Source organism: Squalius cephalus (genome assembly GCF_949319135.1).
Source record: "Squalius cephalus genome assembly, chromosome: 22".
NCBI classification, from domain to species: domain Eukaryota; kingdom Metazoa; phylum Chordata; class Actinopteri; order Cypriniformes; family Leuciscidae; genus Squalius; species Squalius cephalus.
Genome location: NC_137143.1, coordinates 19,755,917 through 19,900,095, shown reverse-complemented (window position 1 = coordinate 19,900,095; position 144,179 = coordinate 19,755,917). Strand labels below are relative to the sequence as shown.

General features: G+C 37.5%; 8 protein-coding genes across 10 annotated transcripts in view; 3 read left to right on the top strand and 5 right to left on the bottom strand.

Annotated features, from left to right (window-relative positions):
• Positions 1–7,750: 7,750 nt before the first annotated feature.
• Positions 7,751–9,787, bottom strand: il10 (interleukin 10). Its single transcript, XM_079857076.1, has 5 exons — positions 9,553–9,787; positions 9,366–9,422; positions 8,978–9,133; positions 8,445–8,507; positions 7,751–8,316 (listed from the first exon to the last, which is right to left on the bottom strand). The coding sequence occupies exons 1-5, from the start codon at positions 9,718–9,720 to the stop codon at positions 8,218–8,220; spliced, it is 543 nt and encodes a 180-aa protein (XP_079713202.1). The 5' UTR covers positions 9,721–9,787; the 3' UTR covers positions 7,751–8,217.
• A 23,679-nt stretch (positions 9,788–33,466) lies between these two features.
• Positions 33,467–36,328, bottom strand: il19l (interleukin 19 like). The gene is made up of 6 exons (XM_079857603.1): positions 35,813–36,328; positions 35,513–35,691; positions 34,910–34,972; positions 34,634–34,786; positions 34,084–34,158; positions 33,467–33,881 (listed from the first exon to the last, which is right to left on the bottom strand). The coding sequence occupies exons 2-6, from the start codon at positions 35,669–35,671 to the stop codon at positions 33,801–33,803; spliced, it is 531 nt and encodes a 176-aa protein (XP_079713729.1). The 5' UTR covers positions 35,672–35,691; positions 35,813–36,328; the 3' UTR covers positions 33,467–33,800.
• On the top strand, positions 35,160–70,478 carry fmoda (fibromodulin a). Of its 2 annotated transcripts, none has more exons than XM_079857602.1 (3): positions 35,160–35,179; positions 67,316–68,224; positions 69,583–70,478. In XM_079857602.1, exons 2-3 carry the CDS (start codon positions 67,342–67,344, stop codon positions 69,732–69,734), a joined length of 1,035 nt encoding a protein of 344 aa, XP_079713728.1. In that variant the 5' UTR covers positions 35,160–35,179; positions 67,316–67,341; the 3' UTR covers positions 69,735–70,478. The 2 variants fall into 2 exon arrangements, with proteins under 2 accessions (XP_079713728.1, XP_079713727.1); XM_079857601.1 differs by lacking the exon at positions 35,160–35,179 and adding an exon at positions 66,072–66,151.
• On the bottom strand, positions 39,488–44,755 carry prelp (proline/arginine-rich end leucine-rich repeat protein). The gene is made up of 3 exons (XM_079857022.1): positions 44,451–44,755; positions 40,320–41,302; positions 39,488–40,242 (listed from the first exon to the last, which is right to left on the bottom strand). The coding sequence occupies exons 2-3, from the start codon at positions 41,296–41,298 to the stop codon at positions 40,079–40,081; spliced, it is 1,143 nt and encodes a 380-aa protein (XP_079713148.1). The 5' UTR covers positions 41,299–41,302; positions 44,451–44,755; the 3' UTR covers positions 39,488–40,078.
• LOC307150637 (lumican) lies at positions 52,889–60,021 on the bottom strand. Its single transcript, XM_079858020.1, has 4 exons — positions 59,839–60,021; positions 58,839–59,472; positions 57,134–57,451; positions 52,889–53,942 (listed from the first exon to the last, which is right to left on the bottom strand). Exons 2-4 carry the CDS (start codon positions 59,458–59,460, stop codon positions 53,791–53,793), a joined length of 1,092 nt encoding a protein of 363 aa, XP_079714146.1. The 5' UTR covers positions 59,461–59,472; positions 59,839–60,021; the 3' UTR covers positions 52,889–53,790.
• Positions 70,479–72,990: 2,512 nt separating the features above from the next.
• On the top strand, positions 72,991–84,514 carry slc6a14 (solute carrier family 6 member 14). Its single transcript, XM_079857946.1, has 14 exons — positions 72,991–73,153; positions 73,306–73,474; positions 73,764–73,895; positions 79,347–79,484; positions 79,833–79,911; positions 80,929–81,061; positions 81,166–81,306; positions 81,396–81,624; positions 82,144–82,269; positions 82,358–82,476; positions 82,588–82,687; positions 82,768–82,877; positions 82,998–83,165; positions 83,292–84,514. Exons 1-14 carry the CDS (start codon positions 73,088–73,090, stop codon positions 83,427–83,429), a joined length of 1,848 nt encoding a protein of 615 aa, XP_079714072.1. The 5' UTR covers positions 72,991–73,087; the 3' UTR covers positions 83,430–84,514.
• A 4,676-nt stretch (positions 84,515–89,190) lies between these two features.
• On the top strand, positions 89,191–109,012 carry taf4a (TAF4A RNA polymerase II, TATA box binding protein (TBP)-associated factor). Of its 2 annotated transcripts, none has more exons than XM_079857584.1 (15): positions 89,191–90,920; positions 92,716–92,855; positions 98,018–98,131; positions 98,278–98,370; positions 98,708–98,830; positions 100,194–100,283; positions 100,735–100,914; positions 104,418–104,562; positions 104,642–104,750; positions 105,704–105,873; positions 105,964–106,094; positions 106,358–106,483; positions 107,225–107,281; positions 107,380–107,499; positions 108,403–109,012. In XM_079857584.1, exons 1-15 carry the CDS (start codon positions 90,245–90,247, stop codon positions 108,568–108,570), a joined length of 2,442 nt encoding a protein of 813 aa, XP_079713710.1. In that variant the 5' UTR covers positions 89,191–90,244; the 3' UTR covers positions 108,571–109,012. The 2 variants fall into 2 exon arrangements, with proteins under 2 accessions (XP_079713710.1, XP_079713709.1); XM_079857583.1 differs by having other exon boundaries at positions 98,275–98,370.
• A 19,868-nt stretch (positions 109,013–128,880) lies between these two features.
• The window catches only part of cdh4 (cadherin 4, type 1, R-cadherin (retinal)), a 259,250-nt gene continuing 243,951 nt past the window's right edge, over positions 128,881–144,179 (bottom strand). Inside the window, exons 10-17 of the mRNA XM_079857578.1 lie at positions 144,012–144,179; positions 141,492–141,745; positions 137,321–137,463; positions 133,780–134,016; positions 133,296–133,529; positions 132,309–132,448; positions 132,018–132,182; positions 128,881–129,884 (exon numbers count right to left, since the gene is read on the bottom strand). The exon at positions 144,012–144,179 is cut by the window's right edge and continues 18 nt beyond it. Of these exons, the coding sequence (XP_079713704.1) occupies positions 129,678–129,884; positions 132,018–132,182; positions 132,309–132,448; positions 133,296–133,529; positions 133,780–134,016; positions 137,321–137,463; positions 141,492–141,745; positions 144,012–144,179 (1,548 nt within the window). The 3' untranslated portion in view covers positions 128,881–129,677. The remainder of the gene's footprint in view (positions 129,885–132,017; positions 132,183–132,308; positions 132,449–133,295; positions 133,530–133,779; positions 134,017–137,320; positions 137,464–141,491; positions 141,746–144,011) is intronic.

Genomic DNA, 144,179 nt, shown 5'->3' with positions numbered 1-144,179 from the left:
GTAATCGAATATTTCTTTCTGGTAATAATCAACAAAATAATCCCTCTGAGACGCACATTACCTACACACATGCAAATAATTAAAGTGCATGTATATTAAACCCACAGGGTATATATTTATTTAATTGAATCGCAGCCTTGGTGAATTCACAATAGCACCATGCTATTGTATGCTTTATAAATGGCTTTATTTCGTGGTACTCCAATAGCATTTTTCAGAGCTGATTTGATACAAAAAATTCGGAGTATCGACCTGTACCGATCCAATACCAGTGCAGTTTTTTTTTTTTAATCAATGTAATTTCTATACCTCTGTGTGTTGAACTGATAATCACTCTTTTGTGTGTTAAACACAATCTACAACCCCAAATCAGAAAAAGTTGTGACACTGTACAAATTGTGAGTAAAAAAGGAATGGAATAATTTACAAATCTCATAAACTTATATTTTATTCACAATTGATACTTTGCACTTGACGTCAGTTGTACTGGCTGGCGGGCAAGAACGTCATTCTCTAGCAACGAAAACCAGTAAACTAATCAAGGATCTTGCCAGGACGTTGCCAGTTTTAATATACAAAAGTTGTTTTTTTGAGGTGTACACGACATGCCAGATAGTTGTTGTGCGATTGGATGCACTAAACGCATTTGTTGCCCGCCAGATATCACGTGATTGCAAAGTATCAATAGAATATAGATAACATATCAAATGTTGAAAGTGAGACATTTTGAAATGTCATGCCAAATATTGGCTCATTTTGGATTTCATGAGAGCTACACATTCCAAAAAAGTTGGGACAGGTAGCAATAAGAGGCCGGAAAAGTTAAATGTACATATAAGGAACAGCTGGAGGACCAATTTGCAACTTATTAGGTCAATTGGCAACATGATTGGGTATAAAAAGAGCCTCTCAGAGTGGCAGTGTCTCTCAGAAGTCAAGATGGGCAGAGGATCACCAATTCCCCCAATGCTGCGGTGAAAAATAGTGGAGCAATATCAGAAAGGAGTTTCTCAGAGAAAAATTGCAAAGAGTTTGAAGTTATCATCATCTACAGTGCATAATATCATCCAAAGATTCAGAGAATCTGGAACAATCTCTGTGCGTAAGGGTCAAGGCCAGAAAACCATACTGGATGCCTGTGATCTTCGGGCCCTTAGACGGCACTGCATCACATACAGGAATGCTACTGTAATGGAAATCACAACATGGGCTCAGGAATACTTCCAGAAAACATTGTCAGTGAACACAATCCACCATGCCATTCGCTGTTGCCAGCTAAAACTCTATAGGTCAAAAAAGAAGCCATATCTAAACAGGATCTAGAAGCGCAGGCGTTTTCTCTGGGCCAAGGCTCATTAAAAATGGACTGTGGCAAAGTGGAAAACTGTTCTGTGGTCAGACGAATCAAAATTTGAAGTTCTTTTTGGAAAACTGGGACGCCATGTCATCCAGACTAAAGAGGACAAGGACAACCCAAGTTGTTATCAGCGCTCAGTTCAGACAACCCAAGTTGTTATCAGCGCTCAGTTCAGACAACCCAAGTTGTCATCAGCGCTCAGTTCAGAAGCCTGCATCTCTGATGGTATGGGGTTGCATGAGTGCGTGTGGCATGGGCAGCTTACACATCTGGAAAGGCACCATCAATGCTGAAAGGTATATCCAAGTTCTAGAACAACATATGCTCCCATCCAGATGTCGTCTCTTTCAGGGAAGACCTTGCATTTTCCAACATGACAATGCCAGACCATATACTGCATCAATTACAATATCATGGGTGCGTAGAAGAAGGATCCGGGTACTGAAATGGCCAGCCTGCAGTCCAGATCTTTCACCCATAGAAAACATTTGGTGCATCATAAAGAGGAAGATGCAACAAAGAAGACCTAAGACAGTTGAGCAATACACTGAGCCTGTATTAGACAAGAATGGGACAACATTCCTATTCCTAAACTTGAGCAACTTGTCTCCTCAGTCCCCAGACGTTTGCAGACTGTTATAAAAAGAAGAGGGGATGCCACACAGTGGTAAACATGGCCTTGTCCCAACTTTTTTTAGATGTGTTGATGCCATGAAATTTAAAATCAACTTATTTTTCCCTTAAAATGATAGATTTTCTCAGTTTAAACATTTGATGTCATCTGTTGTATTTTGAATAAAATAATGAAATTTGAAACTTCCACATCATTGCATTCTGTTTTTATTCACAATTTGTACAGTGTCCCAACTTTTTCTGATTTGGGGTTGTACTAAATACAGAAAACGTCATTATAAAGAAAAACAATAAATGAAAAATATTTAATCATAATCTATGACAAAAATACTATTATAAACTAGGTTAGTGCATAATTCAGCAGCCAAAGTTACTCTAGAAAACTCATGAGTGCACAATCATTTTATAAAATCTAAACATTTAGTAAAAAGTGTAGCACTAAATCTGGTAAAATGTTACACATTGCTTTGTGTATTTTTTAAAAATACATTCAGAAAAAACAAGTAAATTTATATATAAATATATACTATAAAATTAAAAGACATTTCTTTTAAATGTATAGCACCGCTTTTCAATGAGGCAGCAACAAATGATAGATAGGACAGAACAAAAAAGGCTATGGCTATTAATAATCTTTCATTGCACAAAAGTATTATACAGTATATGAAAGGCTCCAATACAGAGCAGCACAAAGTGCTTATGCGCAGGCGCTTGAAACAACATGGAGTCACAGCGCACAGTGCCCCGCTCTGAAAAGTTCAAAGCAAAAGGGAAGAGATATTGATGCGTTGTGTATTGTATCTATGCTTTTAACAATTTTAAATTTCAGTTACTGTGCTCATGAAGAACAATTCATAGTACTCTCTACCCCAGTGTTGTGATCTACCAGACACCGGTAGAAAGTAACATAGAAACAGCAATAAACTCCAGCAAGATAAAGTCCTTAAATGCAAAACCCATAGACCTTTATCTACAGATCAAGTATAACAATAGGAACATTGAATCATCTTAGAGAGAGTTCTATCGTGTTGACTGATGTAACTGAAAGCGACACACAGTTTGAATTCTGAATGGAGAATGACTGACAGTCACATCAGAGGGAAGCATTTACATTAACTTGAATTTAACAACTCAAATATTCATCTGTACCTCACATTAAACTCTGGAATGGCTTCAGAGCGCTTGGAATATAGTGCATCAAAGCTTTATGGTGCTTTATAATGTTTTAGTGCTTTTTGTGGGGCTTAACAGTAACACAGAATAGTATCGGATTTGGATCGGTCTCGTCTGACCGATACAGTATGGCAGTATCGGAGCCGATACCGAGGATCGGATCGTCGCATCCCTAGTTTTAATACATGGTATACCTTAGAAAGCGGTCTAAAATGCGGTTCATGGATTCTCATTCGTGGAATGAACCCTAGTTTATAGTAGTTAATGTTAAATCTGTGGTAAAATCTTAATTTGCACATTTGGCAGATGCTTTTCTCCAAATGAACGTGCAGTACATTCAGGGTATTTACATATTGCCAGTATGTTCATTCTTTGGGAATTGAACTGAAGAATGACAAATTTTAAGAATCTATTTCAAATATGCTTCCATACATAACATCACGGTAAAGAATATTGTATTTAGCTTTTAAGGTTAAGATAATGATTCTGCTCAGCAAAGTTGCAATTCCTGTTTTCTCCTTATTGTCTTAAAGGGGACATATCATGCTAAATCCACTTTTTAGCGCAATTTTCCTACGGACAAAATTGCGATTGTTAACTCATGATTTCTGTTCTGTCTGTGCGCACCAATCTTGCACTTCTATCTCCTCCTCAACCAGACCACCTAGAGACTTCGGGTTTTCGGCATTATGTTAAGGAAGGTCTAATCTCGGGAACGCACACAAAAAAAAAAAAAAAACATAAAAAGATTTACTATCTCTTAGTGTTGTGATCCCATGACGTCAGAAAATTGCGCTAAAACACTCACTGAGTTTTTATTACTTGTTTAGCCCTTAAATGCATTTTGTTGTATATTTGGAGTGTTTAGAAGTACAGAAAAGTTGAAATTATTCTCTTTAGGTGCTTCGTTGATATCTTTATATTCTGTTTTGGCCTTATTTTTCAACCTGTTCCGATTTTTCTGTTATCTATGACGTTTTGTGAACTATTACGTCACAGTATTAGCAGCGGAACTGCCAAATAAGGACATTGACTTCCAGCCCAACACTTCGAGCAATCCGCCATTTTTATTTCTCGCTGCAATTTTGTAGTCCAAGCTAAAAGATGCAGAAGTTACGAGAGGGTAAGTTAAAATGTTCGGTTGTTGGATGTAGTAACCCAAACGCTTCATTATATAATGTAGATGAACTGCCGCGCTTGTGACAGGACAGGACATGTTTAACTGAAAGAACGAGCAGAGAGAGAGAGACCCGGTCGCGCGCACGCACTCTCTCTCTCTTCGGAGCCAGGCGAAAGTGTAAACAAGACACCGTCTCCAAACTAGACGCTGTCTTGCTCTCTCTCCCTCGCACATATTAATCAAAATAAATCGACACGGTGGTAAAAGGTCGGAAGACCAAAGTTTCATGTGTAAATACAGTAACACACCATTGCGATACATCCATATGAAGACTTTGTATTGCAGGTTCGTCGTCTTCATTTTCATCTCGCTCCGGCTCCGACTCTGGCTCGAACATGTAAGGCTGGCTGGACAAGTCTTCCGTTGTTGACATTTTGTTAATAACGTATGAATAAAAAGTTTCTGTGCCGCTAGATAATCGTATCTCTGCTATCAAACTACAAAAATGGCCGAACGGGGTGGAGTTGAACCGAGTGTCACCTCTGCAAACTGGAGAGGGGGCGGGGTATGAAGTGTCTCAATTGTATTTAAAGAGACCGCACCAAAACGAGTTGCTCTCAGACGCACACCAGAAAAGGGGTAGAAAAGGGGCCTGTGGAGCTATAATAATGAGGAATTCAGACCCAAGCATTGCAGTTCCGCTTTATATAGACTACAAATGTATGATTTATATGTAAAAAGGAACGATTTAAAAGCATGATATGTCTCCTTTAAATGGCTCTTGGAGTCCCAGTTTCACTCAGACTGATGGGATTAGCACACGAATGATTCGTCTATGCAATTTGAATGATAGTGTTATGGCGGCGCTCATTAACGGAAGCTTGAATTTTAGCGGAGATTCACTTTCAGAAGGCTCGTCCTTTCCTGACAGTGAAATGGACATATTTGTTTGACTTTCTAACATTTACAGATGGAGAATATTCCTGTGAAATGTAAGTTAAGCACTGAGAAAAGCACCACATCTCAAACGCATTAAACAGCGCAAGTATTTATCTGTCGGTCAGCAACAGTATCTGTCAGAGCATCTGACAGGTCAAGCTGCTTTAAACTTGTTAACTATATCTTACCATTTATTTAAGCCCTTAATATAAGCTTGTGTCATGTTTAGGACAAATTGTACTATGTATTTTCACTGCAGCAGCTCACACTGCGTCGTCCGCTATTTTTCAGATGTGCTCGTATCAAACTACTGTATCGATATAAATGGTATCGCCTCATTCCATATTGTTTAAAAAAATATATCAATATATTGTACAAACTCGATATACCCCTTGATGATGAAGATGCTTTTCAGAGTATCTTACTTCCCAATACAGAGAGTGCACCTGCTTTCAGTAGAACGGTTTAAGATGTGGGTGATAGTGTCGATCGTTATCAGCCTGGGCAAACTGCATTTGAAACCATTGTGTCTTAAATGTAGTTTCATTGTTGGTAAACTAACTCAAAATGTTTTTTTCATGTGCGTCAAACATTCTTACAGAGAGCAGGCATATGGCCATTTGAGAGGAAATGACTGCCAGCCTACCAAACAGAAACTTGAACAAGATCAAGCTGTTCTTTCAGAATATTATTCAAGTCTCACACGTTTGTGATTTCCATCATGATTTCTCTGTTCGGTACTTGCACTAAATTGTCCAGATCAATATAGTTGCACATTTTCTTAGACTTTTTACTTTCTTCTGTTTAGTGTAAAGCATTCAATTTCTCTGAATATACAGTGTGGACAATGATTTGACACTCTAAGCACTCTATCCTCAAGTAGCATTTCTAAGAATTTAAAATGTGTAATGCTGCTTCAAGACTGTTTCCAAATGTTTTAACTGTCAAACAGAAAAATTGTGTGTACTGCACAAAAGGGACCAGGAGTTACTCTCCTTTATGAATCAATGGTAACATGACCATCCCTATCCTCAACAACTTGGTAAGATCACACTGTGGTTTGGTGGCTGATTGTTGCGGAAACACCAGTTTTGGTTCTCCCATGTTACGGATAGAAACAATGTGGTGCAGAATGAAAAGCAAAATCTCTCAGTACAGCATTCGCCCATTTCATCATGAGTTTCTGGTAAAATTTCAGAGGCATCAGTTTGAAGATAGCAAGACTTAACTTAGTCACAGATTTTTTTGGTTGCGCTTCCTGCTGCCTGCGTTTCCGAGACAATGATAGTATAGTGTAAGATGTTGCAAGAACTGACCCGTTAAGATTATTCCTTTGGTTGTTAATATCCTGTTTCCATTTGCATCCTAATTTGAGTATGCAAGTTTTACTGTGCATATATTGGCTGTCTAATGTCAGTGGAGACTTTTTGCCATATCGGCTTTTTCTTGGGCTGAAAATGACTTCAGTAGTTAAAATTCAATAGAACATTGGTCAACTAGCATTAATTGTGTTTTTTTAATGTAGGCAATCAATACAGTGTTGTATTTGTCTAAATGCCTGTTTTATTTTCTGCACAGTGGCTCCTGGACAAACTGCATTTAATCACCTAACATGTAGCAATGTTGTGCATGTTATTGGGAGAGCATGACTGCATCTAAACCTGAAAAATGCTTGACTTTGCAGGCAGTATACAGAAGTAAAAAGGGATCAAGGCATGTCGAAGTAAGCTAAATGCCTATGACATCCCACAATCCTGTGTGTGCACTGTGCATTTAAAAAACAAGACTTATTCAGTTTGCAATTCCAGAATTGAGAAATAAGCATTGCATTTGCAGTCACTACATATTTGCTTTGTTATCACTAAATCTCACTGAATAGATTCGAAGGCCTGATGTTTTGGGGTTTTGGAAGATTTTGCAACCAGTTTCCTTAGGAGGTACCTTCATACAAAAACCCTGCAAGGTTTCATACACAGATTATGATAGTTTGTTGTTGGTAAATGCACGAGTGTATCAATGTACTCTATTGTTTCAATTTCAAATGCAACACCACCCAGCCTAACCACCCCAAGCGTTGCTTAGCGCTCTGTCACAACCGAAACTCTCGTCTTGTTCCCATACTGTTTTGCTTACTCAGTAGCTCACAGCACGACTAGTTTAAAGCTTCATGTTAGCTGTTACAAAGTTAATCTCATTAGGGTGAGACATGCATCACTGCAATTACAGTAAAGGGCTGATGCTGTGCTGCTGGTAACTGCTCTATTTAGGTCAGTTCTGAGGTTAGCACAGTCATGTTTTAAGCCTTACTCGCTCATTTTGACACACCCTGTAAATGATAGTGTTAAATTGTAAGTCACAAGGAGCACTATTTTAATGCTTTGTCATTTTAGAACGTAGATACTGCTTGTTCCCCCCCCCAAAAAATTACATATAGTCTTGGAAGTAAACAGATCAGTATGAACTCATTTCACATTTGTGAGGAAGACAACTAAACCACATTAACCAGAAAAGGAAATGTTTGCATTATTCAGTTCCAATAATTTATTGAGAACACATTTTTTAACAAATTAAATATAAGCATTAGAAATATGAACAATACACTTTATATTATATAAATTATAAAAAAATAAATACATTTCACAAAAAGATAAATATCAGTATATATACACAATACTTTCAAGATACTTCAGCAAGTTGGCAAAATTCAACTTTTAAATTCAAATGTAATTTTAATTACATTCAAAATAATGATCAATTATTGGTCAATGTGACTTAAACATCAGAACTTAAGAACTTCAGAAACTGAAGGTAAAGAGGCTGGTATTGCAGTGCATCAGAAAGTAGTGTGATGGAATGGTGATGTGCAAGTGATAAGTTAAAGTCCATTTGTGCCATATCCTACAGTATGTGGTTGATCTGTCCATTGTCCTTTCTTTGTTTTCAGAGAAGACTTGACTCAGTTCATCATGGCCACCATCCGATCCACAGCGACATCCTATGAGTGCTTGCCTTTCTTTGATGCCAGATACTGTTCTATGTACTTAAAGAGAATATCAAGCTCTCCCATTGCTTTATAAACGCCTTTTCCCTTCATCTAAAGTGAAAAAGATGTTGTCATTTAAAAACATAATTTGATTATTTCGAGCAATTTTAGAGTAGAAGTTAGTTTTGATAATTTAACATGTTACTCTTATTAGCATTAAATTGCAGTATAAGACTTACCTTTTCATATGAGTTCTTTATGCTGGCAAACTCAAAGGGATTTTGGCAAGATAAGTAGTTCCTCTGTAAAAGAGACATGTGTGTCTTTTGATGTAGTTTGCAATGTTAAAGACACCTCGTTTGCCTCACCATAACATTTCGCAACAAGCTTTAAAAACGCCAATAAAAATCCACATATGCTTTCTTCATATGTGCACTATGACGACATCCTAAATATGCCTAAACTGCGTTGTTCAAAAAACAATGGTCACCATCCTAATATTCACCTCAGCTCACATCCTAACTTTAGCAACATCATTTTAATGAGGTATTGACCATCATTAGCAGAGTTCCATGCTTAAAAACAACTTCAAATCAGCCTAATATGATTTGCTTTTCAACCAGAAGGTTTTAGGGGTTGTGGTTGGTTTTAGCTGTGTTAGTCACCAGGATGGACAGATTTACTCTGAATGTACAAGTAATTACATCAATAAGATCAAATCTATCATCCTTTAAACTAATTTAATATGTTAATGACCAAAAGACGGACTTACACATTTCACCATATCCCGCTGGAGATTTTGAAATATACTTCCAATGGAGTCTATGGGCGTTTTGGAGTGCAAGTGGTTCTTCTGGACAGCTGTTGGCAGAATGGTGTCCAAGTAGAAGCGCAGGATCTCGTTCATGACGTGACATCCATAAGGACTCTATGAACAAAATATATGAGGTTTATCCTTTATGAGCTGTTTCAGACACCCACAGTTATCACTCTTTGGTACTGCCGTAGCAAAGTGCAGATGCAAGATTTTACATTGGTTTGCACACATCTTGCACATAACCTTCAGTTTCAGTATGATTCTGCTGTTGCTAATTCTAAGTTTGAATAATTGCTAGTATGGTGCTGTGGGAGTAAATGTATGGAGATTGGTTGGCACTTACATTGATGTTCTGTTGCACGTTCTCGGTAAATAATGGTTCTAAGTCGTCATTGGACTCCTAAGCAGAACAAATGTAAACAAATGAATTAGAGAGAACCTCAAATCTCAGTATAGCACAAATCAGAAATGCCTTGCAGATTGGTATTTGTAAAGCTCAGACTTAATGCAATGAGTCTAAATATACTTACATAAAACCTCTGTATTTCTCTGTATGCAGAACGGAGCTCCTTTAGCCTCACAGGAAAGCCCTCCACGAATGAGCAACACTCAGACTTGCAGTCGACTCTTCTGCACTGAGCACTTTCAGAAAGCAGAAGCATGACCAGAGTAGAAAAGATGACTCCAGAGAAAATCATTCTTCAGTTCTCTTTCTTTGTTTTTGGCACTTTCTTGATATTCAGCCAACAAAAGAGGAGATGTACAGATGTGCTTTGGGGTGCCGTTATTTTATACCAGAAAATTCCTACCTAGCTTCCTGTGGTGGTGGGGGGGGGGTGGGGGGGGGGGGTGGGGGGGGGTGGAGTTGACTTACTGGCAATCATATTTCTCTTTGTCATCACCTTGTAGACACAAGCTTTTTCTGTTTTTGGATTGCAGAAGTTATATAGGAAATTGAACTTTGATGGAAGTCATAAAATGTTTGTTTTCTAGAAACTTGTTTTCTCATTATCATGAGTTTTCTATCCACAATTTAGATTTATCTATCTATCTATCTATCTATCTATCTATCTATCTATCTATCTATCTATCTATCTATCTATCTATCTATCTATCTATCTATCTATCTATCTTTCTATCGTTCTTTCGTTCTATCTATATCTATCTATCGTTATATCTATCTATCGTTCTATTGTTCTATCATTCTATCTGTCTATTGTTCTATCGTTCTGTCTATTGATCTATCATTCTCTCTATCGTTCTATCATTCTATCTACCTAAATATATAAAACAATGGATACAAATCATTGAGTTTTCTAACCACAATTTAGATCTATCTATCTATCGTTCATTTGTTCTGTCTTATCGTTCAATCTGTCTATTGTTTGATCTATCATTCTATCTACCTAAATATATAAAACATTGGATACATTTCTAGTTAATCTGTGTAAATGAATTCTGAAAAAAAAAATTTTTTTTAAAAAGTAATTCGATTTTTAATTGGCCTTATATGTTTTAACCTTATCCTTTTTTCCCCCAGCAGTTGCGGGAATCTTCTGTAAGCTTCTCAGATAAAAGCAGTGAACTGAATAGACGTCTCATCTCTGACATTTCTTTTTACGCAGATGGTGGAATCGCTATATGTGCATTGAGCCAACTCTCACAGGTGAGCGTAAACTCACACATACAGAGATGACTGTAAGGGGTCCTGTGTGGTTTTTAGGTGCAATTAACTACTTTATGTTCTAAACCACAGACATCTTTCACATTTACCAATGGCTCCATTAATTCTAAAATAATGCATGCAAGCCTTTCTCCTGAAATATTTATATAGCGCTTTTCAGGGTCCTCAAAAGCGCTTCACATATGGAAGGGGGGAATCTCCTCAACCACCACCAATGTGCAGCATCCACCTGGATGATGCGACGGCAGCCATATTGCGCCAGAACGCCCAGCACACACCAGCTTACTGGTGGAGAGGAGACAGTGATGAAGTCAATCAGTATATATGGGGATGATTAGGAGGCCATGACTGACAGGGGCCAATGGGCAAATTTGGTTTATCGTCTCATCTGAAGGACGGTGCTCTTTGACAGTATAGTGTCCCTGTCACTACACTGGGGCGTTAGGACCCACACAGACCACAGGGTGAGCACCCCCTACTGGCCTCATTAACACCTCTTCCAGCAGCAACCTGTTTTTTTTCTCAGGAGGTCTCCCATCCAGGTACTAACCAGGTTCAGCCCTGCTTAGCTTCAGTGGGAAACCAGTCTTGGGCTACAGGATGATATGGCTGCTGGCTACTCAACTCAAGTTGTTTGCCTCTTACAACTAACTTACTATGAAAACAGACACCTATTTTGGGTACAGGATTGGTCCTGTTACATAGCCACTTAACCCTCTACCACACGCATTATGATAGACCTATAGAAAAAAATATTTGAAGTCCTGTAAAAAAAAATAAAAAAATTGGACACAATATTATTTTAAGGTACTTTATGATATGTTGCCATCCGGCAACAGCGTAAAATAGTGGACTTTTTTTTTTTTTTAAATTGGCATTTAAATTAGATTTTATTGCATAATACAAATGCCTTGGCAGTCCTTAACATATGACTAATAAACATTATATCACTAGCATTAATGTTGTTATTGTTACAGCCTAACAGATTGCAGCTGACCTTTCTAGCTAGCTGAAGTATTGTAATAATGTCATTCCAAAATTGCACAGACATTTGATTGATTTACCAAAAACTAATTTCATAAAAACTTTTTTGAGTGGTGAATATGTCATCTTAACTTACCTGAGGTAATGTTTCTGATTTTTTTGTGTATGTGATATGGGCTGGTCCTTGTTTGTTACTGATGTTTTAGTTTGCTTTCATCTGTCAGAAATCATGTCATGGGACTTAACCAAAGCACATCATTGGCTAAACTAAGGTCTTCTCATTCCAACAAAAAACATGAGAATGTTTTCTTCAGAGACAGTGGCAAGGAAATGAACACAAAGAGTATGTTGCCATATGGCCACACCATGCGGTAGAGGGTTACATTTGAATAATAAATATGAACTATTGTTGCAATTATTATCTTACCTGCATATTATCTTAAACTTTCACTAAGAAATCGGCCTATCAACAAGACAAACACTGCAGCAGTGTAAAAAGTCCTTTCAGAATGCGATTTTAACCGAAGGGGACCCCCCAAAACATAGGATGTAGCCATGTAACACATTCCAGCACTCTTTAAATATGATGATATGATGTGCACAATTTGTACAAAGTCAATATTTGCGAAAGTGTGAAAGTCAATATTTGCTGCAATATTATATATTTACAATCAAAATCAAGCTGACTAAGCAAGTGCTTGACCATTAAACTGGGCACACATTTTCTATATGCTATATTTTTGGCGTATAAATGCTATATTAGGTCAAGCTGCTTCCTCCCTGAAATAGATCTCGTGAAATTAAGTGCCACTTAAAAGTTATTTCACCAAAATCCTTTTTTTCTGCTTCTGCCTCTTTCACGGCTGACCACAGGCTGGCCACATTAAGATGAAAATGTTGCAAACACCCACAATCAGTGAAACTACATTTTGAGCTTGTTGTTTCATAGACATTGCACAATCAATTATTTCCATTGAGATATACAATATGAGGTAAAAAATGCCTGCTTCTTATTTTGCTAATGCAATACAACAGTAATTGTAATGATGAAAAATGCTTCTTTACATTGACTTCCTTTGTTGAATTTTACCTCAGTGCTGGTTATTACAAGAAACAAGTGAGCACTATGGAATTTCATTAGTTAGGTCATTAACTGAGTAATGTAAGCATGATTAAGCTAACCTGTTCCATGACTTTTCTATTATACCGTCTGTGCAAGCATTTCTGGATGTACCTCACACATCATGCTTTAGAGTGAAGACTAGTGGGGTAAACCAAACCCGTGATGCAAAACTGGTGGTTTTTTTCTCTCTGCGTGTAACAGATAGGCACAGATTACTGAACGTTAGTGAACGTAATGGAGGGCCTTTGCCTAAAAATACAAAGGAACTTCTAATGTGCTGCTTGTACACATTTGAGCAGTGAAGCTTGTGGAAATCTTGTGGAAAGCCTGAAACCCTGAGATATTTGACCATCATGACCTCAGATCACCTATCCTTATAGATTTTGTGTGTGTTTGTGTACTGGTTTTGACCTACATTATGAGGAACCAAGAACTGACTTTTTAATTAGGCTAAATTCAGCTATATTGCATGAAGAAAAAAAGAAAACATTATTAAAGGGATAGTTCAATGAAAATGTTGTCATTTACTTTCTTTTTACTTTTTTCTGTGGGAAAATTTTTTTTCAATGTTTTTTGTCAATGGTCACCAAAAATGTTAGGTTACCAACATTCTTCTTTTGTGTTCACATGTTCTTCAAAATATAATCTTTTGTGTTCTGCAGAAAAGAAAAATAATTACAGTTATGGAATTTTTAGGTGAACTATCCCTTCAAGAATTAACAGCTGAATGAATCCTGTTTTAGTAGACTGATAACAATCACAGCTTATTATGTTTGATATGGATGTTTCAAGGTAGATATTTTTCAAATATTTCCCAATTTTTTTTATATTTATTGATGGGCTTTTTTAAAAACATTTTTACAGGAAAGTCAAGAGAAACATGGAGTTGAAGATCTGGCTGCAGTCATTATTACTTTCCCATGAGCACGACTGCGCTTACGTGTTGTGAGTACACATACCCATCGCCCCAGAACTATTACAGTTCTACACATTTGAATTGGTGATGAATTGGGGGCTGAGGTTATAAGCTAAAAAAGCTAAAAAGGGACTTGTGAGGTAAACATCCCAAAATGCCCCTCATTGAGAACATATATTATTCATACATAATGTTATTTCTTCTTTTCCTTTTTCACAGTTGAAAATATTTGCATATGGAAAGATTACATTTTATTTATTTATTTATTTTTTAAAAATCTGAAGGTTATTAAGACATGCATCGCCTAACATATTATTGAACCTTTTCTTTCAGTTCCGTATATATTTTACATTAGTTACATAAGTTTTAGGTAAATGTAGCATTTCCTTTTGATTTCATTTTGAAGTCCCAAATTGCAAAGAGAGTTTCTGTCAGTTTCTGTTAAGCAATTGGCAGTTTCGGTGGTCATCGCTGTCTGAGCCCAATTCAGCAAAAATCACGCACCACATATCGACTCATTGACCATTTCATGGACTTGTAATATTGGGAAGTTATGAAGACTGTTCATTTAAGGGATGTAATTTATATTTATTCACATGATTTTATTGATCATACGATTGTGTTGATGTACTGATGCCATACTTCCGTATTAATCAGCCATCTTGCATCATGAAAACATGAATAATTTCTGTTTCTGGCCATTTTGTTACTACAAATATCTGTTTTAGACCAAGTTTTAATCTGTTTTTGAACAGATCAGAATGGTTGCAAATAAAACTTGTGTGAAGTAGTCTAGTTCTTTGTTCGCAGGGGGTCACTGCCAAACCCTTGCCCCACTAAGACCGAACGCAGCGTCTTGTCTTTAGAGGAAATCCTTTTCTCAAACAGTAAGGGCTCACCACATAATCCTGCAGCGGTTTCAGTTTCACAATTTTTTCTTTAGCTTAACTGTTTAAGTTAAGGTGTCAAAGCCGCTGTTCTCATGGGCGTTCTGAAGTGACGCATATGAGAGAGCGGCGACAGCGTGCTGGATGGAGATGTTATGGCTCGTGCCTTGCGGGCTCTGGTACCCACATGACAGGCTTGGTTTCAAAACAAAACGGTATGCATCTGCTGAAGCGTACCTATGGATGTTTTGCTGCATAAAAGCTCCTCCCTTCCTGTCGCTGGAACACTGCGAGCAAAAGGTTGTTTTCAAGGGCCAACATCTATTATCTAGTATGAAATCTTAGTTTGCTTGGTCGCATGTTTGTTCTGATTGATTAAAATGGAAAAGGGTGTTAAATGCAAATAACCACATACATCACCGTTTAAGTTTGGTTTTGGTAAGATCTTTTCAAATGTTTTTGAAAGAAGTCTTATGATCAATACGGCTTTATTGGATCAAAAAATACATAAAAAAACAAATGTTGAGAAATAAGTATTAATTTCTTTCCAAAGAAAGAAAAAGCGTACTGACCCCAAACTTTTCAACAGTAGTGTAATTTAGTTATGTGGTGGCTTCACATAACTTTGTTATCGAAGTCAAATACTGTGTAGTCAAACTGATATTTTGGCCCAAATTCATCTGTTGGGATAAAAAGGCAATTGTGATGTGTAGGAAAAAAATTATAACCCAGAATACATTAAATACACTCCCAATGAGGATAAATATTTGTGGATGGGTTTGTCCATTCACTAAGAGCTTTGTGAGGCCAATTGTTGGCCGAGGAACACAGGAAACCATTAAAATAGAGGCCTTTAGAAACTAAACTCTCAATAATATTACACATTGTGGGGTTCATCATTAGCCTGGTAATACCAGAGCCCGTCTACGGAGAGCCTTGGCACTCCCTATTAAGTCCTATTGTACCGAATGTTGGTTGTAGTTCCACCAGAGTTCCACTGGGGGCGCTCGCAGACGAGTGCAAAATGAATTGGAGTCTATGGGGCTAGAAGGCTAAATTTGTCTCTTTCACTCGATTGCCGTTGAGAAATCTCAGATTTGATTGTAGGTTTTGCAAGTTCAACATGGGTTATAGGACGAAAGTTGAATGAACGAGTACTTATACGAGCGCTTGTCTGAAGTTTAAAATCATTGGTTACCCTTAAGCCAATCACATAACATTTGGTTATGACGTGTGTTATGCGCAGGCTCAGCCGCATCTAACTTCCACTGTAAACACATGTATGATGCGAAAACAAAACCATTGAGCGAAATACCGGAGTGAACATGGCTGTGAACGACTTTTGCAGATTATGCGAAGTAAATCTACGCATCCACGGTACAATCAGCGTCTACATCACGGCTCTCAGCTCGCCTTCTGTTCGTTGATTGGCCGGCTGTTTTGAGGCCGGAGGAAAACTGGGAGATAGGTCGCTATCTCAGACTGAGTTCAGAAGCGAACTGAAATTGAGCGGAAGTACGAAGTCTGACGTAGTCAGGCTAGTTCATCATAGGTGCTTGACATTTGAGCTAGGGGGGGCATATAACTAATATAACAGTAACAGAGGCATCATTTTTTTTAAAGAAATATAAAGTATGTAACATGTGGGAATACATAATTTCTCCAAACCTCACAAATAAACAACAAATATGTGCGTGTCATTACTTAATTATAAATATGAATAACCCATTTTATTAATTTGTGGGTGGGATGGCACTTTTTGAAAGCCACTGAAAATTAGCTTGTGCTATGCTAATAATGCAAAGAAAAGCATGCAGCACCAACACACTCTGGACCTCTTATACTGTGTGATCGAAGAGATGAAGAAAACGGATAAAAACACAGCATCAAGTGTATATGTATGCATAAATATGTATGCATCACATAGTAAATATACATATACAAATATACAGTAACAAAACAGCAGAACACTAAACAGAGTAGGGTTATAAATGCTGTAAGAAAAGATAGGTTTTTAGTTGAGATTTGTGTCACAAAGAGTTAAAGGAAGAGAATTCCAGAGTTTCGGAGCCACGGCACTGAATGAATTACTCAAATACAGTAACAAGACTGTCAACCACTGCTGTGTGAACGTGGCCTGTTTGCAATCTGTTCAGAATGCTTTGCAGTCAGTTGAGTTTTTTAAAATACTGAATATCCATTTTGACGAGTCATGTAGCATAGGCTACAGTAAATTCCAATTGCTATGTATACGGAAAAAAGTTTGATTGGATTTATTCATTCATTTATTTACAAAGTAATGTTTTAAAATATACAATAACCTGAATTAATATATTTAGCTGAGAATATGATTTATAAAAAAAAAAAAAAAAGTTTAGTAACATTTTTTAGGCAAAAAGGAAGGGGCTGGGGCAAGATCCGCCAATGGGGTTGATGGTATTGTTTAATTTTATATGTTTTATTTCAAGGATATTTTTGTTCAATAAACAATTTTGGTGCTGTTGGGTTGCAGTTTGAAGTCTTATGTAAAATATGGGTCCTGAAGAACCGCTGCTATAACAGACCATGTAGGTTTATTAAAATAATCACACAGTTGTGCACCCAGTGCATTTCATTATGTAAATATGAACAGTGAATGGCTCAACAGCTGCTCTGCTAGTTTCATGAGCTTGATTTTAAGGAAGTGGTATAATCAAGCATCAGAGACGTGTACCATATAATGTGTACAGTTGCTGGTATAATAGAATGACACAAGTCTCATTGACAAATAGTATAGCAGAGAGTGTGTACTATTCTGGGTTTGAAAGGTCATTCGATTTAGTGCTGCAGTGCAATCGTGAGCTACCACAAGTGCTTAGCATACAACTTTGCTCATAGTCCTGGGAAGTTTTAGAGGAAGTGTACTGTGTATGTTCTTTCCCATTTGGTTAAGACCCACTGTATTGAACATTTAGTTTTGACCATGCAAATCAGATATTTTGAAACTGTAGAAATTTTAAACCATGTTGAGTATTTTTACATTTTGTTTTGGATGACCCTGGCTGTGTTTTTAATCCTGTAAATGACATGCTGGTCATACTGTCTGCAGTGCTTTGCCTAGCGTGCTTTGCATGCCTTCTTTCTTTTTTTTTTTTTTTTGTATAATTTTAAGTGTTAATTGATCAGCAAGAACTAAAATGCAAGAAATTTCCTGTTATGCTGAGCTGGTTTCAGTAAATTCACTAATTCATTTTTTTTTTTTAGCTGTTATGAAAGTGAATCATGAAATTCAAGCCAAGTCAGCTATGTATCGCACGTTTCTAGTACCGTCATCAGAATGGAATCATTTATCTGTTTCACTGTCACTGGAAGACTTTGAAATATTTTAATGTTGTGCATGTATTAATGTTTCTCCATGACGTTAAGATGCCTCCTCTACTACAAAGCACATCTCTTAATTTGGCAAGACTTTGTATCATTTACTCTAACATTGTATCATTTACTTACCTTAGCATAAGAGATTACAGTATCAACATTAACAGGTCATGAATGAGGTATTTATTTTTTAATGTTGCTCTATGAATAGTAAATCGACCAAATCATAGTACAGTGCAAAGTTGTAGTACAGTACAGTGCAAAGCAACTAAACTACTTTTGGTTTGTTGTTTGGTTTTAGTGTTTGTTACACAGATATACTATTCTAACAATTACATTTCATATCTGAAGGTCACAAAGAAGTCTATAGACCTTATTGGCACTTCCTGTTAGATTAATCTAACATTTATTCAGTATTGTTGTATTTAAGTTGTAACTTGAATTTTGACTTGTGATTGATCACTTCACATTTTGGTGGAATATTGTATTATTATCATTAGTACGCAATTTGTACAAGTAAATATAGAAGTGCTATATTAAATTGGCTTTTCTCCATCCTCATCCTCTCATGTAAAGATATTCATTAATCTAATATCTCATATCCTATACCAGCAAAACTCCTGCTCCAGTTTTTGGAAACTTTAACACCATCATTGGCCAATAGAGGTCACTAATGAGGCTTGTTGAAAGTATTTAAAATGCTTGACTGAATAAGGAATAACATAGTAAGGGGTCTGCAGCAGAGTAAATATCTGTAACAATCTCAAAATTATTCATATCTGTATTTGAATTCGGATAAAAATGGAAGTGTGCCCTGGAAGTTTAATACAATTAATTGGAAGTTCATAAAATTACATGAGATTTTTTTCCCTTTCATAGTTTAACATGCCTTGTATAACTCAAAATAATTCTTTATTATAATTGTAACATTTCTTTAAATATTTTATTTATTTTAATTTTATTCATTTAATCAGGGACAATACACATTAATAATACATAATATGTCAAATGCGCCAGATTTAGCCAACACTGTCTAATTTTCATCTGTAGTCACTTACCTTCTAATTGTCTGAGCCGATAGCCTCCTGTGCAGTGCTCCAACATAGCGTGCTTTGAGGATGTTAAAGTTTGTAATGTGTGCCCTCATGCTGCTCATGTCACGTGTATGTGACCTGCTATCCATAAATGGAGATATGCTAATAAGAGGTTCCGGTCCAGTGATGTCTGTGTTTTTCCTCCGTATAGTTTAATAAAATAACCAGTTATAATTCACGAAAATGGCTGTGCCAACAGAGGACCTTTCCCGATCCTGATCAATAAATATTTAAACTTCTAATTAATACAATAATATAAAATGTTAATAAAAAGGGGGGAATGTTTAGCCTGGCAAGCCAGACCTACATCAAGATGTTAGGTCTGGCAACTCACCATTGGCACGTCTCAATCTGAGGGGCGGGATAAACAGTTGTCTCTTAAAATCCCTCTGCACACAATAGGATAGTGCTACAACCAATCAGAGCAACGCAGAAGGCTAGTTGGTATATTAAACTTTTGCCATATCAAGTCAGCAGAACACATCTTCCTTTTTAAGTGCCGTTCTTTGCTCTTTTCTCAAAGAAAAGCTTAAAGGGTTAGTTCACCCAAAAATGAAAATTCTGTCAGTAATTACTCACCCTCATGTTGTTCCAACCCCGTAAGACCTTCGTTCATCTTCGGAACACAAATTAAGATATTTTTGATTAAATCTGAGAGCTGGATCCTCCATAGGCTTCTAAGGCATTATAACTTGCTGGCCCAGAAAAGTTATTAAAGACATTGTTAATATAGTCCAAGTGACTACAGTGGCTCAATCTTAAGTTTATAAAGCGACGAGAATACTTTTTGTGCGCAAAAAAACACAAAAATAACGACTTTATTCCACTATTCATTTCCTTCTCTCTGGGCCTCGAGTTTTTTCACGTAGTAAAACAGCGCAACGCATCTGTGTTGTACGTCCTATGGAGAAGTGATCCAGCTCTCGCAACATGACATCATGACTTTGCGTAAACATACACGCCACTTTCAAGTCAAGTGGCGTGTTATTTATACGCATTTTGAGCTTTCCGCGTGTATGTCCACGCCGTTAAACATCCGAGTGATTCCGCGTGTATGTGTACGCCGTTAAATGTCCGAGCGAAACGGAGGAAAATGTATATCTACATCTGGGGAGCAATATTTTTTTTCCTAGGATGGTAGGGGAACACTCATAAATGGTATTAACCCGAGTGATGGGTAGGTTTAGGGACGCGGTTGGGGTAGGTCATATATATTTATATACAGTAATGTAACGTAAATCAATGGCGTTGATAACACGCCAAAAATGGAAATACGAATTGGCGTGTCATACATACGCCATTTCATGAGATCAGTCTGCAGATTTAATCAAAAATATCTTAATTTGTGTTCCGAAGATGAACGAAGGTCTTAAGGGGTTGGAACAACATGAAGGTGAGTAATTACTGACAGAATTTCATTTTTGGGTGAACTAACCTTTTAACTCCAAGTCCTCCAGAGTCGCGGCCAAAGCCGATTCAAAAGACCGCTGTTCGCCAGCAGCAGCAGCCATTCTTTGTTTTCAAGTAGCAGGGAACCGTCGCAACTCTGTCGTCATTATGCGCTGCCTACTCTATACACGATGTGATTGGCCTGACCTGAGTTTGTTTTTTCCAGCTCGAAAGTCAACGGAGAGTTGCTAGACCACACTGGCTGCAAAATAAATTTTGCTGCCGCTAGGGTGCTTCTAGATTTCTAGGCTAGGGAATGTTTTCTTAGAGAAACAGTTATGCCTGGACAATCATCCACAACCTCAAATAAGAGGGGACAGAGAAACACATAGGCCTATCGCGTAGCCTATCACATCGTACAAGTTTTAAAACATTTAAATTTAAATATCAGGTAGTATTTTAAAGCACTTTGATTTTAGCACTCAGGAAATTTCTGGGATTCGGTAATATTTCAGTCCCCTAGACTTTCTGAAGTGGTGGTTCACTAAAATGAAATGTTAAAAGCTATGTGTCACAGGGAGGAACTCCGTGATCCCCTCCTCGGGCGGCCAGAGGGCACCTTCGCCTGAGTATTGACTCTCTCCCCTGTATTCACTACAAATCCCAGCAGTCCCGTAATTGATGCTAATCATCAGTTCCAGCTGTAACTCATCAATAAGGCTTTTTAAGCACAGCTCTCGCTGTGTTCAGTGCGAAGTATTGCTTTCCCTGTGAACAATTCTGAGCGTTTGTTTCCTGTGTTTGCTTACCTGTTACGACCTTATCTGGACCTTATTCTCGTTGTCTGCCGCCTGCCTGTTATACCTGCTGCCTGGACCCTGTTTTCTGATTGTATCGCTGCCTGCCTCGACCCACTGCCTGTCCCTGGACTCCGATTGTGTTTATCCTGCTCTGCTGTGTTTCGCTGGTATTTGACTTCTGCCTGTCTGACCCTGTTTATAAATAAAGCCTGCATATGGATCCCACATCGAGTGACTCGTCATTACAGAATACTTCGCCATCCACCGATCCAGCGGCTGTTTCGGGTCTGACCGCGGCTTACGCCGCTCAAGCAGAACAATTTGCGGCACATCACCATCAGTTGAATCGCCTCACGTCACTCACGGAAGAACTGGTGAGAGCTGTTCGTGATATGCAAACATCCTCATCACAGAGAGAGAGAGAGCCAGTCTCCACCACCACCCCATCCTCTCCAGAAACTTTATCTCACGTGAGTCCCCGTCTCGCGCTCCCTGAGAAATTCAATGGTGATCCCGAGACATGCAGGGGTTTCATCCTTCAGTGTTCTCTGTATTTAACCCAACAACCCGCGCAGTGCACCACTGAGGAGGGTAAGATCGCTTTTGTCTGCTCGCTGCTCACCGGGAGGGCGCTGGAATGGATTACGGCGGTATGGAGAGAGGAAGGTTCAGGTTTTTCATCTTTTGAAGAGTTTCTCCAACAGTTTAAAGCAGTCTTTGAGCATTCTAAGGAGGGGAAGAGCGCAGGCGATCGTCTTCTTGAGCTCTCACAAGGCAGGATGACCGCGGCTGAGTATGCTCTGGCTTTTCGAACCCTCGCAGCTCAAACATCGTGGATGGATGACACACTCTTGGTAATATTCAGAAGAGGTTTGAATCACGAATTACAATCTGAATTGGCATGTCGGGATGAGGGCAGAGATTTCAATCAATTTGTTAATTTGACCATCCAAATCGATAATCTCATCCGATCCCGACGAGCAAGCACCCGCACTGTCCGTGGTCCCCGAGCCTTCGTTCCAGCTGTCGCCACCGAGCCTGAACCCATGCAGGTCAACTCTTATCACCTGTCCACGGATGAAAGAGAGCGCCGCGTCGCTCACCATCTTTGTCTGTACTGCGGTCAAGCTGGGCATCTACGTTTGTCCTGTCCTTCACGACCCCGCCCTGAGAATCCGAGACCGGTGAGTCTGAACATTGATGCACTAAATCCTAATTTGTGTGTCACAGTACCTATTACTCTCACTGTCAATAGCCAACAAATTGCCACTGTAGCCCTATTAGATTCGGGAGCAGCTGGAAATTTTATGTCTAAAGTGTTTGCCCAACAGAACCAAGTAGCCCTGATCACCTGCTCTTCTCCTTTGACAGTGGAAGCCATAGATGGGCGCCCGTTGGGCTCCGGACAGATAACTCATCTCACACAAGAGCTATGCATGCGTACAGGAATTCTACACACCGAAAGGATTCAATTTTATGTTCTTCACACTCTTCATCCGCCTATCATCCTTGGTTTACCCTGGCTCCGCAGACACGATCCTCACATTTCCTGGAAGGGGAACCAAATCATTCAGTGGAGCGAGTCCTGTCAGTCAAAATGCCTCGTACACGTCACGCCTCTGCCTATTCGGACCACCACCATCCTGGGTGGGACGACTCCCCTGAACAACCTTCCTTCCGACTATCACGATTTGAGGGAGGCCTTCAGTAAAGCAAAAGCCTCCAAACTTCCTCCTCATCGTTCCAGTGATTGCGCCATTGACTTTCTTCCCGGTACTACACCACCTAAGGGCCGCATATTCCCCCTCTCTCAACCTGAGTCTGAAGCCATGCAGCAGTATATTGAGGAGGAGCTGGCCAAGGGCTTCATCCGACCCTCTACGTCCCCTGCGTCCGCAGGTTTCTTCTTCGTCCAGAAAAAAGATGGGGGTTTACGGCCATGTATTGACTACCGTGCCCTTAATGACATTACAGTAAAGTTTCGTTATCCGCTCCCTCTGGTACCCGCAGCTTTGGAATTGCTCCGCAGCGCTAAATACTACACCAAGCTGGATTTACGTTGTGCCTACAACCTTATCCGTATCAGAGAGGGAGATGAGTGGAAGACAGCCTTTTCCACCACTACTGGACACTACGAGTATCTGGTCATGCCCTTCGGCCTGGCGAACAGTCCATCGATCTTCCAGTCCTTCATCAATGATGTGTTCAGGGATATGCTGCACAAGACCGTCATAGTTTACATAGATGACATCTTGATTTATTCTAACACCCTTCCAGACCACATTCGCCATGTTCGAGCTGTTCTCGAAAGACTCATTCACCACCAACTGTATGCCAAAATGGAGAAATGCGAGTTCCACCGAACTTCTACAACATTCCTGGGCTACATCATCAGTCCGGAGGGAGTCACTATGGATGAGAACAAGGTCAAGGCAGTTCTTGAATGGCCCCAGCCCTCTACTCTGAAGGAACTGCAGCGCTTTCTGGGGTTTGCCAACTTCTATCGCCGCTTCATCAGGAATTTCAGCTCAGTGGCCAACCCCCTCACATCTTTGGTAAAGAAAGGTACCCACCGTCTCCAGTGGTCAGAGTCTGCAGACCAAGCCTTCAAACAACTTAAGCAACGTTTCACCTCAGCGCCCATTCTCCATCATCCCAATCCTGAATTACCATTCGTCGTTGAAGTCGACGCGTCAAGCACTGGTCTGGGGGCCATCCTATCTCAACGACACGGCACGCCCCTCAAGTTACATCCCTGTGCCTTCTTTTCCAGGAAGTTGAATTCTGCAGAGAGGAACTATGATGTCGGCGACAGGGAGCTCCTAGCCATGAAAGCAGCGTTTGAAGAGTGGCGACATTGGTTGGAGGGGGCAACACACCAGTTCACAGTACTGACCGATCACAAGAATCTAGAGTACTTACGAACAGCCAAGAGACTCAATCCCCGGCAAGCACGCTGGTCCCTTTTCTTTACACGCTTTAACTTCGTGGTCACCTATCGCCCTGGATCTAAGAATACCAAGGCCGACGCCCTGTCAAGACAAAGTGACCCCGATCTTACTCCCCAACTTCCTGAGACCATTTTAGCTCCTGGCCTTGTAGTTGCTCCTATTCAATGGGACATAATGACGGAGCTTGAACAAGCCAATTCCCAGTCAGAAGTACCCTCGGTCTGTCCGCCCAACAAGGTCTATGTCCCTGAAGCCTTCCGAAATCGTGTTCTAGAATTAGTCCACTCCTTGCCCAGTTCCGGCCATCCCGGCATTACCGCCACCATCCGGCTTTTGCAGAACCGATTTTGGTGGTCCTCCTTGTCTCGAGATACCACCACCTTCGTCCACCAATGTACTACCTGTAACACCCAGAAATCATCCCGCCAACTTCCAGCCGGCCTACTTCAACCTCTTCCTGTTCCTCAACGGCCTTGGTCACACATAGCAGTAGACTTTATTACCGATCTACCCAATTCTAATGGCTTCACCACCATCCTCACCGTCATCGATAGATTCTCCAAGGCCTGCCGCCTTATTCCCCTACCCAAACTCCCTACCGCCTTCCAGACCGCAGAACAATTATGCAACCTGGTCTTCCGATTCTACGGGCTGCCGGAGGACATTGTCTCCGATCGAGGACCCCAATTCACCTCACGAGTTTGGTCAGCCTTCTTCAAGACACTCAACGTAAATGTCAGCCTCACATCGGGGTATCATCCCCAGTCCAATGGGCAAGTCGAGAGGTTGAACCAGGAGATCATACGGTTCCTGCGGTCATATTGTCTGCAGCACCAGAACGAGTGGAGTCGCTACCTGATGTGGGCCGAATATGCTCAGAATTCCATTCAGAAACGCTCTACGGGAATGACTCCTTTCCAGTGCATCCTGGGATTCCAACCGCCTCTCTTCCCTTGGTCCGGAGAACCCACGGACGTACCCGCCGTAAACGACTGGCTACATCGCAGCGAAGAGACCTGGAATCAAGCCCACACGCATCTCCAACATGCCATTCGTCGACAAAGAGAGCAGGCAGATCGACGTCGTCGTCCAGGCCCTGAATACCACCCCGGCCAGTGGGTATGGCTATCCACTAGAGATTTACGCCTTCAGCTTCCCTGCAAGAAACTCAACCCCAGGTACGTGGGACCATTTCAAATTACCAGACAGATTACACCAGTTTCATTCCGCCTTGCCCTACCTAACCGGTTTCGCATTGCCCCTACCTTTCATGTGTCCCTGCTTAAGCCCGCGAATGGACCGAACGAGGAGGAGGAGGAGGAGACCAGTGATCAGAGCCCCCTGCCCACCATGGTGGAGGGCGAGGAGGCGTACCAGGTTCGGGAACTACTGGACTCCAGGCGTCGGGGAAGGACTCTCCAGTATCTGGTCGACTGGGAGGGTTTCGGCCCAGAGGAACGTTCCTGGGTCAATGCAGAGGACATTCTGGACCCCAACCTCATCGCCGAGTTTCATCAAACCCATCCGAACAGACCCGCTCCCCGATCACGGGGGAGACCCCGACGCCGTCAGCCTCCTCGCGCCAGGAGTCGCTCGCAGGGGGGGGGCTCTGTCACAGGGAGGAACTCCGTGATCCCCTCCTCGGGCGGCCAGAGGGCACCTTCGCCTGAGTATTGACTCTCTCCCCTGTATTCACTACAAATCCCAGCAGTCCCGTAATTGATGCTAATCATCAGTTCCAGCTGTAACTCATCAATAAGGCTTTTTAAGCACAGCTCTTGCTGTGTTCAGTGCGAAGTATTGCTTTCCCTGTGAACAATTCTGAGCGTTTGTTTCCTGTGTTTGCTTACCTGTTACGACCTTATCTGGACCTTATTCTCGTTGTCTGCCGCCTGCCTGTTATACCTGCTGCCTGGACCCTGTTTTCTGATTGTATCGCTGCCTGCCTCGACCCACTGCCTGTCCCTGGACTCCGATTGTGTTTATCCTGCTCTGCTGTGTTTCGCTGGTATTTGACTTCTGCCTATCTGACCCTGTTTATAAATAAAGCCTGCATATGGATCCCACATCGAGTGACTCGTCATTACACTATGCTTTGGTATGTGTCAGGAAACAGAGACTGGAGAGATCAGTAAGTGTAAACAATCCTCCATCCTCTTTACCTGGCTGCAGGTGGGGTTCGTCACCATCACCAGGCTCTGTGAAAGAAAGTGACACAGGTGAGTGATAGGGCCTGAGCTGATACTCATGGAAAACCGAATGAATGCGATAGTGCTATGGTTGAAAGGAAACAGGAATAATCTCCTTGATGATCTCAAAGGGGCCAATGTACCTGTGACTTTTTGCATGGTAAGATGACCTGATGTCCTGAAAGCCATACCTTTTGTACTGGTTGGTAAGTGGGGACCGCAGATCGGCGGACATCTGCTTGGCTCTTTTGCCTCCGGATGACTCCTTGCAGATGGTGATGAGCTGAGTCTCAGACCCTCTCACTCTCCTGGAACCAGTGATCAACTGATAGAAAATCCAAGAGTACTCCAGACCAGGGAAACAACAGTGGTTGATAGCAGAGTACGCACTGGAAAGGGGTAAGGCCGGTGCTTCTTTGGCGCAAAGAGTTATGCGTGTACAGTCGAGATACTGGCTCCAAGAGTTCTGGTGGTTATGGCAGAAGGTTCGGAGGAAGCGTCCAAATTCCTGAATCTTCCGTTCCAACTGCCCGTTGGATTGAGAATGGTACCCCGAAGACAGACTTATGGTCACATTCATAAAGGCCTTCCTGACTCTGAAGATGTATTGGGGAACTCTGTCTGACACAATGTCCTCAGGAATACCAAAGTAGCAAAACACTTTGTTGAAAAGAAGCTCCACAGTCTCCATGGACGTTGGTAGTCCCTTGAGAGGAAGCAGTCGGCAGGACTTGTAACTGGTCAACAATTACAAGGATAAAGGTATTTCCTTGTAAAGGAGGTAGATCCGTAATAAAATCCACCCCTAGATGTGACCAGGGGTGATTGGAAACGGGCAAAGGAAGGAGCTTGCCTGATGGAGATTTGGAAATGGTGCAGTCAGTACATCCACTCACAAACCTTCTTACATCTCTTACCATGCTGGGCCACCAGTTACAATTAAGTGGATTAAGAAGGTTTGATTGGCCCCTGGGTGACCAGTACCCACAGAGAAGTGAATGGTATGGATGAGTTTATTACTGTCGATCTGAAGGGCAACCCGGCTGAGGATTTTCAGGAGCATTGGCTTGGTTCTCCATAGGGGTCCACTGAATGGGGTTGACAAAGTTCTTGGAATCAACAATGGTTTCAGGTTGCTCTGGAGAGTCATTTAGAGCTTTGAATGGTGGATAAGGCATCAGACTTGCCATTCTTGGAACCGGGGCAATAAGCAATCTTGTAGTCGAATCGGGTAAAGAATAATGCCCAGCGTGCTTTACGGTATTGAAAGTTTTTGTGATTTGGTTTTTGTGGAGTACCTCCACTCTTCCAATGCCAGTTTGATGGCTAGGAATTCCCAGTTACCAATGTCATAATTTCTCTTTGACGTGTTGAACTTACAAGAGAAGAAAGCACATGGAGTCTGGGAGGCATCCCCTGCTGCTGGGAAAACACCGCTCCGACACCGGTGGTGAAGGCATCTACTTTTACAATAAAGGGCTTGTTCGGGTCAGGACAGATTAGGATCAATGACTTAGTCCCATGGCTGAAAACAACAGGCAGCAATAGCGGTGAATGATGACGAGGGATATGCAGGTGAGGAACCACACACACACACACACACACACACACACACACACACACACTCTTTAACAGTCACTGATAAGCAAAGTTAACTTTTCTTTTGTTTTTGCAGGTTTGCAAACTTGGGAACGAGGATACGTGATTAGGGAACAGGAGCAAGGAGCAGGACACGAAGGAGAGTACACTTCAGGCAAGTAGTAATCCAACAGATAGCAGTCTTAGCCATAGACGAGACCAGACATTGTGTGTGTGTGTGTGTGGAGTGTCCTTTTATCTGGTGCTGGGGAGATGAGGTGATTGGAGACAGCTGGTGATGATTAGTATTATGGAGATGGTGATTGGTGTGACTGAGTGAGTGTGGAGGCTGGGGTGGCACTTCACTTCACTTGTACTTTATATTTAACAAAATGTGCACATTGTCTATAATTTTCTGGCAATATTGTAAGAATTTATTTGTACTACTTTCTTGTGAAAAATATCTTTTTTAAAAAAAAAGCAAGATATTTAAAAAAACAGACTATGATGTAACACCCTGAGCTCGACCCATTCTCCGCCTAATAATTTAGGCTCCCCCCATATGTGACATCATTTACTAGAAATTACATCATTCAGGTCTCTTTAACAGTGATGCAGAAGATGGTAAGTAGTATCCTACTTTTCATTCATATTTTCAAGGTAATTATTAACAACTCATAAAATTAAGATGGAAAATTATTATTTTTCAAATTTTTCTTTTAATCCAAAAGTATTTACAGTTTACTTAGTTCAGTGCTGCCATATGGTCTACTCTCTACACAAGGAGCAGTGGCCATTTTTAGCAAAAAACCTCAACCCCATCACACTCAACTCTGTCACATATCTGTATATTTCTCATTGTTTCGGGGTTGTAAACATGTGACAGGTTGAATTTTTCACTTAATTTATGAATAATTTTATTTAAAAAATTTAAGATAGTAATGATTTCAGTAAAGATGTACTTACTTAAATCAAGACAACTCATAATTTTGTTATAAATAGAATATTTGATGTAATGTGTCCACTTAAACATTGACAAGCATCCTTTGTTAGAAATGCCAGCCACGTCAGCAGCAGAAAGACAGTGTTTTGCAAGCAGATATGTTGACCCAGAAAGAAGGGCACAATATGAGAAAGAGACCAAGTTGAAAATAAAACATTGAAGGCAATGTCTCTCTTCAAACCTGTTACAGTCTTCAACCACGTGACACTATTCTCAACTATTCTTTTGGAAAAAATAGAGAAGACGATAAAAAATGAAGGCATTTCTTGCTGATTACCACCTGACATGTTAAGAACTAACACAATAAAATTGGGGTTTTAGTTAAACATCTAAATTGAACTATTTTTTTTACAAAAAGAGACCACAGACACACAATTTGTCTTTTTAACTTCAGTCCCATAAAAATGTGACAATGATCAGAAATGTTACATTTTAATGTAATTATTAAATTCTTATGAGGGGCACATGAGCAGCAACATGAGATGTTGGTTTTATAACAAGTTTTGTGTAAAATCCTTTGTAAACCAATTCCATTTTGTCCTTTAACGGTTAGAGAATAAAAGGTGTTTCACTCTGAAAATAATAAAAGGTCTTTAATGCCTGAAGTGGGAAAATATAATTTGTTGGAGGTTTTATATGTGCCCAATGATGTGGGGTATTCAGAAAATGTATTATATGTAGTTTAAAAAAAGTTGAAATATTACCGAATCTCAGGATTGACCCACTCTTGACGAAGCTCTGCTTACTGAGAGATGCACAGTGACGGCAATGTGGCAAAATGCGATCACTCTGCGCTTTAATTCATAAAGTTTACACTCATTTGTGTATCATATCGTAGAATTTTTAAAACATTTAAATAGATGTATCTATTTGTAAACAATGTGTATGTTGTTGATATTACTCTTGGCAAGATCTGATTTCAGAGAGACGTGCAGAGACGGCACGCTATTTGCGATTGCACTGCTCTCATTTTATTCATAGTTTACACTCATTTATGGCTGTCACTAGTTAACAATCATTTTGGTAATCAAGTAATCGCTTGATTATTTTGATGTTTAATCGAGTAATCTGACATTTTTGGGGGGTGATAAAAATAAACCTAAGCAAAGACCTAAGCCTTAAAAATGACTTAAAATACATATAGCCTATAATAACAATGAGGCAATAATATTTGGTTCAAATCAAAAGCAAATAATATGGTTTTATAGAACAACACTATTAAAATACATAATATGCATAATATCAACAATTATCATATGTATATTATGTACTATAAATGCCTGCAAAGGGTGCCAATGGCCTGGTCTTGTTACACTTTAAAGCAGATCAAATCCTTGTTTAACCCTCTGATGGTTTATGGGGTCTTTTGGGACCCCAAATGACTTTTGCTCAAATTAAAAAAAATGTTCCCTTTGTCCAAATGGTATGAAACCTTCTACGGCTCTCAACACTTTCTAGATCTACAAAAAAAAAAAAAAATTGGAATGATATCTGTTTTTATGTTAGCGTGACAAAAATTGTGACACTCGTGGTCTTCGGGGTCTCTGGAGACCCCGCAATCAAAATAGACTAAATTCATTATCAAAATCAGAAACAACGCAGAACACATCGACAGAAATGGCACAAATAAAGTGGCACACTTCCACCAATGCAAAAAACATCCACAATGCTAAATTATATTGCTCACAACACGTGTGTATACACACACACACACACACATATAGAGGAATACATTTTTGAGACTATAAAAACTGTTCTCTTATCATTTGTAAAATAAAATCATCCAAAATGCAATACCACCACAAAAATAAATTGGTGACACTGACACATTGAAAATGTACACACGCGCACACACACACACACACACACACACACACACACACACACACACACACACACACACACACATTTGTAAGGCTATAATTTGTCAAATAAAATCATCCAAAATGCAGAACCAACACAAATATAAAGTGGTCACACTGACATCGACAATGTGTACTCACACACACACACACACACACACACACACACACACACACACACACACACACACACACACACACACACACACACACATTTGTAAGGCTATAATTTGTCAAATAAAATCATCCAAAATGCAGAACCAACACAAATATAAAGTGGTGACACTGACACCGACAATGTGTACTCACACACACACACACACACACACACACACACACACACACGCACGCACACACGCACACGCACACGCACACACACACACACACATTTGTTAAGGCTATAATTTGTCAAATAAAATCATCCTAAATGCAGAACCAACACAAATATAAAATGGTGACACTGACACCGACAATGTGTACTCGCACACTCTCTCTCTCACACACACACACACACACACACGCACGCACACACACACACACACGCAGGAACATTTGTAAGGCTATAATTTGTCAAATAAAATCATCCAAAATGCAGTACCACCACAAAAATAAATTGGTGACACTGACACATTGAAAATGTAAACACACACACACACACACACATTCACACACACACACACACACACACACACACACATACACACACAGGAACATTTGTAAGGCTATAATTTGTCAAATAAAATCATCCAAAATGCTAAACCACTTCAAATATAAAGTGGTGTGGTGACACTGGCACATCGACAATGTGTACTCACACACTCTCTCTCTCTTTATCTCTCAGACACACACACACACACACACACACACACACACACGCAATTGTGTGTGTCTAGAATCTAGAATTAGATTAATAATAAATGATTAAAATAAATGATAAAATCTTAAGACTCCAACATTTCTCTTTGTAACATTTTGTTCAGGTTTGATTCTAATCATAATGTAACATTATTGAAAAACTGGGGGGTTTTTTGGTACAAAAAAATGCTAAACTTTGACAAAAATATTTTATTTTTGTTATAATTGTGATTTTATAATATTTAGATATGAATCCAACTGAATCCAACTTGTGAAAAGATATCTTTCAGGTAGTCTAATAGCAAATAGCATATACTGGAGCTCTATAGCCATCTAGTGGTTAAAATTATTATTTTTTATTTTAAAACTGCATTTTCCAAAAAATGGGCAAAAATGTTACATTAAACCATTTAAAATCATCCATGTTATCCCCATGAATGAAAGTTAGAAATCTGGGTCTTTTATAAAGTGAATTTTACATCAAATGCTGTTTTTTTGTAAAAAGGCTATTTAAATATTAATTTATTAATTTATTTATAGAAATTTAAAAAATATCATAAATTCTCCAAAAACTGCACAAATGTTGAGTAAAAACATTAACAAACAGAATAAAATTACATTTGTAAAAAAAAAAAACTATTATCTTGTTACAAAATTAAATGTTATTTTCTGGGGTCTCTAGAGACCCCAAAACCCAGAGTGTAGACATAAATAAAGACCATCAGAGGGTTAATATTGGCCAAATTACATTTAATTCTAATGTTTACTTAATCTTTTATATTTGGCCAATTCTTTGCGACAGAAATAATATAGCCACTGTAATTTCTTAAACAATAATATGTGGACATCAAAACATGTAACCACAGAGCTAGGGTTTAAACTTTTATTTTGAAATCGCGATGAATAGTTTGCATATTTAGAAACATGTTGATGTATTCTGTGTTGGTGTAGCACTATGTCATAGTATATTTTTAAATGGTTTTAATACATTGTTCAGCCTTATAAAATTGTCTAATAAAGCGATTCATGGATTTAATTTCGTCCATGGAATGTCCCACTTCCGGTATTTTGCCGGTAATTTGAGACGGGTCAAGTGCAAAGAATCATGACAGCCCTAGACTCATTCCCTTCACACACTCATTATAGCGTTATTGATTTTAGAGGTTTATGTAGGTTATAATATTGTTCTATGCTATCCCCTGGCTCACCTGTTAGCCAGCAAACATGAGGAGTGACTGTGTCTGCCGAATATTTTTCCTATTATTTGTTAGAATTCGTTATTTGTTTATTCACACTTTTTTATTATTCAGCCATATCCCTAATAGTAAGCACATAGCATAATAGCCGTACCCTACTATTTTCTTCTGCTATTCTGAATTCAGCCATACGGCGACATTTAACAGAAGTGTTGTGTGATTCACTTTTTCCCCCTTTCTTGCACTGTTTGTGCTGTGAACACTCTCTATTAAGAATTAAGTCAGAATTTGACGTGTTATGACCTTAATATCTTCTTGTCTGATATGAGTAGTTGTGAACCTGGTAGTTAAATTGAAAGTCAGTGATAAATGCTGTTTGTGTTTTGTAGACACCTGCTGAAGAGGTCTGTCTGAAAACACTGAGTGATGACGTGCTAAAACTTTAGACTGCAGCGTTTTAGCATAAACATGACAAGATTATGGTTACTTATGTTTACTCTGACGTGGGGAAACTCCACATATGAAACAAGTTTAGGAGCGATTTCTTATAATGCGTCTCAATAAATCTGAATAGATTTTGTGGTATAACAAGAGTTTAAATATATCTTTATTTTATACATTATTTTTATAAGACATAAATACAATAAAAACAAATATATTCAAAATGCAGATCACAAACTGACCTTAAAGGTCTACTTTGCAGCATGACATTTATACATCATGCAAATATGCTTAGAAATATGGCCCATAAACAAATACTGAAAAGGCATATATTTTCCAGAATGGAATTCCATGTTTTTAAAATCAAGTACAGTAGTAAAGATTCTTTATTCTTGAATCTATGCAGCTGTTTATGCTTTAGAAATATAATAAATATTGAGCTTCACTTAAGTTTGGTCTTGGTCTATCATCATTAGTGTTGGAAACTTTCTAGCCATTCAAGTAGCGAATCCAGCTCTCCGATAGCCTTCATGGCTCCTGCTGCCTGATCAAGCTGAGAGACAAAAAGAAAGTTTCATTTTCTGTGCTGATTGTGGGGGAAAAGTTAGTAGAATTATTGTCAGATTAAAAAAAAAATAGATTTTATAATCATTATTAAAGAGTGTTAAAAGTCTGAAGAAATCTGTGAAGCTTTTTATTGTCTGTGTTTGCAGGCCTAGTTATTATGTCTCCTGTTGGTGAATAGTGTCTCTTACCTTGTCATACGTGGTTTGAATGCCTGTGAATTTTAGTCTGGCATCTACACTGCACTCACAGTGTGCATTAGAATGCTTTTGGATAGACAGAAAAACATGGTTAAGTTAATCTGCTAAAAGCTTTCTAAGAACATCTCTATCTGTATTCTTGTGCTTACAGTTGCCCCACCAATATTCTACAGTACACTTGTATTCATTTAAAATTGCTTATTTATTTATTTATTTGTAACCAACCCCTGCACTTTCGATTTTCGCAGACAGGTATGTAGGTCACAGTCGGTACAAGGGAAAAATAGGAAAAGTCTCACAAAATATTGTAGTTTACAAGTTTTTAATACAAAACAATGTTTTAGTCAAAGACCTTATTTTGGGATTTCCGATGCCATTCAAATGGCCAAAGAAGATCTTTGGCCTTGACCTTTGTAAAAATATTTGCGAGTTACGACAGTATGCGGGACTTTTCCCATTTTTTCCAGTCTTACAATTTGCTTCAGTTTGAAAAACATCTTTTAACTTTAAGTAGTGTCTCTGTCTAGTATCTTGTACTTACACACACTCGCAGGTCCTTGGTGATACTGAGGAAGGAGTTGGCCAGGACGCTGGTGGTTCTGCGATGTAGGGAATGACTGCTAGTGTAGCTGATAAAGACCTTATCCATGTAAAAGTCTAAGAGCTGCCTGAGGAAACAGCAGCTTTCTGTAGCCTTATAACGGGGAAGACACATGAATTACAGATTTTTTGACAGTCTTAGTAATATATGGCACGTTTTAATTGATCAGTTGATTCTACAAAGGTTCTGATGCAAAAAAACTTTTCAAAATGTTACCTGTACACTGTTCATTACGTCTTTTCTAAGTAATCTGATTCCCTTGTGATCATCTCCAGAAATCTGTCAAAACAAAAGATGTTATCAGATGTGATTACCATTGTAATCACTACATAACCTCTAACCACAGACGCAATAAAAATGAGGCCACTTTAAAAACAGCTTTGTTTGATGTTGCTTGCATGTACATTTTTTTGCTCTGTTTTTGCTAGGGATATGATTCGTCACCCTGACAAAGTGCTGAACACATTGCCAGGAGTTTCCACTGAGGTATTCCTTTTGTTAATTTTTCCTTTATCATTGGCATGTTCAACTCAGAACCGAAACAGAAAAGCATGTCTTGCCACATGCTGTTCTTTTGATGTAGACATGCAGAGTCATTAAGAATGAAATAGCAAAAATAAATCAATAACCTGTTGGTTGACATGCCAAACCTGTCGAGAAAGCCCATTGACATCACCAGTGACGTCATTGTTATGGTGGGAAATTGACATGGCGCTATTTATACATGTTTAGAATGCATCAAACCGCTACCAGCTATTTTAACAGAAGGAAATGCTGAAACTAACACATGACTAAGCTTAAGACTGTAAGTGTGCTTACCATGCCTTGACGGATGTGCTGGAAGTGGTGCCTAAGTTCGTGGGTGTGAATGTTCACTTTACAACTGCCCAAGTGAAGCCTCCGACCCTGGGCCGAGTCCCATAGACCACACAGCATGATGCATACAAACATACTGTATATGATTAACAAGTCCTTCATTATGCTTCTGACAATTCAGCCTGGGAAATAAAGAAAAGACAGTCAAACACAACCTTGTATGCGTTACATAAAATTATACTTGTATTAGCTTTATCAGTCTGTTCTAGGATAAAATAAATGCTATATGTTATGTTTTGTTACCTAGTGATGTCCGAGGAGTGTTTTCTTCATGTGCACCTCTTCATGGTGATGGCAAGTGCTCTTATAGTGGGACAAGAGGGGAATTTCGACAGGTGTTCCTTGATTATCTTCTACCTCCCATTACAGTAAGAGGAAGTGAATGTCCTTGCAACATTTTTTATTTCATCACTATGGGAATTGACATGAAAGGATGAAGGACTTCCGTTCAAACAATTACTGACATACATAATGTTACAATACCTGTAGTAGCATGTTATACTATGTAGTTTAGCAATTATGTATCTTGGTAATATTGGGTTTGGTAAGATTTTTTATTGTTTTTGAAAGAAGTTTACTAATGCTCACCAAGGCTGTATTTATTTTTGATAAAAAATACAGTAATGTGATGGCAAAGCTTACAGTTTGTGATGGCAAAGCTGAATTTTGCGTCACATGATCCTCCATTTATGTACATTTATGAATTATAAACTATTTGATTACTAATGAGGAAGAAAGACCAAACTACTTTTATCCCATCATTTGGTTATTCTTTTTTAGCAGATCTTTTAAGGCAGCTGAGCTTACTTTACCTAAACCTACCCATAATCTGCGTCTCATATTGACGCTAAAGGGTGCCATGTACGTCGGATGTTGACGAAATGTCAAAAGTGTCAGTATATGACGCCCTAGGATGAGAATGCGTTGTTACTTTACACTTGCCACTGTGGCCGCCTTAGGGGCTAACATAATTGTCGCTTTACCATTATCTCTACATCCTTGCATGTGTTCATTTCATCTGATAAAAGCTGACAGAAACGTCAGAGTTTCCTTTTCAATCAACTGTCATATTTTTTTTTACACCTTCAAGCGCAGCTTATTTTAAACCAAATTTTCTCTTGTGACCAAAAATGAATTACGGTAATATTCTTTTCTTTTTTTTTTGGAACGGGACAGCAAATTTCTTCCCGACATTGTTGTGTTATATGACAATGTTTTTTTCTGATAATTTCATAATCAAGTGACCAGCATTGCTTGCCTTTTGAAAGTATGCACCCCATGGCCCAGAAGAAAACTTTTCTTTAGTCATTTCTGGCACTGTTAGACGGCATTGGTAGGAAATAAGTTCAGATCTTCCTTGCTCTGTTTCCTGATGCTGCAAGCAGTTTGTTTTATTTTTGTCCTTTTCTTTAAGGGTTTGTTTGCTTATCAAACCTGTCTGTGAAATACGGGCAACTGTCAGTCGTATGAGTTCTTTGCACAGCAAGGAAATGAATACGTGAAATACTTGTTTAATTCATTGTTTAAAATATGAAGATGTTGAAACATTAAATTATATGCTACCAGTGAGCAGGAAGAGAACTAAAACATTTGTAATAAGTTATTGTTACTGGATAAAACAATACAACCAAGAACTTTTTTTATATGTCACTCATCACTAACATTTTTCACTTTGTGATATCTGGAGAGATTCTGTTTGGAGGAATGGTCTCTGATCTCTTGTCAGGTGTTCTCCAAACTCATCAGGCATTATAGGAGAAGACTCAGAGCTGTTATCTTGGAAAAAGGAGGTTGCAAAAAGTATTTAATAAAAGGGGGCGAATAATTGTTCCCAATATGTTCAATCAAAAGGATAAACAATGCTTATTTCTTTTTTACAGCCATCTTTGATCATATTTATCAAGGGGGCAAATAATTCTGACAAGCACTGTAAATGTTGCTCACATATTATGGTAGCCCAGTTCATGCTGCATACAGTGTAATGATACTTTTGCCATTAATATGTTTATAAGCAACTGAAAAAAAACCCACATACGTCAGGGAATGTCAAAACCTCTCCAGGGCCTCAAAAACACCTCAGGCCCCAGAGGGATATTTTGAGTTCCACATGTTTCCACTTTGGTGCTGTACATTTTTCAAGTGTCTGTACTTTATATGAGTATTTTTATTTTGGGAAACTTTTACTTTTCACTTCACTACATTCCAAAGCATAATATCATACAGTTTACTACATTTCATAAAAATTTTGATCCGGTCCGAATGATCCGAATATGCATCCTGATAAAGTTCCCTTGGCCTCTGGAATTAAAATAGCCCCACATCATCACATAGCCTTCACCATACCTAGAGATTGACATGGAGTACTTTCCATAAGATCATCTCTCAATGCAAATCAAACTAGCTATTAGGCTAACTGAAATAAAACCATGCCAATCTCTAGGTATGGTGAAGGCTATGTGATGATGTGGGGCTATTTTAATTCCAGAGGCCAAGGGAACTTTATCAGGATGCATAGTATCCTGGATCCATGAAATAACTGGCCTTTAAAAATAAAAATCTGCCTGCCTCTATGGGAATTTAACATAGGGGTGTCCAAACTTATGCACCCTGTATTTTAAGGAAGAAAATTTATTTATTTACAATACATTATTCATCCACAAAGAAAATTGGTGTACTTAAAGGTTGGATTTTTCCTAATTTTTTTAATTAAGGCATTAAGTTCAATTTCCAAAAGATGATTTTTTATTCCTCTTTTTAGTCAACTTTAGCAGGGGTGCCTAAACTTATGCATAGCACTGTAAATCCTTTAGCTGTAGCTGCCAAATATTTTTAGTCCCCCTGTAGTCAATAATTGTATCTCTTAAAACTCATCTTTGATCACAAAAATTACATATTTAAAAGTGTTTTTCCAGTGACAAATATTTCTTCATTTCTTAAAATAACTTGAATGTAACTCTGCACCCTTGCTTCTTTTATACGTGGATAATGAAAATGCAAATTAGCCCCGCCTCCACTCACTCACACCTTGAGAGTCCCCTGCTTCGCAACATAGTTAAGGACATGCTAAAGCCCACCCGCTCTTTGATGTGATTGGTTACACCACATAGACAAATAAACAACAGTAAAGACTTAATTTTTACCATTGGGAGTCTTTAACTAAGTTTAGTGTTTTCTTCTCAAAGATATTTGGCAAAATAAAATATTTTCCCTATATTTTGATGGTTTAAACAAACTTACAGTGTCATTAAAAACAAAAATCTCCTTCAGACATCACTTTTGGCCAATATTGTGTAACATGATTAAACAATAAAACATTAGTACAGTCTGAAAACATTCCATATCATATTTGAAAACAGTTAGCAAGTATTCTTAATGTTGTGAAAATGAAAAAGTTCATTTCTAGAGATGCAATATGATTTATGCAATATGTGTTTTCTTGCTCTAAATGAAAGTGTTTGAATCTTGAATCTTATCACAAAAGCATTTAGAGATTAATTTACTCAATATAATATACTGTACATGATAATAGATCCCACAAGATGTCGCTATAGACACAATTTTCTTTTGTGCTTGGTACATTTGGCTTTGGAAAAGTTTGTGAATGTGTACTAAATTATTCACTAAATCTGTCTTCTTCTCTGGTTTTATTAGGGCCCAAGCACAGATGGTGCATTCCTATTGGAATCGCTCCATTTATTATTGTTATATTGTATTTTTATGTTATGTGAAGTGTGGAATATAGCAGGTGCATTATACCTTTGCAGTGACAGAGTCTACTTTCAGATAGCATATGTCAAACTACAATGTGCATATGACCGATATAAAAACCATATAAATGGAATGATTAAATCAGCCTATTATTAATTTTTGAAAAACCCTTAGTGAAATCCTTTAAGAAATCCTTTTGGGTCTACAATATGATGTTGTTTCTTTTCTTTATTTTAAAACAAGTTTTTAAACAAAAATGTATACATATTTATTTATACAGAGATATTGACAAGATGAAGGCAAGACTACACACAGTACTTTAAAAACACAGGCACATTAAGGACATGTTCAACTACACAGTAGTTACATTATTCCTCTGTTTATCATTCTTTTCATCGTATCTCTAGTCTACCCCTATAGACAATATACTTCTTCCAGTTTATTCATTGTAACTACACTTGTTGTCTGTAGCACAGTACGTCAGTTAATGTACCTTTATTTTTAGGGTTTAATTAATTCCACTGCGGCTGCTTCTGCTCTGTATAATCAAATAGAAATGTTTAATGCAGAATACTCATGCTTGGTTGTATTCAAGACAGAAAGTTCAATAAATATGATGCATTGAAGGTTTTTAGGTTACACACTGAAACATTCCTGAACATTAAAAAAATGCATTGCCATTTGTTCTTAATTACTTACTTGTTTTCAGTGGTACTGTTTGATTCAATCAGTACTGTCAAGTAGACAGGAAGGCCTGGTTGTGCGCAGGCATGCATAAATCGGTTCATCACTCATGACATCTTATATTACTATAGCATGGAGGTGTGTGAAGCACATTATGACATCAAAGGGCACAGGGGGACTCAAGTGATTGCCATCCAGACGCAGGTATCTCAGTTTGGGTGCTCCGTTTTCATCGTGCATGTTGTGAGAGTTAGTGGGGCAGATCTCGGTGCCATTTATACCTGCAAAGACAAGTAAATGTGTTATTTTGTTGAAAATTTTCTGTGGCATAATACAAACATTTTAATTAAGTACATACTCTCAATGACATTGTTGTTGAGGTGAAGTTGCTCCAGTTCGGAGTTGAACAGGGGAACAGTGCTCAGCTTGTTATGGGCCAAATGCAAATCCAACAGTGAGCTCACGTTGAACACCATCTTTGGAAGACCTTTGTCACTAAGCTGGTTGTAGTTAAGTCTCACAAAGGCCAGGTGTGCAAAATCCTTGAAGTAGTCCTCTGGAATCTCCTCGATGTTATTTCTGTCCAAGAACAGTTGGAGGAGGCTGTTGGGTATATTCGCAGGCATCTTCCGTAGGATGTTGTGGGCCAAATTGAGCTGAATCAAGTTCTTCAGATCTTTGAAGATGTTCTTACCCAAGTTGCTGTCACTGATCCTATTGTGATGCAGATCTAGAAGCGCAAGATGTTTCATCTTGCTGAACGCTCCAGGAGGGATCTTTGAGATCTGGTTGCGGCTGAGTCGAAGCTGCTCCAAGCCGACCGGCAGGTCCTCAGGCACCTCCTTTAGCTCGTTCCTCTGCATATAAAGGTAAAGGAGGTTTGGCAGCTTCTCAAACACTTGTTTCTCCACCGAACGGATGCGGTTGTTTCCCAGATTGATCCACTTAAGCTCAGTGCAGTTGTTAAAGGAGTCCGCGTTTACTTGATTAATGTAGTTGTTCTGTAGGTAAAGGTAGTGGGTTCGGAATGGGATGATCGGGACCTTTCGGAGATTGCGGTTTTCACAGTACAGGGCATTTGGGTATGATGGTGGGCAAAAACACTCTCTGGGGCAGTCTGAGAATTCAGAGGGAGGGCCTAGGATCGGAGGGGGAAAATCTGTGGGTTCCTGGGGTTCGGGCTCCGATTTTGGGGCAGGAGAGGATGGTTTCTTGGGGGCAGGAGGTTTCTTGGTGGTAGGTGGGCGGACAGGCTTTGGTTTTGGTTTTCGTTGCCCACAGACATCCGTGATTAGAAGAAGGACAAGAAGAGAGCAGTATGCAAGCCCAGCTTTCATGGTCCTGAACAGAGAAGCAGCAAGTTATTTGAATTTTTTTGTCATATTGACTTCACTTGATTGCATACTTTGCTAACGCTGAGATTAAAAGAGACTTGTGTGAGGTTTCTGGGATCTTTTTTGGGTAAAGAACCATAAGAAGATGAAGAAACAACTGATATATATAAGAGATATCTTCTGTGTTTTTTTCTTGATACCTTGATCAGGGTCTGGCATGACTCAGCCACAGACTGTAAAGTGTTTTTTTTTTTTTTTTTTTTGCTGTCGTCTTTGACAAAGCATCCAGTCATGTAACCTTCCAGTTTGGCTGGATTATTATGACTTCTACAGACTCTAGAGAAAAAAAAAAAGCTCTGGATTTACAGGTTTTCTGCACAGGGCTGCGATAAAGACTCTATTGTGCAATGCGAGGCCTAGGAAAGAGTGAGTCTTAATGAGGGAAACAGGCTAAACACCCCGGGGAGCTTGGAGGAAACCAATGCTAGAGCAGTCATAGTGTTGCTATGCTATCTTCACCACTTAGAGTTGAATTATTGATTGGTGGAACACCAAAAAACATGACATCATTTCTTGGAGGATTAAATAAATCTAGATCTAACAGAGTAGCTAAACCCGCTCTACTCCGCCAAAAGGGTTTTTTCAAGATGTTTGTCTTTAGTTTATAATTCACTTGGAGTTCACAAACAAAAGAGTATAGAGATGATGAGCAATGTTACAAAAATGTTTTTCACATAATATGAAAGATATTTTTTTAATGGAAGATAAAACAGTAAAAAATATTGAATAATTTTTATTGTGTATTTTAATAATTGCATAAAATTGTAAGTTTATGATAAATATTATTATATTTCTGTCTAATTGGGTGCCATAAATCAAAATTAGGTCAAGAGAACCAACATTTTATGCTTAGTTAATTTAATATAAATAATACATTAAATCAATATTACATTTTTAAATATTTAGCAAAATTATATATTATGTTATATAATGTATTAATAAAGCACCTTCATCAGGCCAAACTCTCTCATCGAGGATTCTTCATCTGCTTCTTAACTCCTATAACAATGACTGCTTCCAAAGCTTCAATAATTCAATATCAGTCTTTGCTGGACTTTAACTTTGCAGGACCTTTAACCCTATCCCCTTTGAAACATGTTTTAAAGCAAGAAGAACTGCTCATTTTAGGCCACATCTCTTTTGGGGTTATGTCTGAACTTTGACAACATCAAAATATGTTAATTTAGCTCTTTTGGCCTTTCTACTGTGAAGTGCCATGTCTTTTAGATCACTATCTTGCTGTGTTACCTAACTGTGCTTCAGCTTAGAGAAGTGTCCAGATGTTCTCTTTAGGAATGTTCTGATACAAAGAAGAATGTTCAAGTTTTAGTTGCAGTTCAGCCATTTGGATGTTTTTCAGGGTCCTTGTGATTTCATAAATGATTTGAAACCACTCATAGAAATATTTTGGCGGGTTGGCTGCTGGGAAGTGATCTCAAGTTGAAGATTATTGTTCCTACTACGGTTCAGTGGAAAAAAATTGCTTTACAAAATAAACAGACTGATCAATTTCAACATCTTATTTCTACTTTGAGCTCCCTTCAGGGATTTTCTTTGATTAGCTTTGATTATTTTCTTTATACTGCTCTTGGGAAAAATTTTGTGCTGGAAACTTAATGGTAAAAATGTGTGAAATTATATTGAGCAGTGTTGATAATTGGGTTAAAATAGGTAAACATTATAATATTTGTTTACACTTGGTTACTATTATCTAATATTACTTTTGAGTTGATCAGATCGGTCAAGCCCTAAAAACATGTCAGTTCAACTCCATTTTTTAGCCTAGAGGAATCGTTTCACTAGAGAAATTAATGTTTTATGAATCCTATGCAGAGACTCACACCCATACAGGCACAAAACAAGAAGCAGTGCAGCGGGTCTGATGGATGATTGCAATCAGATGTTTGGCTTAAAGTGTCTGGCTGGGTGTCAGCTGCATGGTCATGGAGGCCAGGCAGCAGGACTCGGGCCTTGGTAGAAAGGAAACCTGGGAAAATGTTGATTTGTTTAGTTCTCTTCTGTATGCCTGCTTTAGGTGGGGGTGCAAATGAGATTGTCCTTCTATCTGGCCTTTGAGGGAAACTTAGATTTTAATCAGATATGTCGAAAAGCAAAATAATATTTGTGACCATATAAGGAGATTTGGGTCATTACTAGGCTTAACACAAACTCATAATAACAAAAACATGTTATGAGTCAGTGCTGGCTGGACTCAAAATGGGAGGGAACTGATGTGTTTTAAATTTGGTTAGAAGTCAAAAAAGACAAAAGAGGTCTCTAGGATATATAATTTCTGAATCAAGAGAATAATAGTTTTGCCTAGAAATGGATTAAACTAAAAGCATTACAGGGTCTGCATCCCAAGCAGTTAATATGATTGATGAAAATGTAGGAATAAATCAATGAAAAAGCTTCCCCAGACATATCATGTGTAGGATGGCTCAGTTTGATGGATGTAACATATGCTAATGGGATCACTAGCCAGAATACTGTTTTATACTGTTGGGTATTTTTATCATTTTGACTTGTTTCTGACATCTTAAAAAAAACACAGTACCACAAGACTTTGATAGATCAGGTGAAGAATAGACCTGGACAGGTCAAAAGACAGCTAAACCATGTATATTTGGTAGAATTATTTTTTTTTTTTTTTTTTTTAAAGGTAAATATTTTCTTAATTATATTTCTCTGTTTTATTATCTTGTTTTATATGTAATATCTTGTCTTATATTTTACTATTTTTATTATATTATTTATATACTATCCTTTTTACAGTCAAGGAAACTTTAACATTTAAAGAAGTATTAACGTTGAGAACAAAAAGCTTGCAAGGAAACATCTACCTGTTTTAGCATTGTACTCTTAATGTGAAAAATCTGGACATTAAATAAGCCCTAAGAAGTAATCATGCCATTATTTCATAAACCTTAAAGAAAAAAAAAATATTTGGCTAAATAGACTTTAGGACTAATTTAATGGCTACATTAATGTTCCATTTCTTGCCAGTATTCACAGATTTTCTGATCAGTATATATGTTTCTTGTCTCCTTTGAGACTGATTTATGGTTATTTTGAAGAAACAAAGCATTTCTTACCTGTTGCTGGTTCCTGCCCTCGTTTGATGAATCCTCGAGCTGTCACTTCACTCTCACAGAGTTTTGCTCTCCCACCTAGCTTTCTCCCCCTCTCTCACTTAGTTTCTTCCCCCCTCTTTCCTCCGTACTTCCCCTGTTCTCCTCTGCTAAGCAGGCTGCCTATTGGGTCGTTCCCTCTTTTCCTTCTGAAGGTCAACAATTCTGTCTCCCTGCCCCGCCTTCAAGGAAAGTGCCTCAAATTAAATCAAAACGTCCATCCCTTAACACCAGGATCTGTTCTACCCTGCTGTACACACTTGATGTATGCGAATGAGTGTTTATCAAGGACTACAGGGCTGGTGGGACAGGGTGGAGATTGATGCAGAGAGCGTGTGGTCAACATTCTTTCCCATGCTTGGGATACTTCATCAAAATCATGTTCTTTTTATTTAGTTTATAACTACAGAGTACTTGACAGCTTATTAATCTTTTCTTTTTTTAAGTTAAAAAAAAATATTGTGTGAGCTCATTTATTTGGGATTGTCTGACTTTAAGTGCTTTAGGTTTTTAGGCAATTTCTCTCACACTTTCTTTTTCTCTCTTTCCTGTGCTTTTAGGCCCATGAGTGTTTGTGCCTTATGCACTGAGCTGCAGCTGCAAAGCAGTGGTGACGAGATGTGCAATACATAGTTCTTAATCCCAGAGAAACCTGTTTCTTCCTCTATCCTCACACACATTTGCTCATTCATACCATAAGGTCAGACCCACCCTTATATTATAAACCCAGAGAGAACTTCAACATCTGGAGGAACAACATCTGTGATATATGGTGTTTCAGAATTGTAAGTCTGAAGAGATCCAACATTTAGCCGAGGGTCTGTTCAGTGTTGTCTTCCTCTGAGATCTCTGGAGATGTCTTAGATTTGCACATTTGTGCTAAATGAGAATCATGCAATTGTGGGATGTAATTGTGGTCAGCCTCATTCAGGGATATATTGGAGTTCTAAATCAGCCTAGGACATATACTGGCTCATCACAACCCACCAGAAATACCTTGCTTAATTTATCCATCAATATGCAAATTAGCCCCACCTCTACTCACACCAGCTCAGAACTTTACTGTAGTAAATGCTCCACAATGGCAAGTGGAAATACTGGTTTAATTCAGCCATACATGTTTGAACCAGAAGCTGATTCAAGTCAAGTCAAGTCAAGTCATCTTCATTTATATAGCGCTTTTAACAATGTAGATTGTTTCAAAGCAGCTTTACAGAGATAAGCGTATAATTTAAGGTAACAGAGATTGTTTCGGCTTTACAGCAGAGTTAAGTTATTTCCATCTAAAGTTAGTTTTGATTGATTTGCTTCCGTCGCAATGATCATTTGTTATTAAATTAGGGGCCGCTAAGACGACACCATTCCCTCTACACAGACTTTAAACGCGAACCTGTGAGAAACGCTGATGGCGTTCACATGAGCATTTAGAATGGGTTCTATAGTTATGTGCGTTTGAATATATGCAGGTTTGGAATTCCCTACAAGCCAAGCCTAAACAAAGTACTTGTCTTTCCCTATAAATTTTGATAAAGAATTTTATTTTATTTTGTTGCTTTGGGGTAGGAACGCGAAACGAATTTCCCGACAACGCCTTATCTGTAGAGTGGTAGTGGGATCCTCCATAGGGAGAGACTAGTTGGCACTTCAGCACTGCGTTGTCATTGGTCCAGGCGAAGGTCCTTCGTCAGATCTGGATACGGCCTGGATCCGGCAGGCTGCAGGAAAACCTCGGGATAAACACAGACACTAAAATTAGCGTAGATGCCATTCTTCTCATGATGTAACGAGTACATCAGGATTTTTGGGAAGTGTTCCCGGTTCCGGCTGACCTAATATATGCAGCCTAACATTAAATTATAGAAGTCTATAATGTATTATGTGAAAGCTAGGTCAAAGAGATGTGTCTTTAATCTGGCTTTGAACTGACAGAGTGTGTCTGCTTCCCGGACAATGGTAGGAAGACTGTTCCAGAGTTTTGGTGCTAAATAGGAAAAGGATCTACCGCCAGCAGTCGATTTTGATATTCTAGGTATTATCAACTGGCCGGAATTTTGAGATCGCAATAGACGTGACGGACTATAATGCGTTAAGAGCTCGCTCAAGTACTGCGGAGCTAAACCATTTAGTGCTTTGTAAGTGATCAGCAATATTTTAAAATTGATGCGATGTTTAATAGGGAGCCAGTGCAGTTTCTACTTCAGAAGAAGTAGCAGAGGTTCGTCTACAAGTCGATGTATCAGAATGGTAATGCGTTTTATGTATCGCTCTTTACAACGTCGGACACATAACGGTAATTAATATGATTAGCCTTTTTCTTGTCTCCGTTATCCAACCACTAAAAATGTGTTGCTAATCTTACACACACCATGTTCCCGTTCGCCACCCTTTCCCAGTCAGACAGCTGCCTTCTAAATATCAGTATCCTTAGAAACACATTGAACCACCTAGAATGTCAGTGGAGAAAGGCATATACTGTAGTGCATCATAACTTAGTAATATACATCATATACATAATTCACCTGCTATATTGCTAAATGCACCCGATTTTTCACATCAACAGAAAAATATGCCACGATAAACTGACTTCTCTTGAGTCTCCCCTGCTTCACAGCAGTAATGAAATGCTGAAGCCCACCCGCACTTTGATGTGATTGGTTACAAGGTAGTTTGTGATGTAAGAAACACCGGCAATTTCAAACAGCGTTTTTGAGATGGTATTTGGTTAACTGCAGTTTTAAGGAGAAAATACGCGGAGTATGGTGTTGACTTTGCACGTGGCTTGCTTTGATTTTGCTTTGATTTTGTGGTTTTTCTTTGAGATTGTTGATAATCTGTGTTTTCGGTGCTGGTCCAGTTCTGTTTTTAGGAAGATCACTTTTGTATGCTGTGAGATCCTTTGTAAGAGACTCCACTTTTCATTTCAATCTTGAAACTCGCTCACTCAAAGTGAGTCCTTGAAATTAAGAATACTGTTTAGATCACTATTCAGGCGCAGGCTGGTCTCTATCAAACATCATTACATCAGAGTTATAGTGGGTGTGATTTTGCATGTGTGTTGTAATGGGTCTTGCTCTGTACTATACGTGAGTCATTGTGACATTTACCCTGATACCTTGTGAGATCATTTAGGTCAAATTATTCTTAATGGCACGACAATGCATCTTTGCCAAGACTATATTTTTTAATGCAGTATCATTGTCATCTGAGACACATCTAAATCTGAGACACATCTGTTTTAATTAAAAGTAAAAGGCTGGAAAGTATGTAACTGGTGTGCCCTTCTGGCAAGGAAATGTCTTTCCTTCCTCTTACAACTTACATTTATTTGCATATCAAGCTTAATTACATGCTTTAAGATTTATTGTCAAGAGCTTAATGGTTTGGCACAGAGTGAAAGCAACCAAGGTTAGTCATATGCATGATGCAGGGTTGAACTGACCCTGAGCATCTGAAGGCAGATTTACTTTATTGTTCTTCTAGTATTGCTAAGGTGTGATGGATTTCTTTCGGCATGTGCTTAACAGATGATTATGTGTCTGATGTGTGCAGTCTTGCCATATGGGTTGATTTTATTGTTTGCTTACACACATCCACAGACAGACACAAATGACTGACAGATGTGCATTTTCAGACGCAAATGTGTGAACATCACAATCATTGGAGTGCAGTTTATGCTCCCTGTATTGACATTAAATTTGCATAGAATTAATAATTCTATTACATCGTGCTCAACAAACCATCAAGCCTTACAACTTGTAATTCTGGCACCTAGAACAAAATTGTGAGTTTTTGATCAGAAGCAGAGGATTAGCAATGTGTCATTTTCACCACACAGCTTTCCCTCTGTGTTTGAATTAATGAAGCGCCAGACTTGTGATGCAGTTGTGGTTACAATAAGCATTATGATTAAGTCTATGGTGGAGGTCTGGTTGATGTAATCAGACTGAGATTCATTAAGATCTTTGCTTACCAAGCTGTTTCTCCCACCCAGAGGATCTAACACCGATAACCACCACAACTTGCCAAACCCTAAGGGTAGAGTATGTGAACTCAGCAAAATATCAGAGAAATTTTTCTGGGAAGTGGTCCAAGTAAATAAAGCTAGAGCTCACTACCTTCTTCATTTATAGCAGAATGTGTGAAAACGCAGCAGGGTCAATGCATGTAGATTCGGCTTATGCTATAAAGGGGAAATTGAATGTATGTTATTATGCAGCAATTGTGTAGTCAAAGCAGTTTGTAATGAGATGCAGCTTTTTTTTGTAAGTCTTCCTAACATGTATTATACATAATATTGCAATATACATAATATTGATCTGCCCATGTAAGGCAGAAAGTCTGGCTCTTTTATAATAATAATAATACAAATTATTTTTAAAGATTATCTATGTTTGTACTGTATCTCAGTGACTCTTTCTGTAGGTTATATCATTACACCAGTAAGTGGCACCAAAATACTTATCGAGTGGGTCACTGAATCATTCATTTAACTGATTCGTTCAGACACATTGGATGCTTCTCAAACGGAAGGCTGTGTCCTTCCTAGTCCAGTCCTTCAGAGGCTTGTAGGCTGGAGTCCTCCTCAGCATTAAAAGCAAGCAAGAAAGAAAGTCTAGTAAGTGCGCATACTGTAGCTACATCATAAACGTTTCCACCCCCATGGTCACAATGTAAAAATAATATTTAAATATATTTTGAAAAAAAACATAATACTACAAACCTTAATATTAACTGCTTTTCTATTAATGCAGTACAGGTAATGACAACCATCTGTGGTCTCCCAGTGGTTTACATTACGCACAGTTTAGCATTATGTGACAAAACAAAAGAAAACAAAATGAAAGAAAAAGAAAACCTTTATCTACAAAATTTTTTTTTTGTGTGTGTGTGATTTGGAATATGTGCAAAGGATTGTGAGGGATTTATGCGTCCTTCAAAACAGGCTGAATGAAGGATGTGAAACAAATGATGCCTTCAAAGGATCCTTTAAATTGAGACATCCTTTGATGGAGCTCAGTGACATGGCAGTCAAGAAATGCAGCTTTATAAGACACAGCCTTTTGATTGAGAATCAGCCATTAATTCATACAGGAATGAAATGTTGATGAGTGAGCCAATGAATAATGCACTTAACTGATTTTTTTTTTTTTCCAAACACTGATGTATTCAGGAACAAAACATGTGACTGTCTTAATGAGAGAGTCATTTAGTAATTCACTCAACCGATTCGTAAAAAAAAAAAAAACCTGATTCATTCAGGAAAATCACTACCATGTCTTGCCTGGTAACATCCAGCGTTTGAGTCTACTCTGGCTTTGTTTTGAACTATTTTCTTTGCGGAGCAAAGTAGTGTGTCTTAAATGTAAGTTACTCTATTTAGGCCTACTTGTTTATTGAACTGTTGCATAAAATAGAAAAACACTTGTAATTGTGCTGCTGGTCTGAATATTATATAAATCAGTCAAACAAAATGAATCTAGGCGGAGAACAATGAGCAAACAAAGCTAAAAGGGAAAGGGATATCTTGAGGAGTGGCTTTTTGTTTTGTTATACGTTTGGTCCTGGGACTTTTCTGGGACTTATTTATTGAAGGACACTTCAATATCTCTAAGTGTTGTGAATGCATTGCCTACAACTATCTTTGTCTCAACTCCCTAACAATCAAACAAACACATCCAAACATTATGAATAGTTCATTTGAAACTCTGGTCTGTGTTTGTTTGTTGGGTTAATTGAATATTGACTTTGGACTGGTTTTGTTTATGTATCCTTTTCTTGATATTCTTATGGCCAGATGAACTTTAGAATCGACTTAATGGATATTTGTGCCAAATCTTTTAGACTCTTTTGTGCTTACATTTATTTTAATTAGTGGTGGGCCGTTATCGGCGTTAACGCGCTGCGTTAACGCGAGACTCTTATCGCGCGATAAAAAAAATATCGCCGTTAATCTATTCCCCAAGTTGGGTTGGGAGATGGCTCTACACAAGCTATGATGACGCAATCTACCCGCGGCCGCGAGGTAAACCCGGCTGCAACGCATATTCGTCGTCATCTTAAGTAAACACGGCTGAAAGTGAAAGCTGCAACATCCATTATTTGGACTTGGTTCGGATTTAAGCCGTCCGACAAACACAACGGACGAACAACGGTTCGGTAAGTTAACACACGACTAATCCGTTCACCTCAAATTCAAAACGAAACATGATATCACTGAATACCAGCGTGCGCGTATTATTCTCATTCCAATATATCTTAGTGGTGTAACGTTAACACATAATCTCTGTCTACGCCCGATTTTAAGAATCGTTGTTGTGTTTCTTTTTAACTGAAAAGACATCAGTTAGACAATATTATAACTTTAAATTTGGGGTTTCATAAGCTCAAAGCTATAATAAACATTAGACCTACTTAAGTCTCTGCAGCTAGTGTACTTAAATTTTATTTATCTGCTAAATTATGTTGTATACTTACAGTTTTGCACAATATATGTTCTCAAAACTACATACACCCTTTAAAAAAAATACATTTAGCAGTTGTTTAGCAGGGTCTGTAACCTGTTCTGAAATTGTTTTATTATAATATATATCGTTATCGCAAGAGGCTGCAATGTATATCACAATATGGATTTTAGGCCATATCGCCCATCCCTAATTGATAGCCTATAGTAGTTGATAATAACATAGGCCTATGTTGCCTACGGACGGTAACAGTACAGTAGTAACCTTTACAGTCTATGAGTAGAACAGCTTTCTCAAGCAGTTTGTGATGCATTTTGGAAACAGGAGATGAGCCCCTGGTCTAATGCGCCACCTGGCTTGAGAAACCCGTTCTCAAAGACTTACTTTTATAGTCATTATTTGGGTAGCACACATATTCTGAATGCCTTCGGCAGAATTCAAATGAGCCATTTTAATCTAGATTAATCTAGATTAATTTCAAAATTAATCTAGATTAATCTAGATTAAAAAAATTAATCTATGCCCACCTCTAATTTTAATACATTGTGATTGACATTTATACATAGTGGTTTATTTGAAGTATATTTGCTATATTAAAGTTAAAGCATTTTTAACAGGCCTGTATAGCACTCAGTACAATTTAATTGCTATCAAAGACAGTTCTAAACAACCACTGCCACAATATGCACCAGTAGGACCCCTGTTTCTGAGGTCTGTTGTGGGACCAACTCTTCCTTCAGAGGTGATATCAATCTGTCTTTTACCTCACTAATGACTTTACCACAACACAGCTATATATTATTCCATTATTCTCTAAAGAAAACTGTCTCACTTTGTTTAGGCTGGTTTATGTATTTTCTCAACCATCCAGCTATGTGAAAAAATGCTGTACATTTTATAATTATGTGTTATTTACCTCAAACCAAACTTGGTCATGGCTTTAGTTTGAGGTTAATAAACATTATCTGACTGTAGTCCTCCTGGTTCATCCATCTTTTATTCAAGAAATAAAATTGTCAGGTTCTTTCTGTTGTTATGGCTCTGCTAATGGGAAATGTTAAGTCCAAACCAGTCTGCTCTGCAGTTGCGAAAAAGAAAGAAGAAAAGTGAAATCCCAGAGAGAGTTATGGTATCTTGAACACATGGTCCATTAACTCACATCTATATGGAATATGGTGGAGTCATTTCTTTGGACTTATTGATTAAACATTATTTTTGGGGGGAAATGTTTTTTGATCCAACAGGACTGGGCTTTTGTGCTAAAGGGGTGGTTGTGGCGCAGTGGATAAGACACATGCCTTTGGTGTGAGAGACCTGGGTTCGAATCCACTGTAAGACACCAATGTGTCCCTGAGCAAGACACTTAACCCCTAGTTGCTCCAGAGGCGTGCGACCTCTGACATATATAGCAATTGTAAGTCGCTTTGGATAAAAGCGTCAGCTAAATGAATAAATGTAAATGTAAATGTAAATGAGAGTTCAGGTTGAGCATGATGTGTTATTTACTCTTCATTCAACTGGACTGGTGAGAATGAGCTCTTCTCTTGTATTTGCTGTGATTGACTTCACTCTCTTATAAGTCTACCATGTCTTTAGTCTTTGGTCTGTCCACACTGAAAGCAAAAATGCTGCCTCGAATATACCCAAACATTAAAAGTCGATTTGTTTGCACTCTCTTGAACTTGCAAAACAATGCACATCGAAAACCCCTTAACTTGTATAGCAGCTGCGCTTCTACAGATAGCTTGCTTTTTTGTGGTTTTCCTTGTCGAAGTTGAGTGATTTGTCATCATATATCAGTCTCTTAGGTTTTAACAGGTTTTTAGTTTAGTGAGTGAGTTTACAGTGAGCAACTTAAAAATATAGTAGGACAGAAATTAGGATTAACATGGAAGAGATTTATTGCTTGTCACCATGTGTTTACAAGTGTTTAAAGGGAAATGCATTGTAATCTTACAGAGAGGAATGGAATATTAATTTTCCAGACTATAGGTAACAAAAAGCCTTCAAAAGTTTGGGGTTGGTAAGATTTTCTCTTCTCTTATGCTCATAAGGCTGCATTTATAAAAATTATTATTATAAAATATTATTACAATTTAAAATGAAAGTTTTCTATTAACATATTTAAAAAATGTTATTTATTCCTTTGATGGAAAAGCCGACTTTTCAGCATCATTACTCCAGTCTTCAATGTCACATTCTTCAGAAATCATTCTAATACGTATGCTGATTTCAAGCTCAAGAAACATTTCTTATTATTATCAGTGTTGAACAGTTGTGCTGCTTAATATTTTTGAGGAAACCAATTATTTTTTTTTTCAGGATTATGTGATGAATAAAACGTTAAAAAGAACAGTTTATATATTTTAAATAGTTTTTTTTTTCTGTAACAACGTGAAAACCTTCATTGTCACTTTCGATCAATGTAATGCGTCCTATTCCTTGCTAAATAAAAGTATTGAAAAAAACTTCCTGACCCCAAACTTTTGCACGCAAGTGTATTATTTTCACATGTTTAACAGTTCTCATTATGTCCTTAAAACATTTGAAGTGAAGACTAGGACAAGGCACAAGACTTGCACTGTACATAAAAACAAAGTATGGCTGCCCATATACAGTAAATCCAGAGTAAAATCATATTTAAACATTATAAGATAATTTACAACATGCTGCTTATTCAAAACACCTTGAATACTGAGCAGTTCATTCTGCTGTCATGCTTTCTAATGCAGACTAAATATACATATTATGTTATAATATAATATATTATTGCATGCTATTTTAAAGCCTATTAAAAGCATGAAAATGTAGAGCTACTCGAGGCAATGCCTGTTTTTATTAGATCAAATATAAATGTTATGGAGGACTCGTAGGCAGAACACCCAATCAGGAGGCAGCTTGTGGTACTCCAGTTTATTACCGTCCAGCCTCAGGATCTTCATACGTGAATATGATGTGGGTCCTACTGTCCTGCAGAGACTGCTCACGTTGAACGCTGGACAACACAAAAGGAAATATATAGCAGAACAGATTGATTGTTGTAATTTAGTTGCCGTGTAGTCTTTTTTAATGTTCATGTCACATGATTAAACATAAATAGATTTGTTTGATATTATCTTATGGTTAACCAGTATAGTGTTATCATTAGTAGCGTTATCATCACTGCCAGAAGGGTATTTATTGATTTATTTATTTGTACATATTTTCACATTTGTCTTAACTTTCACACTCAACTTTCATAGTAAGCTACTTTATCTAGAAGGCTGTTTTGCAAAATGGTGCTGTTACCTCTTCCACTGTTTACTGTTGACCGAAATAGCAAGACAATGAGGTCAACATATTTGGTGATTAATGTGACGTGCCGTTTCAGAGAATTGCCAGCAGATATCAATCCTTCACTAGATCACACACAACAGTCAAACTACAGCCCTCGTAAACAGGAGCTGCTTCCCAATACCGTGTAAATCATTTACAGGTGCGCTGGCATTGGCACCTCTACAATGATCTGTTTCATCCTGGTTTTAGATACTCATTGTGATGGTAGAATAATAGTATCTAAGCTCTAGCTACTAATGCTAAGGGAGAATCCAAGAACTGAAAGACCATGAGGTATGTCTGGTGGCATTGAGACATTGATATGCATTTATAAAGCACTTAAGGTGTGTAACTATTTTTTTATCTGTTTTTCCAGTCCTCTAGCCTGCAATCCAGCAATAATAATGTTATTGTCACATTTTCTGGAAATCTATGTGCAAAACAGGCACACAGTGTCTCCATCCTCAGACTGGAGCCTTTTGAATAGGGCTTGTCAATGCATTTTCTACATTCTTTCCAATTGTTTTCTGAAGGTAGATCTGACAGTTTGTCAGGCCGTTTAACCTTTTATAACGTCCACTTCTAGGTTATAATTTAGCCAACCAATCGTCTATTTTATCTTTTTCAGTAGTGGCTGGTTAAACATTAATCAATTTGAGCTGGTAAACCACTATTAATATCACTATTAGTCAATACATTCTCGATTACATTCTTTCCATTTGTTTTCTAAATGATAAATCTGACAGGTTGACAGGTTGTTTAACCTTTTCCTAACCTCCACTTCTAGGTTTTAATATGGCAATTGGCTATTATCTACAGTGGTTTGTTAATAATTAGAAAATTATACTTTTCTTTGAGCTGGTAAACCACTGCTAATGGCATGAGATTTCGTTATATGGTTCAAAACAGTAAATATGACCACTGCCTGAAAAAAAAGAATGTCTGCTGAAGTCTTTGCAGTTGACCAGTGGCACAGCCCTTGTAACTGAGCTCGACGTGCTGCTGAGGAGGAGGGGGAGAGAACAGAGCGTGCTTTTAGCACATGTGGATTCCTTTTGGAGTATTCACAGATGTTCCCAGACAAACCTTCCTTCTTTCCTTTCTCCCTCCTTCTCTTTCAGCTAACCTACTTTTTCTAGTCACCTTGTGTCTCTCAAGGATGTTTCTGTCTACAAACACGTTGTGACAAACGCATTAGAGAATGAGAAAGGGGGAAAAGGAAACCAAGAGAGGAGGGAAAGTTTGTTATTTCTCTTCTAAAATCCTCATCACATTTTCCGTCATTTTCCCAAGGCCAGTCCGGTTCTGAATGTTGATTCTCTCGTGCCAGAGATTATTTCATCGGGCCTGAGAACATAGCCTCATACCGTAAGACAGGACAAACATTTGAGCAGTTCTCAGTCAAGCTTACAGATTTGTGTTTAGAATAATTTCTGCACTTGGCTGATATTTAACTCTTTCCCTGCTATTGACCGAGTTGTCTCGTCTTTCATGAGAAAATGCTTCCCCATCCCAAGACCAGTTTTTTTACAGCTTTTCGTATTTTTTACTGTTATAAGGTAGGGGGCGTTATTACACCTCTTCTGAAAGAGTACTGAATCCCCTGATCAAAACACAGGTGAAGAAGATGCAGAAACAAGCGATAACATATATGCATATGTAAAACAATGCTATCATTAACATTAAACAGCATATAAATCAAAACTGCCTAATGTTACTGAATGAAATGAGCTATAGGACTGTGAAGCTTTGGGGATGTTGATGGACTTGATCTACTCCATCTATGTTTTGATCATCATTCTGAATCCGATCTGGATGTAGTCTTTGACAAAACTGCAATTTTTCTCAGCTTACCCATATTCAACCGTTGATAAAAAAGAGCACATGAAGCTCTTTCTTTATATATATTGCATGTTCAGATATTCATACAACAAAATATTCTGGGGGCCATGAAACATTTGTGAAAAATGATCAAAAACGCTGGCAGGGAACAGCCAATTTAAAAAAATAAAAATAAAAATTCTGGTAGGGAAAGAGTAAAGATTGTAGCAGGCAAATAAGCTTGGTTGCTAATTTTTTCACTGCCCAATATTTTTATCTGTAGTCATTACAAGGGACAGCGTTCCCGGCAGATTTGTGCACAATACAAAATTGTACTTAAATTCCATTCACAGTTCTCGAATATGAATTAAATCTGATTTAGCAAATACTGTAGCATGCAGAATTGCAATTTGAATACTTAAAATGAACTGAAATTTTGACAAAGCTTTGTAAGTTTAGAAAAAAAATCGATAGGTTGTATTTACCTTTTAAAACCAATCTGTTTGAAATACTTGTATTCAATAAATGTATAGGCAAAGATAGAAGTATAATTATTTTTCCAGAATACTATTTACTGTTGAATTTCTCAGAATCCATCAACTTCCTTCAATTACACTTCAAATTCCAGTGTGGCAAATTCAATTGAAATACACATTCCCAATTGAAACTGAAATTGTGTAGTTTGCCACATTGAAGTGATTTTGTAGATCAAAACCAATCCATTGTTTCCTGAGGTCTGTCAGCACTGCTTTATTTCCACTATAAACATCTTGTCTCTTGAAAATCTGCAGTAAGATTTAAGTGTCATGCTCTCTCTTCTTTTGGAACAATTTATGGAATCTTTTTTTAATGTAACATTAGCGAGACAATAGCTTAGAAAATAAGGTTCTCTGGTTTGTGTCTTGACACAATTATTCTGTCGATGAACTTGGCATGAAAATTTCCTTTGTCACATTGAAATTAAGCAGTGCTGATTTTTCTCAATGCAGTGCTAAAGAATAAACCTCAGTGTTTTTGTTTGTGTAAAACAAGAGCCTTACGTCAACTCACCTTGGATTTGGTTAACCTCAAGGTAGAGGTACTGAAGGGTGGTGGGAACGGTTGGGATTTCTGTCAGCTGGTTATATGAAAGGTCCAGCTCTACAAGAGATGTGAGGTTAAAGGCTCCAGGTTCAAGCCCTTCATTCCTCAATTTGTTGTGTCCGAGCCGTAGGTAACGGAGTCCATTAAAACCATGAAGGCTGTTCTCAGTCAGGCCTGTAAGAGAGTTGTTGGAGAGGTAAAGCTGCTGGACAGATGAAGGCAGATGTTTGGGGAAAGTATCCAGGAGGTTGTGACTGAGATCCAAGAGGTTGAGGCCTCCAAGACCTGGTGAAGTACATGAAAGATAAAGTTAACGCTGAGTTTACAGAATGATCAACTTTAATATCAAAGTTTCCTGATGATTTATGTAGGGATGCACAACATATTGGTCTCAAATCAGTTATCAGATATTAGAGATTAATTAATTAATACATTTTTTTCGATATCTGTTGTTGGATATTTAATAAATTTGTATTTTTTACATTTAGATTACATTTGCCATCATCAAACATTTAGGGCCCTATTTTAACGTTCTGAAACGCAAGTATCAAACGCAAAACGCAAGTAACTTTGTGGGCGGATCTCGGGCACTGTTGCTATTATAAATTACGCTTGTGCCCAGCGCAAATCTAAAATGGGTTGGTCTGAAGTAGCTACATTACTCATAGGTGTGGTTTGGGCGTAACGTGAAATAAACCAATCAGAGCGTCATCTCACATTCCCTTTAAAAGCAGGCACGCTTGTTCCATGGCGGATTGCTATTATAACGGCAGATTTGCCAGGCGCACGCCAGGAGCAGTTCACAGCCGAGGAGACCGACGTTCTCGTCAGGGCCGTAAAAGACAGAGAAGTGACATTGTATGGGGATGGGAGAAACCCACCCAAATTAGCTTCGGTTAAACAGGCGTATAATAATTTTGGTAAGTAAGCTAGATTTATGCCTATTTTTTACATCTTCATGGACACCACAATGATTTCCCTTGTGTGGGGAACTGCTGCGTCTGTGTAGATGAGAGAAGCAAAGTGTATGCGCGTTGTGCACACGCTACATTATGGCCAAGCATGCGCCCTTAAAATAGCATCTGAATAACATGCGCAACGCGCCACTGACTTTAGACTAGGTTTTTCCTGGTCTGTGGCGGAATTGTTTTCTGAAACTGCAAAATAGCACCAGGGAACATTTGCGCCGGAACACGCCTCCTCTTTTCGCTGAACCGCCCCCGGGAGCGCAAGTTAATTTCCTAATTTACCGACGTGCGTCTGTGGAGGGAAAAGTCTGCTGTGCGTCGGGTGCAAAATAGGAATGATACATGCGTCGGTGTTCAAAGTCAATTGCACTGGGTGCAAGATAGGGCCCTTAAAGTTAATCTTTAAAACTAATAATTTAAGCTCTTAAATATAATCTTTAGCAAATCTCAAAATGAATATCCATTTTTATAATGTACATTTATGTTGTGAAGCCTACATTCACTTGTAGCATTTATAATAATTGATTTTAGCGCTTAATAAAAAAATTTTAGACAAATTGGATATCATTTTAATATATCGGCCATATATCAGTTATCAGCCATAACATTAAAATAAATATCAGCTTATTTGTACCAGCTAAACAGTGCATCTCTACATTAAGCATATGAACGATGTGTTCAAATATATAAATACCAATAAATACCTTTTAAGTCGCTCCCTTCAATAATCTTCAGACGGTTGCCTTGTAACAGAAGTACTGTTAAATTGGCCAGATTTTGGAATGCGCCTGCAGAAATCTTTTCGATGTGATTATATGCGAGTCGCAGTTGCTTGAGGCCGCTAGGCAGTCTGGCTGGCACCTTTGTCAGGTTATTATTGTTTATGAAAAGATTTACCAAGCGGGTCAGATTGGATAACAACACATTATCGAGTTGCTCACTCAGTAGTTGATTGTGATCCAAGATCAACCAACGCAAGTTGGTGGCATTGGCAAACGCCCCGGATCCAAGGAAAGTAATATCATTCCCTTGGAGGAACAGGTACTGAATGCGGGACGGAAGGCCAGAGGGAAGCTGGTTAAGGCCCCTGTGGTCACAATAAAGGGCCGTTGGCCACTGGATCGGGCAGTCACACTCCAAGGGACAACTTTGTGCGTTCACAGCACGAAACCAGCCCGGATCCATCCGATCTTTCAAAGTCAAAACACTCGGCTCTCCCAAAAAACGGTTGATCCAGAGTGGTACACCTCCATAGTCCAAGTCCAATGTGAAGGCCCAAGTCGGCCCACACACAGAGAGTAACAAAAAAATTGATCTGATATCCATTTGTCCGCCTGCCTAAATGAAACACAAACAGCCTATAAAAACCCTTAATAGAGTTTATTATTCAAACTAATCAGGAAGCTTCTTCTTGCAGCAATAAATAAAACTTTACACAAATACTGTTTAGAGAAAATAGCTTTTCATGTAAGTTACAGCAGCAATTCCCAGCAAAGCTTTTGCATTCTTGCTTAATAATAATATGTTGAATATAACATCTATATAATCTCTATTTCATTATCAGCTACAGTTAATAAACTACTTTCAAGAGCGTCAATGAATATGCAAGTGACTAAACTGGTTAAAAATGCTACTTCCCAATAAATTTCTTCCATTCTCTTTCGTCACATGCATCATCTACATATGTGAGAGGAATGTGCATACCTTTCGCCTCTCTTCCGCGGCCAATTTTAGTCAGGAAAGCCTCTGAAAAGGTAGATTTGTCGAGACTATCCCTGTAGATGTTTACGCTGGACACTGAATGGCAACCTGAAGAATTTTTCCCAGCTACTGAAACAATCTTCCATACAGCGTATTCTCACTCCTTTTTTTCCCTAACCTGTCTCGGAAGCCTATGGTTGGAGTCTAACCACTGCACAACATTTGTTAGAAACATGTGTGCTGGCAGCGTAGAAAGGGCAATCTTTACAGACAATGCTGTTGTGATTTAAGATCTTTTGGAATTAATATACATCACATAATGTGTGGATATAAATCCTGTTTTTGATTTATTGTGACTTGTTTCTTCAAAGCTTGATAATGTATAATGCACAACTGATGTTGAATCATATGTCAATGCTTATGCAAGCCATATACTGTTACATAAACAGCCTGCAGCCCGCTGACTGATGAACTGTAATATCACGTCATTGAGCCTGTGAGAAAGAGGAGTATGTTTGAAGGCAGTATATTTTCTCTTTGCAACTCTGGAACATCTAGCACAGAGAGCAATGGTTACAGTCAGACAGCTGGAGGGGGCCTGGGGAGCCAAACAGACCTTGTGAGCAGGAGAAAAGAAAAGAGGGAGAGAGAGGGAGAGAGAGTGTGTGGTTTAGTTGAGATAGCTTTAGTCCAACACTTCAAAGCCCTTCCATAGGGATGAGACAATGTTTTGGTCTATGAACGTCTGAAAAGTCAGAGTGCCCCCTAGCACTCAAATCAACCATAACAATCACAAAAGCAAGGTTCTTGCAAAGCATGACCTCCTGTCCTATAGAAATATTGTTATGAATATAGTGGAAGATTTTTAGATGATACTATTATGAAATATTACTATTTCATATTTATACGTATTAATATAATTTATTCACTTATTGTGTATATTTAAATGACATCATATTATTATTGTTCTGTATGGTTTTGAAATATAATTTTTACTGCAACCCCCCCCCCCCCCCCATATGTTAACATTTAACATTGTTTAATATATTTTTAAAAGCCCTCTTTTTATTGAAAGATCAAAAACATAAACATTAAAAGCACAATATACAAATTACATTCTGTGGAATATTTTAAAATGTGTAAAAATAAATAAATAATTAAATCACTTATGATTTAAAATGTTGTACTGACAACAGTAATAGTTTCTTTTGTTCTGAAACTTCACAAAATGTTTATTCGTTAAATATTTTAATTCGATTATATTATTATTAATCTGTATTATTTTCAAATATAAAGCTAATTTTTTATTGAAAGAGCAAAAATAAATAAATAAAATGCTTAATATAACTTATTTTGCCCTCTGTAAACGTTTTTGAATATAGTCACTGAAAATGTCATACGGAGAACAGTAACAGTTTAGATTATTCTGCAATTTCACAAAAAGTACCTTAGCAAACTTGGCTGATTTGTTACAAGACTGAAAAGTTTATGTTGGCCTATAAATTGTAATTTCTCAAGAAAAATGTTTGAATTATTAAGCATAACTCTTATTCGATTTTATACTTTAAGTTTGTTTAGGACACCAAGATGAACATGACGTGCACTGACACATTTGAAGTCTTGAACTCTCTTTTAAAAGCTAGGTAGTTTTTGAAAACATTGACTTAACTGTGTAAGTATTGCTCTGAGCGTTTTTGAAGGGGGCCTTTATGTTATTCTGTTCATTCACTGCAGTCCGCCAGTGGCTGCCAAATTTCTTTTCCATTTAAACAGAAGGAAATGAAGAAACTTCCAGTGCTTTTTGGAATTGTACTTTGTTACGCAGCAGGCAGTGCAGCCTGACCACAAAAAAAAAAAAAAAAAAAAAAAGTTTATTTGCATTCATGATACAGCAAAACAGTTTTCCTATCACATTTCTTATGAGGGACATACTTTATTAGCATAACTGCAGTGTTTGGAAAGAAGCAAAAACTTTTGCTAAATTATGTATACATAGGGTTAAATTCATCAATGTCTTGATCTCATTCAGTATATTTATGGTATACATCCATAATTCCTAACACTCATGTTCTCCATCATCTCTAGTACTTCCTCACCATGTTTCTCCATGTTTAATTACAACTTCCAGTCAGCAAAATTCTGTGTATATATACATCCAGTCAAAACACTGCTAACATGTGCACATTGCGGTTTGTGTTTGAGTTTTCATGAGCTTGCTCCAGTCATGTGTGCTGTTTTTCTCCTGGCTCGTGAAGACTGAGGTCTTTGTAACTGTTGTGTGGTTAGCAGACTGCTGTGGCAAAGTCATGCCAAGCCATGGGCACAAGACAGGCAAGCTGGAGATGTTACAGAGAGGGTATGACGAACAGTTCACAGGACAAGATATTTCTGTTGCCAAATGCATTCAAGCACAAATGCCTTACAAGTGATTTACAGGCCTGTGGTAAAGAAGCCTGTGTTTTTCATTTCTCTCAAAGCCTTGTTTCGTGGATCTATACTTCATGTTACATTGAAAGCTTTGATCAAGCCTGTTGATTAATTCCAGTCTATATGAATGAATATGATCAGTTATTTCCTATTGAGATCATCTGCCTGTGAATATGACTCATGTGTTGGCTCCAGAATCGCATGCTTTTCCCTAAACTGATGCCTAGAGGGTGCTATATCTCAAATTACACATCATCACTACACAAAGGACATCAGAATGATATATTTTTTAAACTGTTAGAAATTAATAATGAATTGTGAGTTCTGATAATGGTTTGACCAATGCCAGAGTATGCTTAATGTTTACTAAAGTGCACTTTGACATGTTCATTTTATTATCTGCTAAATTCTAGCTACTAGAATAATACATTTATCTAAATATGAAACAACACTAATGAAGGAACTTTTATGGCCCAGGGGTTGATTTGTATTGAAAGTAACAGATTTCAACTATTTACTTTTTGTGTGACATTGAAACTGTTTACTATTTACTATTACTATTAATTACGACTTTTGCCTCAATAAACTCCTAATTACTGCTTATTAATAGTTAGTAGTTGTTTAGTTAAGGGATGTAGAATATGGTCATGCAAAATTAAGCATTTATATGTGTTTTATAAGTAATAAACAGCCAATATTCTAGTAATATGCATGTTGATAAACAACTAGTTAAAAGTGAGACCCTAAACTAAAGAGTTGCCATAGAGTGTAGCTGTTTTTCTTTTTGTATTGTAGTAGATTATTATTTTTTAACTATAATAATCTAAACAGAGAGTGAAATAATACTTGAGTATTTATTCATGTCAATATTTATTGTTTAAAAACAAATGCTGTAAAAATATAATTTTTTACACTAATTACGTGACGCAATTTGTTTGCAATTCATACAGGTTTGGACATGAGGGTGAGCATATCCCTTTAACTCTGGACAAAAAACAAAAAAAACATGCACATTGAGACATTTTCTTCAAATACTTACGTTCTAACATCTTCATGTTCCACGGAAGGTATGCCATACAGTTTTTGGACTACAAATGCGTGAGTAAATGATGACACAATATTCATTTTTGGACTAGACATTGGAATCAGACATCTATACAGTATATGATCAAAATTCTAGCGGAATAACTTGCTATACTTGATGATCACTAATAGTTTCGGTAACACTTCAGTTTGAGGAACAATTCTCACTAGTTGCTTATTAGCTTGCATATTACTAGCATATTGACTGTTTATTAGTACTTATACAGCACATTATTGCCTTATTCTGCATGAGCATATTCTACATCCCTTAATTCTACCCAAATTAACAACTACCTCTCTAACTATTAATAAGCAGTAAATTTGGAGTTTATTGAGGCAAAAGTCGTAGTTAATAGTGAATGTGTGTTTCCCAAACTAAAGTGTGACCATAGTTTCAGTCTTCATTTACACACAGAGGTCATCACTCTAGATAATGTAAGAAAGCACGTCTCAGAGAGATTCAGGTCACCTCTGTAGTCTGACCTCTGTGTGCTGAAACACAAATCACATATCAGCCTAAAGTTCAAAGAGGCTAAGTCACGGCTGGAGAGAGATCAGCAGGAGCAGGGACAGGGATGGCAGGAATGTAAAGTGTTTCCTGATGCTGAGTTCACCTCCCTCATGGGATCAGACCCTGTGCATTCTGGTTTCTGGACCTGAGGCTTTTTAGAGACAGTCAGGCTACGTGCAGCTAAAGTATGAATAATTTACAGGGCTATAGTGATCGAATCATCTGTACATGCATCCGAATAATGTTTAGACTGAAGGGATACTGGGGGGTGAAGAATCCTATGCTGTTTCATTGTATAGATCTTCAATTTTCTGTCACAATTCATGCTAAAACTGGCTAGCTAAAGTTGTTTTTATAGGTGATTAGCTCGCTGATCTACTTACTAAACAAACCTAAGTTAAGCAATTTACTGAAGTAGACTTGACATCCTTGTAAAAAAGAAGAACACTTTATTATATTTTTAAAAAGAGTACTTATTAGACACATAATAGTCAAGTCAACCTTTATTTATGTAGCCCTTTTTACATACAAATTTGTTTCAAAGCAGCTTTACTGTGATAACAGGAAATGAATGCAACAGAGTAAGAAGAAAGTCATTATCCAGTTTAAGTAATTTCAGTGTTGATTAATTTCCATTGTACAGATCGTTATTATTAATTTAGTTCATTTATCTAGACAGCAGCTCTGGAGAAAACAGTGATGTCATTGTTCAATTCAGTTTTCATACAATGGTGTCAATGCAGGCAGATCAATAATACTGTTCTCAATAACATAGTTAGACAAATACTACTTAAGTGCGAACTGAATGTAATGTTTTCAGGCACTTGCATGTTAATTAAATTAATTAAATTGCAATTAAATACAAATGTATTATAGTTTAAAATCAGATTAAATGCAATTAGTGTTTTTAAGGAATTTGTTTTTGACAGACTCAAGTAGGACTTGAGTACATTATTATATGTAATTTTATAATTACTTCTATAGCCTTTGAAAGATTCCACTGCTGATTGAATTTGACAAGCAGTATGGACACTAAGATACTTTTATGTCATAATAATTGGATCTTGTATGTCATGTATACAAATATATTTAATGCAATGATGAATTTTGTAATAATCACTGGTTAGACTTTATTTTAAGGTGCCCTTGTTACAGTATAATTATACAAATAAGTACTGAGTAATTTTAATTAACAACATGTAGGCCTGTAATTATGCATAGATTACAGTACTATAGTACTTTTAGTACATGTAAGATGTGTAACAGGGAAACTGTAAAATAAAGTGTTTATCATCCTTATTAGTATTACACAAAATGAAGTTACAACCACTTACTCCAGTAACTTTAAAACTACATTTGGAAGGTTGACAATGATTTTGAAAATGTTTTGACTCATTGGTACATTAAACCAAACTAGCTATACAAGAACTACCCAAAACATTTACAATTCTCACTACCTTTCCACACCTATGGTTTTTCACATTCTCCATCCCTTCAAACAGTAAATAAAAATGGAGAATCCCTCAAGACCTGTGGTTGTGATGGTATATTCAGGCCTGAAGCTGTCTGACTTGTTTTGCATTAAGTCCAAAGCACAGCACCTCTAGCACGCCACAGATCTACTTCCTTACCAAAAAACAGCTGGCTGTAACCAGCCATCAAAGACCACAAAAAGAGAGGCCTCTCAAGAGATGGAGGACCTGACATTCCTCAGGATGAGTGCCTGAAGATATGAAACACAAAAAGATATGAAACACACAAGAGATTGAATGGCAGATGAATGTTTTTGGCCGCAATGTTAGCATGGCCACTTCTTTTCTGCTAAATAACTTGAGTCGGTAAGTATGCATCTGAGGAAAATGTGATGAATATGTTTCTTTTTTGAATCTGAAGCGAAAATGTCTGTTGTGCCTCTTGGGCGGCTCAGAGGTAGAAAGAGTCTGCATAGTTGTATACAGCTCCCTCATGCACTGTTGATAGTTTGGTCAGTCTCGCCGTGAGGGCCGCATTCTCCTTAATGAGAAAAGCTTGATGTATGCAGAAGCAGATGTCCCTACATGTTCCACAGCTGGGAGCGATCGAGACCAGCCACTCAAAACTGGTGAAAAAAAAATGGACTTGGGATGGAAAAGGCAAGTCTTCTGTAATTGGACAGGGTTTGAGAGGGGGCTTCGGAGGGTGGAGGCAAAAAAGCTTGTAGGGGAGAAGGGGTATTTGCATCTTTGCCAAACTCACTCCATATTGCTACAGGGACTCACAGTGAGACAAAGAGAAGGCAGTGCCTTTGTTGATCAGGTAGGTGTGATGTTGTTTGCTACTGCCAACTTGTTAGTGCAAGATTTATTTATTTAGTTTTTTTTTTTTTTTACTTGTCTTATTTTGCATCTCTGCATCAATGGAGACTTGTTGAAATGTTCCTCTTTGGATTTGGTACTGAGTGGAATAAGCTCACAGTAGCTGAATTCAGGTTGTGTGTTACTGTTTGTTCTTGAGCGTGTTCTTTGCGGAATAGGTTTAAATGTTTGTTGTTGTTCTCATGGTTTTCATTTTTTCCCCTTCACTACTGACTGCACTATTTTGTCACATTTTGGATAGTATAGCCACTAATTCAGGTTATTCATGCACAATTAACCATTTTTGTCTGGGGTGCAATCATTTGTGTATCTTCTTTTTATCTACATTTTCGGTAACACTTTAGTTAAGGTTTCAATTCTCACTATTAACTAGTTGCTTATTAGCATGCATGTTACAATGATATTGGCTGTTTATTATCACTTATAAAGCACATATTATTGCTTTATTCTGCATGACCATATTCTACATCTAATCCAATACCTAAATTTAACAATTTCGTTACTAACTATTAATAAACAGTAATTAGAAGTTTATTAAGGCAAAAGTCGTAGTTAATAGTGATCATTGTTCCCTAATCTAAAGTGTGACCACATTTTCTTTTTTGATCTTAAAATTTTTTGGTCATTAAGCCTAATCAGTTTTTTTTTTTTTAGTTTTAGATGGATTTTCGGCACTTGTCAGCTAGACAATCCGGAAGCCAAGCTAGTCACCCAGCTGAAAAAAACTGTTTAAATCAGTCTAAGATGGTCTTAGCTGTTTTAAACTGGTCTCTAATCCTGTCCAAACTGGTATTCAGCTGTTTATGGCCAATCTGGTCTATTTGCTGGTTAAGATGGTCAGACAATGCCCAAACTCCTTTTAAACTAGCCAGACTATATATGCTGGAAGACCAGCACTGTTTTTTTTTTTTTTTTCTTCAGCAGAGCACCCAGCTAAACCAGCTGACTATCAGCTTATCTGGGCTGGGAGGCCAGCTGGACCAGCTTAAACCAGCAAAGACTAGCAATCCATCTGAGGCTGGTTTCACAACGGGGTTGCCAACAATTAAGTATGTAATAATTGTTTTGAATCCTACAAATATTAAAATGTTCTTTCTCTCTGTAGCTGTCGAGTCTCTTGTTTCTGTGACAATGCGGCTAGTCGCTCTCTTGCTGTTGGGACTCCTGAAGTTCACGTTGGCTCAGGACAGAGATCCCTTCCAATGGCTTTCTTCTCTGCACAGCCGTGGTTACGCCTCTCTGCAGGCCGACAACACCGGGGGAGAATGTCCCGAGGAGTGCGACTGTCCTCCAACCTTCCCAATTGCCATGTACTGCGACAACCGCAACATTAAACAAATGCCCTACATCCCATCCCGTATGAAGTATTTGTACCTACAGCACAATCAGATCACCTCTGTCCCAGATAATGCTTTTGAAAATGCCACCAACCTTGTGTGGGTTATGTTGCATGAGAACCATATTAACTCAGTGGGCAAGCAAGTGTTTGCTAAACTGGCGAACTTGGATCGCCTGTACCTGAACAGCAACAACCTAACCGAGGTGCCGTCCAACTTACCTCGCTCAATACGTGACCTTCGCCTTAATCACAATAAAATTGCCAAGTTGGCCCCCAACGCTTTTGAGGGCATGGAGAATTTGACCATACTTTTGCTCCATAACAATGACCTCCAGGATATTGGTGGTGGTCTGAAAGGTCTGAAGTCGTTAACACTGCTGGATGTGAGCAGTAACCAGCTCAAGAAGGTTCCAAATGGTCTTCCTGAGATGCTCCACCAGCTCTACCTAGAGTCCAACTCTATCGAAGCAGTTCCAGTGAACTTCCTCAGCCAGTTCACCAACCTGCAGTATTTCCGTATTTCTCACAATGAGCTCACAAACAAAGGCATCCCCCAAAACACCTTTAACAACAGCGGTCTGGTGGAGCTGGATTTGTCCTTCAACAAGTTGGAGAGCATTCCGGTTGTTAGTACCAGTCTGCAACATCTCTATCTTCAGGCCAATCAGATCAAAGGTCAGATCAAAGCCTTATTTGTTAGAATTACTGTTGTTTTATTTTTTTAATGAAATATAATTGGATAATATTTCATGACTGGACTAACCTTTTGTCAGGAGTGGCTTGTATAGATAATCCAAAGACGATGTGTGAGATATAACTTTTTAATAAACTGTAACATTAACAAAACATTAACCCTCTTGACAAGAACTGAGGAAGACAGAAATCTTAGGGTGCGTCTCAATCAGCTCACAAGCTCGTGAATAAAATCCGGGCACTGGTAAGGACCCTGGTTCACTACACATTGGGACAGTAATTGCTCAATTTCCGGCGACATGACTACATACAACGTTGTATTAATCAACAACAGGCAGGACTTATATATTCTTTTATATTATTTTTTTTATGCCATTAAACACATTGTTCTGTTACATATCCTTGCAACATTTCAGCTGAATATTAATTAAAAATATGAACTAGATGTGTTCACTACCTAACGTGCGTTTTATGTTTCACACTTCATTTCTGGTCTCTGCGGTGCATTGTGGGATTTTTTAGGGAATGAACGTTCCAGTGCACTGAAAGGATTTTGTGATTGAGACAGCCCTTATAATAGCCGACTCCCTGATTAGTGCCGTGACTACTTAACTGATGGAGCTGATTGAAACACACCCTTAAAAACACAGAGGATGATGATTAACAGAACAGGGAACAGGTGATGACTAATTAGAAACCATGACAATAGATGACTAGAACTCAGGCAAAACAGACAATGGAAACTATATGAAACGCATGAAAACTATGACTGAGGGGCTGTTTACATGACACCGTTTTTAACTAAAAGCATAAAACTTTAAGCGTTTTGGCTGTTCGTTTACACGACAACGACATTTTGGGTGCCTGAAAATGAAAAGTTTTAAAAAACGGGTTTCAAAGTGCAATTTTTTTGAAAACGGTCTGAAGATGATGACGTCGTGCACATGCGTATTACGTGTTCAGTCTATAGTGTTTCATCGCCATCTAATGGCCTGGCAGCAGAATACAGCGGTTTTAGTCATTTTCACAACTTTTTTAATGATTTTTAATATATTTTTTTAGGGAAATTTTATGAATTAAAAAAAATACATAAGTAATGATTTAAAAGGATTTATTCTCTGAAATTAGTTATTTTTCTTGTGCAAATTTAGCTTAGGCTATTTAAGGATGTTAGATATTTTTAAGGCTTTGATTTAATAAAAAAAAAAAATACTGATTAAGAAAATTATTCCTTGCCATGTAACAGTGTAACAGTCTTATCTATTTTCATCCAATGACTGTTCCCATGACAGAAATGTTGAAATTGTATTTAAAACTTGAGCGTTTTTCTTTCGTTTCAGAGTTCTCATTGGGCAGTTTCTGCAGTGTGGTGGATGTTATGAACTTCTCCAAGCTGAAAGTCTTAAGGCTGGAAGGAAATGAGATCAGTCCTGGAGAAATGCCCTCTGAAGCTGCCCTGTGCCTTCGTCTGGCCTCTGATATCGCTGTGTAATGGCACTGACCAATCAGCAGGGGGCTCTTTTGTTTCCCCTCCAACATTATTATCTCAAAGTGGCATAACATAGCATTGATGTACATTTTTATAGTAGGGAAAGTTAGAGTTCCTTGGGATTTTGTATGAGAGGAATCTAATTTCCTGTGGACTTTAGAGAGAGGTACAAAAACAGAAATGGGGGAAAAAGGGAAATTGAGAGATTTAGATAGGAAATGGAGATCCTTTGTAAAGGTATGTGAAGCCAATCAAAAGCCACATTGCCATTCTAATATGCTTTTATGTTGGTTAGATGACACTATTGGCAGCGCTAAAATCAACATTACAGTTTGCTATTTTGCTTGATGCACATTTGATTTACTTTAGGTTTGTGCAACCTGGATTCATGTCTCTTCAGGAAAGGAGTTTGAACAATGCTGTGAGTATTTATTCTACACGAGAGACAGAAGAACAGATCTGAGAACAGAAACATCTTACTTGACTACATCTACATCTCAACATGTGTCTGACTTGTTCTATAATGTTTTATCTGATATGATATCATCATAATAAAAGTAAAGAAAAACCTTTTAAATCAGTAATCTCTCCACTATTCACATCTGAAAGAGGGGAAAGAAAAACTTTGAATTGTTGTTTTAAGAGCAAATATATTGCATGTGAAATTTAAAAAATGACTGAGGTCCTGGTGTTTAAACATGCTTTCAGACCTTTCGTGTGGCTCAATAAAGTATATTATGATGTTTTAAATGTTTTGATGTGAGTTTAATACACATGCAAACAAATCGTATTTCACTAGTTCTCTGTACCAACTTTTATCTCTTAATATCTAAATTGGCCTAATATTTCTGTTGAATAAATTGCAGCTCACAAACTGCTAATTTAATTTGTCTGATACTAATATAGACTATAACACGTTACCCATAAGACACCATTCAAGTTCAACATTCATTAGATAGTTTTTTTTCTTATTCATTTCTAAATATCAATTTATTGCTATTAATCTTAATTATATTGACACATCTTTGAAATATTGATGGAGTATTCCTGCTTGCAGAACATTTAGACAAATTTAGGCCCGAATCAAGGAAGTAACCTTCAGACAAAACTGACAGGAGAATGTGGCTTTTGTGCTTTATGCCATGAATTAGTCACATATTAATGTAATTCAATTTGCAAGTCATGTGTTACTAGCCTGCAGGTCATTGGGAATTATTGTCACATTACACATATTTGAGAATGTAGTAAGCTTAATGATGTTGTTTTGTTTGAGTTACCATGTGTTTGTGACAATAGGACAATGACATCAGATTGTCTAGTGTGTAATAGGGAGTATGCAATCCCACACCAGTTCGAATGTGATGTATTCAGATGACTCACACAGTCTTCATTTGTACCGTTATATTTATACTCCCATACTCCCAAAACCCTACAAAAACACCCTATTTTTAGATTATAGCTTGCTTTCTTTTTATCAAAGTCACTGCACACTGGAAACTCAGCAAGATACTGTCTAACTTTGACAACCAATGACTTGTTAGAGATAGTAAAAAAAAAAAAAAAAAAAAAAAAGTTTCAATGACATAACATGAGATTACCTTGCACAGCTCCCCGAACACTTGAAATCACAGCACATTTGTCAAATGAACTGATTTGTAATACTAATATATATTAATGACCTTCTGACCACAAGCACTATTGTAGGTGCTCACTCTCATTCCAGTGACTTTATTTTAACTCTTAGTATATGATAACATGTTTCCTCTGAAACAGGCACAGTCTTTAAGGGGGGTGTTTGTTTCTTTTAACTGTAACTACCTGATAAGCACTTTAATGACAGTCAAAACACTTCTGGGCAATAACATCATGTTGCGGCAGACAACGCATGACCTATCTCACAAGTGGCTCACAAATCAGCAAACCATACTATAATCTGACGCTTAACAAAATTACAGTGATTTATAAGGCTTAAATACAGGTGGTGAGATGTTCAAACCTGTAGAAATGTTGAGGGTGTTGAGTTAATAAGTTGCCTGATTATTTCAGGATTGTGCTCTCTTTTCAGGCTTGATACAAAGATCTTATGTTTGCTCTCCATCCCTCAGTGTCCAGCCATTGAGGGTTTGTGGAATGTCAATAATGCTTTTGGAATCTGCACTTTAACATGCTTTAAAAAAAAAAAAAAAAAACACAGGGAAGTGGATTCGTTTAATTCCCGGTATCTTTTCTTGTGCTTTATGATACATTTTCTTCTATATGTAAGGATTGGCACACCATCAAACATAACCATCAAACACAAAGTTTACTTCTATGGAATAAAAGTTGCTGTCTTAAATTTTTAAGTGCAATCAACTTGGATATTTAAGTAATTTCAACTTAAATCACATTGAACTGACTTTGTTGATTTGTAGAATCTTATGTAACATAACATTTTTGACAAACTTATTTTGATGAGTTAAAGCAATATAAAAACATATATAATATATATATAATATAATTATATATATATATATATATATATATATATATATATATATATATATATATATATTATATATGTTATATGTATATAGGCAGCTAATATTTTTTTTTTTTTTACATTGTATTGCTCTGTAAAACCACACCAAAACATGTTTTATATTAATAAAGTCAATCTTGCTTCCCTGACATTCCCTGAATAGCTCAGCCTTGCCTAAATGTTGACTGACAAAATTTCATGGAAGTGATCTCGCTAAATATATGAATATGTCATACATATCTAAACCTCATGCTTTTTTTCTTGCTGAATCATGAACAGTTGACGTTCATGCTGTTATGACAAGACGACTGTGAAGTCCCCTTTCTGATGGAGTAAGTGTAGTTTATCAGGGGCCTTGGTTTACAGTCATTAGTAGTTTATTCTGACTCTTACTTGACACTATGTGACTTCCTATGTACTTCCTATGTAAAAAAAGAGAAAACAATATGTACTTACACACTGTATAATATTATATATATATATATATATATATATATATATATATATATATATATATATATATATATATATATATATTTTTTTTTTTTTTTTACACACTCAAGAATATTTATCTCTTCCAAACAACTTTATTAATAAATCCTGATAAAATCTAAAATACTGATTTAAAGTTCAATATTTCCGTCAGACGAGATTATAATCAGTAATGTGTGCTGAACTGTGATGAACACACCACGTGTGATGTTTTGTCATGTTAAAAGGAAGTGGGGAGGGGTGTATGTCACACATATAAGACTACCATGTAGGTACAGTTTTTCTTCAAGTTCACTCGGTCAGGTGTATCTATCACTTTAGCTGCCGCTCTTGAGACTGATGAAGAATGAGGAAATACGACTTGAACAACATTACAGGAGTGCTTTTCAAAAACTCAGTTGCAGTCGAGAAGGTATACATTTATTGGAATGTTTTGATAATAACGATAGCAAATGTGAAAATTGTAAAGCAAGACCAACTGAAGATTTTTTTGTGATGTGATTTGTTATAAATTGATGTTATAAATATGCATGTTTTTTTTTTTTTTTTTTTTTTTTTTTGCAGGATAAAGATGGGTCTAACAACCCAGATCCTCATGTTGGGCATGAAGATGAGAACACTGACAGGGGAAACTGGAGTAGCAAACGAGAGTACATGCTCTCTATGATCGGCTATGCAGTTGGTCTTGGAAATGTGTGGAGATTTCCCTATTTGGCTTACAAACATGGGGGAGGTAAGTAACTTTTGAAAAGATTTTCCACAATCAGTGCATGATAAATGAAACTAGATGAGTAAAGTTCGTAAACAAACTTTGAAGTTGGCTTGAGAAAGCTAGACCAGAAAATTTAAGGTAGTTTTAACAGCTTTAAGTTTTAAGGTTTGAAGTTTAAAAGGTTTGAAGTTTTGTTTTAGTTTAGTGAGTTTAAAAGATAGATTTTTCAATAGATAGATAGATAGATAGACACAAATGTCTCTTATATTTCTCTCTGTTTTTGAATACTGCATCTCCTTTACATTTCTAGGGGCTTTCCTCATCCCCTACACTATCATGTTAGCTGTTGCTGGCCTTCCCTTGTTCTTTATGGAGAGCTCTTTTGGACAATTCTGCAGCCAAGGCCCAATCAATGTGTGGAAAGCTGTGCCCATACTGCAAGGTAACATATGAGCACTTAAAGTGCCCCTATTAAGCTACTTTAAAGGTTGCTAATTTTGTTTTGGAGGTCTCCTACAACAGGTTTACATGCATCAAAGGTCAAAAAACACTTTAATTTTCTCATAATATACGTTGCACATCACCACATTTTTCAATGATTCTCAAACAACTTGTCAGTCTCTCTAAATCCCTCCTTTCCGAGAGCCTATTCTGCTCTGATTGGCCAGATGGCCCAGTCTGTTGTGATTGGTCTGCCACGTACAGCACGTGTCCAAAACAAAACACACATTACCATACTGTAACTGAACTTTAGCTCCGGAGGCTTCCTCAATCCTTAGCGATTGTATACACTGTAAAGACAGTAACAATAGCGTTGATTTGACCATACTGAATAAATCTGAGCGTGAGTCCGATGTGAAACATTGGAAGAACTAGTTATTCAACTCAAACCTCCATCGCAAGGACGACTTGAGCAGGACATTTCTCAGTGATACGCCGTTTAGGTACAGATGTTGCAACAATTCCTCACCATCAGCATTAAGTAGCAGTGCTTCGCCTGTGCTTCCCCCCAATATAGTTCCAAGTCAATATCTGCCTAGGAAATCGCCTAGTCTTAATCTGCATTGCTATTTGTACTCGTTGTGAATAAGCAGGCCACAAGAAGTAATTCGTTTTTTTTATTTCTATTTTTTTATCACTTTTACTCAAAGGATTAAAAGGATACTACAAAGGATACTACAAAGGATTCCATTCATTATGCTAAGCTAAGCTATCGGCGGCGCTGCAAAACTAAAACAATGCATGCACTGAGACAAAAATGTGTTTGCCCACCTATCTAAATATAGGAAAGACGGTGAAAGCCCTATTTAAAAAAACGGTGGAGTGTTCCTTTAAAATGTGAGTTAGCCAGTTAGCTGAAGACCTACACAATATAAAACACAAAACTACAGTCAATAATTAAATGGGGTGGAACGGTTCATGAAAAAATCCTAACCATTCAATTCACTTGTCACATTTCAAGACACGGTGTGTATTTTTTTATTTAACCTTTATTTAACCAGGTAAGCACGTAGAGAACACGTTCTCAATTGAAACGGCGACCTGGCCAAGATAAAGCGAGGTGCAAGACAATAAATAGTTACACATGAAATTACACAAATTACACATTAAATACACAAGGGAATAAAATTATAAATAAAATACAAGTTTTCTGGACAATAGAATAAACAGTATCGATATATAAACACGTAGTGCAACATAATCTATAATAAATGGATCAAGTTGTTATTTAAAATAGCAAGGCAACTACATAAGTACTATATGATACTGGGCATAATTGTGCAAGTATACTGTGCAAATAGCATACAACACATAAGATAATGCGCAAGACAGTGCAAGCAGGGTACCAAAGAACCAAAGGCACTAGAGCAGAGGTAAATTGAGTGCGAAGGGGGGTCAACATGTGCAACGAACAGGCAGAAGCTCTGATAGTCGTGCTTTAAAGGAAATGAGAGAGATGGTGTTCTCAAGTTTCAGAGTCTTTTGTAACTCATTCCAGTCGCATGCAGCTGCAAACTGGAAGGAGCTACGGCCGAAGGAAGTATTTGCTTTTGGGATTACTAGGGAGATGTACCTGCTAGAGCACAGGTTATGGACAGGTAAGGCAATGGTGAGGAAAGAGTTCAGATACAGAGGGGTTTTGCGTAGAATTGATTTATATATAAAATGGTTACAGTGGGTCAGGCATCGAGTATGTAGAGAGGGCCAGCCCACTAATGCATATAGGTCGCAATGGTGGGTGTTAAAAGGGGCATTGGTGACAAAACGGATGGCACTGTTGTAGACCACATCTAACCTTTTCAGAAGAGAGGTAGAGGCAGTTCTATAAATGACATCGCCAAAATCTAATATTGGTAGGACAGTCATTTTTACCAGCGTATGTTTGGCAGCAAGTGAAAGAGGCTTTGTTTCTGAATAAGAAGCCAATTCTAGATTTAATTCTGGTTTGAAGCTCGTTAATGTGGAACTGAAAGGAAAGTGAATTATCTAACCAGATACCAGATACCAGATAATCTAGTCTAGATCCATCCAGAGTCAAAATACTAGTCAAGTTGGCAGGTACGGGCAGTGTGCGATTGAACAGCATTCATTTAGTTTTGCTGGAATTTAGGAGCATCTTAAGTCCCCAGAATGCATGTTGAATGGCATCAAAGCTTTTTTGGAGACTGGTTAGCACAGTGTCCAATGTAGGACCAGATGTGTATAAAATGGTGTAAAAAATCTGCGTAGAGGTGGATCTGAGAGATACCAGCGGCAAGAGCAACATCATTGATATACACAGAGAATAGTATTGGCCCGAGAATCGAACCTTGTGGCACCCCCATCGAGACAGCAATAGGTCCAGACATCAGACCCTCAGATTTAACATGTTGAACCCTGTCAGAGAAGTAGTTGGTGAACCAATCGAGGCAGTTTTTCGAGAAACCAAGGCTACCAAGTCTGCCAATGAGGATGCGATGGTCGACCGCTTCGAAAGCCTTGGCCAGGTCAATAAATACAGTAATGTCTTTTATCAATGGCAGTTGTAATGTAATTTAAGACCTTGAGTGTAGCAGAGGTGCAGCCATGACCAGCTCAGAAACCTGATTGCATGGCAGAAAGTGTATTGTGGGATTCAAAATGTTTGATCTGCTTGTTGATCTGGCTTTCGCAAACTTTGGAGAGACAGGGCAAGATGGATATCGGTCTATAACAGTTGGGGTCCAGCGTGTCACCCCCTTTAAAGAGGGGGATGACTGCTGCTGTTTTCCAATCTTTAGGGATCTCTGAGGATACAATGGAAAGGTTGAACAGACTTGCATGTAGGCAAATGTTAGGAGTGTCCGACAGTATCGTTTCGGTCTAATGTAATGTAATGTAAAACAAATCTTACTCCATCCTTTATCTTTACTCAAAGTAGTAAGAACAACAGACAATCTGCATTAAAATACACCATTTTAGGTAATAGTGGCCCACAGCTGCTTAGCAGAACTATTTCAGTAAGACAGTTAAAACATGAGTTAGCCAGTTAGCCGAGGACCTACACAATATAAAACACAAAACTACAGTCAATAATTAAATGGGGTGGAACGGTTCATGAAAAAATCAGAACCATTCAATTCACTTGTCACGGTTCAAGACACGGTGTGTATTGTTCGGGTCCGCGCAGCGTAACGTTTTTTTTAAATAATTTGGCATGTAGGCAAATAGGAGTGTCCGACAGTATTGTTTCGGTCTAATGTGTGGGATCATTTTGGATTTAGTGCTACATATGATGACAACGGCGCTAAGAAAGTGGTGGATAAAACCGCGACAGTTTGTAAGCACTGTGCAAAGACGTGTTGCTTATGCTAATGGAAACACTTCCACACTACCAAGTGAGAGAATTTTCTCTACAGCACTGTCACTGCAAGCTGGTCTCGTCAGCAGAAAACGTGGACATACTAATCTTCTTGCAAAAGAACATGAATGTAGAATTAACAGAGCAATGTTGTCTTGAAACAGTGCAGTATGTGTTAATTTTATTTATGCAGTATTTCATATTTAAGGGCAGCTCATTTTGTTATTTAATTTATTTACATTACATAACACAGTGGCACATTGACTTGTGATACAAAATCCATAATATTTATTTGTTTGGTTTTCTTTCAAATACTGCACTTTCATTTCAAGTGGTTGAGTTTATTTTAAAGAAAGGAAATTATTATGCTGGTTGATCTTATGCTTATTTTTATGTTGGAGGCCTAAATGTCACCATAAAAAGTTATTTTTCTTCATTTAAAGATTCATTTTTTGTAAGAGCCACCACAAAGTTAACAACACTGTAATAAATGTAGGCACTGACAGTGACAAGAAAGCCTATTCTTCCAATTCTTTTTGTTCTCAGCTACAATTTGTTTAAGGCCAACAGTTGAAAACGTTTTTACAAAGAAATGAAAAGCCTGTTGAAATGAACAACATCTCCCTTCTTGCGGTATCAGAATCTCACAGATTTAATTTATGATTATCAGTGTCACAATAATGTATCTATTCGTAAGATCAAGCTGCCTCATTCTTTCAGTTTTTTGATTACATGACCTTGTGAATAACTTTTTTAAATACTGTAAATGGTAGATTATAAGGCTAGATATTTTATTCTGATGTATGGTATTTCTAAAGTGTTAAAAAGGAAAAAAAAAAAAACATTCAAAATGTATACCGAATCTAACCGAAAACTGTGACCACAGAGCCGTGATACAAACCGAACCGAGGATTTTGTTAACCGTTCCACCCCTAATAATTAATCATACTTTGTTGTGATTCTGAGGAGCAAGCTGGTCCAAATTAAACTGGGTACTGACTAGAGGTCTGCAACCTGTCCCGAGCCCGACGGGTCCCAAAAAACTCAGGGTCAGGTTCGGGTTAATATTTAATGAATAGCCTCGGGTTCGGGTCGGTTTCGGGCTTAAAATGTAACCGTAATGGTCGGGCCAGATCGAGTCGGGTTAAATGATTTCGGGTACGGACCGGGTTCGGGCTTCAGTTTAAAGCCTGTGCAGACCTCTAGTAGCCTACTGACCCATCTTTCAAGAACAAGCATTTTGCGAATCTTGCGTTGAAGGGGCGGGTCAAGTTGTTCGCATTATGACGGCATTATGCAAATGACTCATTTAGGCGGTTCAGAGTCGATTGTTTCTTTTGAGAGACAACTTTATTTATCGTGCGCTTTCAACTTAACTTTGCAGACCATTTACATTCACAGACAGCTATATTAAACACGGCATGAAAGGGAATATTCGAAAAACCATAATAGGGGCACTTTAAATTCAACCTTAAAGGGATAGTTCACCCAAAAAGGAAAATACCATCATCATTTACTCACGCTCATGTTGTTCCAAATCTGTATGAATTTCTTTCTTCTGCTGAACACAAAAGAAGATATTTTGAAGAATGTTTGTAACCAAACAGTTGATGGGACTCCATTGACTTCCATAGTATTTTTTCCCCTCCATGCTATTGAGGTCAATGGGGCCCATCAACTGTTTGGTTACCCATATTCTTCAAAATATCTTCTAAATGATGACAGAATTAACATTGGTAGATCTAGAAGCTGGAGAGGTGGTTTCTTAGATATGCACCAAAGATTTAGGTGGACTTTTACCATATTTTGAGGTCCACTAATCTGGTAAATGCCTCAGGGCTAATTTGTACTAAACCAACCTTGAGACATACTAAGGACAAATACTCTGTTGACACAGTTAAAATGAAGATTGCATACTTACATATGCCCTCAGGACTTTTACATTAATGTTTAAGGAGGTTTGCAGACACTTAAAAACCCAACAGGTGCAAATCAAGTTCATGCTTATTTAAACAAAAGGATTCAAATGTGTCATTTATACCTTAAACTATCTTTTCATGTGATCTTTTGCAGGTGTTGGCATCACAATGATGCTGGTTAGCACTTTTGTGGCAATCTACTATAATGTGATCATTGCATACAGTATCTACTACCTGTTTGCATCTTTTCAATATCCTCTCCCCTGGAGTGTCAAGAACTGCAGCTCAACAGGTTTGTTATACTGCTTCTCCTCTAAAGAGGCCAATGTTGCTGTGTCAGACATACCATGACTTTCTGCTTAGATAATGAAAGTATTTGGATTTTTCCAGATGAACTGGCTTTTTAAGGGATATGGGCTTTTCGCACTTAACCCTGTGACAAATTTCTCTGATGGGAACTTCCCTACAGCTCTGTGCTTAAAGATAAGAGTTTATAACCATAACTAGTTTAGATCTAACTACCGTCTCGCATGTTCAAAGTATTTATTTATCAAGATACTGTACAATCAAATAATAGTGCAGTAAATTGTTGTTTCTACCTTATGTTGTATTTCAACTGCCTACAACGTTTCTACTGCAGCACTGAATGTGACTGCTGAGAATCAAACCTGCCAGGATGATTTCTCAGCAGGCCAGAGCCTCAGCGAGAAATACTGGGAGTAAGTTGACATTTGTTTTTATACAATATCTGCTTGTCAGTGAAACCAGAGTTTGTTGGCACGGTTTTCATTTCTTCCCACGTTCTTGGATAAAACACAGACATGTTTAATATCTCAAAATAGATCCTACATTTGTGACTAACTTATTGTTTTGGGTCGTGTCAGTTCGGCACAGCACTAAAGACTTGCGGTGTGTAGTTTCTCCTGTTCTGAAGTATTTCCTGTTGAAAAAGGAAGTTTAGGTGGTTTATCTTGACTTTTGATGTTTACAAGGCAGTAAGATGGAAGCCACAAACACAAAAGTGTAAGTGTAAAAAGTGTCAAATGTTTGGTTTAAACATAACACCACCCAACATATTTATCTGATTTTAGAATCATTTATAATATTTTAATAAAATATTAATGGTAACGGTAACTATACAATACTGTTCAAAAGTTAAAGATAGTAATACTTTCATTCAGCAAGGACAAGTGACAGTAAAGACATTTATAATTTTACGAAAGATTTGATACATTTATTTTCTTTAAAGAAGCCTGAAAAAATATATACCATGGTTTCCACAAAAACATCAAGCAGCACAACTGTTTTGATAACATTGATAATAATAAAAAGAAATGTTTCCTGTGCACCAAATCAGAATGATTTCTGAAGGATCATGTGATCACTGAGTAACAGCTGCTGAAAACATTTTTGAAATTTATTTCACAATACTACTGTTTTTACTGTATTTTTATCAAATAAATGCATTCTTGGTGAGCATGAGACTAATTTTTTTAAATGATCTAAACCTCAGCATGTTTTAATCATTAGTCTTGATTGATAGAGTCAATGGGTTCATGTCACGAGGGCAAACTTGCAGATGTTACATGTTTGATACCCTGTTATAACCTAGAAATTAACCCTGTTCCAAACAGCCCTGATCCCTGAGTACAACAGTACTGTACATTCATTCATGCGTTGTATGCAACTGGTATTTCCTTTCTTGTCTCTGCATTGAACATTTTATTTGTCCTCAGTGAGGTGGCTCTTCAGCGCACTAGCAGTATGAATGAGACGGGGCCAGTGGTGTGGCATCTGGCCCTCTGCCTGCTGCTCTCCTGGATACTAGTCGGAGCAGCTCTCTTCAAAGGCATCAAGTCCTCTGGGAAGGTTAGTGTTTCACCCCAGAAACATTAAGCTGTATCTGTACAATAAATTGTATTAAGACGGCAAGAGCGTTTTGGATTCAATTGAACATAAATGGTATGTTTCAGGTGGTGTATTTCACAGCTACTTTCCCTTACCTCGTCCTTTTAATTTTGTTAATTCGTGGTGCAACTCTGGAGGGAGCGAAAGACGGCATCGAGTTCTACATCGGTTCAAAGTCCAACCTCACCAAACTGGCTGATGCTGAGGTGTGTAAATATCGAAACACAATGGTCTAACCGCACCGGAATACACATACTGTAAATCATACAGTTAACATAGGCTGTTTTTATCGTAGGTTTGGAAGGATGCAGCTACTCAGATCTTCTTTTCTCTCTCAATTGCTTGGGGTGGTTTGATGGCTCTGTCCTCTTACAATAAGTTTTACAACAACTGCTACCAAGACTCCCTTATTGTGTGTGTTACAAATTGTGGCACCAGCATCTTTGCTGGTTTCGCCATCTTTTCTATCCTTGGGCACATGGCGCATGTCTATCAGAAACCAGTGTCAGAAGTCGCAAATGCAGGTAAGATCAGAAATGTAAATGCAGTGTTGTTTTTAATTTTAAGTCAAAAACAAGTAATCAAAAGTCTGTATTTGCAGAACAATTTTTAATACAAAGTAAATAATAAAATGAGTAATTTGTAATGAAAGCCATAGTTTACCAAAAACAATATACACTCTTAAAAATGAAAAAGGTTCTTTAGCTTATAAAATGTTCTAAGAATAAAATGGTTCTTTTAAGAACTGTTGACTGAAGGGTATGGTATTCGCCACGGAATAAAAAAATACAAAATGTAATTGCGACTTTTTATCTCACAATTCTGACATTTTTTCTCACAATTGCAAGTGTACATCTTGCAATTCTGACTTTTTTCAGAATTGCGAGTTATAAAGTTATAATTGCAAGATATAAACTTCAATTACCTTTTTTTATTTTTTAGTCAGTGGCGGAAACAAGCTTCCATAGAAAGGTTCTTTATCATCTTTGGATGAACAATTAAAACAGTTTTAGCAAGAAGCTAAGTTGCAATTTGTGTTTTAGGTTTTGGATTGGCCTTCATTGCGTACCCTGATGCCCTCTCTAAGCTGCCCATATCACCCCTGTGGTCAATCTTGTTCTTCATCATGCTTATTACCCTTGGCTTGGACTCCCAGTTTGCAGGAATAGGTAAAGAATAGATTTATAATAAATCTTTTTTTTTTTTTTTTTTAAATCATTACTCAAATATTTGATTAGAATCATGATCTGTCTACAGAGGTTATCACCACTTGCTTTCAAGATGCCTATCCCAAAGTTCTGAAGTCCAAACGGGGACTTGTTACGACAACGGTCTGCATTGTTCTCTTTCTGCTTGGCTTGCCGTGCGTCACTGGGGTAGGCAAACTGTTCTGAACAGCACTGATTAGGTTGAAGGTTCAGAGAGTCTTTCCAACTCACCATTACAAAATGACCTCAATTGTACTTTTAAAATCTATGTTTTGAAAGGCAGGAATATACTGGGTGAATTTAATTGACACATTTTGTGCTGGATGGATTCTCCTGGTTGCTGGATTACTGGAGGTCATGGGTTTATCCATTCTTTACGGTAAGTATATCAGTAATATGTTATATTATTCTTCAGTTATTGTTCTGCCCTTTTCTAAAATTCATGAGGTACATTTTCAGGTGGTAATCGTTTCATCAAGGACATTGAGATGATGATCGGGGCCAAGAGCTCCCTCTTCTGGTTATGGTGGAGAGCTTGCTGGTTCTTTATCACCCCAGTGGTTCTTTCTGTATGTACATGATTTTTAAACACACACACATATACATACATATATATATACACACACAGACCTATATATAAATTGTAATCAATAATGATGTGAAATAACTTTTTATTGTTTTTAATGCAGATTATTCTTGTATGGTCCTTGTATACTTTTACGTCCCCCACATATGGCTCAGTTGCATACCCAGATTGGGGCATTTCCCTGGGCTGGTGTATGACTGCATTTTGCCTCATTTGGATCCCTATTCTTGCAACCTGGAATGTGTACAAAGCTAGCGGAGGCCCCTGGCAGGTAAAGCAGAATGTTCACATTTTTATCTGTTGGCATTAAGATATTAACATGCATAGTATATCAGTGGTGCATTGTATTCTTTAGTCATGCACTATTCATTTTGATCTCTTGTATTTTGTCGTACAGCGTATCAAAGCAGCCTGTTCTCCCAGAGAAGACTGGGGTCCTTACTTGGAGTGTCACAGAGGAGAACGTTACGGTACGAGAGGCGTGGCTGATGCAAATATATTTGTAATCTCAAATAAATTCACTACTAGGTTGTAATTTTTTTTTAACATAATCGTAACAGTATGTAGCACTATTCTCTGTAGTTTATAACTTAACATAGTAAGTAAGATAACTTAACATGTTAATGTGTATACTTTTAATCCCTTTGTATGAATTAATTGCATTCTAGTTAATTTTTTTGTGGATTTTATTTTTAATGAGAAGTTTTTTCTTTTATGAGAAGTTTGTATGTTTACATTTATCTTTTTAGGTGCTCTTAATGGAACATGTAACATTTATGTTTTTAATGTCCAAATTGAAATGTAATATTCATAATTATCAATACAATATAACTATCATATAAATACTAATCAATATGGGTATAATTACCAGACAATCTGGAAGATCTTGCATCTTATATTGCAAACATTTTTATCACAAAAAGGGGGGTAAAAAAACATTTAGGTACATATGATTCATATTGTTAATCAATGGTGTAACGTATTTGAGTAAATTATTGGTTACTTTGTAGTTTTACTGAGTATCAAAGATATTAGCATATTTTACTCTCTACTTGACTACATTTTTTAATTTAGTTTTTGAAGTATTATATGTACTCTTTACTCCAATACATTTCTGATAAGTAATACAATTACTTGTTACATTTTGTTTTTTCTGCAGCAGTTTATTTTTGCTACAAAATAAATTATATTGTCATCTACAGTTTATTGAAGGTACAGGTACTATATCTTGTGCTTTTTGTCCTTACTCACCCAAACTTGTCAACGAGGCTACTTTATGTGAATGCAAGTGCATTAGCAGGAAGTTGTAAATCGCATTTTCCTTATATGAGATAAGGACACGACTGCAGCCGGGGATGAGGCTGAAACCAGGCCAGAGTAGGCTTTGACTATTTAATTTTTCTTAACATTATTTTATTTATCCGTTATATCGAAGAGACCTTTTTGAAGTTATTGGTTTAACTTTTGAAGTTACTTTTTGAACACTTGAGCCTAACTGAGACTCAAGAGACGTTTAAAAGGCTGACGTTTAAAAGGCTGTTGTGTCGACCTTGATTTATTTAAATAAGTTCAGTGTTATTTCAATTTTAGAAATAAACATGTAATTGCTCTCCTCACAAATCAACTGTGTCTTGTTTTTCATTGGCATGTCTCTTGGGTGTTGAGGACTAATGCATCTTTGAGCCTTCATTCAGTATGGGTAAAATACTTAAAGGGTTAGGTCACATAAAATTCTGTCAGTAATTACTCACCCTAATGTTGTTTCAACCCCGTAAGACTTTCGTTCATCTTCGGAACACAAATTAAGATATTTTTGATGAAATCTGAGAGCTGGGTCATTCCTACATAGGCTGCAAGGTACTGTAATTGATATCTACCAGCCCAGAAAAGTTAGTAAAGACATCGTTAAAATAGTCCAAGTGACTACAGTGGCTCAGCCTTGAGTTTATCACGTGACGAGAATACTTTTTGTGCGCAAAACCCCCAAAATAACGGCTTTATTCAACTTTTCATTTTCTTTCGTGTGGGCCTCTTATGTGAGTTCAAGAGAGCGCCACGACGCTTGCGCGAGAACTGAGAAGATGACGCTCATGATCATTTGATGGGAACGTGTGAAAGGTAAGCCATTCATTTTGCAGCATATATATATATATACACTCACCTAAAGGATTATTAGGAACACCATACTAATAGTTTGACCCCCTTTCGCCTTCAGAACTGCCTTAATTCTACGTGGCATTGATTCAACAAGGTGCTGAAAGCATTCTTTAGAAATGTTGGCCCATATTGATAGGATAGCATCTTGCAGTTGATGGAGATTTGTGGGATGCACATCCAGGGCACGAAGCTCCCATTCCACCACATCCCAAAGATGCTCTATTGGGTTGAGATCTGGTGACTGTGGGGGCCATTTTAGTACAGTGAACTCATTGTCATGTTCAAGAAACCAATTTGAAATGATTCAAGCTTTGTGACATGGTGCATTATCCTGCTGGAAGTAGCCATCAGAGGATGGGTACATGGTGGTCATAAAGGGATGGACATGGGCAGAAACAATGCTCAGGTAGGCCATGGCATTTAAACAATGCCCAATTGGCACTAAGGGGCCTAAAGTGTGCCAAGAAAACATCCCCCACACCATTACACCACCACCACCAGCCTGCACAGTGGTAACAAGGCATGATGGATCCATGTTCTCATTCTGTTTACGCCAAATTCTGACTCTACCATCTGAATGTCTCAACAGAAATCGAGACTCATCAGACCAGGCAACATTTTTCCAGTCTTCAACTGTCCAATTTTGGTGAGCTCGTGCAAATTGTAGTCTCTCTTTCCTATTTGTAGTGGAGATGAGTGGTACCCGGTGGGGTCTTCTGCTGTTGTAGCCCATCCGCCTCAAGGTTGTGCGTGTTGTGGCTTCACAAATGCTTTGCTGCATACCTCGGTTGTAACGAGTGGTTATTTCAGTCAAAGTTGCTCTTCTATCAGCTTGAATCAGTCGGCCCATTCTCCTCTGACCTCAAGCATCAACAAGGCATTTTAGCCCACAGGACTGCCGCATACTGGATGTTTTTCCCTTTTCACACCATTCTTTGTAAACCCTAGAAATGGTTGTGCGTGAAAATCCCAGTAACTGAGCAGATTGTGAAATACTCAGACCGGCCCGTCTGGCACCAACAACCATGCCACGCTCAAAATTGCTTAAATCACCTTTCTTTCCCATTCTGACATTTAGTTTGGAGTTCAGGAGATTGTCTTGACCAGGACCACACCCCTAATGCATTGAAGCAACTGCCATGTGATTGGTTGATTAGATAATTGCATTAATGAGAAATTGAACAGGTGTTCCTAATAATCCTTTAGGTGAGTGTATATATATATATATATATATATATTTTTTTTTTTTTTTTTTAAGGGTCTATTATCCCAGACCATCATCACGGTCCACTGTCCATCCCATGGAACCTCCAAAATTACTTTTTAATTTTTTTCCAGCCAATGAATCTGTAAAGTTTCCAGAAAAACAGATTTATCTCAATGCGCAAGATTTAAGGAAAGAGCCTAACCTACTGTACTTACTGATATGTTTGTACACAGCAAGTACCAACAGCAGGAAAACTGATGACTACAGTACCTCTGAAAGCAGCATTTACTGACATTTTATTAGCTAAAGGAAAGTATATAATGGAAACTATTAGAGTGATGGTAAAATAATGCTTTACGTGCCCTGGAAGGTCTTGATGTTGTCAAACCCGAACACTGGCTGTTGTTTGCACAGGGACAGGGAACCATCTGTGGAGAATCCCATGCCTGAGTCGCTCCGATTGTCAGGAAGCAACAGATATGAAGTAGCCTGACCTAAAGTACATTGCCATAAAAACATTTTTCATTTATTTTTCATTTGTTGCATAAGACGACAACCAGAGAATGAAAGTGTCATTTGTTTTCTAGTCATCTCATAGTATAAAGTGTATAAAGTACAATATAATCCATCAAATGCCAGGAGGGTCTTCAGATGGCTTTTTATGTTAAAAAAATCATATGTAAAGAGTACAAAAGAAGATAGAGTATGAAAAAAAATAGTTCAACATTGAGCCCTTCCTTGTAGGGTACATAAAATGATAGTGTAATTATTAACACTGACAGTACATTAAAAAGCAGTGATAGAGGAACAATAATGAAGTTATGCATGTTTGAAATTTGAATCTGGAACTCACAGAGCTGCACATGCAGCAGTAGAGCTACACCTGTGATGCAAATACAATCATTTAAATCTCTTTTAGAAACAACTTGTCAAAGCACAACTGTGATTGAATGAGTACAGGGAAAAACGAGGGCAATATATCCAGCTTATATCCAAGCTATTTTCCGTAATTGTGCAAGACTTCCAATACATTAGCCGCTATATAGGTATACAAGTAGAAGAATAACAATTAACTGCAGTAAAAGTGCAGTAAACAGTAAAACTATTTGCACTACAAACCGTGTAATTATGACAATGCTTTAAAACTTTTGAATTTTAGTTGTTTTTCTGCTGTCCCAACATCGGATGCACCAATGTATCGGCCAATAAAAGCAATTATTTAGCTGATATAAGCTGATATTTTCCTGTCAATTGGAAAATGTGTCAGACTGCAACTCTGTGTGTGAAGAAAATGTCTTGTGTTGAATTTAGGGATGTCTAAGTTAATGTGACAATAATGCATTAACAGTTAACAGAAAATAGAAACGTTAAAGTAGGTTCTATTTGATTTTATGAATCACCCATAGTTCAAGCCAGGGTTGCCATGTCTGCATTTTTTCCATACACCAAACATTGGTAGTGCTCTTCCCATCCAATAATCGCAAAGGGCTTTGTGCTTTGTGATGTCTGATAAGAATCAAAGTATTAGCTTTCAAATTCTGTTTATTTTATCACAAAATTCAAACAATAAATGGTGTTAAATGTGATGCTACAGATCGTATATCGCGATTAGTGCCTCAGTTGAAGTAGCAGCCTGGAGCGCAAGTCTTTTTCCTCTTTAATACAAGTTATATTAGAAATGAAGAAACATGCATACACGCCTTCCAGTGCAAGCTGAAAACTCAGTGCCTGTTGCCACCAAGTCTTGTTGCAGGTCTTTTGCAGCCACTCGAGTGTTTTTCTGAACCTGCTTTCTCAGAAAGATGGTTGCAGCCATTTCCTTTTTTTACCCTGTCCAGGTAGTGTCACCACTGTTCCTTTAACTTTTAACTAGCAAACTATGCTTCCAAAGTTGTCATAGGAAAATTTGGTGCCTTAGCTATCTTTTTGTCCTGTTCCTTGTTTGTGAAGGGCGAGTGCAGTCAAACGTGACACTCAACAAACCTAGCTAGTTCAGATATTTCATGTGTTCTAGCTCAAGCACGTCTGGTGCAACTTATGAAGCCCTTGATTAGTTGCATCAGGTGTGCTTAAGGCCCTGTTTACACGAGAACGCTTGCGGGTGAAAACGTAAAAATATTTTATCAGATGTGCCTTTCGTTTAGACGGCAACGCCGTTTTTGGGGCTTAAAAACGCAAAAAAGTGAAACCACCCTCCAGAGTGGAAATCTTAAAAACGCTCCACTGTCGCGTTCCTGTCTAAAGGGTAAAAACGCAAAAGTCTGCTAGACAGTGAAGGTTGTACGCAGGCACGCGGACTTGGTGTTGTTGTGTGGCAGTGCTTCACATTGCCACCTAGCCGCCTGGAGTGCATACTCCAGTGCATACATCGAATTTCACACTTTGCGTCACCATATGCACGCAGATTTCCCCCCCATAACGCTCGTCTAAACGCAGAATAAAAAGTGATAACGCAACGCCACTTTTGCGTTTTCTCTTCAGATCGTTTCCGTGTAAACATAGCCTGAGATAACACCTGTTTTCTTTCTCTTTGTATTTTTATATCAATATGGTGATTATCCTATTCAAATCAATGTGATAAACGATTTAGACCAAAAGTAATCAACAAGTTTACACCACTTTTATTTTGTATAAGTAAATTATATATGACATTACACAAATTTCATCACTAACTAATTTTAATGTTTTTTTGATGAATTGATAAAAACAACTTTGGGGAGAACTTTTGAGGACAAATGCACTGCCTTTTATGACAGAAAAAAAAAATACCAGGTATAATGACCACTGAGACATGGTCTCCAAGAAAGAAAAACAACAATTGATTCATTGGTTCAAAGTCATCCCTTCATTAACTATTTTATTGACATATATTGTATGCATAATGTGTATGGAGTTTCATTTGTGTATTTTTTGTTCAATCAAATATACTGTGCTTGCAAATAGATTTCACCCTGCGGTAACGTTTTTGCATTAAAGAATTAAGCTCGATATCAGAAGAACTATATCATGTAACTGAACGACGTAAACGTGAGGATACAGACTGTAGTAGGAGGATACTGTAAGTCAATGGGATGCAGTCGCAAGCGTGCCCTCTATGGCCAGTCACGCTGGCAGAGGTGTGGCGCCTTTTCACGCTTTCAACCAAACACAGACGCTTCAAAACACGGGGCCATCTTGGGGGAAGACAGCCCGCTGTGAAGTTCACAGAATAGCCGCTTCACGCTTTATAATCAACACATAACAGCTAAGAGTGCCTCTAGATATGCCCAAGAGCAATGAGCGTATAAATCAACGGTTGTTTTTCAACTTCACAAGGCCCTTTTCTCGATGACAGACCGACTCTGACCGCGCTCCGCCAGAATCAACTGACGTTTATCATGTCCCGCCTCCACGTAGAGAGACAACCAATGAGGATTCCGCAAAACTCTAGCGTAATGACGTTTCCGCTTCTGCGCGCATGCGCAATGTCATTTTGTCCAAAGCTCCTCACTGTTCACATCGAAGATGGCGGCAGTCTTTGACCTGCTATATAAGGATTTCTGTATTAAAAGAGTGGGAAAGAAACTTTTTTACCGATACTTCAGGTTGTATTAGATTAGAAGTTTCCACATCTTGTCACAATAAGTTTGAGGTAAGCGCCCAGGCAGCCGGAAAATCACCCCGCTGACTCCGGGAAAAGAGGCAATTCAACTAGCTAATGTTGACATTCCGCGAGCTCTTGTACATATGAACATAGTGAAAGCAGCTGCTCTTCAAGTGTGTTAGATGATTATTTCTCCCAAGAGCATTGTTACTAGTGGACTTGAGGTGACACGGGCACTTGTCAAATCCTTATTGACATTGTGACACGAGACTCCCCTTCACTCACGCTTGTTCCTTCGAAAAGCAACTGGAGGGAAAAGCGGATGAAAACCCAAACTTCCTGAACTGATGTGCACGAGGCACAGATGGAAGACAGCTAAGGCGATCCGGTGTTTCTTAATGCTATGGTAACTACTTTGATCGGGACGTCCACAGTGCAAACTTTGAACGGAGGCAATGCAATGGATTCGCACACTGAAAGCGGCACTCCAGTGTCCAGTGGCCCATCATCATCATCACCATCAGACGAGGCTTCAACTTCTGTACCAGTTGTTAATAACGGGCCCGGGGTGGCGAAAGGACACGGAAACATCACTGTCGCCCCAAGCCCAAACACAGTGATACAGTCTTCTTACGGGAATCCTCCAGCATCCGCAGCATCCAGTGCAGGACCCTCGGTGACGGTTGTCAGGCCATCTATGCAAACTGCTGGAACAGGTTTAACTATTAACGGGAGTAATAATAATACGACTGTAGCCAATGTAGCGACCCCGGGAATAACTACTACTTCTACAACTTCTACTACTACAACGACACCTCTTTTAATGAACCAGACTCCTGCCTCTGTCTCTGCGAGCAAGTCCGAGTCCCCTAAAACTATTATCCAGTCCGCCGGCGGCATGACTCTCGGTCCTGGAGTGGTCAAGGGGGCTGTTTTGCAGGGGGTTGCGAGAACAGCAGCTCCGGCAACGGTCGCAGCATCCAGCCCTGCCATTAGGGCCATCGCGCCACAGGTGTTAGCGCCCCGACTCCCTCAGAGCAACCCGGGCCAGAACATCCAGAACATTCAGCTACCTCCAGGTACCGTCACTCACTTTAACTCTTAAATGTGTGTCTAGGTATGTGAATCTGTGTAATATAGGAAGTTGAAGAGATTGTTTTAACACCCGTCTGTGATCTCGTGCGAAGTTTGCGCGCGCGTGTTGTGATGCGCTCCCTAAGTGCATACAACAGCAGTAAAGCAATTATAGTTTCTGAAGATTATGTAAAGTGTAGTTCACCCTAGAATTTAACATCGGCATTATGTATACGTCCTTCAAATCGGCATAACTTTCATTCTTGTGCACAATATAAAAGGAGATGTCAGGCAGACTGCTTCAGTCAACATTCACTTTCATTGTATGGGAAAAAAGAGAAGCTTTCTGCTTTACATCTCCTTTTGTGTTCAGAAGTCTTACAGGTTTGGACCAACATGAGGATGAGTATATGATGGCAGAATTGTATTTATTCATTCTAAAGTTTAACCTTGCTTGTTGATGTCATTGTCAAATTATAATGCATCTTCTAATTGAGTTTTCCTTTCCTTTCAATTTGAGGTTAAAATTTAGATTCTACCATTCACTTTCTTTCAGTGCTAAAAGTTTTGAAATCGAGCTGATCTCTGTAACACTTTACAAAAAGGTTTATTAGTTAACATTAGTTAATGTATTAACTAACATGAACTAACAATGAGCAACACATTTGTTACAGTATTTATTTATTCATCTTTGTTAATAATAATTAATAAAAATACAGCTGATCATGTTAGTTCACAGTGCATTAACTAATGTTAACAAATACAACATTTGCTTTTAATAATGTATTAGTAAATGTTGAAATTAATATTAGCCTAATAAATGCTGAAGAAATAATGTTCATTCTTAGTTCATGTTAACTAAGGTTGGTAACTAATGAACCTTATTGTAAAGTGTTACCCTGATTTCATACTAATGTTAATGTGCTAATATATAGCCTACTGGTTTCCATTCTCTCTGTCTCTCATTCCCCTACCTTGTCTTTTAAGAGGTGGTTACACTTGACTTTGAGCACACAACATTTTTTTGGACACTGCAACGATCATAATGTGATGTCATGCTCTGCAGCATCTTTTTAAAAATATAAATTAAACATGTAAAAAATCCAAAATGTACAAAAACACAATCTACTCCACCTTCCTGCAATGCTGCAAACCCGCAGTTTTAAAGTTTGTGTACTTTTAATTCAAGAGGTCACGCTGTGATGAAGCTATTGGTCACAATGTGTTCACGTGATACGAATTCACTGGTCAGAGTTCACCAAACTAGCAAAATGCAAAACATCATTGTATGAGCTTGCGTTACAGGTCTCAAGCATTCGCATGCATATGAATGGAAGTCAAAGTGTACAAAGTGTAGTGTGACCATCCCTTTTCACACTTTTCTTTTACTTCCTCGCAAGCACTGGCATTTCCTTCAGAAAATGCAAATCTGGTTATTCTCTTTCTAATGATTTTTCCTTTTGACTGTATGCTCTGGTCATTCTGACAAGCCTGTTGTCTAGCTGGACGGAATACTTGACAGGTTTTTCTACAAGAGGCCATCTGGATTCTCTGACCGACAGTTTCTGTTCAGAACACATCCGTTGGTTCACACGGTAACAGGAGATGGAGTGTGTAGGGTTCTCAGTGTGCTGTGCAAATATAGGCCACCAACTGTGCGCTTTATTCTTCATGCCTCTAAGCAGGGCACGGTTACCAGACTTGACTCCAGTTAGATCAATACGAAAAGCTCACTAATGAATAACAATTTACATGGGAAGTGATGTCAGCCTTTCTATATGTGTCTGTTTGTGTTTCCAGGTATGGTGTTGGTGCGTAGTGACAGTGGTCAGTTGCTGATGATCCCTCAGCAGATGTTGGCACAGATGCAGGCCCAGTCTCAGGCCGCCCGCCCTGCTGCCCCCACCAGCACCACCCCTGGGCAGATCACCTCTGCACAGGTAATGCCATCTGAGTCTGACCACCCTCAACTAATTTAACACCAACAGTACACATTCCTTAATGAATGCGGCTATGACTGAAGAAAAATAATTATTTAGATTTATTTATAATATGTAGGGATTAGGGTTGCACCGATATGAACATTTTGGCCAATCCCAATAATTATATGTATCGGAAAGCCGATGACTAATATATATTGGCCGATAAATCTAAATCTACGGTTTTCCTATTCTAATCCAAATTTTTATATAATTTTTGAGAGCCTGATTACAAAAACAAAAGTCTCACCATTAAAATCCATGTCCCACGCATTTACTCATAAATCAAACATATACAGTACAGTAGCCTAGATTAAACTAGTGTAAGTTTTAAAATTCATTTTACACTTCTATGGCCAGCTTTCTTAATAAAAAAAAAAATTTAAATCTATTGCAAACAAGTCAGAGGACAACATTACTTGTGTACAAAGAATCAAAATGCATGTGCCATGGATAAATAAAATGGAATAGCCTAGGCACGGACAATTTAATTAAACATTGATTTTAATTAAACCATAATGTTGATGAAAATTAATCAAAAGTGCTCGTATAGGATGTGTTATTAATTAATAACTAGTTATTATTAATAATGCATCAGTGTTTTTGAAAAAGAAACATCTAAAATTAATATTACTGTTTCACATAACAGCATTGCTGTTTGAGCTGCGTGCGCTGAAGCTGAAGAGTTAATGAACTCTGAGTAAATGAGTAATGAGTAGACTGAAGCGCTTTGTTAGCGGGTTAATTAACTCAACCTATATGGATGCGCTCTTCCTGTAACAATGTGCTGAAACACGGCAACTAAACCCAAAGAATTCACAGCGTTTTATTACAATAGTGTTCTCATTCTAATATGTTATGTAATATGTCCCAATCATAGTTATTAATGTACAATGCTGTTTGAGCTGTATGGGCTGAAGCTAAAGATGATCACTGGTAAGCTCTTTACTACCACGTTAATTCTTAACCAAACACATCCTATATGAGATAAATCATATATATATCATATATCATATCATCATATATCATATATCATATACAGTGAGCATCTGAAGTGTCTCAGCTGAAGGAAATAATCCAATTATTTATTGGCGTTAATATATCGGCCAAATTTTCTTATCGAGTCAATAACGATATCATTAAAAATGAACATATATCGGCCGATACCGATATGGTGGCGATATATATATCATGCTTTCCTAGTAGGGATGCACCGATGTGTTGGCCAATAATGGGTTTTGGCTGATAAAAGCAATTATTTATCGTACAACAGCTGATTGTTTAAAAACAGCCGATTATTAGGGGCAATTATATTCTGTCAATCAAAAGGGGGCAGAAAAACCTGTCAGACTGCCTCTCATACTGTGTGTGAATTAGAGATGCACCGATTGATCGGTTGGTGACCGGAATTGGCCGATTTTCACGGGATCGGCCATGACCGGTCGGTCAGTCGGACATATGCCGATTTTATACCGGTCAAATGTATTCGGGCGCCGCATGATTAACATCGCGCAACATCAGCATCACACGTGCACACGGAACGCACATGTAGGAAACCTTGTGAATTACGGCCGTTTCACACCGCAAATGTGAGCAGCGCGTATTTTTTTCGGCGTGCATGTTAATCAATGAGTGCATTCACACCGGCAGCAGGAGCAGTGCGTGAGCGTCAAGCAGGAGCGTCGCGTGAGCAGCAGTGAAGCGGGGGTTACACTGCTCAAGCTCAATTAAAGTGAAAGCACACTTTTGATGGACAAACTAAAAATGAATTCACACAAAAAGTGCTCAAAACAAGTATGTCTAGTGTGTTTTAACAAGAACTCTAGTATGTCAGAAAAGAAAACGAAGACTCAAAAATATTTGTAGAAGATTTACCCATTTAAACTTGTTTTCATTTTTCAGTTTTGGTTGCAAGTATGGTTATGATTATAAAAAATAAATAAAGTAAACTATCCAGAAATTATAGAAATATAGAAATATCTTTCTTATATATAGATATCTTATATATATACTGTATGTGTGTGTATTTCCCACACCAGGAGTAATTTATATAGTTCTATTTTGGCGCTTTTCCATTACCAGTACCAGCTCGACTCGCCTCGTTTCGTCTCGGCTCGGCTCGCTTTTCACTCCGTTTTCCATTGCAGATAGTACCTCCACAATAGTACCGGGTCGTCATATCGACGCCGCAGGAAACTGCCGTGACTTAATCTTCTACGCGACACACACCCGCTACCCACACACAGGACAATGGAGGATATGCTGTTTTTGGATGTTTTTGTTTTTGTTTTTGCTGTTTTTTTATTCAGGATACTCCGTCTGGCGCGTGCAATGATGACGCAGTGAATAGTGACGATTCTCTCTGACCAATCAGCAGTCTGCCGTGTTTTCACGTCACATTTTAGTATCGCCTCAGCTCGCCTCAGCTCTCTTAGAACCTCGCCGGAGGTGGTACGAAAAAAAGTGGTTAGAAAAAATGAAATTGGAATCGGCTAAAATCGGTATCGGCAGGTCAAACTTAATGCAAAATCGGAAATCGGAATCGGCCTAGAAAATTGTAATCGGTGCATCTCTAGTGTGAATAAAATGTCTCTAGTGTTGAATTTAAGGCTGTTAACATGACAATAACTCATTAATAGTAAAGAAAATAGCGATGTTAAAGTCATAGTTCACCCAAAAAATGAGAATTGTCACCATTCACTCACCCTCAAGTTTCTCCAAACCTGTATGACCTTGAGGGTGAGTAAATTAAGACAGAATTTTCATTTTTGGGTTAACTATCCTTTTAAAGCAGTCTCTGAATCACCCTATGAATCACCCGTAGTTCAAGCCAGGGTTGCCAGGTCTGCGTTTTTTCCCAACAGCAAACATTATTTGTAGCGCACATAGCCACCCTGTTACTTCTGATAATAATAAGTCTTAGCTTTCAAATTCTGTCCATTTTATCACAAAATCAAAGCATCAAGCTTCGTCAGGTTACTCTACTTTTCATCGTTTTTGGAAGAAGACGCACTATGAGAATTAAGCCTTGAATTTACTTCAGAAGAAGCGGAGGATATCATTCACTGACAAGTAAGTCATTCATTATTTTACATTAGTTAACGTGTTTTCCATTGTACACATTTTACTATTTGGACTATATTGCCAGACAAAAATGTGTGGAACCGTGTGAGACCTGTTGAAATATGAAATATATAGGCAACAAGGATGTTTTTATGCTATATAATATAATATAAAACCATAATACAATATAAAATTAAAATGAGTGTTTATACTGTAACATGATGAATGTCATTTGGATGAGACGTTAAACCGAGGTCCTGACTCTCTGTGGTCATTAAAAATCCCTGGATGTCCTTCGAAAGAGTAGGGGTTTAACCCCGTCATCCTTGCTAAATTTGCATCCCTAATCATCCCCATATATACTCATTGGCATAATCACTCTGTCTCCTCTCCACCAATAAGCTGGCCGCCGTCGCATCATCCAGGTGGATGCTGCACATTGGTGGTGGTTGAGGAGATTCCCCTTCTATGTAAAGCGCTTTGAGTGCAGAGAAAAGCGCTATATAAATGTAATGAATTATTATTATAAGAATATTTAGACCAGTGTTTACTGTTAAATACTGTGTTCAGGAATATCTGCTCAAGCTTGGATGCTTATAATGTGCTAAACAATAGTAATTTAGTTTCTAAAATATAAAATGTCGTTGTTGTACTGTATAATGATGCAAACAGATCATATGTGTGCCAAGACTATAAAAATTACTGTCTATGTCTGTTTTTTTTGTTTGTTTTTTGTTATTTGTGGGCAATATTAGGAGGCTATTAGTGATTTCTAATGTAATAATACAGTTGCTCATGGTATTATGCTGACAGGTGTTTGCCTTTTTTTTTTTTTTTTTTTAACTACAGTGATCTACAGTATCTACCTGCACCACAAACTTTCAAGAGTGTCTTCAGACTGTTTTTCTCTGAGATTGCTGTACCATCAGCAAGCATTTCAACTACATTGGACTGATATTCTACATGATCATGGTAAAATAAGTTCCATCACTGACTACTGATGTTGGGGTAGTTTTTTTCTTCTTCAGTGAATGGCAAAAGAAACAGCAGACACATTGGAAATGCCAGGTAGGGTTCACTTGTTTCTACAGTTGAACAGGAACTGTTTTCTGGAATGGCACAAATGTGAGTAACTGTTCAAGTATCTTTGTTTTGGTCAATGTGATCAATAATGTGCCTTTGACCATTATGTATATTTTGTTTATGGTGTGCACTATGTTGAAATAAACTACAAAAAACGAATTCTTCTCCCATCATCATTGTCCTATCTGAAATAAATCAAACCCCACCCCCTCAGACATCACCATAGAGGGGTAATAATTATATATGCATGTTTTAATAAATTTGTCATGAAGACAAGTTTTTATGAAATCTACCGGATGTGCAACTGAGTTGTATACAAACATTAAAGTTTTTATTTGTGTAATTATTATATCTGAAAATATATAGCAGTTGAATATAATAGTTTGTGATCTGTTGTTAATTTTAACCTCTAATATTATAGCAATGTACCAAATGAGAGGGTTCTCTGTATAGTTTACAGCATTAGTTGGAAGAGATCTAGAAAGACCTCAGAAAATGAAAGTATCAATATTGGCAGATATCATTCTGAATAATCGGCGGACAAATTTAGTATCTCTTATAATGTATGTCAGATGCATGATTTTAACAATACTGATTCTTTTTCTGCTGGGATGAATAGTTGTTTATCATATTTAATAATAATACGAAGAAATGTTTCTTGAGCAGCAAATCAGCATATTAGAATGATTTCTGAAGGATCATGTGACACTGAAGACTGGAGTAATGATGTTGAAAAAAATGCGCTTTGCCATCACAGGAATCAATTGCATTTTTGAAATATATTAAAATAAAACTGCTATTTTAAACTCTAATAATATTTAACAGCATTATATTTTTGGCCAAATATATGCAGTCTTGGTGAGCATAAGATAAACTTCTTTCATAACCATTAAAAAAATATACAGGACCCAAACTTTTGAACAGTAGTGTATTGATTTCTTCTCATTGCTGTCTGTCTGATTTCTGCATGCCTGCAGGCACCTGGAACTCCTCTAATGGCCCGACAGGTGACCCCTACCACCATCATAAAGCAGGGCTCTCCTACACCCAGCAGCACGGCCACTACCACACTCCAGAGACCACCTGTACAGGTACCTACAAAAGGCACATCACGAAGAAACCGCCCCTTAGAAATGAGGGGAATTGTATGTGAAATTGTAATTGTGCTGTGAATTGTATTTCTTGAGTTGGCTGTTACCTTCTCTCTTCATACTCATTCTCTCTCATGTGTCAGCAGGCCTCCTCTGTGGGTGCAGTGTTGTCAGTGCAGGCGGGAACTGCCCAGAGGACTGTGACTGCTGCCACGGGGACCACCGTCTCCTCAGCAACGGTGAGAGGCTGCGCTAACTTAGCAGTCACACAAAGACTGAAGAGACGGTGCTGAACATTTAGCTTCATGCTTTTCTTGAAGGGTCTGTAAATATATAAATATAACCTCATCATATATGTTTTGAGAGCTTTTGAAAAATGAGTTGTTAACCTAAATGAAAAACTGTTTTCTCAGAGTGGGAATCCCCTGAAATCCCCATTTGATGCAAGGCTCATGCTGTTAAATCTTAAACTGAACATTGATATGCGTCCAAGAGACTGTTGCTAGATAACCTTAAGCTACTGCAGGAGGAGTAAAACGGCTTTGTGCTAATGCAATCACTTTTCTTTTCTTATAGGAGACAATGGAGAATGTAAAGAAATGTAGGAACTTCTTATCCACGCTGATAAAGCTGGCCACTAGCGGTAAACAGTCATCAGAGACTGTCGCCAACGTTAAAGAGCTGGTCAAGAACCTGCTGGTGAGTCTCAGAGGTTGAGTATGTTTGTATGTTTCTGACTTTGTGGGAAAAAAGGTTGACATTTTGCGAGCCGTAATTGAAGACTTTTATAACACAAAAAGGCTGAATTGAACCGAATCACTTTTAGTGACCATTAGTGAAAATAGTTCTATTTTATTCACTTGTTCAAAAAGTTTGAGGACAATAACATTTTGTAGTATTTTTGTAGTATGTAAAAGTATTGTGAAATATGATTACAATTGAGAAACATTTTCTATTTTAACATATTTGAAATGTAATTTATTCATGTGATGGTAAAGCTGAATTTATTCCAGTCTTCAGTGTCACATGATCCTTCAGAAATCATAAAAATATGCTGATTTGGTACTCAAGAAACATTTCGTATTATAATACATTTTGAAAACAGTTAATTATTATTATTAATATTATTATTCAGGATTCCTTGATTAATAGAAAGTTTAAAAGAACAGCATTTATTTTAAATATTTTTTTCGTAACAATGTAATTTTTTTTTACTTTCACTTTTGATCAATATAATGCATCATATAATGCTTGCTGAATAAAAGTATTAATTCCTTTATATAATTGTAAGAATTTAATGTATATATACAGTATATTAGTGCTTGGCAACGATTAATCACATCCAAAATAAAAGTTTGTGTTTACATAATATATGTGTGTGCACTGTGTATAATTATTTTGTGTATATTAATACACACATACATGCATGTATATATTTAAGAAAAATTATTATATATAAAATATTTCTATATAATATAAATTATGTCGAAATATATATAGTATATACATGCAAATGTTTCTTAAATATATACATGCATATGTGTGTATTTATATATACAAAATAATTATACAGTTCACATAAATTTGCATAAATTATACATTTATGTGTATATATATATAATTGACATCCTTACCCCTTATTCAAATTTTAATAAACATTTGTTTTTATGAATTATGAACGCATGCAAAACAAGAGAGAACTAATAAAATATTAATAACTGATTATGTTATAGTCAATGTACTAAATGCTTTTTCCTGTGAGCTTTTTGTTTTTTTATGCTTTTTTTGCGTAGTAAAAATAAAACCTGTAGTTTTGCCAAATAATTTTTCAGATGAATATCTTATCCAAATGTAGTATTTTGATCTTCCCTCTTATTTAAAAATATAAGATATTTCCCTCATATTTTAGTTGAACATTTTAAAAAATCCAAAAATTTCAGTTTATTTTAAATGAACTCTATTTTTATGTGATCTCAGACTTTTGGACCCTCAGGGATATGAACTTCTAAATATATTAAAATGTCCATATGTGTGAGTTGTTTTTGCTGTTTTTCCCCTTCAGGAAGGGGCGATTGAAGCAGAGGAGTTCACCAGCAGGCTCTACAAAGAGCTCAACTCGTCTCCTCAGCCTTATCTAGTGCCTTTCCTTAAGGTAAAGCTCTTTTTTTTTAGTTCTAAAAAAATGTAGCTCGATTCATGTAATTCAGTTTTATTGTATAGTCGTATTTCAGGTACATGAACCATGTAATTACCTTTTATTAGATAGACAATTATCGTAAGTGGTTTAAAGTCTAATTGGAGGGAAAATCATTTTGGATCAAACTGGGATTAAGTTTATAAGCAATGTTTATAGAGCAGGATTGTTATCTTAGTGAGGCCTGTTTCACAATGCACACGTAAACAGCATGTTTATTTGGGAGATGGTGTTAGCACGTTGCAGCATTCACACTGCCTGCATAAGCCACATAGTGCTGCTTAGATGAAGCGTAGGAGGAAATGGAGTTACATTACATCTTTATTTGCAATTGCTTGTATGATAACTTCATAATTGGGACCATCCTATTGCCCACAATTAACCTCTCCTCTTCTATGCGTTTCCTCAGAGGAGTCTTCCAGCTCTGCGACAGCTCACTCCTGACTCCACAGCCTTTATCCAGCAGAGCCAGGCCCTCCAGGCGTCTGCTGTGGTGCTGACCAGCCCCAACACTGCTGGAGCCACCGCTACAGCTCCTCGCACGCTCATCCAGCCTGCCCTCAGCAACTCCAGCCAGACTGCCTCTCTGGTAAAGACATATCTACATGCATCATTTACTAGGGGTGTAAGAAAAAATCGATACACCTGAGTATCGCGATATTTTATTTTGCAATACTGTATCGATTTTCAAAAACACAATATCGATTTTTTTTTTTTTTTTTTTTTTTTCGTCCAAAAATATTCATGGTAAGACCGTAAGACAGTGGTTCACGTTTATGTTGTTTCAATCCCTACCACTAGATAGCTATGCTGAGACGCACCACTAGTGCCCTCGCCAGGCTCGCCTATAACGGTGCGTGTCCACTGGACATTCTAGGATTGACAGCGGACCGGAGAAAGCGTTGAGAGCGACCGAGAGCGTCAAAGAGTTGGGCAGTTCCTTTATACAAATATCAAGCGAAAAACGCGGTCGGCAGCTGCTGTGAGGTTCGGGATGTGACGTCTGTCTTGAGAGTTTAAACATATGCAAATTGTGCCGGAGTTTATGCTGGATTTAGTGCGTAAATCATTTTGTTTACAAATTAGACGTTGCGTTATATATATATGTTAAATATTTCATTTTGGATGTGTTTATTGTGATTATATTGGCTGGCTTTATAAAAGTTTATACAATTGATAGGATATCTTTGCTTGGTGCATTTGGAAACAAAGCTTGTCTATTTCTAAATGCAATCGCCTGCATCGTTCACACCAAACGCGAAAAGAGCATCTGGCGCGAGTGATTTCAATGTTAAGTCAATGCAAAGACGCGTTTACGCGCGTCTGGAGGTCCTGCGGCTCGAGGCGTTTAGCGCGGCGCGGTTCGCCTCATTCGCGCGTCCAGTTCTTTTAAAATCTTTTATCACATAAAACTTGATTTCAATATATGACACATTCATTTTTGTTCACTTTCATCCACTTTCATTCATTTTCGTCCAGTTCACGTTGTTGTTTTGTATTGTGACAGGGGCTGTACCTATTTTCTTTTATTATGGCCTACTTGAGCATATAAAAATTTGCTCACTAAGAACCTGTGAACCACAATCCCAAACTGGCAGTTTGATTTTCTGTGTACTGAATTGTTTACCTAAAGTAAACTTCTTTGACTTTTATGCACATCATGTCTTTTTTAAAATATTTTTAATATATTTTACTTTAAAAAAATCCCAATATATCGCCTTATGCACAGTATCGAAATATATTGCAATATATTGAATCGTGACCCATGTATCGTGATACGTATCGTATCGCCAGATTCTTGCCAATACACAGCCCTATCATTTACCTCATGTGTTTTTTAGTGAGGGCAAGGACACTATTGGGATAATTAATGCTAACAGCATATTGCAGGTAAAATGAGGTGTTTAGTCTTAATTTACAACGTTTGGATTTTAATTGCTTTTGTACATGCTTTAAATGATGTTGAATGTTATTGCCTGTATTTGCCTTGTGGCAAAGTATAAAATTACTCTGAGCTGTGTCATTTAATACAAAGGTAAACGTCATATGCATATCATTATAACTAGTTGGTGTTTCTTACACATTGGTTCAGAATATTGACTTTTGGCAACATAGAGTAAATGTTTGTGCCTGATACTCCTGACAATGGGTTGAAATTGTCAGTTCAACCCTTTAACCCTCTACAGACACACTGAAGCTAGAGTCGCCATTGGCTAGTAAATTTTTTATTTTACTTGCCAGACTTTTTATGGTATGCAAGAACAATGCAAATGAAAAAATTCTATATAAATATAATATGACATATAAATATAAAATATAATTTTCAAACATTATTAAAGTCAAGTAAACAGTCTGTAATAAAATGTAACAAACTACAAGAAATAGCACAAATAAACACAATAGAATAAAGTTTATAAATGAAATATAGATTAACATTAAAAACACACAGCATCAGGAATATTAGGCTGCTGTCACTTTGGGGCTGTTTACACCTGGCCACTTCATGCGTTTTCTCAGATCGGATAGCTATCTGATTTATCAAAACGATTCCATTTACACCTGGTCACATAAATGTGTTTTTGCGAAACGGATTTAAATCCGATCTTCAATTCCCGCGCTATATGCAGATTTAATGGAGTGCATGTCACTGAAAGCAACAGATATCAGCTGCATTTTATTGATCATCAGCTAAAATTTCAAAATCAAAGGCCGCAATAAGAGAGAGCGGCAACAGCCCTGGTAAGATCCTTTCGTTTCTTTACTTTTAATGATTGTGTGTTAAGCGTCTGCGACTTACTTTCACTTTGATTTGCGATAGTTTGCACGTTGGCTTAATGAATAGATGCTCAGTTGCTCATCTGCGGTGATGCGTGTTCCAGTAGCGTCGTCATATCTGGCTATAACATTACATATAGCATATAACACGCTCTCACACGTTTATTTTTTTAGCATTTCTGGGAGGAGTACAATTTGCATATGTGGTTTCAACAACCAGATGCATTTACACTTGTCCAGTTTCGTCAGGAATGTGGCCCAGACCACCTCCTGAAGTGGTTTGAGCGATCGGATTCAAATCCGTCTCGAATGCGTTTCGGAGGGCATTTACACCTCGTCTTTTCACGATCGGATAGCTATCCGATCTGAGAAAACGCATGAAGTGGCCAGGTGTAAACAGCCCCTTTAAGACATAATGCACAGATCCAATATACTGATACTGTACACATGCGTTGTCTTTCTCAACTGTTTACGTTCACTATAACCGACTATGTTTACTAGGATCCTAGCCAAGACAGGCATTTTGACATAATTTTGTGTGAAATTGTCTGTTCAAGCGCAAGAAGACTTGAAAGAGCTTGATTCAGTATTCATGTCCTGTCAGACCCGGCTTTCTGTCAGACGCGCATGAGTTATCTTTCGCTTCTTCATGTGCTTGATTTCTTAAATTGGCAAGGCTTAAAAACACGTACAAATGATACATTTTCATGATGATGGAGCACTGGCCCGATCGGGACACAGTTCCGTCAACTCTTGGCCATCGGGCAGTTCTGTCAAGCCCTGCATTTAGATCTAGCATGTCAATTCGAAGGGCGAAGCTCAACAGGCAATGAAATTATATCTGCGCTAAACTTTTTTTTGCCTTTAGTCAAACTCAATTTCAAGCGAGTAAAATGATACAGTTTACTAGACATTGGCTAATTAAAGACATTTTTTAGTCACCTAGCATGAAATTTGGTCGCATATGCAAGTGATTTACTTGCATTGTAGACGGTTGAATGCATTTATAAAAACATTAAAATATTTAATGAAAAGTAGTATTAGTAAAATAGTTTCAATTAATTTTGAGTCCCTTGTATTATTATTATTATTATTATTATTATTGAATAGTTAATACAAATACAAATAGTTAAAACTATACATGATCAATAATGATAAATAAATAATTATTTAGATATAAAAAAGTATTTAAAAACAAATATATTATGCAGCATTGGCCCAACAGGGCAGTGACCAATAGTCTGCTGGTAAGCCTCTACAGTAAAATGTTCTCCATATGGTTGTTATTATAGAATTACATTCAATGTCGTTGTTCAGGTGTTGCAGCCTCCACAGCAGGGGGCAATAGTGAAGCCCCCTCAGGTTACCCTGACAACCACTCCCATGGTAACGCTCAGGGGTCAGCCCCACAGCCACATAGTGGTGGGTCAGCCTCAGGTGCAGCTCAAACAGATCCAGACAGGTGAGGGTGTCTGTCAGATCCATTACAGTATGATTCTTTTTTCATAATATAAAAACTGCAAAATCTCTCTCTCTTTCAGTGGCAGTGAAGCAGGGTATGGTGAGTAGCACTAAACTGGCTCACGGCTCCGTGTCTGTAGCGATAGCTCAAAAGAATAGAGCCAAGGATGGGGCTGGAGGAACTTTCAGGTTTGTATTCTTGTGTTTGTTTAACTTTTGAATGATTCCATTTGAAATACAGTGCGTGTTCCAAGTTCCAGCAGCTCAATAGTGGTTTTCACAGGGTCATGGCCATCTTAAGTGATCAATAAAGTGTGGCTAAACTTATTTCATTCTGCTTAATTCATCTCAGGCAGTAGTTTCTGCATGAAATATGACTGTCACAGTGCCATGATTGTCATGACCACAGTTCACATAACAGTGTACTGTTCATTTTTATACTGAACCACCAGTGTTATTTTTGTATTTATGTACAATTATTATATTAATATTTTCACTGAGCTTTTATTATTGTATTTTCAGAATTCATTTCAAGTTTTAGTAATTTTAGTACTTCATGTTGCCTTGAAAAATGTTGTTTTGTCAGTTAGTTTTCAAGGCAATATTTTATTTCTGCTTTATTTTCATTTAACAAAAAAATTGTGTATATATATCAAGTGTGTATATATATATATATATATATATATATATATATATATATACACACACACACAGTATATACAGTGTATATGTATTTTTTATTTTATATATATATATATATATATATATATATATATATACACATATACACACACACACACACACACACACACACACACACACACACACACACACACACACACAGTATATTATCAACATGCATATGCCTGAAGTATTCTCTGTGTTTGAAGTTATAATAATTGAATTTTGTCAAGTGAACTTTTACAGAAATCTTCTTAGTGTGTAGGGTCTACATGAATTAGAGTTAATCTTTGGCATCAGAGCAGTTATGTGATGTCAAATTATTGCAAGGACATGTTAATAACGGGCATTTTGAAGTCATAGTTTTGCAGCATTTGTACAATTGGAGAAACAAACTCAACCCTCAAACTTGATGCTAAGGACTCTTTCTGACATATATGCTTGTGTCTGAATCTGTACAGGGATGATGACGACATTAATGACGTGGCCTCAATGGCTGGCGTTAATCTTTCGGAGGAGAGTGCCCGTATCCTGGCCACCAACTCTGAGCTGGTTGGCGCGGTCACGCGGTCTTGTAAGGATGAAGCGTTCCTCTCCGCCAGTATGCTACAGCACAAGATACTAGAGATAGGTGAGACTTCTAGTCAAAATCTTGTATTCGATTTAGCTAAAAATGTACTGCTTTACCATAGCTGATAGTTGTTGCCCTGTATGTTGTCAGGCCAAAGGTTTGGAGTGACAGAGTTGGGTCCTGAGGTTGTGAACATCGTCTCTCACGCCACTCAACAGAGACTGCAAAACCTTCTAGAGAAAGTCTCATTGATCGCCCAGCAAAAGAACATGACTTACAAGGCAAGTCTGCAGACCCAGTTGTGCTAGTAGTTGGGATCGTACTTGCTTTAGCAATATTTTCGCTTGTATTTTTAGTAACATATTTTTATGTTTCTTTACCGAAAACACTTTTTTGAACCCTGGATAAATCTCTTTTATGTCAGGCTTTGAATCCAGAGGTCGTTGTAGGTTTTGGTCTCAAAAGCGAGACACTCCATCCTTTAGGTATCAGATTGTTTTGAGCCTGTAAGGCTGTGTGTAATGGTAATGATGTGTGTGTGCAGGAGGACAGTCGGTATGAGCAGGTGGAGGATGTTCGCTCTCAGTTGAAGTTCTTTGAGCAACTTGACCAGTTGGAGAAACAAAAGAAAGAGGAACAGGAGAGAGAAATTTTAATGAAGGCAGCTAAGGTTAGTAAAACACCTTTAGCCACACACACACCCACACACACACACACACACACACACACAAAACAAACCTGATACCTGACGCAGTATCATTAGACAAGTAGACAGAAGTAAAATAAATTGTCATTATAAATTTAAATATCACACAGTAAATATCACCCACAAGTGAAACACCACCATTAATAGAAATGTTATTATGAACATCAACATGTTAATGTGGAGGAATGCAGGCTAGCTGCAAAAACATCTTTATACATGAACACTACTGTTCAAAAGTTTGTGGTCAGTTTTTTTTCTAAGATTTTTCAAGATTTCTATGGTTTAAAGTTTCTATTCATCAAAGAATCAAAAAAAAAAAAAAAATCTGTTTTCACAAAATATTAAACAGCACAACCTTGATAATAATAAGAAATATTTATTGAGCTCCAAATCAGCATATTAGAATTAATTCTGAAGGAAAGAGCACAGTTGCATAACTTTTGCCTTTGTCCACTGTATTTATATAGACATTCGGTTATTTATATATTTCTTCCACACAAATTGTAGGACCCCATAATTACTCTTTTTATTCCATACACAAGGATTCCATGCATTAATGCATGAACTGTGAAATATTAGGAGATTAATCACAATTACATATTTGAATCGATTGACAGCCTTAATTTTTACATATTCATTTGATCTCAGCAGATGTCTCTGTGTGTTTTGACTGTTGATCCTCTAATTGCTATTTATATTTTGCAGTCACGCTCGCGACAAGAGGACCCCGAGCAGCTGCGGCTGAAACAGAAGGCCAAAGAGGTAAGATGGCACACTTGAGATGTTTATCTTGTCAGAGGACCATTATGTTTGATTATGGGTCAGAGCTGATGTGTATATGTGTGTGTGTGTGGCTACAGATGCAGCAGCAGGAATTGGCTCAGATTCGACAGAGAGACGCCAACTTGACGGCGTTAGCGGCTATCGGACCCAGAAAGAAAAGAAAACTGGATTCTCCTTCGTTTGGGAATGACGCAGAGGTACGAAATATCTATCCTTCACCACGGCAGTTTGCTGCCCTCCACCTCTTCTCCTTCTGTCCCCCTCTGTGCCCTCTTTAAATCATTTAGCACCTGTTGGGCAGGTTTGAGATGTCAGGTTGTGCTTCAAGGGTCTCAGATTGTCACAAAAGGCAGATGGGACAGTCTAAAGGCATTTTCAGCAAATTTTTACACAGTTTAAAAAATATATTCCTGTATCATGCTATTTATTTTCATATATTATATTATATTATATTATAGTATCATTTTTCAGAGAAAAAAATAAGAATGTAAAAAATATATTTACGAAAAAATAATAATTCTGTATCATGCTATTTTTATTTTGTATATATATATATATATATATATATATACATACACACGATCTCATTCACCTTTTTCAGAGGAATTTTAAACATTTAAAATATTTATATTAAGGTGGATATATTAATATTTATATTATGATATATTATCACTCACTTTTTCAGAGAAAAAAAACCCACATTCGACTATTTTTGATTTAAGAAATATATTTAGTAATTTTTTTTGTAAAATGTATCACCTAAAGTTCCTTTCTTCCTCAGAACTTACACTATTAGATTACTCTTATATTATATTATATTGTAATATATTGTATTATATTATATTTTGATATATTATCATTCCCCTTTTAAAATTCACAAATTTTATTTTGTTATTTTTATTTTATATTTGTTTATTTATGCTTATTTTATATTATATTTAAATTATATTAAAATATATTATAATTCACAGAAATATGTTTTGAACAACTGTCACTATTGTATTACTCTATTTTTTTATTTTTATCTACCAATATCAGTATAAAAGATGTTGGTTCAAACAGTTTAGCACCGGTGTCAAAGTTTGTGTGTATGTTGACAGGGCTCAGGTTTGTGCGCAAGTGCATCCGGGGGCTTAAATGCAGGAGCGTCGAGGCAGTTCACTCGCCAGCGCATCACGCGTGTAAACCTCAGGGATCTGCTCTTCTGTCTAGAGAACGAGAGAAGCACCAGCCACTCACAACTGCTCTACCGAGCCCTTCTCAAATAGCAGATAGCCCATGCCCTTCCCTCATTTCAGTCTTTAGGGCTCACTCCCTCATTCTTTCTGTCTTTTTTTACTGTTATTATCATTCTCTTTGTCATTCCCTTTTCATCTTTCTTTATCGCTCTTTCTCACTTTCTGTCACTGTCTCACATACAAATACAGTGATACATTTTCCTTTTTCTTTCACGAACTGACTTGTTTTTCTGTTTTCTTTTAAGTCTTTTATTTTGCCTTGTTTTTAGCTCCCTGCCCCTTGTGAATTTTACTCTTTAAATTGTGTTAAAAGAAAATTGCAATTATATATCATATGTTTTTCATAGAAGGTGGCTTTGTAATGTGCAAATTACCTATGTAAAAAAAGAATTCACAGTGGAACTACCCATTCATTTTATATTTGTGTTTTTATAAAGATGTTTTAAGAAATAAAAGTGGACAAAGTTTCTATAAAATACTTGGTGGTGTGGTTTTATAATATAACAAGTAATGCTATACGAATTCCTAATTGCTATATTCGTTTAAAGCAAATAGGTTTAGACTGTTCACTAATATTCAAATACATGACTCCTGATTCGTTTACATCATCACTCATACATGTTCCCTTGCTCACCATTTTAGGTTGTTTTAGTGAAAGTGTTATTTAGATATAACGTTTTATGCTTATTTATGCATATCTCGTGGTCACCCTACCTCAAAGTTTTACTTCCCTCAAACGCGTTGAGAATCGGTTCAAAAGAACCATACGTTAGTGAATAGGACATCACATTGTTGTTCTCCTGTTGTACACTAGATGGCACTGTAGACCTGCGTTCATTATGACGTTGCTTCTGGGTTGATTAAGACAGTAGCATGCTGCTAGAAATAAATGATAGTTTGTTGCAGAAAATCAAATATAATTACCCATAAATTGCAATGGCAAGTTCCTGCATTTAAAGGGACGTTTTCTTACTTTTTTAATATGACTCCAGCCAGTTACTGGGTTTTCACTCACTGTTTTTGAGCTGTTTGGAGGAACTATGATTTGGACTCATTTTCTTTCCTGTCGATCTGAGCAGTAGGGATAGATTAAACACTTCAGTGTTAGGCTTAGGTTTTCAAACTCAGCCAGTTACAGCCACAGTTATCCCTCCTGGATATACATAGGTTTAAGACTTAAACTCATGACAGCTGGCAAGGCAAGATGGCATCGGTTGAGTTAACGCTTCTAGGCTACAAGTAGCTTATTCTGTCTCCTAGCACCTTCCAAAAAGAAAGATCAGTGATCACATAATAAGACAGCAAAAATGTTGGAAACCTAAAGATATTAACGTTCAAGCAAAGGTCAAAAGTCTCCCCTGATGCCTCACTTACATATAACAAACCACTCTGTACTTTATCCTGTAGATTTAGCGACGCATGACAGAATTGACTTCGAGTAATGATGCCGGTCTATCCCGCACTGCAGAATCACTCTCCCATGTCAGCCTCCCTCTTTTGCCCTTTGTGTGCGGGCGCAATCCAGTGTTTTCCATGGTAATTCCCTTCTTCGCTGCAAAGGGTCACTGTTCCTCTAGAGCTAAGCCCACATAAGCTCCCTCTCAAGAGAAAGAAAGAGAGATGGCAGAGGCTGACTGGTTGCCTAGCTACATCTCACAGAATGTTCTGTGTAAACACAGCGGCTGGCGGAGGAAAAATCACACAGACTTTGGGTTTGATAGGGTGGAGCAGTTGTAACCCGACTATTATCCCGAAGCTGTTAGGAAGCCAAAATCTTACTGTTACAAAGACCCCTGCTGTGACATTTCATCCGACATATGATCATATGCGCTACAGACATCTCTGCCATAAAAATCGAAGTTGTCAATTAATTGGTACACAAACCGAGGTCAGCACAGCATCGATTCCTCGTGTCAGGGGACCGGCCTTGTGTTTCGTATGAGTGTTGTAGTCATGTGGCTCTGTGATGTCAAATTGCTTGTGTCAGCAGCTTGCTTTAGAATCGCTGTTAGACGCGCTGAGCTCGATTATGTTCCATTCTCTTTGTGCTACGTCAATTTCAATTTATGAGACCCACCTCAACAGCTGCTCTCTCTCACCCGTATTTGCTTTCACCTGTATTCGCTCAATTAAAGAGGAAATGCTCCAATTATTTTAGAGAGGAGTGATGGCATATAGACGCTAATGCTATTCCTTTTGATACTGGACTCAGCCAAATACTTGTCAGCAACATGGATAATAGAATAAGCTATGGACCATAATACAGTTTTTGGGGTTTTAAATCAAACTATATGTTGATGTTTTCTGAAGATGCGAGTAAGAAAGTTGCCTCCGCAATGTTCAACGCTGCTGTGTGTGGTTGCAAGAGTGGTGGGTTGCAAATTAGCTCCGCCAATATGGCCAATGTAACGTGCATAAACTTAGCCACAAGTTAAAGGAGTAGTTCACTTAAAAATGAAAACTCTGTCTTCATTTACTCACCCTCAAGTTGTTTCAAACCTGTATGAATTTCTTTCTTCTGCTGAACACAAAGGAAGATATTTTGAAGAATGTCGGTAACTAGACAGTTGATGGACCCCATTGACTTCCTCAGTAGGAAAAAAATACTATGGAAGTCAATGGGGTCCATCAAATGTTTGGTTACTGACATTCTTCAAAATATCATCTTTTGTGTTCAGCAGAAGAAAGAAATTCACACAGGTTTGAAACAACTTGAGGGTCAGTAAATGATGACAGAGTTTTCATTTTTAAGTGAACCATTCCTTTAAGTCTGCATCTTAAGAACTAGTTTGACCAACTAGCAGGCGTACCAAAAGGTAATCGGGCCTTACTTTCCCAAGTCAAATTATTCCGATCTATCTTTTTAGGTAACTGACATTAAAAAGTTATGAGCAGTCTTGAAGAAATAAAATGAGATGACTAACTTTTAAGACTAAGCAGTTTATGCAACTGGCCACTGGTTTCACAGACAGGGCTTACATTAAGCCAGAATTAAGCCTTAGTTCAATCAGGACATGAAGTAGTTTATATAAACGTGTCTTAGAAAACAAAATGAAAAAAAAAAAACAACATTACTGATGTGCATCTTGAGACAAAACAATGGCACTGACATATTTTAAGATAGTTGCTTTCAGTTAAAACAGCTCAAACATTTTAGTCTGGGACTAGGCTTAAGCCTTGTCTGTGAAACCAGGTGCAAGAACGATAACTATAAAGATAACTACCGTATATTAGTGTACACATATGGATGATAACATTGTTTAAGTTGTCTGCTTAAAATGCTCGAGTTATAGACCACGATAATGTTGCTTTTTGGGTATTAAATCAAGCTATACATTTACGGTTTCTGAAGGCAAGTGTGAAAGTTGCCGCGTCAGTATTCAAAATGTTTTTTAACACGTTGCTGTTTGGTTGCAAGGGTGGTCACTAGGGCAGTGGATCTCAAACTTTTTGACTTCAAGGACCCCCATTGTCCTCAACAATATTTGAAATTTGTATATTTGAAATTCTCACAATTTATACCCAATAAAACATTTTAGAGCTTGTCATAACTACAAAGACGCATATTCATTATAAATTTAACCAAATAAGAAATATCTTGATTTTTAGTTGTTTTAGCTTATTTTAATGCTTATTTTTAAGTCATCTTGAGGCCCCCTAGGAAGGTTGTTGAGGCCCCCATGTTGAGAACCACTGAACTAGGGCATTGCCTGGTGGGTTGCATGTTGGCTGCTTATTGGCAAAACAAAAGATGACCTGTGTTAAGGCCAGCTTAAACCAATAACGATAACTATAACAATAACCATATTAATGTACACACAAACGGACGATAACATTCTGTCTATTATAAGTCATCTGCTTAAAATGCTTGAGCTCTTTAAAGTCAGGTGCATTCTGATTGGATGTTTTTATCATTCATACAGTAGCTGTGGTGTGGACTTCCCTTTCTCATCGAATTTTACGATTATTAAAATGTTATAGTTATTATCCTTGTTGTGAATGGGCCTTAAGGCTGTGGGATTTGGTCTTCTAAATATTGAAGCTGCTGTCTCTACCTGTTTGTTTTCCTCATAAAAAACTCTGTGTTCAGTTTGAGGCTATGATGGCTGGTTATTTAGTTTAGTTTTAGAGAGAAAAAAATTGGCATCTGATTGTAGTTTAGACTATTTCAAGTTTTTTTTTCTTTTAAAATTCAATCTCATCCGAATGCTTTTTCCTATCCTCAGAACTATTAGATTACTTTGATTTTATCTATAAACATCAGTATAAGTAATTTCAAACAGTTCAGCATTAGTGTCAAAGGGCCTTAAGTCTGTGATTTCCTGTCTCTAACCGTTTGTGTTCTGCAGTTCAGTCTGAGGTCATGATGGATAGTTAGTTTTGGGCTATGGGCGATTCATTTCTTTCATCTCAAACCTACTAAAAATCTGTGATTTTGTGTTTTCAATGTTTACTAGTAGAAACAGTTAATTGACTGCAGTGAATGTGTATTTGGCACAACAAAACCTTTGTAGTGTTAGTACACTTTTTAAGAGTGTTTTTAGGGTCAATGTAAGAGCAGACAAGGCCATTTTTAACTTGAATGTGCAAAGCTCCTGGAGTCAGCCGCTTCCATGTATGCTGCCTGATAAAGCAAACTGATATTATCATATTATTTTAATTTATGGTCATAATCAAAATCACACTGCTTGTAAAATCACACTGCTTGTACCGAAAATAGTTAGTCTACTGCACTTTATACTACACTTTTATTCTTCTATTTATTTACCTTTAGCCAATGAATTGGAAGTCCACAGGGAACAGCTTGCTTCTGCTTTGAAAAATAAGGTGGATAGTCACACCACAAGGCTACATATACTTTGTAATAATAATATCTTCTGCTAATAATGCAGTAATATTAAAGGTGCATGCAGTAGTTTGGCGCTAATTTAAAAACTCTTATTAAGAAATAAATTGTGTTTTATGAAGAGCTATGTTAAGAGTTCAATTATGTGTGAGATTAATTACGCCCCTCATTTTGCCAGGTTGAAATGACGTGAGTCACGTGACACACAGTGTTTCACTAAACGTTGCTAGTAACGTTACCGTAGTTGTTTGGTGATGTGAAAAGCAAAAATTGGACAATGGAACACGTTTATTATCGTACTTTAACAGTGGGGGCAACGAGAGAATTAGTATCTGTACGGAAGAAGACGCAGAAAAGGTCTGGAGGCAGAAGACAGAAAGACTAAAGACGAGCGTTAACAAGGTGGAATAGTTGTGGTGCCCAAGTTACTTCTTTTTGCTGAACAGGTAAGATACTTAATTATTGTGTGTGTAACGGTTAGACCGCTTTCTAAAACAGTAGTATCACTGTATTTTACTCAAAATGTAGGCTAACGTATCATAATCGTACCGTCGTACGTCGATAGATGGCAAGTGCAGCATCTAAGACCACCTAACGCTAACTAAATGACTATTGAATTGAACTGTTTATTGTATTTTATTTATTTTTACCGAATGCACATTTAACACAAAGTACTAACTAAAGTCATTTTCACTCACTGCATGAACGAACTCATTTTCACTTCTGAGACGCAAGGTGGCGCCAGTTGACGAGAGCGCGAGCCCGTCGTGTGATTCGAGAGACGTGAAAGTAGCGCCGGTTGACATTGACGGCGGCGTAATCGTATATTAGGAAATAATCAGAATCAATAATCCTTATTCAGATCATCGCTATGAAAGCGAGGCTATGAGGGATAGACTTACCGTGTTTTCAATGGCCACAGTTGTATGCTTTTTTTTTTCTTGAATTCATTTCTTGGAAAGATATTTTTGCAGTTTCGTCAGCAGAACAATTAAAAAAACACATAAAATAACAGCACAAAATACTGAAGAGATGTATATCTATCCCTCAGCCTCATTTTCATTCCTGTTCAAAATCAAAGATGGCGGTGCTGTGAATAAGTTCTATAGAGCCACATAAAAATGATAATATAAACACTAATAACTTAAATCCAGTCTTACCATGTGCTGTAATTTTAATAAAGCAAAAGCTCCAAACAAAGATGAAACACTTTCTGAAATAAAGAGGAATCAAGAATATTTTGCCTTTCTGCATGAAAGCATGTTGAGCGAAGCACCTCAGCAGTCCTGCAGTCAGGCAATGACCCAAAGGAGAAATTGCATTTACTGAACCGGAGAATGTTTCCACCCCGGTGAGCCGGTGTGAGTCTACAACCACTACAGTTTCATCAGCAAGAATCCAGCGCCTTGGGCCTCCCTCAGCAAGGATCTCAACGGATCAAAACTAGCTCGCTGTTGCAACATCGAAAGGCTTTGAGGAAAGAAGTTCACATTTATATGCTTCTTTAAATTCTGTCCTGATTCGTCAGCTCAGTGACCATCATTGTGCGTTCTGATCCTGATATATATTATTGATGAGACACTGAAAATTGTTCTTTCAAATACTGCAGTTCCTGCTAGAGCCAAATACTTTTTTTCACAGCCAAATATTAAGCGCTACACTTGGAATAAATCATATTTAGTGTGCACTCATCAAAATCCATACTTTCATAATGCAATTTTGACAAACTTTTCAAGTTTAGATTCAACCGTGTAAAGCCTGTGATTACAACAAAACACCATCCATCAACCATTTACGCTAATGTCTCTATTAATTGACAGTTTGAGTCAGTAATTATAGTTTGAATTGATATTTTGAAGACACAACGCATCAAAACATGTTGATTTGTGACTATTCCTCCAGACAGGTCCAACAAATCATCACAAACAAGTTGAAAGCATTTAAATGTCTTGTTTGCCGTCTTTATTCTCCTCCAAAACACTGACCTGCAGGAAGGGCTCTGTCATCAACAATGTGCAGGAAAGAAAATACGGTGCCTTTCTACTGTTATTTTTGGTCCTATTTAATGGATCCCACTGTTCTCAGATAAAAAGGAGCCATTAACAGAGATGCCATGTACACAAACAAGCCAAGCACGCAGACAATCAATCGTTATCCACTCTCAAAGTTGCTGGTGAATTTATTCTTCAAATGATGAAAATTCTCTCAGGATGGTGCTTTCAGGACACGCATGCAAGCGCAAATGAGCACCTGTTGAGTACTCGATGTTTCTGTCTGTAATGGATGGAAACTTGAAGATTTGGCGTTGAATATAAACAGCGGATCTGTACATTTGCTGATTTCTATCTGTCTGATGAGCTGCATCTCAGCTGGAAGGATAAACAAGAAATGAGCATGTGAGCATGTCACGTGCCTCTGCAGCCACAGCTCTACCTAATGGTAATTCTTTGTCTGCCCATGGAAATTGTCAGCTTTAGCTGTGTTGATAATGTCCAACAGCTGCTGTTCAGTAGTGATCACTTAGTGCGGTCAAAAAAAGAAGAGAAGAGCAAAATGTTCCAGACATGACTGGGGTCACGTACTGTATTATTATTATTTTTTTTATTATTGAATATTGCAGTATTTATTATAAATGATCCGTGCACATTATTTTTTTTTCTAAATTCATGTGCCCTCATAATCTTTAATCAAAATAGCATCCCGTCCCTCTTGCAGCGACATCTCTTCTCTAATGGCATGTTTACTGGCGTGAGGGCGGGACAACCTGTCACTCACATGACATCACAGCAATAGCAAACCACAACCATCCAATCAATTCCCTCCCTACATTTCTTTTCTTGTTCTCGTTTCAATCGAATATAGGCTATATTACAGAAAAGACTATCGCAAATTCTGTTTCATGCCGACTTTAAACATTATGATTATGTTGAAGTCGCTAGTTGGTTTATCTTATTTATTAGAATTAGGAATAAGAGTTTGAATCCAGAATCTTTAGATATCACCTATAGAAAAAACAGTGAGTTTGTGGTAGGGTTAAGCTTCATGACGGTTATGATGCATGTAAAATCAATACATACATTTTCACATAAATTAAACTATACATAATGTGTATTTTTTTTGCTAATGCAAATGTACACCACTGCGAGTAAATGCATTAGAATTGTCACATGTATAATCACTATACAGCATGTGATGATAGATTTAACAGCATTGAATTGCTTGAACGTTGCTTGAATTTCCTGAAGTGTTAGTTAAGATGGGATTTTTATAATTGCTTGATAATTGAAGTCCTAAAATAGTCTCTTACCCCATAATCCATGAAATTATAAATAATTCCATTCAAACCATTAGGAAAATTGGTATGCGGTTTCAATATCCATCATTTACAATCTCAACCATTCTTCTTCTCTAGACCCACAGTCGCCTGATTCTTCTCACCATGCTAATGTAAATAAGTGCTGTTGATTTATCTGATATCATCACTTCATATTCTCTAACCTAATTAAAACCTAGAGGACAGACATTAACCCTCTGTTACAAGGAACTGCTCAGAATGTAGCCTACTTTTTATTTTATGTTACTTGTGTTTGACCCCAGCAAGAACACACAATCTGTTTATGATCCATTCTAGGTACTCATAAAACTCATACAAAAGTAAAAAGTATTACCCTGTACCAATTTTAGGCAGCTCTGTTTTTTTTTTGTTTTTTTTTAGCTAAATGGGACTTAAGGGTCTCTCAGACTCCAAACGATTTGTTTGGATTTGAAGATTTGTTAACGTATCGTTCTGAAGTGATTATTCTTGTTCCCTTGTTGTCCATTCCAAAACTATGAACCAGAAGCCCCTGTTTTCCTCTTAACATGCCTATTACTTCAAAGTACAGTTCCCATCTCAAATAAGTGTTAATTATAGAATGCAATTAAACTGTAGAAGAAGAAAGGTGGTCACAAAGGGATACAATTTATCAATATTGTTCCAGTATTAAACACTGAGATTTTCCATTTTTCCCCTCAGTGACAAACTTTCTCCTCAATCTAAAGGTTTTAAAGTCAACACAAGAGTTTTCACATTAGCAACTTGTTTTACTAACAAAATGTGATATATTTCTGAGTGAAAAATGGACATTCAGTCAGAACCAAAGTATATAGGACAACACTTTATTTTATCCATTGGGAAAAGATTGGATTGTGAAAAATTAGCTTAGTGATTTGATGTCAGTTGATTCAGCTATGGAGTAAGTTATTTTTTTAAGTTAAAGGAGAACTCCGGTCAATTTTAACATTCTAACATGTACATTTTTTTGTACATTTGGAGTGCTGTCAATACAGAGAACAACGACAAAAATCGGTGTTGCCTACACGATGTTATTTAAGCCAGCGCAAATACCTTTGTTTACATCCTGTTTTTCGGTTGAAGTCCAAAGTAGTCGATTGCAGAGTTCACACGCATAGGTTTAATACCTATGATCACGCGCGTGAACTCGGCAATCGACTACTTTGGACTTCAACCGAAAAACAGGATGTAAACAAAGGTATTTGCGCTGGCTTAAATAACATCATTTTTATACATATCTTTCACATCTACTGCAGTCAGACTCACTCGTGTTCACTCAGAAGGAATCACTCACATTTTCTGTGCACTTGTAATGACACATCAAGGATGTTAAGAGGCTAAAAGCAGGTTTAGTACTTGCCCCATTGAAGTCAACAGGGTGCAAATTTTAAAAATAGAATAACTCGGTGTAGGCAACACCGATTTTTGTCGTTGTTCTCTGTATTGACAGCACTCCAAATGTACAAAAAAATGAGCTCAATGTTAAAATTGACCGGAGTTCTCCTTTAAGTAAAGTGTCAATTTTGATTTCAGTATATTTGTAGCTAACTCAATGTTCTTATGCATTCTCTGCATTGTAAGGAAGTTTTCACTAAGGTTTTTCTTAAATTAAGGTGTTATTACAACATGCTTCAGATTTTGCTCCAGAACTTGCTCTAAATCAGGGATGGGCCTGACTTCAGTCCTGGAGGGCCTCTGACCTGCAGAGTTTAGCTACAACCTTAATCAAACACACCTGAACCAGCTAATCAAGGTCAAGAAAGCAGGTAGCTGAAACTCTGCAGGACAGTGGCCCTTCAGGACAGAAGTTTCCCCATTCCTGCCCTAAATCATATGAATATTGGATATGCAGGGAGTAAACTGATTTCCCATCGCAGTTCCATGGACAGAAAATGATTGCATCAATCTCTCAACTGCAGAACATCCAAAAGGGCCTCACCGGGCCTACTTGAGTCAGCATATCTTCTAAAAGACCACTTTTAGATATTCACGCAAGTATACATTACATACACTAAAATATTGGCAATGAAAAGCACTGATTCAGGAGGGATGGTTTATTGTAATGATTACTTTTAGTTTTTAAAATATCCATCTTGATCATCCAGACCATTTAGACTAGGAGTCTCCAACCTTATTTCATTTGAGAGTTAAAATAATCCATCATAACTCTCAAATTAACAACAATCCTAACTGATTTTCACCTGAAAGTGTTTTTGTGTACACCGTCACGCCACCCTTTAATATCAGAGAAAAGAACAGAATCAGAGTATACAGTTATTTATGGAAACAGTTCTTTGTATATTATACTGTAGTTGTCCACATAACTGTAGTTTTTATAGTGCATTATAACTAGAGACGAAACGGTATAAAAATGTCATATCACGATTATAGTGACCAAGAACCTTTTGCTAGCGCCAAAAAATTAGGCACACACACACCATTTATTTCTTACTCATCCTGATGCAAAGTTTTCTAGCTAATACTGCCTTGTAGTGTGATGACTTCCCCGTAGTTTTTTTTTTTCTGATTGGGTGGCCTAGATGGCACCCATGGAAGATGTATATCTTTGAGGTCTTCTCCTGAAGTTTCTTCTCCAGATTCCCTCCCTTTCTGTTAATTATAATACCGTGATCTAGTAGTAATTCAGTCATCTTGTTTACTCCACTTTTGAGTTGTATTTGGTGTCAATACGTTTCATCAGTAAGTTTAAATCAACGTTAATGTGGAAGCTATTTAACGTCACTGCAAGATATGGCTGGAAAAAGCAAAGACAGGCAAACAGACTTTAAGTTTTGGAAGAACTATATGTGGATGTCATATGGTAGAAATCATTCTGCAGGTGTTACAGTTTTGAATGGTAAATTTAGAGGAAAAATTGTCACCGAAGTTATTCATATTCCTTGGGTGGATAGGTTATTTTGATCGTTGAATTCAACCAGCAATATTTTGTGTTAGGGAATATATATGCAACCAACAGTGTTGTAAGGAGTAAAATCTTACTTCAAGACTTGTAAGAAAAAATCAGAAACATCTTGAACCGTTTTCCTGATGTAAAGGTAAAAGGTTCTTGGAGGAGATTATAATTCTATTTGGGACTATAATTTAGACTGTATTCCACATTGTTAAAATACATAGATTAAATAATTTCAATTAATTACATAATTTGTGTTTAGGATTAGATTCAACTGATTTTTTCGAAGGATCAGAAACCCAACTAACCAATAATTTACATGATGTCCTAGTGGCAGGCCGCAGGAGTAAACAGAATACATTTGGCTCACATCCAGCGTACTAGAAAATCAAGTCAGCCAGGCTATTGTGGAAACATCTGTCCTAACTGACCATAAAGTAATTTATTTATTTATTGGCTTATCTGGAATCATTGCTAATAATAATTTAAGAACACACTGTAAAGTCATTTTCCAATATTTTCCATTTCCCTTCTGTCACCTTTCTACTGCAATCTTGGCCCATTCCACTGATAATCCTTGGCTGTCACATTACCACTGCTTTCTTCAAATTCCACCAAATATTTTCAGTGAGATTTAAATCTGAAGACTGTAAAGGCCAAGAACATTCTATGACTGATCCCTGAACCAAGCTTAAAGGGGATGTTTTATACACCTTTTTACAAGATGAAATAAGTCTCAGGTGCCCCTAGAATGTGTCTGTGAAGTTTCAGCTCAAAGTCCTCCACTGATCATTTATTATACCATGTTGTAAATGCCCATTTTTGAGTAGAAGGAAAAACATGTATTTTTTGTGCATGTATCTTTAAATGCAAATGAGCCGCTTTCCAAAAGAGCCTACAGCTCGTGCCTCGGATACTGTGCCAAAAACTAACAAGACATCTGTTTGGATGGTCTTTAGCATCTTTGACAAAATGGCTTAATACTAAATACAGTTAAGATTTCCACTTCCTGCAACAGCAAAGCATCCCCATAACAAGACTGGTCCTCCTCCATGTTTGACCATAGAGAGTGTTTTTCTGCTCGTAAGCTTTACCTTTTTTGCACCAGACATACCGCTGATCTGTGGGTCCAAAAAGTTCCAGTTTCACTCCATAAAACATTCTTCCAGAACTCCACAGGTCTATCCAAATTTTAGCATATTCAATTCGGCCTTTTATGTTCTTCTTGTTTTAAGAGTGGCATTCGGCAAGCTGTCCCAACATGAAGGTCATGCTTTTTCTTCTTATACTCTGCATTGCAAATGTTTTTTCCTCCTTTCATCAGGTCATCTTGCAAGTCTTTGGCAGTAAATTGAGGCTTTTTATCGGTGGCACTGATCAAACATTTTATTCCCCTGAATGATATTGTGCTTTTTCTTCAAAACCATCAAAAGTTTTCTGGTACAACAAATTTTAAACTTATGAATAAGGCTGCCAGCTGTGTCTCTGGGAACTTTCTGTATTGGAAATCTTCTTGCAGCCGTAGACTTTTTATTATAAAACAATTTATTCTCTAAAGCTTTAGCGAGAGATCCTTTACCTTGACCATATTTTGCTACTAAATTTTAGCACATGCATGGGTTTCTAAATAGTTTCTAAAGTCTTAAATTGTGTTTTAACACAATTTTGTACCATACCATACAAATAAGTGACTTACAGGGGTCATCGGATGCCCATTTTCCACAAGTTGGTATGATTCTTTAGGGTCTTCATGTAAAGTTTGTAATATACTTTGGTTAAAATTCCTCAATGGTTGTGTAAAACAATACCCATTTTACCTCCTCAAAAACATCTCTGTGCACAGCGACCCGTTTCGGTGCATGTCTCTTTAAATGATAATGAGCCCTCACCCCTCCCCTCTCTTCCATGAGGGGCGTTGACACAAGACTGCCTTGGCAGACAGTATACAAATGGCTGAGGGTGGAAATATGCTAATACGGGACAGTCCGTCAGTGGTCGTGGGTGGAGCATGAGCAATATGACATCATATTGCTCAGAAAATGAGTGTTTAGATTTTTTTGAGGATTAAAAAAGAGGAGTGAATGGATTTTTTTTCATTGTATGGTGGTTGTGTCCACATATTGCAAAGACACATTTATATGCAAACACCATATAAAAGTGAATTTTGCATCCGATGACCCCTTTAAAAACAGCAGTGTTGAATAGGGGTTGAATAATTATGACATAGCTGTATTACAAAACTCAAAACATTTATATATATATAATGCAATGTATATTCTCTTCTACATCTTGTATAATATATATGTTCAACAATTTTTATACCATATTTTGGAAATGACTTAGCCTAGAAATCTAGACGCACCCTAGCGGCAGCAAAATGTATTGACTTTCCACTGATCCATTGACTTTTGTGCTGGAAAAACCTTAATTGGGTCAGGCCAATCACGTCATGTATAGAGTAGGCGGGGCGGGCTTAACATAATGACGACAGAGTTGCGACGGTTCCCTGCTAACTGTTACTTGAAAACAAAGAAGAGTTGCTGCTGCTGGCGAACAGTCTTTCGAATCAGCTTTGGCCAAGTTCTTCTTTGAGAAAAGAGCAAAGAACGACACTTAAGTCATTCTTAAAAAAGGAAGATGTGTCCGTAGTTTTGCCGGCCAGATTCAAAAGTTGAATATATCAACTAACGTTAGCTCCGCTGTTGGGAAAACGCTCTGGTTGGTTGAAGCGCTGTCCTATTGCGTGCAGAGGGAATTTGAAAGACGTTTTATCCCGCCCCTCGGATTGAGCCGTGTCTATGGTGAGTTGCCAGACCAAACATCTTGATGTAGGTCTGGCTTGCCAGGCTAGAAATGACTAATATCATGTTCAAAAGTTTTTTTTCAATTGTTGGTTGTTATTCTGTAATTACATATGCATGTTCCTAAATAAATACAAAATAACCTTACGGCCGATATGTCAAATAAATACTATTTGCATTAGAGATGGTGGGACACCTGTCTAGCTCATTCTGATTGGATGAAAAGTATGTCTTGACAGTCTACTTCCAAAAAGGCCACAAGCTACTAGTAGCTCGCAAGCGACATGTTGGAGATCCCTGATTTAGAGATGTTCATCTGCCTGTAATCATGCAAATGAGGTTCCCATTTAGATGACTCTTTGAGAGCATCTAAAACAAAACCTGCTCATACTAAAAGCATGTTGTGAGCATGCCGGCCCCCTAAAACTATAAAATCCATCTCTTACAGATACAGGTCAGGTGTTACATACTCTCAATAGGCTTTTCTGTAGACAATTTTATATCTACAAAACAAATCATAGCATTGTTTATCCCCTTTTTAAATGTAGTTTTGTCAGTTTTCCTACTGTACTTCACGTGACTAATATGTTTCCCAAATTACATCATTTTGTTTTATGAAGACTTCACCCAAGTTTCCCCCCTGATTCTTGAAACTCTGCAGACTTGTTGTAGGCCATTGTTTTCTACTGCATTTGACGTCAAATCACTCACCTCCCCGCAGAAACACAAAATATACTAAATGTAATTCATCAGACTCAGCAAAATGATATTATTGAAATAGAACAGCATGACACTTTCCAGCTGAAATGTGTGTGTGTAACAACAGAATCCAGATCCACAGAGATTGTATGTTTGGCCATGGCCAATTATCTCTTGAGACACGCCCACTGTGGGAGAACTAACTTTAGCATCCCAATGGGATTTCAGAGTTCTGCTAATGCTGCGTTTTGACTTCGGTATGGATTGTCACGTTGCTGAATCAGGATTTAAACATCACCCTAGTGACTAGTTCCATATCAGTGTTATGCTAGCAAAACAGTTACCAGATGCCAAATATAACTGGGTAGTAATGATAAATTGTCTTAAACATTAATTTAGTGTCCAAAAGTGACACGCTGTCTTCATTGTTGCTGAAATATTACAATCTACTTCACAGTATATGTACTTGTAATGCTGAATGATGGTTTAGTGAAATGGACGGCCATTACAGCAGACATTGACAAATAAACTGCAAGGCGTATTCCATTTATTTACATAGCTGAAACGCGTTCTGGTGTTGACTTGCATCTCACAATAGAATAGCCATGTCAGCAAATCCGTAAATTGATTTAGTTTTTTCAGGATGCTCTCAGTACTTACCTGTAAACATTCAATTAAGACACCCCATTCAGTAAAGTACGCAGGCACATGCACACTGTCCAAATCATTTTCAAATTGATTTGTTCCCGTTCACGGCATTGGAAATCTAGGCCTTTGAGTAAATGAAAAATATGTTTAAGTGCATTTGAAAGGGCAAACATTATTAATAACATTCACAACTTTGGCCGCAAGCCACCTGTTAAGTTTGTATTTGGGAGAGAACAATCCATCAGTGCCTTACTATATTTTCCTGCCGCTGTGGCCCAGCTGCCTGAAAACTGACTACATGAAGGAACTTCACTTATAGCTTAATTTAAACACTTTTATTTTAGAATAGGAGCTATTATTAAGGGATTTTTCACCCCAGAATGAAAATTATTCTCATTGTCATCCCAAACTTTCAGGTCTTTAATTCTTCCATGGAACACAAAGTAAGATATTTTTCTTCTTTTACATGTAGTTACAAATGAATAAGGAAATAAACAAAAAATATATATATACCAGACCATTCCTTCACAAATCAGCTCTCTAACATGCTTGATTGTGATAGGTCAGTCACGGTATTCAGCAGTTCTATATTTCCATCGATCTCTCTCTCCATATTTATTCACTTTTATTATCGATCAGAGCACATTTCCTAATATGTTATGTTGTTCATGACAACGCTGAATATGGCTAAATAACTGAAAACGGCATAACTTTCGTGTCTCTCGTATCATACCACAAATCCGTCCGCTCAGTTTATAAACCGTAGGCTACTCACGAATTCTCAAACTGTTCCCTCGGTTTAACAAATCGTGCCCACGGGTTAATAAACCGTACCCACGAGTTTCTAATCCGCGCTCTCAGATTTGTAAACCGTGCCTTCAATTTTTGCAATCTGTACCCACAATTTCATAAACCGTGCCCACGCTTTCGCAATCCATTCCCACGGGTTTGTAAACTGTAGGCTACTCACGGATTTGTGGCTCGCCCTCATTTTAGAAGAACACCAGGAGACCGTTGTTAACGAATCATATTTTATATTGTTTTATTAAATATGAAGTGGAACACATCAAATTGTCTTGCGTCTGCATGTTTAAAGTGATTCTCAATTGTAGCGGGTATAGGGTGGAATATAGGCTACTATTTAATATGAATGACGTGCATCAAAATCTTTTGTTTATTTGTGATAATCTTAGCACTTCATTATTATTGTCTAACCAGTATTATGACTGATATTTGACGAATTGCTTTGTTCCTTTTTTGTAAGTTTTGGACAAAAGCGTCTTCTAAATATGTAGCCTAAAATGTAGGCATAATTAAAAATAATAATAATATAATAATAATAATAATTATTATTATTATTATTATTATTTGAGTTTATAACTATAAATGAGTTAACTTAGTAATACAGTAATATGTTTTTCATAAAATAATTGATCAATGCTTTATTTGTATAGGCTATAAACTAACCTTTTACAGTTTTGGATAAAATAGGCCTACATTTTTTGCATAATTTTTGCTTAAAAATAAAGCATTCATAAATTATTTCATGATAAATGTCTGTCTTATTACTGTCTTAAGTGAACTTATTTATAGTTATAAACTCAAATAATAATAGGCTAATAATAATAATTATTATTATTACATTTTAGGCTACATATTTAGAAGACGCTTTTGTCCGAAACTTACAAAAAAAGGAACAAAGCAATTTGACAAATTTCAGTCATATACAGGTTAGACAATAATAATAAAGTGCTAATATTATCACAAATAAACAAAATATTTTGATGCACGTCATTCATATAGGCTACCCGCTAAAATTGCGAATCACTTTAAACATGCAGACGCAAGACAATTTGATGTGTTCCACTTAATATTCAATAAAACAATATAAAATCTGATTCGTTAACAACGGTCTCCTGGTGTTCTTCTAAAATGAGGGCGAGCCACAAATCCGTGAGTACAGTTTACAAACCCGTGGGAATGGATTGCGAAAGCGTGGGCACGGTTTATGAATTTGTGGGTACAGATTGCAAAAATTGAAGGCACGGTTTACAAATCTGAGAGCGCGGATTAGAAACTCGTGGGTACGGTTTATTAACCCGTGGGCACGATTTGTTAAACCGAGGGAACAGTTTGAGAATTCGTGAGTACGGTTTATAAAATGAGCGGACGGATTGCAAAACCGTCGCCACGGATTGTTTTGTTTTTTCCCACAGGTGACTTCCCGGGCTCCGTACTACGAACGCAACGAGCGCCATCTTTCATCTGTTATCAAAATGACCTAAATGGACTAGCATATTGGAATATTATTTAAGTATTTCAAGTCTTGTTGCTGTAGGGCATTTGTATTTGTATACTGTAATGGTCTATTTTAGGTTGATATTATTTTATTTTACCTGTACATTGACTCTTAGTTAGTAGTCGCTTTAGTCCTAATTTAGTCCATTCAATTGTACAAAACATGACTTAAACATAAGTCTGTACATTACATTAGTACATTATTCTAAAGTCATAGGTTTTCACTGTCTTCCTCCAAACAGTTGCCATCTTCTATGATCTCTCCCCCTTTTACTTTTTGCTCCCCCTTTCCTCTTACCACCCCTTCTTGCATCTAATGACACGCGCTCTTACGGTTCTGCTCTTTCTTCATCCCTCTCTCTTCTCGTCTGTGGGTAATTAGCAGTGTTCTGCTTGATGAGATTAAAGCAAGGGATTAATCAGAGCACTAATTGATAGACACGGCCGCAGAGAGTTCCAATCCCCTACAGCTCTCACTCTCTCTGGTGTCTCTGCTCACTCTCTCTCTGTGTGCTGACTTATTGAAACCGCAGAGAGATACTCATACACAATTTCGGTACACGAAGAGTAGATAAAACAGAACATATTCATCATTAGTATGCAATGCGTAACAGAGAGAGAGAGATATGTACTGATTGAAACAAATGGAAGAGCGCTTATAAACTGTCAGTATGTATCTGTCTTTAAAATGGGCAAGAGGTTAATAAATGAGATCAGAAACAAAATAGCTGTGGCATGTGCTAATGTACATGCTGTAGAGGCGGAGTCCAAACCAAACAGTTATTCCCTTCATTTTGACACTTTCACTGTACTACAAATATAAGGGCAGTCAATTTAGTGTTCATTTAATTACATAAAAAAAGATTAAAAATGTATAATTCGCTGACTTCTAAAAGTTAACCTTTTTAACTCGACAAAAATGTGGTGCTCATGACGCTTCAAAAAACAAGATGTGATGCAACTGTCTGATGTGTATTAACATAAACAATAAAAAAAATATTGTGGATGGAATACTAGACCACATCCTGAGTGGAGGGAAATGTACCTCATACAGATGGACAGACTTTACAAGGTGGATTGCAGGGTCATAGTTAATATATTATTTTTTTCATATTATGAACCTGTTATCTTCATTTTTCTCAACAGTTATTAATGTGAAATGAATATATCATGCAATTAATTCAATTATAATGTTAAATTGATTGATAGTCCTTGTAAAAATAAAGCATAAAACAAAATTATTTGCAACAAAATCAATTGATTAATTCATAAAATAGTTGGAATTGTAAAATCTCCCAAGAGAATTCACTCTTACGACATTTTCAATCTCTTTACCCAATTGTAATTTCCTAAATTGTAATGCTCTTTAGCTTTAATCCCCTCCCAGAGAATCGTCATTAGTGGTGGCCTTATGTTTTAATTATGCCATGTGCCCTTTGAGTACACTGACCTTTCACTTGGTCATGGGAAAGAAATTCACGGCTCATTTAAATACATGTAAAAAGGCTGGGAAACTTTCTATCAGATAAGTGTTGTCATCACTAGACAGAGTGGTTCATTATTAATGCTTCTGAAGGCAAATGTGTAGGAGGAGCAGTCATCCAAAGTTATGTTAAGTCAATGTTAATTTAATGGTAATGCATGGAAATCCAGAAGTTCTAATGATTATCATGCTGCCGTTTTAAAATGGCCTGATTTTGTGGCTTAATCAGAAATCCCATACTCGATATATCAGCAAAATTCAATTGTCACTTAATGGCGTGAAGCAATGCTCACTCATGCCCAGAAAATATTATGACAAGCAGCTGAAAGAAACATGGAAGAATGAGGGAGAAGAAAAGAGACATGAATCTATTATGGACAGGACAGAGACTGAGATTTTTTTCATGTTTTTTTTTTTTTTTTATATATATAAAACTGTGATTGTTTATTCTCTAAAGCACATCCAATATCTGAGATGAATGGAAAGAGAAATCAGTTACACTGAATGGTGGAGCAGGCATGATTGTAAGCTTCTCTGCAATGCAGGTTTAGACCCTTATCCAGGGACAGAACGTACGAGACAGACTTTCTTCAGCAAGATAAGACAAAAACTGAATGCTGCTGCATTTCTCATAGCCAAAGAATTGAACGTAAAACCTAAGGAAAAATACAAGAGACAAACATATAAAAAGAGAATTTAAAAATCCTACAGGATATAGACAAACACTCTCAGATTCACACACAAAAACCAAACAGCCCCAGACACACTCATTTAGCCCAACTCTTGAGCTTGAAGAGCAGCAAATGTTTCAAATAATACTTAAAAAAAAGTATTTTACAGCATTTTAAACATTTTTGAATCTTTTTTTTTGTTTTTTTATTTTTTCAGATTATATTTATTCCGTATGGTGTATATTCTTTGCCAACTACTTTTCACATTCTGACCACAGAGGAACAAGTGCGAGAGATTTGAGACATTGTTTTGAAAGAAGTCATGCACGTATAATATTTTAATCAACTTATAAAGTTAGAAAAGGGGAATGTTCAAGACAAAAAAGAAGGTTTCTTCTGATGCAATCCTTTTAGAGTCGGGTTTCTTCAGCCATCACTTTTAGTCTCACTGTTTGGCAACTTGTCATGCCTAAATTACCTTTACAAATCGGAAACTCAACACAAAATCGTACAAGGCAGGCAAGAGTATGAGCTAAAAGGCATTCTCCAGTAATATTTTTTCTTCTTTTAAAATAAAGACCTTGTTTTTTACACAACCATTATACAACATAACATTATATGGTCGTGGTCGGTCAAGTTTTAAAAAAACAAAACTAAATAAAAAATATGATTTTTCGAATTGGATCACTGTACTTCATACGCTCCAATTTCTCATCAAGGGAGAATGAGATTTCTTAAGGGAAAATGAGTCCTGTGTTTATCAACAAAAGTTTTGACAAAACATTCTCCGTTTCCTTTGTTTGTTTCCACATAGTAGTCAAAGAGGTGTTGTGCACCGTTAATGCAGGGATGAAAGGAAAGCAAAAGGTAGTCGAGAGGAGCAGACCGGAACGGGGGAGTGTGTGCCCAACAGAAGAAACTTTTCAAAATGGCAACCGACCCTGAGATTGCAGGAGTCCGATACAAAACACACCACAAAAGGCACTTTATCAACAACAGTGCTTCTGTTCTACTGAAATTCAAGTTGAGAGAAAAAAGTGTGTGTGGAACTCTCTTTAGTGATAAAGCGAAGGGAAAAAAACTAGCGCGCACTCGTTTTTTTTTTATTCCCGCACGCTGAGAGTTCGCTGTCCCCATCGCAACTCGATTCCATCTTGAGCCTCTAGGCGGTCCGAGAGGAATGACAAAACAACACTGAAGAAACCACAACGCGGAATATTGTAAAAAAGCCGTAAAATACTTGTGGATTGCAGCAAAGGTCCAGAGCAGGCTGCAGGGCAATATCCTCCCCTCTCAATGCCTCCGTAGCGTGCAGAGGAACTTTAGTTGAGAGATAATCAGCCCACGTCGGAGGCTTGGCGTACGGCTTCTCGATAAAACATCCGAGAAGCCAATTGTACCTCCTGGCCCTCTCCGTTCCCCTCCGTCTTCCTCTCGTTTCCAACTTCAGTCCTCTCCCCCTCCGCCGTAGAGGTCCGCCAGCTTTTTGAAGCGAGGACCCCAGTCATTGAGGTAGTCGTAGTCCTGTTCCCCAGAGCTGGAGGAGTCCAGGGAGCTAACGGAGCCCGCTGTGGAGCCGCTGCCCTCGTAGTCAAACACCAGCAGGGAGTCGTAGGGGGGAGCGGTGGGGTCATTATCTGCCGCGCGCAGACCCTAATATGAACATGAGACAAGGCTGGTGGAACAGATGCGTACTAAACACTCTAAAAGCCACTGCTGTAAAGTGCTTAAAGGGGTCACATCAGGAGGAATCAAATTGATCTTGATCGTTTGAGATGAAAGACCTTGATGCCCTATGAAAACACACTGTAACTTCCTCCTCTGTGAAATATGACTCATTTTTGGTTCTTTCGTGTCTATCCACGTTATTTATCTATGACGGATCAGAAACTTTGTTCGTGTTGTTTTCGGTAATCGGTATAAAACTGATATATATATAAATTTGTAAAACTGCAATAAAAATAAATTAAAGCTAAATAGAAATAATAAAAATGACAAAGGCACATAACAAAATGACTAAAACTGTAAAATTTTAATTATTACTAAAAAAGGCTAATTCAAAATACTAATAGTGTATAAGTAGGGCTGTGAAAAGATTAATCGCGATTAATCGCATCCAAAATAAAAGTTTGTGTTTACATAATATATGTGTGTGTATGTGTGTAGTTATTTTGTATATATAAATACACACACATGCATGTATATATATAAGAAAAATGTGTTATTTATATATAAAATATTTACATTTATAATATAAATTATATATAAATACATACAGTATATATATGCAAATATTTCTTAAATATATACATGCATGTGTATGTATTTATATATACAAAATAATTATACACATACACACACATATATTATGTAAACACAAACTTTTATTTTGGATGCGATTAATCGCGATTAATCTTTTCACAGGCCTATATATAAGTAATACTTTAATAACACTGGCCCAGTCATGGTGAGGAAATAAGGAAAAAACGGGATAGATTATTCCAAATTTTTGTCAATACTTGGGCTGTTTATTCTTCTGTATCACCTGCAACTCTGCATATCTTAAAGAGGCCACAAGGTTGGGAATGAATGAAGCTTATTTTTAACAGGATTGATCATTTTAAATCACACTTTATACACCTTAATTTATTTAAGCACATAATTTATTCCATTTTCTTCTCTGAAGCCCACTTACAATCTTAGGTTTTTTTTGGTGGCAGAACTTAATCAGAATTTAGTTTCTCTCTTTGTTCAATAGACGTTTCTTAAAGGCCCACTGAACTGCCTTGAAACACGCAGTGTTATTTAATGTGTTGACATAATTTCCACTGAAACAGGAAGACAGGACGGGGCATATTGAAAAGCCCCTCCCCTTTTTAAAAATAGACAAAAGAGTTTAGTTCATATCACAGCTCTGCAAAGCCGCATTTGGCAGCTTATAGATCAGACAGCCGTCTAATAGATTCCCCTATTAGATTTAATATTAAACAGTTACTAAAGCAAAACAGTGAATATAATCATGCTGAGGATGAGTAGTTTGAATAGTGTGTAATTTATGTTGGTGCATGGCATGGGTGTAATCTCTTCTACTCGTCAGTTTCTAATGCAGAGTCTAACCAATTCTCCTCCACATTGCTTTAAAATATAGCATTCCGTGCAGAATCCAAATGGGTCCGATATGCTTTCTGGTCTGTGCCGACTTGCGCCAATGATCCGCTCTGTGCTACTGTGTCTCTGGACCGGAGCAGACTGAATGCACTCTGCAGCAGGTTAGTTACTTGTAATTATGCCTTATTTACTTTTAATACTATAGCAAGCAAGAAACGTGTAACTATATCACCTTAAAATAAAGGGTTACCGAGTGATGTCATCAAAATCGGCTATCCATATTGGCGAAGTGAGAGACTTATCTTCTAAATGTGAATTTTGTCATTGGATTGGAGCACACTATTTTATAGATAACCTTAAAGCTAACATATTCATACTAAAAGCCCCAAAAAATTCCATTTTGATTTAAGAGGGACTTTAAAGGCACAAAAAACACACCGTTTGATTCTAAAGGTCAGACGGAAGATTCAAATTGAATGAAAAATAAATTCTAATAATTTTAACACAAAAAACTAAGATTATATGTGGACCTCAGGGAAGAAAACGGTTATGACCCCTTTAAGTACAGCTTTCCAATCTCTGTGAATGAATATTTATTTCCTATGCCCCTCTGCAGGTATTAGTCAAACCTAAGGCATAACTAGATTATCTTCATGATAAGAAACAGAGGAAGCATACGTCAATGATGAACTCCCCGATGTCCCCTGGGTGTGGTACCGTTGGCCGAACAGGGTACTGAGATTCTAGGATAACGGGTCTCTCGTCCACTCGCCGCACACCTGCAGGCTTGCTCATTATGTGGTCTAGAGACTCGGGCTGCTGCAGCTGACTCAGGTCATAGTCCTGTAACAGAAATAAAAATAGACCAGTGCAAGTCTCAAACAAGGTCAGCATTGCTCTTGCAACAGACAAAGAAGCAGCAAACCTTGACTCGTCAATCGATAAAAGCACAATGTGTGTGACATTTACCTGATCTTCCTCTCCTCCTCCCTCTTCATCATACTTCAGAATATTATCTCTGACGTCATCCTCAGGGTCGATCAATAAGGGTTTTGTCTGACGCTCCTTCTCCCTTCGTTTCACCCACACCACAAAGAACAGAACCATACCTAAAAAAAAAACCACACATACAGGAGCATCATGCACCTATTTTCTAATTTTGAGGGGGTATCAGTGGCAGTCTAGACTTCTTTGATGCCCTAGGCAAGATAAGACTTGACAACGAAAACAAAACAATCTCTAATTATATATATATATATATATATATATATATATATATATATATGTGTGTTAGTCCACTGTTGCAGCAGCATACTGTTCAAAAGTTTGGGTCAGTAGATTTTTCTAATGTTTTGAAAGAAGTCTCTTATGCTCACCAAATCAAAAAATACAGTAAAAATATTACTGTGACAATTATTTGTACAATTTAAAATATTTTAAATTCCTGTGATGGCAAAGCTGAATTTTCATTACTCCAGTCTTCAGTGTCACATGATCTTTTCCCCCCAGGATTTCTTGATGAATAGAAATATGCAAAAGAGCAGCATTTATTTGAAATAGAAATAATATGAATATCATTATACATGTCTTACTGTCACTTTTGATGCATCTCAGTATAATGCATCCTTGCTGAATAATATTAATTTGAAGCTGAAGTATTATTATTTTTTTATTTACTGACCCCAAATATTTGAACAACAGTGTGCATTAATATAATATAAAATATAATATAATATAAAATAAAATATAAGCTGGGAGGTTCATTTAGCTGAGAAAATGTTTACTGACAGTTAAATGAAAATTAATAATCAAATATTAAATGACAGATTGAAAGGTTATTAATCACAATTTACTGATGTTGTGAAGATTTGTTTTTTTGTTGCATTCTCTGATTTAATTATCCATCCATTTATAAATCAAACCATCAATCCGTCCCCTGATCCATCCATCACTTACTGAGCAGTATAATGATACAGATGAGGATGGTGATAATAGCTCCAGTTCCCAGCCCGGCCACAGTCACCGCCCCGATCACAGTACAGTCTCCGTTTTCATCACAGGGACACACCTTCACCTTCAACACGGAGGTGTTGGACAGGGGAGGGTTTCCGGAGTCCGTAACTAAAATGGGCACTCTGTACATGCCTGCCTCCAGGTACGGGATCCGAAGTTTCAACTGGGCATAATTCCCTAGATAGAGATAGGAAATTAAATCCAAAATTAAACATTTGGCTTTTATACTGTCACTGTATTAAGGCCAAAGTCAAATATTTGAATATTATCTTTTTCCAATCGACTATTAATGTTAGATGTATTAAACTGAAGAGAAACATTTTCACATTTTATTCAGCTTTATTAACACATTAACGGGAGTTAAAAATGACCTGTTGAAGTGTTAAAAACCTTGAAATACTTTGAATTTGTAAAATCCATGTCTAACCATTCAGGCGTGAAATGGTCCAGTTACGGCGTGCAGAAGAGGGGTAAGAGGGCAGCTCAAAGACATATGGGCCAGCGTTGGGTTCTGAATCTAAATCCGTGGCTGTGATGTTGACCGGATAGCCATGTCGTGACCTCTCGCAAACCAGAGCCTCCTGAGGATCTAGGACAGGAACGTTGTCGTTCACATCTATCAAATAAATCTGGAGAGTACCGGTTCCTGTGGCAGGAGGGGAACCTATAAGACAGAAAGAGGATAACGATAGTCAAGGGGTTATGGTCATAAAGTTTATGTATTTGTCCTGAAAACTCTCAGTTGTGTCAGATATAAGAAATGATAACTGCACATAAATATTTCACAAAGCTGTTTTCTCTTTAATAGAGCTGGGCTCTCTCAGAGGACAGATATGTGTAATAACTTTGCCTGAAGAAACAGACACATCTGCTCCCTATGGCTGTGCGTGAATCAAAGACAAAACGTAGCATACCGAGGCTAGATCTATTAATACTGGCTCTCACAACACAATCTCCCATCATAGACGAGAGGCATTTGTGGAAAACACAGGTGTATCATTCTCAAATCTCTAAATGAGTAACAGGCTACATATTATAAAGATTGATTCTGTCAAATTCTGTTATTAGAAGGTCCGATATGAGTCAACCCTGGACATCTGTATCAGCTGCTAGACAAAACGACAGTCCCCAAAGACATATTGATTTAGGCCAATATGCCTTTGTTCAGATAGGATGCCTGACAAGGCCTGCCACTACAGACACCTTTGAAAACTTCTGGGAAAAACACACCAAGACAGGCAGATAGACTGGTCGATTTCCTAATCATACCAACCTCCCCTGAAGTTTTCTGAGCTTGTGAAGCAATACCTTGTTAAGCAATTTTAGTTTCTTCATTTTGAATGGAGAGTTTGACTAAAAATAAACATGCCAATAAACCGTGATAAAAACTCTACATCTCTTTTTGATTTTAGCAAGTGTGTAATTTATCTTTTTGAGCATGTATAACATCTGCAAAGTTACAAAGCTCAGTTTCCCACAAAAAGATTTATTTTATCTAACAAAGAAAACTGATCTAAACCTGTCTAAAAGTCCAGTCCAGATATTACTTCCACAAACGTCTACGTCACAATGTGAATTATTAGCATGATGCCCGCCAAAAGCTAGAAACAGAGAATGGGGAGTTAGGGTGGAGGAGGGATGCTGGAAAACTGTCCTGGGACCGTGGGGAGTTGGCTATTTACATACAGTTGTAATCAAAATTATTCAACCCTCATTGCAAATCATGTTTATTGGCAAAATTTACAGACTTTCAGCTGTTTGCAATAAACAAATCAAACAGAAATAATTGAAATAGCTCAACACAACAAATGTTTAAAAGTGGTTTTCCTAAATTCAACTGAAAATGCAACTTTTAATGACTTCTGCAGTCTCAAAATTATTCAACCCCCTGAATAGAATCCCTCACAACAGCACAAATCTACAAAACAGGTGTTGTCTCAAGCACACCTGATGCAACTAATCAAGGGCTTCATTAGTTGCACCAGATGTGCTTGAGCTAGAACACATGAAATATCTAATCTGGCTAGGTTTGTTGAGTGTCGCGTTTGACTGCATGTTAGAAATATGGCCAAAAGAAATAAGTCAAAAGAATTGTCCAAAAAAGTTAAGAGAATATATCATTGCCCTTCACAAACAAGGACGAGGATACAAAAAGTTAGCAAAGGCACTACATGTTCCTAGAGACACCGTTGGAAGCATTGTTCGCAAGTTAAAGGTTAAAGGAATAGTGGTTAAACTACCTGGACTGGGCAGAAAATGGAAGCTATAAACGGCTGCAACCAGATTTCTGAGAAGGCAGGTTCAGAAAAACCCTTGAGTGGCTGTGAAAGGCCTGTAACAAGAATTGGTGGCAACAGGCACAGAGGTTTCAGTTTGCACAGTAAGGTGCGTACTAAATGCTACTGACCCCAAAGCACAAGAAAAGTGCTCAAAATCATATAAATAAGCCACAGAATTTTTGAGATTCTGTTCTGTGAAGCGATGAAACAAAACTTTTCTACCCTATGGATCAGCGGTATGTCACTCTGGAGTAAGAAGAATGAAGCATATGCTGAAAAGAACACTCTGTCTACAGTTAAAGGGCGTTCTATTAAGAAACAGAGATGCTTGCCATGAAGGGGTTGAATAATTTTGAGACTGCATAAGTCATTAAAAGTTGCATTTTCAGTTGAATTCGGGGAAAACACTTGAAACATTTGTTGTGTTGAGCTATTTCAATTACTTTTGTTTGATTTGTTCATTGCAAACAGCTAAAAGTCTGTAAATTTTGTCAATAAACCTGATTTGCGATGGAGGTTGAATAATTTTGATTACAACTGTAGGCCCCCTCACGCTGATTGGGTAGATTATATGAACGTGCTCCTCCCAAACTTTAACAAAATATAATTTCTATTATACCCAATAAACAAAATAATGAACTTTTAAAATAGCATCATATGGCCCCTTTATAATATATAATCAAACATGCTCACCTACAAGGTATTTTTCTTTCATTGGAAGGTATGATTAATTCTAGTGAATCTGTTCATTAACATTGGCCTCTCTCATTAGTAGATTTGAAAAATCCATTTCATTCTAGACTGTTCAAAGACTGTGCCCTCTAATGTGATTCATGCGAATGAGCAGATTAAAAACAATTCACAGATTTAAGTCACTGGACATTTGTGTTTTGATGATTAGGGTAACAGTATCAACCTTTAAAATATTAAATCTGCAATCTTTTCAAGGTTGATACTGTCACCCTAATTCCTCATTCATTCAAAACCCTAATTTTTTATGCAAAAAAATGGTTCTGATTATACAGTATTTATATGAACATATTGCCCCCTAATTTTTGTAAGATGGTAGTATAGCTATTTTCTGATTCAGAACAATAGATTGACTGTACTTTAATTCAAATTACGATTATCTTGTACTATAGTGTGATTGGACAAGTTAGAGTTTCCTCAACACTGGTGTGAGAACCCCTCATCCTCAAAAACCATGAACAAAACTATATGAGGTAAAACAAATGACCTAGATTACATTAAATACAGGTTCACTTGCGACAAAGATAAACATGGTTTGATATCCTAATCGTACCAACTCACCCTGAAGTTTTCTGAGGGTGTGAAGCAACTCTTTGTGTTAAGCAATCTACTCTCTCCATTTGAGAAAGTTTGAGCAAAAATGGACAAGCAAATCAACTGTGATTGGACAGCAGCTTTGTTGGAACACTTTCTTGGTTGAATAGAGCATGAGAACGAAATCCAATAAGAATAGAAAAATGCCCCAGTGCTGATAGGTTATGAATCGATAGGCTGTGAACAGCTTTTTTGCTCTGTGGGACAAATGAAGTTCAAGCTAACCAACCTCTCTCCAAGCTGACCTACACAATCGTTCAAATCCATTTTTTTCATTTCATACACTGCACCTTTAATGCATCGACACTCAGTTTTGATTTCGTTCAAACTTTCCAACTTTCTTACCGTTATCCACGGCCAAAAAGGTTGCTTCATATACATTCTTCTTCATATACGGCGACTCACGATCCAGCACCGCCATGGTGGTGATCCTTCCATTGGTCCTGTTGATTTTCAGCCAGTTGGCTGGATCTGACAGTTTGGAGTACCTGAAGGCCAAAAGCATTTGTTCATCAGATTACTCAGGATAAAAATCCATAAGCATCCGCAAGACGCAGTATAGAGCTCAACGTTCAATCATAATTTATGCTGTAACAGTATGGCTGAGGGTAATAATGTAGAACTTTGAGATCATCAATCCATTTAAATGCCGTTAAAATCATATTTAGCCTGTTATGAGGATATAGCATGTGGATTATTAAGATATGTCCCTCATTCAGTCGCAGCATGGGCTCTGTTCTGATCAATGGATCTGCTCGGAGAAATGTGGAAACATTTACACTCAATCAAATCAAGGATGTGACACACAATCTTTCTTCTATATATTATTGGGTAATGTATCAGGCTTCTGCTCTATTAATTCAAAACACTGAAGTTAAAAACAGTAACAGTCTATTTATCTGCTAGACCAGTTCTCAAAGTTGCTAACAATGCGACTGCATTGACTGCTACTGGTGTTTGAATATGATCATGGAACATTTATATTTTTAATTTTATAGCTATACAGCTAATATTGCTAATAATCAAGCCCACACTTAATTTTTTTGTTGTTTGTTTATCAGGGCCTGTTGTTTGCTTATTTGAGCCTATAACATTGATAGATTCAGAGAGCGAGAGCGCCACAGTGTGGACTGTATTGATTGGACTGTTCCTTGCGCACAGTGATCTATGGAGCAAGTCTAGTGAAGGTCCCTCGAGTGTGTGAGTGAATGTGCATGGAGGCAAACTTTGGATCAATACTTCAAGCTGGCAAGATGCCCGCACACTTTTGAGTCATGGAAAAAAAGAGAAATCAAGAGAGATCAAGCGTGAACGACTGATAGAGTGAGAGAGAGGGGAGACACAATAGAAGCAGCAGTGTGGGGAATGGTTTGGCTCATTACTCAATGACCTTTCACCCTGTTGCTTGGCAACCCAGGCACAACCAAGGGACTAGAACAGGAGAGAGTCAATTAAAAGCATTTAGCTGATCCCAAGGGTGTTAATGGTGCGAACGATATGTGCTACATCACTTGACATACAGCACAGTATGGAAATTGCATGTACTTCTGATGTTTGCTCACGAAGTCTGGGCTGACCTGCACCTGAGAGTGATGGATTTGTTTTAAGCCTGGTTGCTATAAAAATGGCTCTTAAACTCACCAGTCAAATAAAGTGCTCATGGATTAATGGACATTTTAAAACTTAAAGCATGACTCGGCAGAAAATTGAAAAGGGAACATAGTGGGTGGAATATACTAGACTTCATGTGGCGGACACGTTGGGTTGATTTGCTATTCATGTGTGTCACTCACGAGTGCTGTATTTAAATCATCAATAAACATCAATCATTCAAGAAGACTCTGAAACTCTGAAAGCATTGAAATAACAGTATTGTTTTTTATGAAGCATATAAAGATTCGAAATGTCAGAACAAAAATAAGCTTTCAGTGACTGGAAATGCACATTTTCTATAATGTACATGTTCAATCTTTGCTTAAAGTCATTTTGATATTTTTGTGGAGCTTAAAGGAGAACTCCGGTCAATTTTAACATTGAGCTAATTTTTTTGTACATTTGGAGTGCTGTCAGTACAGAGAACAACGACAAAAATCGGTGTTGCCTACACCGTGTTATCCTCTTTTTAAAATTTGCACCCTGTTGACTTCAATGGGGCAAGTTTTAAACCTGCTTTTAGCCTCTTAACATCCTTGATGTGTCATTACAAGTGCACAGGTCATGTGAGTGATTCCTTCGGAGTGAACGCGGGTCAATCTGACTGCAGTAGATGTGAAAGATATGAATAAAAATGATATTTATTTAGCCAGCGCTCATACCTGTATTTACATCCTGTTTTCGGTCGAAGTCCATAGTAATCGATTGTCGAGTTCACGCGCATGATCATAGGTACTAAACCAATGCGCGTGAACTCGAAATTGAAATTGTATATGACTACCCAGTAAATATTAGTTTCTGTTCCTTTCAATTCCGAGGGCGTTTGAACTCCTACGGTGGTCGTATTATTCCAAGATTAACATGGCTTCCAGTTCGACAAGCAATTTCGCTTCGAATTTACACAACTAGGCTGAATTACCTGTCGAGAAGAAAGCAGGCAACTTCGGCATCCGTTTTAAAATCTTTGCTCCTCATGAGCTCTTTCCATCTGGGAAAAGTTACTCCAATATTGACTTTGGTCTTGCTGATTTGCCTGTTGCGTTGACGTTTTAATTCTCTCTTTCGCTTCCTTGGCGACTCTGCTACATGTCCTCGAAAATAGGCGTGATCCTTCATCTTCAGCAATCTTTCAAATCTGCCGGCAGTCGCGAGTAATCTCCCCCTCGCATTCGTCACGGTGTCACTGAGTGTAAAAACGCGAAAGGCGAAGCTTGAATTTCCAGGTATGTCCCTCTTTGGCGAATGTATTTTCAAGATGCAGGCGCAACATGGCTGCCGCCATTCGAGCGACTCGCTCGTATGTATTCTAAATGGTAGATTTTACGCTTACGAGAATACTTTATTAGTTGGTGGAAGTAATTACACATGAATGAGCACATACACTTTTGAAACAAAGTGTTTTTTGCTAAGAATCAACTTAAAAAGTTACACAGAGTAGCTTTATTGGATATCAATGGAGATGGAGAAGAGGCTTCACAGAACCGTTTTTGTGAGGAAATAGCTTATTTAATGAATCGACTGCCTGTCCACTAATCTTCAACACGTTTTGTGCTAAACAATACTTTTGTTGGGAATGATAGGCTATGTAGATTTTACCATGATAAAAAGGTTATTTTATGAGAGAATGCAAAGAAGGGAATGTCGCGACAGGTAGGATCCATTTGCGACATTACCATAGTATTTAATAGTAATATTGAGTGATATTGTATAAGGTCTAAAGAAAGTATAAAATAGAGATGTTTTCTTTCTTTTGACTTTCAGGTTTTACCAGTTATGATAGGACTTGAATTGTAACTGATGTATGCATATGACGCTGATATTATGCATTTTAATAAATAAAGACAACATGAATTTGTTTAATTAAAATAAAACATTAAGTGTTTTGTCAACTGCTGTGTGCTTAATGATGATGATATAACGCTTTGTCATGAATGATGGTAGAAAAATATTTTTAATGAATTAAATATGTATTCAATTACAATTAAGTTTTTAGTGTAATCTTAAATGTATTTTTTTGCTGCCTGCAATGACTAGTACTTTGCAGCTAATAGAGATATTCATGCTTTTTTCCTACAGTAAAGCACAGTGCACAAACAATGCAGTGCTACTGTACCTTTACAATATAACACCAAATTTATTCACAAGACCAACGCGCTAATATTCCACAAGAAACTGACTGTCATAAAACTTTGAACTGCGTGCACTGACGTCACTGCCATTACATATAGGCTGAGGTGTCTCGTGTGATCCATGTAAGCAGAACGCTTTCTCCGATGGTAAGAGGCACCCTCTCATCTCCCTATAAAACACATCTCTGGAGGCATGCTCCAAGCACACTCTCATATCATCCCTATTCCCACATTTGTAGTAATGACACCATAACGCAAACCGGAAACTGTAACGCGTGAGCACGCAATCATTTTCTCGTGCGCACGCTAAAGCTAATAACTAATAAGCCATAAAACAGGAAAATTATATCAGCGGATTCCTGACGTTGTGTCAAGGTCATTATTATTATTTTTAAATATCACATTTTTGACCTTTTTATGAAAAGTCATTAAATTTTACTTAATGATTACACCAATTGACATTGAGTCATTAAATCAGTTTAAACATTTTTCAAAAATGTGTGAAACCAACTTGAATATAAAGAGAATTTTAATCATAACTTGACGCTTTTGAACTAAACTGAATTTTCTAAAAGATTATTCTTTTTTTCATCTCAGACATACTTTGTCATTGACCTACGTGTGTGTTTGAGCGAGGAAGAACATAAATGATTGACATTTACGGTCACTCAGAAAGATTGACATCCTGAGTTTCAATCAGACAGACAACAGCACTTCCTGTCATTCCTCTCTACCTGATAGTCTGCTGGATGAAGCGGTCTGGATCCAGTGCAGCGAAAGTAGCGAGGGTGGTGTCAGCAGGCACTCCCTCTTCAAAGCGGATGACTTTAGGATTAGACGGGAACACGGGGGCCTCATTGACATCCAGCACTGTGATAGTAACACTAGCAGAGGAGGACGGCGAGGAGGGGATCCCACTGGCCAGGTGAGCTTGATTCGAGACCACCACCATCAGCATGAAGGCTCCGTTCCTCTCATAGTCGACTGGCTGCACATATGCACACAAACACAAAGGTTTCTTAAACCTTCGATGAACTTGGTTGTGCTCCAACAGCGTGAAGGCGATTTTAGATAATAAGCAAGAAGCTTTTTTGTTAGAGGAAACATGATTCAATTAAACCATTAATTGAAACTGCAAAAACCATTTCACCTAAAAGACATTCAACTCTTCACTCTCAGGCTGAATGGCCTGAAAGAGACTCCAGAAGTGTTAGAAGAGGAACAGAAAGTGACTCAGTTTGAGTTAAAAGATGAAGTGAACCCTGGAGTAAAGGTTAAGAGTTGACAAGTGTGAGAGGATCAGCTGTTTCGTGGATAGTGTGGTGTGCCGAAAGAGGCTGAAATACATGTCTAAGTATACCAAGGGCTTCTATTACTCTCTGTTGCACACACACACACCATGCAAATGGCCAAAGAAAGTATGCAAAACATGCATACACAAAGGTTTTGAAGTTACACATCACTGACTCCTTAATATTAGAGTAATACAGGCTACAAAACTGCGGGAGAAAGATAAAAGTTTATGCACAAGATGGATATATATATATATATATATATATATATATATACAGTGCAATGCATAAGTTTAGACACCCATGCTAAAGTTGACTAAAAAGAGGAATAAAAAATCATATTTTGGAAATTGAACTTAATGCCTTAATTTAAAAAATTAGGAAAAATCCAACCTTTTAGGACACCAATTTTCTTTGTGAATGAATAATGTATCGTAAATAAATAAATGTTCTTCCTTAAAATACATGGTGCATAAGTGTGTACACCCCTATGTTAAATTCCCATAGAGGCAGGCAGATTTTTATTTTTAAGTATTTTTTTTTAATTAATTTTTAGGATACTATGCATCCTGATAAAGTTCCCTTGGCCTTTGGAATTAAAATAGCCCCACATCATCACATAGCCTTCACCATACCTAGAGATTGGCATGGGGTACTTTCCATAAGATCATCTCTCAATGCAAATCAAACTAGCTATTAGGCTAACTGAAATAAAACCATGCCAATCTCTAGGTATGGTGAAGGCTATGTGATGATGTGGGGCTATTTTAATTCCAAAGGCCAAGGGAACTTTATCAGGATGCATAGTATCCTAAAAATTATTTAAAAAAAATACTTAAAAATAAAAATCTGCCTGCCTCTATGGGAATTTAACATAGAGGTGTACACACTTATGCACCATGTATTTTAAGGAAGAACATTTATTTATTTACGATACATTATTCATTCACAAAGAAAATTGGTGTGCTAAAAGGTTGGATTTTTCCTAATTTTTAAAATTAAGGCATTAAGTTCAATTTCCAAAATATTATTTTTTATTCCTCTTTTTAGTCAACTTTAGCATGGGTGTATTAACTTATGCATTGCACTATATATATATATATATATAATATTAATCTGGGAGCTATTCACATGTGTTGGGTTGCAATATCCTGCTTCTTGCATTACCACGCAAAATATGTTTTTTCCTGGTCTTTTATTTCACTCAGTATGGTTTAACACATTAAGAAATAATGTGTCAAGTATTCTTTGTAAAAGTGACAAATAATTCATTTCAATGAATAATTGAGACACAGTAGTTTCTAGCAGTTTAAATTATAATTTTTATGATTCCTTAAATGGAATAGGTTTTAATTAGACATGCACCAATATTACATTTCTCAGCCGATACCAATGATATTGGCCGATGCCATTTTTCTTATGGGGAAAAAAAAATCTCTCCCAAAAAATGCTGCAAACTATACAGAGAACAGTCTCATTTGGTACACTATAATATTGTTTGCAATTAACAACAGAGATATTATATTAAACTGCTATGAAGTGGCATTGTTCACAAGCTGTTTTATTGACATCTTTCCACTGTTGAAAATGCCCGATATTGAAAATTATAGCTTTTATTGGCCAATACATAGGTGCATCTCTAGTTTTAATCTATATTAATTATGGAGATTTTAATCATGATTTTGATAAAGAGAAGGTCATATGAAATGGCAATTTGAGTTAGGAAACATTCGAGCAATCATCTTTAAGTAGAAATGTTGCTATTTTAAAAACTAATTCCAGGTAAAGCTGCTCCATGTCTGAAGAATCAGTGATGGGATTGAGGACAGATAGTGGATGAGAAGATTTCACACATGAGAGATTTAAATGTTTGAGTATGGAGAGTTTGAGAACAAAATCAAAGGATCAGCAGCCTGAGAACCAAGAATAATGTTTACAATGTAACCAACAAGACACACCCACCTTAACCACTATGACCCTGCCGTCGTTGGTGATCTCATCAGTGCGTATGGCGAAATGGCCCAATGGATCTCCTCCTGTAATCCTATAGACGGCATTCCAGTTGGGTGTATGAGGCTGATCCTTGTCTCTGACAGTCAAATTGGCCACGACCACACCCACAGCGTTCTC

Bases quoted from the DNA above. Each gene is read 5' to 3' on its own strand.
- slc6a14 (XM_079857946.1), top strand. From the start codon at position 73,088: ATGAGGAAATACGACTTGAACAACATTACAGGAGTGCTTTTCAAAAAC. The intron at 73,896-79,346 runs GTAACATATGAG...GATCTTTTGCAG, and splicing joins AGCTGTGCCCATACTGCAAG to GTGTTGGCATCACAATGATG. The intron at 81,307-81,395 runs GTGTGTAAATAT...TTTTTATCGTAG, and splicing joins CCAAACTGGCTGATGCTGAG to GTTTGGAAGGATGCAGCTAC.
- il19l (XM_079857603.1), bottom strand. From the start codon at position 35,671: ATGAAGGACTTGTTAATCATATACAGTATGTTTGTATGCATCATGCTG. The intron at 34,973-35,512 runs GTAAGCACACTT...TTGTTTTGACAG, and splicing joins AGCACATCCGTCAAGGCATG to ATTTCTGGAGATGATCACAA. The intron at 34,159-34,633 runs GTAAGTACAAGA...TCTATCCAAAAG, and splicing joins CCAAGGACCTGCGAGTGTGT to CATTCTAATGCACACTGTGA.
- il10 (XM_079857076.1), bottom strand. From the start codon at position 9,720: ATGATTTTCTCTGGAGTCATCTTTTCTACTCTGGTCATGCTTCTGCTT. The intron at 8,508-8,977 runs GTAAGTCCGTCT...TCTCTTTTACAG, and splicing joins AGCGGGATATGGTGAAATGT to AGGAACTACTTATCTTGCCA. The intron at 8,317-8,444 runs GTAAGTCTTATA...TTTTCACTTTAG, and splicing joins TAAAGAACTCATATGAAAAG to ATGAAGGGAAAAGGCGTTTA.
- taf4a (XM_079857583.1), top strand. From the start codon at position 90,245: ATGGTAACTACTTTGATCGGGACGTCCACAGTGCAAACTTTGAACGGA. The intron at 104,563-104,641 runs GTGAGGGTGTCT...TCTCTCTTTCAG, and splicing joins GCTCAAACAGATCCAGACAG to TGGCAGTGAAGCAGGGTATG. The intron at 105,874-105,963 runs GTGAGACTTCTA...GTATGTTGTCAG, and splicing joins GCACAAGATACTAGAGATAG to GCCAAAGGTTTGGAGTGACA.
- fmoda (XM_079857602.1), top strand. From the start codon at position 67,342: ATGCGGCTAGTCGCTCTCTTGCTGTTGGGACTCCTGAAGTTCACGTTG. The intron at 68,225-69,582 runs GTCAGATCAAAG...CTTTCGTTTCAG, and splicing joins TCAGGCCAATCAGATCAAAG to AGTTCTCATTGGGCAGTTTC.
- prelp (XM_079857022.1), bottom strand. From the start codon at position 41,298: ATGAAAGCTGGGCTTGCATACTGCTCTCTTCTTGTCCTTCTTCTAATC. The intron at 40,243-40,319 runs GTATGTACTTAA...TTGTCTTTGCAG, and splicing joins CAACAACAATGTCATTGAGA to GTATAAATGGCACCGAGATC.
- LOC307150637 (XM_079858020.1), bottom strand. From the start codon at position 59,460: ATGGATATCAGATCAATTTTTTTGTTACTCTCTGTGTGTGGGCCGACT. The intron at 57,452-58,838 runs GTATTTATTGGT...GTACTTCACCAG, and splicing joins TGAAGGGAGCGACTTAAAAG to GTCTTGGAGGCCTCAACCTC. The intron at 53,943-57,133 runs GTGAGTTGACGT...TGTGTTGTCCAG, and splicing joins TGAGGTTAACCAAATCCAAG to CGTTCAACGTGAGCAGTCTC.